This window comes from Cavia porcellus, unplaced genomic scaffold (genome assembly GCF_034190915.1).
Source record: "Cavia porcellus strain 051 isolate PalLab524CR breed Dunkin Hartley unplaced genomic scaffold, mCavPor4.1 scaffold_28, whole genome shotgun sequence".
NCBI classification, from domain to species: Eukaryota; Metazoa; Chordata; class Mammalia; order Rodentia; family Caviidae; genus Cavia; species Cavia porcellus.
Window position 1 is genome coordinate 49,683,821 of NW_026947511.1, and position 144,179 is coordinate 49,827,999.

At 36.5% G+C, this 144,179-nt stretch overlaps 1 protein-coding gene across 1 annotated transcript; it reads left to right on the forward strand.

Moving 5' to 3' along the window:
• The first annotated feature begins 53,018 nt into the window (after positions 1-53,018).
• Positions 53,019-119,776, forward strand: LOC134473835 (butyrophilin subfamily 1 member A1-like). The gene is made up of 22 exons (XM_063239512.1): positions 53,019-53,116; positions 79,632-79,652; positions 82,665-82,685; positions 84,531-84,551; positions 84,863-84,883; positions 87,898-87,918; positions 89,764-89,784; positions 90,096-90,116; positions 93,131-93,151; positions 94,997-95,017; positions 95,329-95,349; positions 98,363-98,383; positions 100,242-100,262; positions 100,574-100,594; positions 103,606-103,626; positions 105,472-105,492; positions 105,804-105,824; positions 111,144-111,164; positions 111,911-111,937; positions 115,686-115,712; positions 118,650-118,676; positions 118,877-119,776. Exons 1-22 carry the CDS (start codon positions 53,047-53,049, stop codon positions 119,410-119,412), a joined length of 1,044 nt encoding a protein of 347 aa, XP_063095582.1. The 5' UTR covers positions 53,019-53,046; the 3' UTR covers positions 119,413-119,776.
• The last annotated feature ends 24,403 nt before the right edge of the window (positions 119,777-144,179 follow it).

Below are 144,179 nucleotides of genomic sequence, written 5' to 3' on the forward strand. Positions count from 1 at the left end.
TTCTTCCCAGTTTGTGCTACAGTAAATACTGTTTTCATCCACAATCCTGTACAATTACGTGATTCAGGCTTGCTTTGACATTTGAAGGAGTCCACACTGGGAATGGAAATGTTGGGGCATGTCTATTTCACTGAAAATTTGCCCATGAAATGCCAGTATTTTTGATTCTCCCATAAAGAAATAGATGCACCCTGAGACTGTAATCAAAAGTAATATAATTCTGGTAAAACGTCACATGGATTCTCCTCCATGGAAACTCAATAGAAGCACAAAAGCAAAAGAAAGCTAAATGATAGGAAAGAGAAAATAGCACTACTTCACCTTTCCCCTGAGAATATACACAATTTAAATTTCGGTACACTATTTCCCACACTTCCTCCCCATTTTTTGTTTATAAATTCTCATTAGTGTGTGTGGGTAGCGTTTCCTCACAGCCAAGATCTGCATCTCTCTATTAGTGTCCCGGTACCTTCAGGTTCCTGGCCAAAAACTAATAAATACAATGGCAAACTGATGTGGGATTCGCTTTGCTTTAACTTCTACCTATGGAGTAAGCAGCTCTAAAAAACAAGAAATGTGTCCTGCCTCTAATCTCATGTTACCCTTCCAAGCATATCTACTAATTGTCTGCTGAGCACTGCAAAGCACTCACTGAATATCAGTGATATTAGAATGATTTGGTTTCTATTTGATTGTGAGTTCGGTATGTTTTCATTTTCAGAACAACTCAGAAAGGACAAAGGTAAATTTTAATAATATTTTATGAACTAATTACAATCTGGCTACAGTTATTTGTAATCATTTTGTAATCCCTCCTTCTTGAAGTTTTTGAAGTAGGATCTATTTGTGATTTTGATACAGACTTAGTTTTAAAAATCCGTCAATCATCTTGTTTCTCCCTATGTCACTGTCTCTCTATCATTTACTATCTCATTCACTATCTTTATTTACTAATACTTACGTTGATTTATTTTTCTAAAACTGCTAGTTTGTGATCATTTGTGATTGCATTTATATGATCTCTCACTGATTCCATCAAAATATGTTTTGCAGAAACACTTCAAACGAAACATGGTGAGTTTCCACTGTTCATCCAGTTTGATTAAAGATACTGAAAATTAGAACAAATTGTAAGCAATACTAAAGGAGCAAAAGGTATCCTCATTTTATAGGTCATAGAGTAAATAAAGTAGTGTCTCTTGTGCACCTTTACTACTAATTTTACATTTTGCTTAAATTTGAGCTATATTTAAGATTTTTTTCAGTTTAATTTCAACTGCCGTTTTACTCTGAACACTTGTTCAGAAATATGAAAGGTATGTTAACCAGAAGTATACTGGTTTATCTTGATAAACACAAAAATTAAGAAATTTCCACAAAACGTTCTCCATTCCATGGAAGAATCACTCCTTTCAGGTGAAGAACACTTCTACTGACTAGCTATTTTTATTGATGTAAAACTCGACCAGAATTAAAATACTCCTGTGAAGTGTACTGTCCAGTGACACTTTGCACATTAAATGTGCTGTGTAGACCTTCACATACCTCCCAGAGAGTCAGTATGCAAAACTGACTCCAGCTCACAAGAAGACACTTGTGGTTGCTCTGAGAACCCCTTTTCGGCTCTGTCTCTGGGAATTTACCTACTTGGGTTTCCTCATTCCTCTGTCAGGGTGTGAACATCTGAGTCAGCCTTCTTGCCTGTGTACACAGTTATCCAAATTCATCAAGTTGTAACTTCCGTCAATACTTGCCATCTTGTCATGGCAGAGTACCATTCAGCAAGTACATCTAAGTCTGAATACCAGTCAAACATCCATGTGAAATCCTATCTCCGTTCACCTCATGGTTGACACTGGGACTTCACTAGCTTGAGACCTCGGTGCATCCTACCACACAAGAGCAGGTTTGAGTACCTGCTTTAAATTTGAAGGAGCCTGTGACTGGGGATTGAATTGCCATGTCACTGTGTTTCTTTTTATATATATCCTGAAATGTATCCTGCTCAAATATCTCTATTGTTGAGCCAACTGAAGAACAACAGATGCACCTTGAGTCCAAACTGTCAAGTGAAGTAAAACTGAATCAGAAGCAAAAATATCATATGATTTATCTCATACAAGAATCGTATTATATATACACATTTCAAAATGAAAAATAGACAATCAGAAAAAAAGAGATAGGATAATAGCACTATTTCGTTTTTCCAGTAAGGAAGTAAAAAATATGAACTTGTTTAGATGCTTCCAAGACACTTACATGTTTGTATTTATCCAGAAGAGCCAACTTAGTACCTCTCAGTTGCTGTATTACTGCTTGAATTTGTATCTTCAATGTCACCAGAGATACTGGGCACCTTTCTATGGGCCTGTTCTTTTTCCCTCTTCATGGCAGAAACATCCATCTTCTGTCCCTCTCTATGTTTCTAAAAGGAACTGTTATTTTTTTGTCATTAAGCTGAAAGTGTACATTTTCATTTACACACTGTGCAAATTTTTATTACATTCAAAGTTTTCATTTGTCTTTTATTGCTCTGGCCTCATTTTCATTTCTAAACCTCCACTCCAAAATCAAAGGGCATCAAGAAATATCATATTGCACACTTTGCAGTTGCGTTTACTCCAAAGTTATTTTGGTAAGATATTTGATAACCTTTTCTTAAGTTTGAGTAAATATTTTCAGTGCAGGAAAATACAAAGATATGCATCAGAGGCTCATTTATACCACAGAGATTTTTTTCTAGGCAGGGATTTTTCTCAGAAATGTGGTCATTTTCAAAGGACATTAACTACTTGTACATTGCAACATGGTAATGAAAGAGTCTTCCTTCACACAGAGTCCTTTTGATATAGTAAAACATTTCTCTTTAAAATTAAAATATACAAACAACTTATATTCTCTCCCCTTGTATATATTTAAATAAAATCTGAAAAAAGAAATGTTTAGAACCCATTGCAGTACATTATTGAAAATCAGTAGCAAACAGAATTATAATTTTACATTTTTTAAATTTGTCTGATAATATGAGAATTTCATTATGAAGATGACAACAAACAAAGTGAATGAGAATGAGTGGACATAAGCAGGAAAGGTGCTGAAAACATAGAGGAGCCAGTAAATGAGGTATCAGTACAAAGCAGAGAACCATTGGAGGAACAGAAAAGAAAAGAGGAAATAAATTGTGCCATAAAAAAACATGGCAGGTTCTTCAGTCATCTATGTAAAAGGTGATGGGGTGTTAGTACGTCCCGTGGAGTTTAGTCATCGGGCCAGTCACAGCCACTGACATGATTTTCCTCACCGGACTTCACAGGTGCATAACCTTACTTCTCAGAAAGCTGTGTAGCACACAAAACTCAGCTCACTAATACTTCTTTATAATGAATAAATTGCTCTGAAAATCTTTCACAGCCTGCTACTTAGATGTGCCGCAAAATAATGTCTGTCAGTATAGCTAATCATCCTACAGTGAACCTTAATGTTTATCAAGCCACATTCGCAGACTGAGGGTGTCAAATTCTCTTGAAGGGAATATACGTCTAGATATTAATGCATCACCAACTCAGCTTTGGAAAGACATGTTTGTAATGGAAGATGAAAGGCTATTTTTCAATAAAGCTTGGAGTTATGCAGGTGCTATAGAGGCATAATATTTGTTATATAAGATCATCACTTGACAATAGTAGATGATGACAAGATTCATCTACCACAAAAAGAAATATTAGAGTATGTGTCTGGTTCACACTCTGCTCTCACAGACATATCGAGGTCATCACTGTTCCTTCAGGGCCCTTGCGAAATAAATACATAAAATGGCAAAATACTGTCAGACTCCCATTTCAGAAATGTTTAACTCGGGAACAAGAAATTGTGAAAATTGACAAGACGGGTGTCCTTCCTCTAATATCGTGATACTCTTCCACATGTGCTTACTAATTTAGTTTCTGAGCATGGTAGATGGTAAACACGATGCCCTTTAAAACATTTGAATAAAGCCTGGTGCAGAGGAGCATTCAAGAACTATCAATCACGTTAGAATCACTTCGTTTATGTTTCACTGTGATTTTTGTATGTTTTTATTTTATCAGATCAACTCAAAGAAGAGAAGGGTGAGTTTTAATAACACTTTAAGTACAAAATACAACCTTCTTACAGGTATGGATGACTACAGTTTTATCTTTATGCTATTCATTACTACGTTCTCGGAGTATCAGTTAGTAATTTTTATCTATTTTAATAAATAAAATCCTTTAAATATTCTATTTATATTAAATTACTTCTGTAAACCTTAATTCACTTTTCGCCACATCTATTTTTTGATCATTTTTGATTGCAATTGTAAATTACTTCACTGATTTCCTCAATATTCTTTATTAGTTTTGAAACTGCACTTACAAGAGAAAATGGTGATTTTTCTAATCTTGATTTCCTCTCATAAGGATATTACCGATAGAGCCATAACTTTATCAGTAACAAAGATGTGAAGGAAATCTTCATCTTCAAGATTTATAATAAATGCCCCATTGCCTCTGGCACACTTCTAACACTCATTTAGGAGTTTTTTTTTTTTGTTTTGTTTTGTTTTTTTCTTGTTGTTGTTTAAATTCATCGGTTTTAAAAGATTTGCTATTTGTTTTGTCAACTGCCAAATTTTTCTGTAACTACTAGTTCAGGAAAGCAAAAGATAGTTTAGAGGTAACTAGGAAGATATTTCAGCATCACATGTCTACAAATTATGGTACTTATGCTAGGCCAGTTCTTCACTGTCTGAGTTGACGCTTTCATATTTCATTTCATGATGGCGTGTACTGATTAGTGGCTTTAATTGAGGTGAAAGCCATGGTGAGCTGAGTCAGGCCCTCTACAGCACACATTCAGTAACTTGCAGTACACTTCAGGGCTGTGCCACTCACATGCTTGTAGATCCCAGAGCGGGAGCCGGTGCACTCCGGGCATCATGAGCAGTCAGGTCTGCTTTCCTACACTTAACTCAGCCTTTGACAGTCACTATTCTGCTTTTTCTATGGAATCTTCTGCTCGGCTTACCACACATCAAGGACACTACAAAGTATATGACATTTTGTGGCTGCCTACTTTCACATGTATAGAGTTTTCCACATTTGACACGTTGTAATGTGTGCCAGTACTTTAGTTTTCTTTGTAAATAACACTCTACTGGATGAGTATGTGCAATTGTTTTTAACCCTTTACCTATGGACTTAGGGATTCTTCCCAGTTTGTGCTACAGTAAATACTGTTTTCATCCACAATCCTGTACAATTACGTGATTCAGGCTTGCTTTGACATTTGAAGGAGTCCACACTGGGAATGGAAATGTTGGGGCATGTCTATTTCACTGAAAATTTGCCCATGAAATGCCAGTATTTTTGATTCTCCCATAAAGAAATAGATGCACCCTGAGACTGTAATCAAAAGTAATATAATTCTGGTAAAACGTCACATGGATTCTCCTCCATGGAAACTCAATAGAAGCACAAAAGCAAAAGAAAGCTAAATGATAGGAAAGAGACAGACAGAGAAAATAGAACTACTTCACCTTTCCCCTGAGAATATACACAATTTAAATTTCGGTACACTATTTCCCACACTTCCTCCCCATTTTTTGTTTATAAATTCTCATTAGTGTGTGTGGGTAGCGTTTCCTCACAGCCAAGATCTGCATCTCTCTATTAGTGTCCCGGTACCTTCAGGGTCCTGGCCAAAAACTAATAAATACAATGGCAAACTGATGTGAGATTCGCTTTGCTTTAACTTCTACCTATGGAGTAAGCAGCTCTAAAAAACAAGAAATGTGTCCTGCCTCTAATCTCATGTTACCCTTCCAAGCATATCTACTAATTGTCTGCTGAGCACTGCAAAGCACTCACTGAATATCAGTGATATTAGAATGATTTGGTTTCTATTTGATTGTGAGTTCGGTATGTTTTCATTTTCAGAACAACTCAGAAAGGACAAAGATAAATTTTAATAATATTTTATGAACTAATTACAATCTGGCTACAGTTATTTGTAATCATTTTGTAATCACTCCTTCTTGAAGTTTTCGAAGTAGGATCTATTTGTGATTTTGATACAGACTTAGTTTTAAAAATCCGTCAATCATCTTGTTTCTCCCTATGTCACTGTCTCTCTATCATTTACTATCTCATTCACTATCTTTATTTACTAATACTTACGTTGATTTATTTTTCTAAAACTGCTAGTTTTTGATCATTTGTGATTGCATTTATATGATCTCTCACTGATTCCATCAAAATATGTTTTGCAGAAACACTTCAAACGAAACATGGTGAGTTTCCACTGTTCATCCAGTTTGATTAAAGATACTGAAAATTAGAACAAATTGTAAGCAATACTAAAGGAGCAAAAGGTATCCTCATTTTATAGGTCATAGAGTAAATAAAGTAGTGTCTCTTGTGCACCTTTACTACTAATTTTACATTTTGCTTAAATTTGAGCTATATTTAAGATTTTTTTCAGTTTAATTTCAACTGCCGTTTTACTCTGAGCACTTGTTCAGAAATATGAAAGGTATGTTAACCAGAAGTATACTGTTTTATCTTGATAAACACAAAAATTAAGAAATTTCCACAAAACGTTCTCCATTCCATGGAAGAATCACTCCTTTCAGGTGAAGAACACTTCTACTGACTAGCTATTTTTATTGATGTAAAACTCGACCAGAATTAAAATACTCCTGTGAAGTGTACTGTCCAGTGACACTTTGCACATTAAACGTGCTGTGTAGACCTTCACATACCTCCCAGAGAGTCAGTATGCAAAACTGACTCCAGCTCACAAGAAGACACTTGTGGTTGCTCTGAGAACCCCTTTTCGGCTCTGTCTCTGGGAATTTACCTACTTGGGTTTCCTCATTCCTCTGTCAGGGTGTGAACATCTGAGTCAGCCTTCTTGCCTGTGTACACAGTTATCCAAATTCATCAAGTTGTAACTTCCGTCAATACTTGCCATCTTGTCATGGCAGAGTACCATTCAGCAAGTACATCTAAGTCTGAATACCAGTCAAACATCCATGTGAAATCCTATCTCCGTTCACCTCATGGTTGACACTGGGACTTCACTAGCTTGAGACCTCGGTGCATCCTACCACACAAGAGCAGGTTTGAGTACCTGCTTTAAATTTGAAGGAGCCTGTGACTGGGGATTGAATTGCCATGTCACTGTGTTTCTTTTTATATATATCCTGAAATGTATCCTGCTCAAATATCTCTATTGTTGAGCCAACTGAAGAACAACAGATGCACCTTGAGTCCAAACTGTCAAGTGAAGTAAAACTGACTCAGAAGCAAAAATATCATATGATTTATCTCATACAAGAATCGTATTATATATACACATTTCAAAATGAAAGATAGACAATCAGAAAAAAAGAGATAGGATAATAGCACTATTTCGTTTTTCCAGTAAGGAAGTAAAAAATATGAACTTGTTTAGATGCTTCCAAGACACTTACATGTTTGTATTTATCCAGAAGAGCCAACTTAGTACCTCTCAGTTGCTGTATTACTGCTTTAATTTGTATCTTCAATGTCACCAGAGATACTGGGCACCTTTCTATGGTCCTGTTCTTTTTCCCTCTTCATGGCAGAAACATCCATCTTCTGTCCCTCTCTATGTTTCTAAAAGGAACTGTTATTTTTTTGTCATTAAGCTGAAAGTGTACATTTTCATTTACACACTGTGCAAATTTTTATTACATTCAAAGTTTTCATTTGTCTTTTATTGCTCTGGCCTCATTTTCATTTCTAAACCTCCACTCCAAAATCAAAGGGCATCAAGAAATATCATATTGCACACTTTGCAGTTGTGTTTACTCCAAAGTTATTTCGGGGAGATATTTGATAACCTTTTCTTAAGTTTGAGTAAATATTTTCAGTGCAGGAAAATACAAAGATATGCATCAGAGGCTCATTTATAGCACAGAGATTTTTTTCTAGGCAGGGATTTTTCTCAGAAATGTGGTCATTTTCAAAGGACATTAACTACTTGTACATTGCAACATGGTAATGAAAGAGTCTTCCTTCACACAGAGTCCTTTTGATATATTAAAACATTTCTCTTTAAAATTAAAATATACAAACAACTTATATTCTCTCCCCTTGTATATATATAAATAAAATCTGAAAAAAGAAATGTTTAGAACCCATTGCAGTACATTATTGAAAATCAGTAGCAAACAGAATTATAATTTTACATTTTTTAAATTTGTCTGATAATATGAGAATTTCATTATGAAGATGACAACAAACAAAGTGAATGAGAATGAGTGGACATAAGCAGGAAAGGTGCTGAAAACATAGAGGAGCCAGTAAATGAGGTATCAGTACAAAGCAGAGAACCATTGGAGGAACAGAAAAGAAAAGAGGAAATAAATTGTGCCATAAAAAAACATGGCAGGTTCTTCAGTCATCTATGTAAAAGGTGATGGGGTGTTAGTACGTCCCGTGGAGTTTAGTCATCGGGCCAGTCACAGCCACTGACATGATTTTCCTCACCGGACTTCACAGGTGCATAACCTTACTTCTCAGAAAGCTGTGTAGCACACAAAACTCAGCTCACTAATACTTCTTTATAATGAATAAATTGCTCTGAAAATCTTTCACAGCCTGCTACTTAGATGTGCCGCAAAATAATGTCTGTCAGTATAGCTAATCATCCTACAGTGAACCTTAATGTTTATCAAGCCACATTCGCAGACTGAGGGTGTCAAATTCTCTTGAAGGGAATATACGTCTAGATATTAATGCATCACCAACTCAGCTTTGGAAAGACATGTTTGTAATGGAAGATGAAAGGCTATTTTTCAATAAAGCTTGGAGTTATGCAGGTGCTATAGAGGCATAATATTTGTTATATAAGATCATCACTTGACAATAGTAGATGATGACAAGATTCATCTACCACAAAAAGAAATATTAGAGTATGTGTCTGGTTCACACTCTGCTCTCACAGACATATCGAGGTCATCACTGTTCCTTCAGGGCCCTTGCGAAATAAATACATAAAATGGCAAAATACTGTCAGACTCCCATTTCAGAAATGTTTAACTCGGGAACAAGAAATTGTGAAAATTGACAAGACGGGTGTCCTTCCTCTAATATCGTGGTACTCTTCCACATGTGCTTACTAATTTAGTTTCTGAGCATGGTAGATGGTAAACACGATGCCCTTTAAAACATTTGAATAAAGCCTGGTGCAGAGGAGCATTCAAGAACTATCAATCACGTTAGAATCACTTCGTTTATGTTTCACTGTGATTTTTGTATGTTTTTATTTTATCAGATCAACTCAAAGAAGAGAAGGGTGAGTTTTAATGACACTTTAAGTACAAAATACAACCTTCTTACAGGTATGGATGACTACAGTTTTATCTTTATGCTATTCATTACTACGTTCTCGGAGTATCAGTTAGTAATTTTTATCTATTTTAATAACTAAAATCCTTTAAATATTCTATTTATATTAAATTACTTCTGTAAACCTTAATTCACTTTTCGCCACATCTATTTTTTGATCATTTTTGATTGCAATTGTAAATTACTTCACTGATTTCCTCAATATTCTTTATTAGTTTTGAAACTGCACTTACAAGAGAAAATGGTGATTTTTCTAATCTTGATTTCCTCTCATAAGGATATTACCGATAGAGCCATAACTTTATCAGTAACAAAGATGTGAAGGAAATCTTCATCTTCAAGATTTATAATAAATGCCCCATTGCCTCTGGCACACTTCTAACACTCATTTAGGAGTTTTTTTTTTTGTTTTGTTTTGTTTTTTTTCTTGTTGTTGTTTAAATTCATCGGTTTTAAAAGATTTGCTATTTGTTTTGTCAACTGCCAAATTTTTCTGTAACTACTAGTTCAGGAAAGCAAAAGATAGTTTAGAGGTAACTAGGAAGATATTTCAGCATCACATGTCTACAAATTATGGTACTTATGCTAGGCCAGTTCTTCACTGTCTGAGTTGACGCTTTCATATTTCATTTCATGATGGCGTGTACTGATTAGTGGCTTTAATTGAGGTGAAAGCCATGGTGAGCTGAGTCAGGCCCTCTACAGCACACATTCAGTAACTTGCAGTACACTTCAGGGCTGTGCCACTCACATGCTTGTAGATCCCAGAGCGGGAGCCGGTGCACTCCGGGCATGATGAGCAGTCAGGTCTGCTTTCCTACACTTAACTCAGCCTTTGACAGTAACTATTCTGCTTTTTCTATGGAATCTTCTGCTCGACTTACCACACATCAAGGACACTACAAAGTATATGACATTTTGTGGCTGCCTACTTTCACATGTATAGAGTTTTCCACATTTGACACGTTGTAATGTGTGCCAGTACTTTAGTTTTCTTTGTAAATAACACTCTACTGGATGAGTATGTGCAATTGTTTTTAACCCTTTACCTATGGACTTAGGGATTCTTCCCAGTTTGTGCTACAGTAAATACTGTTTTCATCCACAATCCTGTACAATTACGTGATTCAGGCTTGCTTTGACATTTGAAGGAGTCCACACTGGGAATGGAAATGTTGGGGCATGTCTATTTCACTGAAAATTTCCCCATGAAATGCCAGTACTTTTGATTCTCCCATAAAGAAATAGATGCACCCTGAGACTGTAATCAAAAGTAATATAATTCTGGTAAAACGTCACATGGATTCTCCTCCATGGAAACTCAATAGAAGCACGAAAGCAAAAGAAAGCTAAATAATAGGAAAGAGACAGACAGAGAAAATAGCACTACTTCACCTTTCCCCTGAGAATATACACAATTTAAATTTCGGTACACTATTTCCCACACTTCCTCCCCATTTTTTGTTTATAAATTCTCATTAGTGTGTGTGGGTAGCATTTCCTCACAGCCAAGATCTGCATCTCTCTATTAGTGTCCCGGTACCTTCAGGGTCCTGGCCAAAAACTAATAAATACAATGGCAAACTGATGTGAGAGTCGCTTTGCTTTAACTTCTACCTATGGAGTAAGCAGCTCTAAAAAACAAGAAATGTGTCCTGCCTCTAATCTCATGTTACCCTTCCAAGCATATCTACTAATTGTCTGCTGAGCACTGCAAAGCACTCACTGAATATCAGTGATATTAGAATGATTTTGTTTCTATTTGATTGTGAGTTCGGTATGTTTTCATTTTCAGAACAACTCAGAAAGGACAAAGATAAATTTTAATAATATTTTATGAACTAATTACAATCTGGCTACAGTTATTTGTAATCATTTTGTAATCCCTCCTTCTTGAAGTTTTCGAAGTAGGATCTATTTGTGATTTTGATACAGACTTAGTTTTAAAAATCCGTCAATCATCTTGTTTCTCCCTATGTCACTGTCTCTCTATCATTTACTATCTCATTCACTATCTTTATTTACTAATACTTACGTTGATTTATTTTTCTAAAACTGCTAGTTTTTGATCATTTGTGATTGCATTTATATGATCTCTCACTGATTCCATCAAAATATGTTTTGCAGAAACACTTCAAACGAAACATGGTGAGTTTCCACTGTTCATCCAGTTTGATTAAAGATACTGAAAATTAGAACAAATTGTAAGCAATACTAAAGGAGCAAAAGGTATCCTCATTTTATAGGTCATAGAGTAAATAAAGTAGTGTCTCTTGTGCACCTTTACTACTAATTTTACATTTTGCTTAAATTTGAGCTATATTTAAGATTTTTTTCAGTTTAATTTCAACTGCCGTTTTACTCTGAGCACTTGTTCAGAAATATGAAAGGTATGTTAACCAGAAGTATACTGTTTTATCTTGATAAACACAAAAATTAAGAAATTTCCACAAAACGTTCTCCATTCCATGGAAGAATCACTCCTTTCAGGTGAAGAACACTTCTACTGACTAGCTATTTTTATTGATGTAAAACTCGACCAGAATTAAAATACTCCTGTGAAGTGTACTGTCCAGTGACACTTTGCACATTAAACGTGCTGTGTAGACCTTCACATACCTCCCAGAGAGTCAGTATGCAAAACTGACTCCAGCTCACAAGAAGACACTTGTGGTTGCTCTGAGAACCCCTTTTCGGCTCTGTCTCTGGGAATTTACCTACTTGGGTTTCCTCATTCCTCTGTCAGGGTGTGAACATCTGAGTCAGCCTTCTTGCCTGTGTACACAGTTATCCAAATTCATCAAGTTGTAACTTCCGTCAATACTTGCCATCTTGTCATGGCAGAGTACCATTCAGCAAGTACATCTAAGTCTGAATACCAGTCAAACATCCATGTGAAATCCTATCTCCGTTCACCTCATGGTTGACACTGGGACTTCACTAGCTTGAGACCTCGGTGCATCCTACCACACAAGAGCAGGTTTGAGTACCTGCTTTAAATTTGAAGGAGCCTGTGACTGGGGATTGAATTGCCATGTCACTGTGTTTCTTTTTATATATATCCTGAAATGTATCCTGCTCAAATATCTCTATTGTTGAGCCAACTGAAGAACAACAGATGCACCTTGAGTCCAAACTGTCAAGTGAAGTAAAACTGACTCAGAAGCAAAAATATCATATGATTTATCTCATACAAGAATCGTATTATATATACACATTTCAAAATGAAAGATAGACAATCAGAAAAAAAGAGATAGGATAATAGCACTATTTCGTTTTTCCAGTAAGGAAGTAAAAAATATGAACTTGTTTAGATGCTTCCAAGACACTTACATGTTTGTATTTATCCAGAAGAGCCAACTTAGTACCTCTCAGTTGCTGTATTACTGCTTTAATTTGTATCTTCAATGTCACCAGAGATACTGGGCACCTTTCTATGGGCCTGTTCTTTTTCCCTCTTCATGGCAGAAACATCCATCTTCTGTCCCTCTCTATGTTTCTAAAAGGAACTGTTATTTTTTTTGTCATTAAGCTGAAAGTGTACATTTTCATTTACACACTGTGCAAATTTTTATTACATTCAAAGTTTTCATTTGTCTTTTATTGCTCTGGCCTCATTTTCATTTCTAAACCTCCACTCCAAAATCAAAGGGCATCAAGAAATATCATATTGCACACTTTGCAGTTGTGTTTACTCCAAAGTTATTTCGGGGAGATATTTGATAACCTTTTCTTAAGTTTGAGTAAATATTTTCAGTGCAGGAAAATACAAAGATATGCATCAGAGGCTCATTTATAGCACAGAGATTTTTTTCTAGGCAGGGATTTTTCTCAGAAATGTGGTCATTTTCAAAGGACATTAACTACTTGTACATTGCAACATGGTAATGAAAGAGTCTTCCTTCACACAGAGTCCTTTTGATATAGTAAAACATTTCTCTTTAAAATTAAAATATACAAACAACTTATATTCTCTCCCCTTGTATATATTTAAATAAAATCTGAAAAAAGAAATGTTTAGAACCCATTGCAGTACATTATTGAAAATCAGTAGCAAACAGAATTATAATTTTACATTTTTTAAATTTGTCTGATAATATGAGAATTTCATTATGAAGATGACAACAAACAAAGTGAATGAGAATGAGTGGACATAAGCAGGAAAGGTGCTGAAAACATAGAGGAGCCAGTAAATGAGGTATCAGTACAAAGCAGAGAACCATTGGAGGAACAGAAAAGAAAAGAGGAAATAAATTGTGCCATAAAAAAACATGGCAGGTTCTTCAGTCATCTATGTAAAAGGTGATGGGGTGTTAGTACGTCCCGTGGAGTTTAGTCATCGGGCCAGTCACAGCCACTGACATGATTTTCCTCACCGGACTTCACAGGTGCATAACCTTACTTCTCAGAAAGCTGTGTAGCACACAAAACTCAGCTCACTAATACTTCTTTATAATGAATAAATTGCTCTGAAAATCTTTCACAGCCTGCTACTTAGATGTGCCGCAAAATAATGTCTGTCAGTATAGCTAATCATCCTACAGTGAACCTTAATGTTTATCAAGCCACATTCGCAGACTGAGGGTGTCAAATTCTCTTGAAGGGAATATACGTCTAGATATTAATGCATCACCAACTCAGCTTTGGAAAGACATGTTTGTAATGGAAGATGAAAGGCTATTTTTCAATAAAGCTTGGAGTTATGCAGGTGCTATAGAGGCATAATATTTGTTATATAAGATCATCACTTGACAATAGTAAATGATGACAAGATTCATCTACCACAAAAAGAAATATTAGAGTATGTGTCTGGTTCACACTCTGCTCTCACAGACATATCGAGGTCATCACTGTTCCTTCAGGGCCCTTGCGAAATAAATACATAAAATGGCAAAATACTGTCAGACTCCCATTTCAGAAATGTTTAACTCGAGAACAAGAAATTGTGAAAATTGACAAGACGGCTGTCGTTCCTCTAATATCGTGGTACTCTTCCACATGTGCTTACTAATTTAGTTTCTGAGCATGGTAGATGGTAAACACGATGCCCTTTAAAACATTTGAATAAAGCCTGGTGCAGAGGAGCATTCAAGAACTATCAATCACGTTAGAATCACTTCGTTTATGTTTCACTGTGATTTTTGTATGTTTTTATTTTATCAGATCAACTCAAAGAAGAGAAGGGTGAGTTTTAATAACACTTTAAGTACAAAATACAACCTTCTTACAGGTATGGATGACTACAGTTTTATCTTTATGCTATTCATTACTACGTTCTCGGAGTATCAGTTAGTAATTTTTATCTATTTTAATAACTAAAATCCTTTAAATATTCTATTTATATTAAATTACTTCTGTAAACCTTAATTCACTTTTCGCCACATCTATTTTTTGATCGTTTTTGATTGCAATTGTAAATTACTTCACTGATTTCCTCAATATTCTTTATTAGTTTTGAAGCTGCACTTACAAGAGAAAATGGTGATTTTTCTAATCTTGATTTCCTCTCATAAGGATATTACCGATAGAGCCATAACTTTATCAGTAACAAAGATGTGAAGGAAATCTTCATCTTCAAGATTTATGATAAATGCCCCATTGCCTCTGGCACACTTCTAACACTCATTTAGGAGGTTTTTTTTTTTTTTTGGTTTTTTTTTTCTTGTTGTTGTTTAAATTCATCTGTTTTAAAAGATTTGCTATTTGTTTTGTCAACTGCCAAATTTTTCTGTAACTACTAGTTCAGGAAAGCAAAAGATAGTTTAGAGGTAACTAGGAAGATATTTCAGCATCACATGTCTACAAATTATGGTACTTAAGCTAGGCCAGTTCTTCACTGTCTGAGTTGACGCTTTCATATTTCATTTCATGATGGTGTGTACTGATTAGTGGCTTAAATTGAGGTGAAAGCCATGGTGAGCTGAGTCAGGCCCTCTACAGCACACATTCAGTAACTTGCAGTACACTTCAGGGCTGTGCCACTCACATGCTTGTAGATCCCAGAGCGGGAGCCGGTGCACTCCGGGCATCATGAGCAGTCAGGTCTGCTTTCCTACACTTAACTCAGCCTTTGACAGTAACTATTCTGCTTTTTCTATGGAATCTTCTGCTCGACTTACCACACATCAAGGACACTACAAAGTATATGACCTTTTGTGGCTGCCTACTTTCACATGTATAGAGTTTTCCACATTTGACACGTTGCAATGTGTGCCAGTACTTTAGTTTTCTTTGTAAATAACACTCTACTGGATGAGTATGTGCAATTGTTTTTAACCCTTTACCTATGGACTTAGGGATTCTTCCCAGTTTGTGCTACAGTAAATACTGTTTTCATCCACAATCCTGTACAATTACGTGATTCAGGCTTGCTTTGACATTTGAAGGAGTCCACACTGGGAATGGAAATGTTGGGGCATGTCTATTTCACTGAAAATTTGCCCATGAAATGCCAGTACTTTTGATTCTCCCATAAAGAAATAGATGCACCCTGAGACTGTAATCAAAAGTAATATAATTCTGGTAAAACGTCACATGGATTCTCCTCCATGGAAACTCAATAGAAGCACAAAAGCAAAAGAAAGCTAAGTAATAGGAAAGAGACAGACAGAGAAAATAGCACTACTTCACCTTTCCCCTGAGAATATACACAATTTAAATTTCGGTACACTATTTCCCACACTTCCTCCCCATTTTTTGTTTATAAATTCTCATTAGTGTGTGTGGGTAGCATTTCCTCACAGCCAAGATCTGCATCTCTCTATTAGTGTCCCGGTACCTTCAGGGTCCTGGCCAAAAACTAATAAATACAATGGCAAACTGATGTGAGAGTCGCTTTGCTTTAACTTCTACCTATGGAGTAAGCAGCTCTAAAAAACAAGAAATGTGTCCTGCCTCTAATCTCATGTTACCCTTCCAAGCATATCTACTAATTGTCTGCTGAGCACTGCAAAGCACTCACTGAATATCAGTGATATTAGAATGATTTTGTTTCTATTTGATTGTGAGTTCGGTATGTTTTCATTTTCAGAACAACTCAGAAAGGACAAAGATAAATTTTAATAATATTTTATGAACTAATTACAATCTGGCTACAGTTATTTGTAATCATTTTGTAATCCCTCCTTCTTGAAGTTTTCGAAGTAGGATCTATTTGTGATTTTGATACAGACTTAGTTTTAAAAATCCGTCAATCATCTTGTTTCTCCCTATGTCACTGTCTCTCTATCATTTACTATCTCATTCACTATCTTTATTTACTAATACTTACGTTGATTTATTTTTCTAAAACTGCTAGTTTTTGATCATTTGTGATTGCATTTATATGATCTCTCACTGATTCCATCAAAATATGTTTTGCAGAAACACTTCAAACGAAACATGGTGAGTTTCCACTGTTCATCCAGTTTGATTAAAGATACTGAAAATTAGAACAAATTGTAAGCAATACTAAAGGAGCAAAAGGTATCCTCATTTTATAGGTCATAGAGTAAATAAAGTAGTGTCTCTTGTGCACCTTTACTACTAATTTTACATTTTGCTTAAATTTGAGCTATATTTAAGATTTTTTTCAGTTTAATTTCAACTGCCGTTTTACTCTGAGCACTTGTTCAGAAATATGAAAGGTATGTTAACCAGAAGTATACTGTTTTATCTTGATAAACACAAAAATTAAGAAATTTCCACAAAACGTTCTCCATTCCATGGAAGAATCACTCCTTTCAGGTGAAGAACTCTTCTACTGACTAGCTATTTTTATTGATGTAAAACTCGACCAGAATTAAAATACTCCTGTGAAGTGTACTGTCCAGTGACACTTTGCACATTAAACGTGCTGTGTAGACCTTCACATACCTCCCAGAGAGTCAGTATGCAAAACTGACTCCAGCTCACAAGAAGACACTTGTGGTTGCTCTGAGAACCCCTTTTCGGCTCTGTCTCTGGGAATTTACCTACTTGGGTTTCCTCATTCCTCTGTCAGGGTGTGAACATCTGAGTCAGCCTTCTTGCCTGTGTACACAGTTATCCAAATTCATCAAGTTGTAACTTCCGTCAATACTTGCCATCTTGTCATGGCAGAGTACCATTCAGCAAGTACATCTAAGTCTGAATACCAGTCAAACATCCATGTGAAATCCTATCTCCGTTCACCTCATGGTTGACACTGGGACTTCACTAGCTTGAGACCTCGGTGCATCCTACCACACAAGAGCAGGTTTGAGTACCTGCTTTAAATTTGAAGGAGCCTGTGACTGGGGATTGAATTGCCATGTCACTGTGTTTCTTTTTATATATATCCTGAAATGTATCCTGCTCAAATATCTCTATTGTTGAGCCAACTGAAGAACAACAGATGCACCTTGAGTCCAAATTGTCAAGTGAAGTAAAACTGACTCAGAAGCAAAAATATCATATGATTTATCTCATACAAGAATCGTATTATATATACACATTTCAAAATGAAAGATAGACAATCAGAAAAAAAGAGATAGGATAATAGCACTATTTCGTTTTTCCAGTAAGGAAGTAAAAAATATGAACTTGTTTAGATGCTTCCAAGACACTTACATGTTTGTATTTATCCAGAAGAGCCAACTTAGTACCTCTCAGTTGCTGTATTACTGCTTTAATTTGTATCTTCAATGTCACCAGAGATACTGGGCACCTTTCTATGGGCCTGTTCTTTTTCCCTCTTCATGGCAGAAACATCCATCTTCTGTCCCTCTCTATGTTTCTAAAAGGAACTGTTATTTTTTTTGTCATTAAGCTGAAAGTGTACATTTTCATTTACACACTGTGCAAATTTTTATTACATTCAAAGTTTTCATTTGTCTTTTATTGCTCTGGCCTCATTTTCATTTCTAAACCTCCACTCCAAAATCAAAGGGCATCAAGAAATATCATATTGCACACTTTGCAGTTGTGTTTACTCCAAAGTTATTTCGGGGAGATATTTGATAACCTTTTCTTAAGTTTGAGTAAATATTTTCAGTGCAGGAAAATACAAAGATATGCATCAGAGGCTCATTTATAGCACAGAGATTTTTTTCTAGGCAGGGATTTTTCTCAGAAATGTGGTCATTTTCAAAGGACATTAACTACTTGTACATTGCAACATGGTAATGAAAGAGTCTTCCTTCACACAGAGTCCTTTTGATATAGTAAAACATTTCTCTTTAAAATTAAAATATACAAACAACTTATATTCTCTCCCCTTGTATATATTTAAATAAAATCTGAAAAAAGAAATGTTTAGAACCCATTGCAGTACATTATTGAAAATCAGTAGCAAACAGAATTATAATTTTACATTTTTTAAATTTGTCTGATAATATGAGAATTTCATTATGAAGATGACAACAAACAAAGTGAATGAGAATGAGTGGACATAAGCAGGAAAGGTGCTGAAAACATAGAGGAGCCAGTAAATGAGGTATCAGTACAAAGCAGAGAACCATTGGAGGAACAGAAAAGAAAAGAGGAAATAAATTGTGCCATAAAAAAACATGGCAGGTTCTTCAGTCATCTATGTAAAAGGTGATGGGGTGTTAGTAAGTCCCGTGGAGTTTAGTCATCGGGCCAGTCACAGCCACTGACATGATTTTCCTCACCGGACTTCACAGGTGCATAACCTTACTTCTCAGAAAGCTGTGTAGCACACAAAACTCAGCTCACTAATACTTCTTTATAATGAATAAATTGCTCTGAAAATCTTTCACAGCCTGCTACTTAGATGTGCCGCAAAATAATGTCTGTCAGTATAGCTAATCATCCTACAGTGAACCTTAATGTTTATCAAGCCACATTCGCAGACTGAGGTTGTCAAATTCTCTTGAAGGGAATATACGTCTAGATATTAATGCATCACCAACTCAGCTTTGGAAAGACATGTTTGTAATGGAAGATGAAAGGCTATTTTTCAATAAAGCTTGGAGTTATGCAGGTGCTATAGAGGCATAATATTTGTTATATAAGATCATCACTTGACAATAGTAGATGATGACAAGATTCATCTACCACAAAAAGAAATATTAGAGTATGTGTCTGGTTCACACTCTGCTCTCACAGACATATCGAGGTCATCACTGTTCCTTCAGGGCCCTTGCGAAATAAATACATAAAATGGCAAAATACTGTCAGACTCCCATTTCAGAAATGTTTAACTCGAGAACAAGAAATTGTGAAAATTGACAAGACGGCTGTCGTTCCTCTAATATCGTGGTACTCTTCCACATGTGCTTACTAATTTAGTTTCTGAGCATGGTAGATGGTAAACACGATGCCCTTTAAAACATTTGAATAAAGCCTGGTGCAGAGGAGCATTCAAGAACTATCAATCACGTTAGAATCACTTCGTTTATGTTTCACTGTGATTTTTGTATGTTTTTATTTTATCAGATCAACTCAAAGAAGAGAAGGGTGAGTTTTAATAACACTTTAAGTACAAAATACAACCTTCTTACAGGTATGGATGACTACAGTTTTATCTTTATGCTATTCATTACTACGTTCTCGGAGTATCAGTTAGTAATTTTTATCTATTTTAATAACTAAAATCCTTTAAATATTCTATTTATATTAAATTACTTCTGTAAACCTTAATTCACTTTTCGCCACATCTATTTTTTGATCGTTTTTGATTGCAATTGTAAATTACTTCACTGATTTCCTCAATATTCTTTATTAGTTTTGAAGCTGCACTTACAAGAGAAAATGGTGATTTTTCTAATCTTGATTTCCTCTCATAAGGATATTACCGATAGAGCCATAACTTTATCAGTAACAAAGATGTGAAGGAAATCTTCATCTTCAAGATTTATGATAAATGCCCCATTGCCTCTGGCAAACTTCTAACACTCATTTAGGAGGTTTTTTTTTTTTTTTTGGTTTTTTTTTTCTTGTTGTTGTTTAAATTCATCTGTTTTAAAAGATTTGCTATTTGTTTTGTCAACTGCCAAATTTTTCTGTAACTACTAGTTCAGGAAAGCAAAAGATAGTTTAGAGGTAACTAGGAAGATATTTCAGCATCACATGTCTACAAATTATGGTACTTAAGCTAGGCCAGTTCTTCACTGTCTGAGTTGACGCTTTCATATTTCATTTCATGATGGTGTGTACTAATTAGTGGCTTTAATTGAGGTGAAAGCCATGGTGAGCTGAGTCAGGCCCTCTACAGCACACATTCAGTAACTTGCAGTACACTTCAGGGCTGTGCCACTCACATGCTTGTAGATCCCAGAGCGGGAGCCGGTGCACTCCGGGCATCATGAGCAGTCAGGTCTGCTTTCCTACACTTAACTCAGCCTTTGACAGTAACTATTCTGCTTTTTCTATGGAATCTTCTGCTCGACTTACCACACATCAAGGACACTACAAAGTATATGACCTTTTGTGGCTGCCTACTTTCACATGTATAGAGTTTTCCACATTTGACACGTTGTAATGTGTGCCAGTACTTTAGTTTTCTTTGTAAATAACACTCTACTGGATGAGTATGTGCAATTGTTTTTAACCCTTTACCTATGGACTTAGGGATTCTTCCCAGTTTGTGCTACAGTAAATACTGTTTTCATCCACAATCCTGTACAATTACGTGATTCAGGCTTGCTTTGACATTTGAAGGAGTCCACACTGGGAATGGAAATGTTGGGGCATGTCTATTTCACTGAAAATTTGCCCATGAAATGCCAGTACTTTTGATTCTCCCATAAAGAAATAGATGCACCCTGAGACTGTAATCAAAAGTAATATAATTCTGGTAAAACGTCACATGGATTCTCCTCCATGGAAACTCAATAGAAGCACAAAAGCAAAAGAAAGCTAAATAATAGGAAAGAGACAGACAGAGAAAATAGCACTACTTCACCTTTCCCCTGAGAATATACACAATTTAAATTTCGGTACACTATTTCCCACACTTCCTCCCCATTTTTTGTTTATAAATTCTCATTAGTGTGTGTGGGTAGCATTTCCTCACAGCCAAGATCTGCATCTCTCTATTAGTGTCCCGGTACCTTCAGGGTCCTGGCCAAAAACTAATAAATACAATGGCAAACTGATGTGAGAGTCGCTTTGCTTTAACTTCTACCTATGGAGTAAGCAGCTCTAAAAAACAAGAAATGTGTCCTGCCTCTAATCTCATGTTACCCTTCCAAGCATATCTACTAATTGTCTGCTGAGCACTGCAAAGCACTCACTGAATATCAGTGATATTAGAATGATTTTGTTTCTATTTGATTGTGAGTTCGGTATGTTTTCATTTTCAGAACAACTCAGAAAGGACAAAGATAAATTTTAATAATATTTTATGAACTAATTACAATCTGGCTACAGTTATTTGTAATCATTTTGTAATCCCTCCTTCTTGAAGTTTTCGAAGTAGGATCTATTTGTGATTTTGATACAGACTTAGTTTTAAAAATCCGTCAATCATCTTGTTTCTCCCTATGTCACTGTCTCTCTATCATTTACTATCTCATTCACTATCTTTATTTACTAATACTTACGTTGATTTATTTTTCTAAAACTGCTAGTTTTTGATCATTTGTGATTGCATTTATATGATCTCTCACTGATTCCATCAAAATATGTTTTGCAGAAACACTTCAAACGAAACATGGTGAGTTTCCACTGTTCATCCAGTTTGATTAAAGATACTGAAAATTAGAACAAATTGTAAGCAATACTAAAGGAGCAAAAGGTATCCTCATTTTATAGGTCATAGAGTAAATAAAGTAGTGTCTCTTGTGCACCTTTACTACTAATTTTACATTTTGCTTAAATTTGAGCTATATTTAAGATTTTTTTCAGTTTAATTTCAACTGCCGTTTTACTCTGAGCACTTGTTCAGAAATATGAAAGGTATGTTAACCAGAAGTATACTGTTTTATCTTGATAAACACAAAAATTAAGAAATTTCCACAAAACGTTCTCCATTCCATGGAAGAATCACTCCTTTCAGGTGAAGAACACTTCTACTGACTAGCTATTTTTATTGATGTAAAACTCGACCAGAATTAAAATACTCCTGTGAAGTGTACTGTCCAGTGACACTTTGCACATTAAACGTGCTGTGTAGACCTTCACATACCTCCCAGAGAGTCAGTATGCAAAACTGACTCCAGCTCACAAGAAGACACTTGTGGTTGCTCTGAGAACCCCTTTTCGGCTCTGTCTCTGGGAATTTACCTACTTGGGTTTCCTCATTCCTCTGTCAGGGTGTGAACATCTGAGTCAGCCTTCTTGCCTGTGTACACAGTTATCCAAATTCATCAAGTTGTAACTTCCGTCAATACTTGCCATCTTGTCATGGCAGAGTACCATTCAGCAAGTACATCTAAGTCTGAATACCAGTCAAACATCCATGTGAAATCCTATCTCCGTTCACCTCATGGTTGACACTGGGACTTCACTAGCTTGAGACCTCGGTGCATCCTACCACACAAGAGCAGGTTTGAGTACCTGCTTTAAATTTGAAGGAGCCTGTGACTGGGGATTGAATTGCCATGTCACTGTGTTTCTTTTTATATATATCCTGAAATGTATCCTGCTCAAATATCTCTATTGTTGAGCCAACTGAAGAACAACAGATGCACCTTGAGTCCAAACTGTCAAGTGAAGTAAAACTGACTCAGAAGCAAAAATATCATATGATTTATCTCATACAAGAATCGTATTATATATACACATTTCAAAATGAAAGATAGACAATCAGAAAAAAAGAGATAGGATAATAGCACTATTTCGTTTTTCCAGTAAGGAAGTAAAAAATATGAACTTGTTTAGATGCTTCCAAGACACTTACATGTTTGTATTTATCCAGAAGAGCCAACTTAGTACCTCTCAGTTGCTGTATTACTGCTTTAATTTGTATCTTCAATGTCACCAGTGATACTGGGCACCTTTCTATGGGCCTGTTCTTTTTCCCTCTTCATGGCAGAAACATCCATCTTCTGTCCCTCTCTATGTTTCTAAAAGGAACTGTTATTTTTTTGTCATTAACCTGAAAGTGTACATTTTCATTTACACACTGTGCAAATTTTTATTACATTCAAAGTTTTCATTTGTCTTTTGTTGCTCTGGCCTCATTTTCATTTCTAAACCTCCACTCCAAAATCAAAGGGCATCAAGAAATATCATATTGCACACTTTGCAGTTGTGTTTACTCCAAAGTTATTTCGGGGAGATATTTGATAACCTTTTCTTAAGTTTGAGTAAATATTTTCAGTGCAGGAAAATACAAAGATATGCATCAGAGGCTCATTTATACCACAGAGATTTTTTTCTAGGCAGTGATTTTTCTCAGAAATGTGGTCATTTTCAAAGGACATTAACTACTTGTACATTGCAACATGGTAATGAAAGAGTCTTCCTTCACACAGAGTCCTTTTGATATAGTAAAACATTTCACTTTAAAATTAAAATATACAAACAACTTATATTCTCTCCTCTTGTATATATTTAAATAAAATCTGACAAAAGAAATGTTTAGAACCCATTGCAGTACATTATTGAAAATCAGTAGCAAACAGAATTATAGTTTTACATTTGTTAAATTTGTCTGATAATATGAGAATTTCATTTTGAAGATGACAACAAACAAAGTGAATGAGAATGAGTGGACATAAGCAGGAAAGGTGCTGAAAACATAGAGGAGCCAGTAAATGTGGTATCAGTACAAAGCAGAGAACCACTGGAGGAACAGAAAAGAAAAGAGGAAATAAATTGTGCCATAAAAAAACATGGCAGGTTCTTCAGTCATCTATGTAAAAGGTGATGGGGTGTTAGTACGTCCCGTGGAGTTTAGTCATCGGGCCAGTCACAGCCACTGACATGATTTTCCTCACCGGACTTCACAGGTGCATAACCTTACTTCTCAGAAAGCTGTGTAGCACACAAAACTCAGCTCACTAATACTTCTTTATAATGAATAAATTGCTCTGAAAATCTTTCACAGCCTGCTACTTAGATGTGCCGCAAAATAATGTCTGTCAGTATAGCTAATCATCCTACAGTGAACCTTAATGTTTATCAAGCCACATTCGCAGACTGAGGGTGTCAAATTCTCTTGAAGGGAATATACGTCTAGATATTAATGCATCACCAACTCAGCTTTGGAAAGACATGTTTGTAATGGAAGATGAAAGGCTATTTTTCAATAAAGCTTGGAGTTATGCAGGTGCTATAGAGGCATAATATTTGTTATATAAGATCATCACTTGACAATAGTAGATGATGACAAGATTCATCTACCACAAAAAGAAATATTAGAGTATGTGTCTGGTTCACACTCTGCTCTCACAGACATATCGAGGTCATCACTGTTCCTTCAGGGCCCTTGCGAAATAAATACATAAAATGGCAAAATACTGTCAGACTCCCATTTCAGAAATGTTTAACTCGGGAACAAGAAATTGTGAAAATTGACAAGACGGGTGTCCTTCCTCTAATATCGTGGTACTCTTCCACATGTGCTTACTAATTTAGTTTCTGAGCATGGTAGATGGTAAACACGATGCCCTTTAAAACATTTGAATAAAGCCTGGTGCAGAGGAGCATTCAAGAACTATCAATCACGTTAGAATCACTTCGTTTATGTTTCACTGTGATTTTTGTATGTTTTTATTTTATCAGATCAACTCAAAGAAGAGAAGGGTGAGTTTTAATAACACTTTAAGTACAAAATACAACCTTCTTACAGGTATGGATGACTACAGTTTTATCTTTATGCTATTCATTACTACGTTCTCGGAGTATCAGTTAGTAATTTTTATCTATTTTAATAACTAAAATCCTTTAAATATTCTATTTATATTAAATTACTTCTGTAAACCTTAATTCACTTTTCGCCACATCTATTTTTTGATCATTTTTGATTGCAATTGTAAATTACTTCACTGATTTCCTCAATATTCTTTATTAGTTTTGAAACTGCACTTACAAGAGAAAATGGTGATTTTTCTAATCTTGATTTCCTCTCATAAGGATATTACCGATAGAGCCATAACTTTATCAGTAACAAAGATGTGAAGGAAATCTTCATCTTCAAGATTTATGATAAATGCCCCATTGCCTCTGGCACACTTCTAACACTCATTTAGGAGGTTTTTTTTTTTTTTTGGTTTTTTTTTTCTTGTTGTTGTTTAAATTCATCTGTTTTAAAAGATTTGCTATTTGTTTTGTCAACTGCCAAATTTTTCTGTAACTACTAGTTCAGGAAAGCAAAAGATAGTTTAGAGGTAACTAGGAAGATATTTCAGCATCACATGTCTACAAATTATGGTACTTAAGCTAGGCCAGTTCTTCACTGTCTGAGTTGACGCTTTCATATTTCATTTCATGATGGTGTGTACTGATTAGTGGCTTAAATTGAGGTGAAAGCCATGGTGAGCTGAGTCAGGCCCTCTACAGCACACATTCAGTAACTTGCAGTACACTTCAGGGCTGTGCCACTCACATGCTTGTAGATCCCAGAGCGGGAGCCGGTGCACTCCGGGCATCATGAGCAGTCAGGTCTGCTTTCCTACACTTAACTCAGCCTTTGACAGTAACTATTCTGCTTTTTCTATGGAATCTTCTGCTCGACTTACCACACATCAAGGACACTACAAAGTATATGACCTTTTGTGGCTGCCTACTTTCACATGTATAGAGTTTTCCACATTTGACACGTTGTAATGTGTGCCAGTACTTTAGTTTTCTTTGTAAATAACACTCTACTGGATGAGTATGTGCAATTGTTTTTAACCCTTTACCTATGGACTTAGGGATTCTTCCCAGTTTGTGCTACAGTAAATACTGTTTTCATCCACAATCCTGTACAATTACGTGATTCAGGCTTGCTTTGACATTTGAAGGAGTCCACACTGGGAATGGAAATGTTGGGGCATGTCTATTTCACTGAAAATTTGCCCATGAAATGCCAGTACTTTTGATTCTCCCATAAAGAAATAGATGCACCCTGAGACTGTAATCAAAAGTAATATAATTCTGGTAAAACGTCACATGGATTCTCCTCCATGGAAACTCAATAGAAGCACAAAAGCAAAAGAAAGCTAAGTAATAGGAAAGAGACAGACAGAGAAAATAGCACTACTTCACCTTTCCCCTGAGAATATACACAATTTAAATTTCGGTACACTATTTCCCACACTTCCTCCCCATTTTTTGTTTATAAATTCTCATTAGTGTGTGTGGGTAGCATTTCCTCACAGCCAAGATCTGCATCTCTCTATTAGTGTCCCGGTACCTTCAGGGTCCTGGCCAAAAACTAATAAATACAATGGCAAACTGATGTGAGAGTCGCTTTGCTTTAACTTCTACCTATGGAGTAAGCAGCTCTAAAAAACAAGAAATGTGTCCTGCCTCTAATCTCATGTTACCCTTCCAAGCATATCTACTAATTGTCTGCTGAGCACTGCAAAGCACTCACTGAATATCAGTGATATTAGAATGATTTGGTTTCTATTTGATTGTGAGTTCGGTATGTTTTCATTTTCAGAACAACTCAGAAAGGACAAAGATAAATTTTAATAATATTTTATGAACTAATTACAATCTGGCTACAGTTATTTGTAATCATTTTGTAATCCCTCCTTCTTGAAGTTTTCGAAGTAGGATCTATTTGTGATTTTGATACAGACTTAGTTTTAAAAATCCGTCAATCATCTTGTTTCTCCCTATGTCACTGTCTCTCTATCATTTACTATCTCATTCACTATCTTTATTTACTAATACTTACGTTGATTTATTTTTCTAAAACTGCTAGTTTTTGATCATTTGTGATTGCATTTATATGATCTCTCACTGATTCCATCAAAATATGTTTTGCAGAAACACTTCAAACGAAACATGGTGAGTTTCCACTGTTCATCCAGTTTGATTAAAGATACTGAAAATTAGAACAAATTGTAAGCAATACTAAAGGAGCAAAAGGTATCCTCATTTTATAGGTCATAGAGTAAATAAAGTAGTGTCTCTTGTGCACCTTTACTACTAATTTTACATTTTGCTTAAATTTGAGCTATATTTAAGATTTTTTTCAGTTTAATTTCAACTGCCGTTTTACTCTGAGCACTTGTTCAGAAATATGAAAGGTATGTTAACCAGAAGTATACTGTTTTATCTTGATAAACACAAAAATTAAGAAATTTCCACAAAACGTTCTCCATTCCATGGAAGAATCACTCCTTTCAGGTGAAGAACTCTTCTACTGACTAGCTATTTTTATTGATGTAAAACTCGACCAGAATTAAAATACTCCTGTGAAGTGTACTGTCCAGTGACACTTTGCACATTAAACGTGCTGTGTAGACCTTCACATACCTCCCAGAGAGTCAGTATGCAAAACTGACTCCAGCTCACAAGAAGACACTTGTGGTTGCTCTGAGAACCCCTTTTCGGCTCTGTCTCTGGGAATTTACCTACTTGGGTTTCCTCATTCCTCTGTCAGGGTGTGAACATCTGAGTCAGCCTTCTTGCCTGTGTACACAGTTATCCAAATTCATCAAGTTGTAACTTCCGTCAATACTTGCCATCTTGTCATGGCAGAGTACCATTCAGCAAGTACATCTAAGTCTGAATACCAGTCAAACATCCATGTGAAATCCTATCTCCGTTCACCTCATGGTTGACACTGGGACTTCACTAGCTTGAGACCTCGGTGCATCCTACCACACAAGAGCAGGTTTGAGTACCTGCTTTAAATTTGAAGGAGCCTGTGACTGGGGATTGAATTGCCATGTCACTGTGTTTCTTTTTATATATATCCTGAAATGTATCCTGCTCAAATATCTCTATTGTTGAGCCAACTGAAGAACAACAGATGCACCTTGAGTCCAAATTGTCAAGTGAAGTAAAACTGACTCAGAAGCAAAAATATCATATGATTTATCTCATACAAGAATCGTATTATATATACACATTTCAAAATGAAAGATAGACAATCAGAAAAAAAGAGATAGGATAATAGCACTATTTCGTTTTTCCAGTAAGGAAGTAAAAAATATGAACTTGTTTAGATGCTTCCAAGACACTTACATGTTTGTATTTATCCAGAAGAGCCAACTTAGTACCTCTCAGTTGCTGTATTACTGCTTTAATTTGTATCTTCAATGTCACCAGAGATACTGGGCACCTTTCTATGGGCCTGTTCTTTTTCCCTCTTCATGGCAGAAACATCCATCTTCTGTCCCTCTCTATGTTTCTAAAAGGAACTGTTATTTTTTTTGTCATTAAGCTGAAAGTGTACATTTTCATTTACACACTGTGCAAATTTTTATTACATTCAAAGTTTTCATTTGTCTTTTATTGCTCTGGCCTCATTTTCATTTCTAAACCTCCACTCCAAAATCAAAGGGCATCAAGAAATATCATATTGCACACTTTGCAGTTGTGTTTACTCCAAAGTTATTTCGGGGAGATATTTGATAACCTTTTCTTAAGTTTGAGTAAATATTTTCAGTGCAGGAAAATACAAAGATATGCATCAGAGGCTCATTTATAGCACAGAGATTTTTTTCTAGGCAGGGATTTTTCTCAGAAATGTGGTCATTTTCAAAGGACATTAACTACTTGTACATTGCAACATGGTAATGAAAGAGTCTTCCTTCACACAGAGTCCTTTTGATATAGTAAAACATTTCTCTTTAAAATTAAAATATACAAACAACTTATATTCTCTCCCCTTGTATATATTTAAATAAAATCTGAAAAAAGAAATGTTTAGAACCCATTGCAGTACATTATTGAAAATCAGTAGCAAACAGAATTATAATTTTACATTTTTTAAATTTGTCTGATAATATGAGAATTTCATTATGAAGATGACAACAAACAAAGTGAATGAGAATGAGTGGACATAAGCAGGAAAGGTGCTGAAAACATAGAGGAGCCAGTAAATGAGGTATCAGTACAAAGCAGAGAACCATTGGAGGAACAGAAAAGAAAAGAGGAAATAAATTGTGCCATAAAAAAACATGGCAGGTTCTTCAGTCATCTATGTAAAAGGTGATGGGGTGTTAGTACGTCCCGTGGAGTTTAGTCATCGGGCCAGTCACAGCCACTGACATGATTTTCCTCACCGGACTTCACAGGTGCATAACCTTTCTTCTCAGAAAGCTGTGTAGCACACAAAACTCAGCTCACTAATACTTCTTTATAATGAATAAATTGCTCTGAAAATCTTTCACAGCCTGCTACTTAGATGTGCCGCAAAATAATGTCTGTCAGTATAGCTAATCATCCTACAGTGAACCTTAATGTTTATCAAGCCACATTCGCAGACTGAGGTTGTCAAATTCTCTTGAAGGGAATATACGTCTAGATATTAATGCATCACCAACTCAGCTTTGGAAAGACATGTTTGTAATGGAAGATGAAAGGCTATTTTTCAATAAAGCTTGGAGTTATGCAGGTGCTATAGAGGCATAATATTTGTTATATAAGATCATCACTTGACAATAGTAGATGATGACAAGATTCATCTACCACAAAAAGAAATATTAGAGTATGTGTCTGGTTCACACTCTGCTCTCACAGACATATCGAGGTCATCACTGTTCCTTCAGGGCCCTTGCGAAATAAATACATAAAATGGCAAAATACTGTCAGACTCCCATTTCAGAAATGTTTAACTCGAGAACAAGAAATTGTGAAAATTGACAAGACGGCTGTCGTTCCTCTAATATCGTGGTACTCTTCCACATGTGCTTACTAATTTAGTTTCTGAGCATGGTAGATGGTAAACACGATGCCCTTTAAAACATTTGAATAAAGCCTGGTGCAGAGGAGCATTCAAGAACTATCAATCACGTTAGAATCACTTCGTTTATGTTTCACTGTGATTTTTGTATGTTTTTATTTTATCAGATCAACTCAAAGAAGAGAAGGGTGAGTTTTAATAACACTTTAAGTACAAAATACAACCTTCTTACAGGTATGGATGACTACAGTTTTATCTTTATGCTATTCATTACTACGTTCTCGGAGTATCAGTTAGTAATTTTTATCTATTTTAATAACTAAAATCCTTTAAATATTCTATTTATATTAAATTACTTCTGTAAACCTTAATTCACTTTTCGCCACATCTATTTTTTGATCGTTTTTGATTGCAATTGTAAATTACTTCACTGATTTCCTCAATATTCTTTATTAGTTTTGAAGCTGCACTTACAAGAGAAAATGGTGATTTTTCTAATCTTGATTTCCTCTCATAAGGATATTACCGATAGAGCCATAACTTTATCAGTAACAAAGATGTGAAGGAAATCTTCATCTTCAAGATTTATGATAAATGCCCCATTGCCTCTGGCAAACTTCTAACACTCATTTAGGAGGTTTTTTTTTTTTTTTTTGGTTTTTTTTTTCTTGTTGTTGTTTAAATTCATCTGTTTTAAAAGATTTGCTATTTGTTTTGTCAACTGCCAAATTTTTCTGTAACTACTAGTTCAGGAAAGCAAAAGATAGTTTAGAGGTAACTAGGAAGATATTTCAGCATCACATGTCTACAAATTATGGTACTTAAGCTAGGCCAGTTCTTCACTGTCTGAGTTGACGCTTTCATATTTCATTTCATGATGGTGTGTACTAATTAGTGGCTTTAATTGAGGTGAAAGCCATGGTGAGCTGAGTCAGGCCCTCTACAGCACACATTCAGTAACTTGCAGTACACTTCAGGGCTGTGCCACTCACATGCTTGTAGATCCCAGAGCGGGAGCCGGTGCACTCCGGGCATCATGAGCAGTCAGGTCTGCTTTCCTACACTTAACTCAGCCTTTGACAGTAACTATTCTGCTTTTTCTATGGAATCTTCTGCTCGACTTACCACACATCAAGGACACTACAAAGTATATGACCTTTTGTGGCTGCCTACTTTCACATGTATAGAGTTTTCCACATTTGACACGTTGTAATGTGTGCCAGTACTTTAGTTTTCTTTGTAAATAACACTCTACTGGATGAGTATGTGCAATTGTTTTTAACCCTTTACCTATGGACTTAGGGATTCTTCCCAGTTTGTGCTACAGTAAATACTGTTTTCATCCACAATCCTGTACAATTACGTGATTCAGGCTTGCTTTGACATTTGAAGGAGTCCACACTGGGAATGGAAATGTTGGGGCATGTCTATTTCACTGAAAATTTGCCCATGAAATGCCAGTACTTTTGATTCTCCCATAAAGAAATAGATGCACCCTGAGACTGTAATCAAAAGTAATATAATTCTGGTAAAACGTCACATGGATTCTCCTCCATGGAAACTCAATAGAAGCACAAAAGCAAAAGAAAGCTAAATAATAGGAAAGAGACAGACAGAGAAAATAGCACTACTTCACCTTTCCCCTGAGAATATACACAATTTAAATTTCGGTACACTATTTCCCACACTTCCTCCCCATTTTTTGTTTATAAATTCTCATTAGTGTGTGTGGGTAGCATTTCCTCACAGCCAAGATCTGCATCTCTCTATTAGTGTCCCGGTACCTTCAGGGTCCTGGCCAAAAACTAATAAATACAATGGCAAACTGATGTGAGAGTCGCTTTGCTTTAACTTCTACCTATGGAGTAAGCAGCTCTAAAAAACAAGAAATGTGTCCTGCCTCTAATCTCATGTTACCCTTCCAAGCATATCTACTAATTGTCTGCTGAGCACTGCAAAGCACTCACTGAATATCAGTGATATTAGAATGATTTGGTTTCTATTTGATTGTGAGTTCGGTATGTTTTCATTTTCAGAACAACTCAGAAAGGACAAAGATAAATTTTAATAATATTTTATGAACTAATTACAATCTGGCTACAGTTATTTGTAATCATTTTGTAATCCCTCCTTCTTGAAGTTTTCGAAGTAGGATCTATTTGTGATTTTGATACAGACTTAGTTTTAAAAATCCGTCAATCATCTTGTTTCTCCCTATGTCACTGTCTCTCTATCATTTACTATCTCATTCACTATCTTTATTTACTAATACTTACGTTGATTTATTTTTCTAAAACTGCTAGTTTTTGATCATTTGTGATTGCATTTATATGATCTCTCACTGATTCCATCAAAATATGTTTTGCAGAAACACTTCAAACGAAACATGGTGAGTTTCCACTGTTCATCCAGTTTGATTAAAGATACTGAAAATTAGAACAAATTGTAAGCAATACTAAAGGAGCAAAAGGTATCCTCATTTTATAGGTCATAGAGTAAATAAAGTAGTGTCTCTTGTGCACCTTTACTACTAATTTTACATTTTGCTTAAATTTGAGCTATATTTAAGATTTTTTTCAGTTTAATTTCAACTGCCGTTTTACTCTGAGCACTTGTTCAGAAATATGAAAGGTATGTTAACCAGAAGTATACTGTTTTATCTTGATAAACACAAAAATTAAGAAATTTCCACAAAACGTTCTCCATTCCATGGAAGAATCACTCCTTTCAGGTGAAGAACACTTCTACTGACTAGCTATTTTTATTGATGTAAAACTCGACCAGAATTAAAATACTCCTGTGAAGTGTACTGTCCAGTGACACTTTGCACATTAAACGTGCTGTGTAGACCTTCACATACCTCCCAGAGAGTCAGTATGCAAAACTGACTCCAGCTCACAAGAAGACACTTGTGGTTGCTCTGAGAACCCCTTTTCGGCTCTGTCTCTGGGAATTTACCTACTTGGGTTTCCTCATTCCTCTGTCAGGGTGTGAACATCTGAGTCAGCCTTCTTGCCTGTGTACACAGTTATCCAAATTCATCAAGTTGTAACTTCCGTCAATACTTGCCATCTTGTCATGGCAGAGTACCATTCAGCAAGTACATCTAAGTCTGAATACCAGTCAAACATCCATGTGAAATCCTATCTCCGTTCACCTCATGGTTGACACTGGGACTTCACTAGCTTGAGACCTCGGTGCATCCTACCACACAAGAGCAGGTTTGAGTACCTGCTTTAAATTTGAAGGAGCCTGTGACTGGGGATTGAATTGCCATGTCACTGTGTTTCTTTTTATATATATCCTGAAATGTATCCTGCTCAAATATCTCTATTGTTGAGCCAACTGAAGAACAACAGATGCACCTTGAGTCCAAACTGTCAAGTGAAGTAAAACTGACTCAGAAGCAAAAATATCATATGATTTATCTCATACAAGAATCGTATTATATATACACATTTCAAAATGAAAGATAGACAATCAGAAAAAAAGAGATAGGATAATAGCACTATTTCGTTTTTCCAGTAAGGAAGTAAAAAATATGAACTTGTTTAGATGCTTCCAAGACACTTACATGTTTGTATTTATCCAGAAGAGCCAACTTAGTACCTCTCAGTTGCTGTATTACTGCTTTAATTTGTATCTTCAATGTCACCAGTGATACTGGGCACCTTTCTATGGGCCTGTTCTTTTTCCCTCTTCATGGCAGAAACATCCATCTTCTGTCCCTCTCTATGTTTCTAAAAGGAACTGTTATTTTTTTGTCATTAACCTGAAAGTGTACATTTTCATTTACACACTGTGCAAATTTTTATTACATTCAAAGTTTTCATTTGTCTTTTGTTGCTCTGGCCTCATTTTCATTTCTAAACCTCCACTCCAAAATCAAAGGGCATCAAGAAATATCATATTGCACACTTTGCAGTTGTGTTTACTCCAAAGTTATTTCGGGGAGATATTTGATAACCTTTTCTTAAGTTTGAGTAAATATTTTCAGTGCAGGAAAATACAAAGATATGCATCAGAGGCTCATTTATACCACAGAGATTTTTTTCTAGGCAGTGATTTTTCTCAGAAATGTGGTCATTTTCAAAGGACATTAACTACTTGTACATTGCAACATGGTAATGAAAGAGTCTTCCTTCACACAGAGTCCTTTTGATATAGTAAAACATTTCACTTTAAAATTAAAATATACAAACAACTTATATTCTCTCCTCTTGTATATATTTAAATAAAATCTGACAAAAGAAATGTTTAGAACCCATTGCAGTACATTATTGAAAATCAGTAGCAAACAGAATTATAGTTTTACATTTGTTAAATTTGTCTGATAATATGAGAATTTCATTTTGAAGATGACAACAAACAAAGTGAATGAGAATGAGTGGACATAAGCAGGAAAGGTGCTGAAAACATAGAGGAGCCAGTAAATGTGGTATCAGTACAAAGCAGAGAACCACTGGAGGAACAGAAAAGAAAAGAGGAAATAAATTGTGCCATAAAAAAACATGGCAGGTTCTTCAGTCATCTATGTAAAAGGTGATGGGGTGTTAGTACGTCCCGTGGAGTTTAGTCATCGGGCCAGTCACAGCCACTGACATGATTTTCCTCACCGGACTTCACAGGTGCATAACCTTACTTCTCAGAAAGCTGTGTAGCACACAAAACTCAGCTCACTAATACTTCTTTATAATGAATAAATTGCTCTGAAAATCTTTCACAGCCTGCTACTTAGATGTGCCGCAAAATAATGTCTGTCAGTATAGCTAATCATCCTACAGTGAACCTTAATGTTTATCAAGCCACATTCGCAGACTGAGGGTGTCAAATTCTCTTGAAGGGAATATACGTCTAGATATTAATGCATCACCAACTCAGCTTTGGAAAGACATGTTTGTAATGGAAGATGAAAGGCTATTTTTCAATAAAGCTTGGAGTTATGCAGGTGCTATAGAGGCATAATATTTGTTATATAAGATCATCACTTGACAATAGTAGATGATGACAAGATTCATCTACCACAAAAAGAAATATTAGAGTATGTGTCTGGTTCACACTCTGCTCTCACAGACATATCGAGGTCATCACTGTTCCTTCAGGGCCCTTGCGAAATAAATACATAAAATGGCAAAATACTGTCAGACTCCCATTTCAGAAATGTTTAACTCGGGAACAAGAAATTGTGAAAATTGACAAGACGGGTGTCCTTCCTCTAATATCGTGGTACTCTTCCACATGTGCTTACTAATTTAGTTTCTGAGCATGGTAGATGGTAAACACGATGCCCTTTAAAACATTTGAATAAAGCCTGGTGCAGAGGAGCATTCAAGAACTATCAATCACGTTAGAATCACTTCGTTTATGTTTCACTGTGATTTTTGTATGTTTTTATTTTATCAGATCAACTCAAAGAAGAGAAGGGTGAGTTTTAATAACACTTTAAGTACAAAATACAACCTTCTTACAGGTATGGATGACTACAGTTTTATCTTTATGCTATTCATTACTACGTTCTCGGAGTATCAGTTAGTAATTTTTATCTATTTTAATAACTAAAATCCTTTAAATATTCTATTTATATTAAATTACTTCTGTAAACCTTAATTCACTTTTCGCCACATCTATTTTTTGATCATTTTTGATTGCAATTGTAAATTACTTCACTGATTTCCTCAATATTCTTTATTAGTTTTGAAACTGCACTTACAAGAGAAAATGGTGATTTTTCTAATCTTGATTTCCTCTCATAAGGATATTACCGATAGAGCCATAACTTTATCAGTAACAAAGATGTGAAGGAAATCTTCATCTTCAAGATTTATAATAAATGCCCCATTGCCTCTGGCACACTTCTAACACTCATTTAGGAGTTTTTTTTTTTTTTTTTTTTTTGGTTTTTTTTTTTCTTGTTGTTGTTTAAATTCATCGGTTTTAAAAGATTTGCTATTTGTTTTGTCAACTGCCAAATTTTTCTGTAACTACTAGTTCAGGAAAGCAAAAGATAGTTTAGAGGTAACTAGGAAGATATTTCAGCATCACATGTCTACAAATTATGGTACTTATGCTAGGCCAGTTCTTCACTGTCTGAGTTGACGCTTTCATATTTCATTTCATGATGGCGTGTACTGATTAGTGGCTTTAATTGAGGTGAAAGCCATGGTGAGCTGAGTCAGGCCCTCTACAGCACACATTCAGTAACTTGCAGTACACTTCAGGGCTGTGCCACTCACATGCTTGTAGATCCCAGAGCGGGAGCCGGTGCACTCCGGGCATCATGAGCAGTCAGGTCTGCTTTCCTACACTTAACTCAGCCTTTGACAGTCACTATTCTGCTTTTTCTATGGAATCTTCTGCTCGGCTTACCACACATCAAGGACACTACAAAGTATATGACATTTTGTGGCTGCCTACTTTCACATGTATAGAGTTTTCCACATTTGACACGTTGTAATGTGTGCCAGTACTTTAGTTTTCTTTGTAAATAACACTCTACTGGATGAGTATGTGCAATTGTTTTTAACCCTTTACCTATGGACTTAGGGATTCTTCCCAGTTTGTGCTACAGTAAATACTGTTTTCATCCACAATCCTGTACAATTACGTGATTCAGGCTTGCTTTGACATTTGAAGGAGTCCACACTGGGAATGGAAATGTTGGGGCATGTCTATTTCACTGAAAATTTGCCCATGAAATGCCAGTATTTTTGATTCTCCCATAAAGAAATAGATGCACCCTGAGACTGTAATCAAAAGTAATATAATTCTGGTAAAACGTCACATGGATTCTCCTCCATGGAAACTCAATAGAAGCACAAAAGCAAAAGAAAGATAAATGATAGGAAAGAGACAGACAGAGAAAATAGAACTACTTCACCTTTCCCCTGAGAATATACACAATTTAAATTTCAGTACACTATTTCCCACACTTCCTCCCCATTTTTTGTTTATAAATTGTCATTAGTGTGTGTGGGTAGCGTTTCCTCACAGCCAAGATCTGCATCTCTCTATTAGTGTCCCGGTACCTTCAGGGTCCTGGCCAAAAACTAATAAATACAATGGCAAACTGATGTGAGATTCGCTTTGCTTTAACTTCTACCTATGGAGTAAGCAGCTCTAAAAAACAAGAAATGTGTCCTGCCTCTAATCTCATGTTACCCTTCCAAGCATATCTACTAATTGTCTGCTGAGCACTGCAAAGCACTCACTGAATATCAGTGATATTAGAATGATTTGGTTTCTATTTGATTGTGAGTTCGGTATGTTTTCATTTTCAGAACAACTCAGAAAGGACAAAGATAAATTTTAATAATATTTTATGAACTAATTACAATCTGGCTACAGTTATTTGTAATCATTTTGTAATCCCTCCTTCTTGAAGTTTTCGAAGTAGGATCTATTTGTGATTTTGATACAGACTTAGTTTTAAAAATCCGTCAATCATCTTGTTTCTCCCTATGTCACTGTCTCTCTATCATTTACTATCTCATTCACTATCTTTATTTACTAATACTTACGTTGATTTATTTTTCTAAAACTGCTAGTTTGTGATCATTTGTGATTGCATTTATATGATCTCTCACTGATTCCATCAAAATATGTTTTGCAGAAACACTTCAAACGAAACATGGTGAGTTTCCACTGTTCATCCAGTTTGATTAAAGATACTGAAAATTAGAACAAATTGTAAGCAATACTAAAGGAGCAAAAGGTATCCTCATTTTATAGGTCATAGAGTAAATAAAGTAGTGTCTCTTGTGCACCTTTACTACTAATTTTACATTTTGCTTAAATTTGAGCTATATTTAAGATTTTTTTCAGTTTAATTTCAACTGCCGTTTTACTCTGAGCACTTGTTCAGAAATATGAAAGGTATGTTAACCCGAAGTATACTGTTTTATCTTGATAAACACAAAAATTAAGAAATTTCCACAAAACGTTCTCCATTCCATGGAAGAATCACTCCTTTCAGGTGAAGAACACTTCTACTGACTAGCTATTTTTATTGATGTAAAACTCGACCAGAATTAAAATACTCCTGTGAAGTGTACTGTCCAGTGACACTTTGCACATTAAACGTGCTGTGTAGACCTTCACATACCTCCCAGAGAGTCAGTATGCAAAACTGACTCCAGCTCACAAGAAGACACTTGTGGTTGCTCTGAGAACCCCTTTTCGGCTCTGTCTCTGGGAATTTACCTACTTGGGTTTCCTCATTCCTCTGTCAGGGTGTGAACATCTGAGTCAGCCTTCTTGCCTGTGTACACAGTTATCCAAATTCATCAAGTTGTAACTTCCGTCAATACTTGCCATCTTGTCATGGCAGAGTACCATTCAGCAAGTACATCTAAGTCTGAATACCAGTCAAACATCCATGTGAAATCCTATCTCCGTTCACCTCATGGTTGACACTGGGACTTCACTAGCTTGAGACCTCGGTGCATCCTACCACACAAGAGCAGGTTTGAGTACCTGCTTTAAATTTGAAGGAGCCTGTGACTGGGGATTGAATTGCCATGTCACTGTGTTTCTTTTTATATATATCCTGAAATGTATCCTGCTCAAATATCTCTATTGTTGAGCCAACTGAAGAACAACAGATGCACCTTGAGTCCAAACTGTCAAGTGAAGTAAAACTGACTCAGAAGCAAAAATATCATATGATTTATCTCATACAAGAATCGTATTATATATACACATTTCAAAATGAAAGATAGACAATCAGAAAAAAAGAGATAGGATAATAGCACTATTTCGTTTTTCCAGTAAGGAAGTAAAAAATATGAACTTGTTTAGATGCTTCCAAGACACTTACATGTTTGTATTTATCCAGAAGAGCCAACTTAGTACCTCTCAGTTGCTGTATTACTGCTTTAATTTGTATCTTCAATGTCACCAGTGATACTGGGCACCTTTCTATGGGCCTGTTCTTTTTCCCTCTTCATGGCAGAAACATCCATCTTCTGTCCCTCTCTATGTTTCTAAAAGGAACTGTTATTTTTTTGTCATTAACCTGAAAGTGTACATTTTCATTTACACACTGTGCAAATTTTTATTACATTCAAAGTTTTCATTTGTCTTTTGTTGCTCTGGCCTCATTTTCATTTCTAAACCTCCACTCCAAAATCAAAGGGCATCAAGAAATATCATATTGCACACTTTGCAGTTGTGTTTACTCCAAAGTTATTTCGGGGAGATATTTGATAACCTTTTCTTAAGTTTGAGTAAATATTTTCAGTGCAGGAAAATACAAAGATATGCATCAGAGGCTCATTTATACCACAGAGATTTTTTTCTAGGCAGTGATTTTTCTCAGAAATGTGGTCATTTTCAAAGGACATTAACTACTTGTACATTGCAACATGGTAATGAAAGAGTCTTCCTTCACACAGAGTCCTTTTGATATAGTAAAACATTTCACTTTAAAATTAAAATATACAAACAACTTATATTCTCTCCTCTTGTATATATTTAAATAAAATCTGACAAAAGAAATGTTTAGAACCCATTGCAGTACATTATTGAAAATCAGTAGCAAACAGAATTATAGTTTTACATTTGTTAAATTTGTCTGATAATATGAGAATTTCATTTTGAAGATGACAACAAACAAAGTGAATGAGAATGAGTGGACATAAGCAGGAAAGGTGCTGAAAACATAGAGGAGCCAGTAAATGTGGTATCAGTACAAAGCAGAGAACCACTGGAGGAACAGAAAAGAAAAGAGGAAATAAATTGTGCCATAAAAAAACATGGCAGGTTCTTCAGTCATCTATGTAAAAGGTGATGGGGTGTTAGTACGTCCCGTGGAGTTTAGTCATCGGGCCAGTCACAGCCACTGACATGATTTTCCTCACCGGACTTCACAGGTGCATAACCTTACTTCTCAGAAAGCTGTGTAGCACACAAAACTCAGCTCACTAATACTTCTTTATAATGAATAAATTGCTCTGAAAATCTTTCACAGCCTGCTACTTAGATGTGCCGCAAAATAATGTCTGTCAGTATAGCTAATCATCCTACAGTGAACCTTAATGTTTATCAAGCCACATTCGCAGACTGAGGGTGTCAAATTCTCTTGAAGGGAATATACGTCTAGATATTAATGCATCACCAACTCAGCTTTGGAAAGACATGTTTGTAATGGAAGATGAAAGGCTATTTTTCAATAAAGCTTGGAGTTATGCAGGTGCTATAGAGGCATAATATTTGTTATATAAGATCATCACTTGACAATAGTAGATGATGACAAGATTCATCTACCACAAAAAGAAATATTAGAGTATGTGTCTGGTTCACACTCTGCTCTCACAGACATATCGAGGTCATCACTGTTCCTTCAGGGCCCTTGCGAAATAAATACATAAAATGGCAAAATACTGTCAGACTCCCATTTCAGAAAGGTTTAACTCGGGAACAAGAAATTGTGAAAATTGACAAGACGGGTGTCCTTCCTCTAATATCGTGGTACTCTTCCAGATGTGCTTACTAATTTAGTTTCTGAGCATGGTAGATGGTAAACACGATGCCCTTTAAAACATTTGAATAAAGCCTGGTGCAGAGGAGCATTCAAGAACTATCAATCACGTTAGAATCACTTCGTTTATGTTTCACTGTGATTTTTGTATGTTTTTATTTTATCAGATCAACTCAAAGAAGAGAAGGGTGAGTTTTAATAACACTTTAAGTACAAAATACAACCTTCTTACAGGTATGGATGACTACAGTTTTATCTTTATGCTATTCATTACTACGTTCTCGGAGTATCAGTTAGTAATTTTTATCTATTTTAATAACTAAAATCCTTTAAATATTCTATTTATATTAAATTACTTCTGTAAACCTTAATTCACTTTTCGCCACATCTATTTTTTGATCATTTTTGATTGCAATTGTAAATTACTTCACTGATTTCCTCAATATTCTTTATTAGTTTTGAAACTGCACTTACAAGAGAAAATGGTGATTTTTCTAATCTTGATTTCCTCTCATAAGGATATTACCGATAGAGCCATAACTTTATCAGTAACAAAGATGTGAAGGAAATCTTCATCTTCAAGATTTATAATAAATGCCCCATTGCCTCTGGCACACTTCTAACACTCATTTAGGAGTTTTTTTTTTTTGTTTTTTTTTTTGGTTTTTTTTTTTTCTTGTTGTTGTTTAAATTCATCGGTTTTAAAAGATTTGCTATTTGTTTTGTCAACTGCCAAATTTTTCTGTAACTACTAGTTCAGGAAAGCAAAAGATAGTTTAGAGGTAACTAGGAAGATATTTCAGCATCACATGTCTACAAATTATGGTACTTATGCTAGGCCAGTTCTTCACTGTCTGAGTTGACGCTTTCATATTTCATTTCATGATGGCGTGTACTGATTAGTGGCTTTAATTGAGGTGAAAGCCATGGTGAGCTGAGTCAGGCCCTCTACAGCACACATTCAGTAACTTGCAGTACACTTCAGGGCTGTGCCACTCACATGCTTGTAGATCCCAGAGCGGGAGCCGGTGCACTCCGGGCATCATGAGCAGTCAGGTCTGCTTTCCTACACTTAACTCAGCCTTTGACAGTCACTATTCTGCTTTTTCTATGGAATCTTCTGCTCGGCTTACCACACATCAAGGACACTACAAAGTATATGACATTTTGTGGCTGCCTACTTTCACATGTATAGAGTTTTCCACATTTGACACGTTGTAATGTGTGCCAGTACTTTAGTTTTCTTTGTAAATAACACTCTACTGGATGAGTATGTGCAATTGTTTTTAACCCTTTACCTATGGACTTAGGGATTCTTCCCAGTTTGTGCTACAGTAAATACTGTTTTCATCCACAATCCTGTACAATTACGTGATTCAGGCTTGCTTTGACATTTGAAGGAGTCCACACTGGGAATGGAAATGTTGGGGCATGTCTATTTCACTGAAAATTTGCCCATGAAATGCCAGTATTTTTGATTCTCCCATAAAGAAATAGATGCACCCTGAGACTGTAATCAAAAGTAATATAATTCTGGTAAAACGTCACATGGATTCTCCTCCATGGAAACTCAATAGAAGCACAAAAGCAAAAGAAAGCTAAATGATAGGAAAGAGACAGACAGAGAAAATAGAACTACTTCACCTTTCCCCTGAGAATATACACAATTTAAATTTCGGTACACTATTTCCCACACTTCCTCCCCATTTTTTGTTTATAAATTCTCATTAGTGTGTGTGGGTAGCGTTTCCTCACAGCCAAGATCTGCATCTCTCTATTAGTGTCCCGGTACCTTCAGGGTCCTGGCCAAAAACTAATAAATACAATGGCAAACTGATGTGAGATTCGCTTTGCTTTAACTTCTACCTATGGAGTAAGCAGCTCTAAAAAACAAGAAATGTGTCCTGCCTCTAATCTCATGTTACCCTTCCAAGCATATCTACTAATTGTCTGCTGAGCACTGCAAAGCACTCACTGAATATCAGTGATATTAGAATGATTTGGTTTCTATTTGATTGTGAGTTCGGTATGTTTTCATTTTCAGAACAACTCAGAAAGGACAAAGGTAAATTTTAATAATATTTTATGAACTAATTAAAATCTGGCTACAGTTATTTGTAATCATTTTGTAATCCCTCCTTCTTGAAGTTTTCGAAGTAGGATCTATTTGTGATTTTGATACAGACTTAGTTTTAAAAATCCGTCAATCATCTTGTTTCTCCCTATGTCACTGTCTCTCTATCATTTACTATCTCATTCACTATCTTTATTTACTAATACTTACGTTGATTTATTTTTCTAAAACTGCTAGTTTGTGATCATTTGTGATTGCATTTATGTGATCTCTCACTGATTCCATCAAAATATGTTTTGCAGAAACACTTCAAACGAAACATGGTGAGTTTCCACTGTTCATCCAGTTTGATTAAAGATACTGAAAATTAGAACAAATTGTAAGCAATACTAAAGGAGCAAAAGGTATCCTCATTTTATAGGTCATAGAGTAAATAAAGTAGTGTCTCTTGTGCACCTTTACTACTAATTTTACATTTTGCTTAAATTTGAGCTATATTTAAGATTTTTTTCAGTTTAATTTCAACTGCCGTTTTACTCTGAGCACTTGTTCAGAAATATGAAAGGTATGTTAACCCGAAGTATACTGTTTTATCTTGGTAAACACAAAAATTAAGAAATTTCCACAAAACGTTCTCCATTCCATGGAAGAATCACTCCTTTCAGGTGAAGAACACTTCTACTGACTAGCTATTTTTATTGATGTAAAACTCGACCAGAATTAAAATACTCCTGTGAAGTGTACTGTCCAGTGACACTTTGCACATTAAACGTGCTGTGTAGACCTTCACATACCTCCCAGAGAGTCAGTATGCAAAACTGACTCCAGCTCACAAGAAGACACTTGTGGTTGCTCTGAGAACCCCTTTTCGGCTCTGTCTCTGGGAATTTACCTACTTGGGTTTCCTCATTCCTCTGTCAGGGTGTGAACATCTGAGTCAGCCTTCTTGCCTGTGTACACAGTTATCCAAATTCATCAAGTTGTAACTTCCGTCAATACTTGCCATCTTGTCATGGCAGAGTACCATTCAGCAAGTACATCTAAGTCTGAATACCAGTCAAACATCCATGTGAAATCCTATCTCCGTTCACCTCATGGTTGACACTGGGACTTCACTAGCTTGAGACCTCGGTGCATCCTACCACACAAGAGCAGGTTTGAGTACCTGCTTTAAATTTGAAGGAGCCTGTGACTGGGGATTGAATTGCCATGTCACTGTGTTTCTTTTTATATATATCCTGAAATGTATCCTGCTCAAATATCTCTATTGTTGAGCCAACTGAAGAACAACAGATGCACCTTGAGTCCAAACTGTCAAGTGAAGTAAAACTGACTCAGAAGCAAAAATATCATATGATTTATCTCATACAAGAATCGTATTATATATACACATTTCAAAATGAAAGATAGACAATCAGAAAAAAAGAGATAGGATAATAGCACTATTTCGTTTTTCCAGTAAGGAAGTAAAAAATATGAACTTGTTTAGATGCTTCCAAGACACTTACATGTTTGTATTTATCCAGAAGAGCCAACTTAGTACCTCTCAGTTGCTGTATTACTGCTTTAATTTGTATCTTCAATGTCACCAGAGATACTGGGCACCTTTCTATGGGCCTGTTCTTTTTCCCTCTTCATGGCAGAAACATCCATCTTCTGTCCCTCTCTATGTTTCTAAAAGGAACTGTTATTTTTTTGTCATTAAGCTGAAAGTGTACATTTTCATTTACACACTGTGCAAATTTTTATTACATTCAAAGTTTTCATTTGTCTTTTATTGCTCTGGCCTCATTTTCATTTCTAAACCTCCACTCCAAAATCAAAGGGCATCAAGAAATATCATATTGCACACTTTGCAGTTGTGTTTACTCCAAAGTTATTTCGGGGAGATATTTGATAACCTTTTCTTAAGTTTGAGTAAATATTTTCAGTGCAGGAAAATACAAAGATATGCATCAGAGGCTCATTTATAGCACAGAGATTTTTTTCTAGGCAGGGATTTTTCTCAGAAATGTGGTCATTTTCAAAGGACATTAACTACTTGTACATTGCAACATGGTAATGAAAGAGTCTTCCTTCACACAGAGTCCTTTTGATATAGTAAAACATTTCTCTTTAAAATTAAAATATACAAACAACTTATATTCTCTCCCCTTGTATATATATAAATAAAATCTGAAAAAAGAAATGTTTAGAACCCATTGCAGTACATTATTGAAAATCAGTAGCAAACAGAATTATAATTTTACATTTTTTAAATTTGTCTGATAATATGAGAATTTCATTATGAAGATGACAACAAACAAAGTGAATGAGAATGAGTGGACATAAGCAGGAAAGGTGCTGAAAACATAGAGGAGCCAGTAAATGAGGTATCAGTACAAAGCAGAGAACCATTGGAGGAACAGAAAAGAAAAGAGGAAATAAATTGTGCCATAAAAAAACATGGCAGGTTCTTCAGTCATCTATGTAAAAGGTGATGGGTGTTAGTACGTCCCGTGGAGTTTAGTCATCGGGCCAGTCACAGCCACTGACATGATTTTCCTCACCGGACTTCACAGGTGCATAACCTTACTTCTCAGAAAGCTGTGTAGCACACAAAACTCAGCTCACTAATACTTCTTTATAATGAATAAATTGCTCTGAAAATCTTTCACAGCCTGCTACTTAGATGTGCCGCAAAATAATGTCTGTCAGTATAGCTAATCATCCTACAGTGAACCTTAATGTTTATCAAGCCACATTCGCAGACTGAGGGTGTCAAATTCTCTTGAAGGGAATATACGTCTAGATATTAATGCATCACCAACTCAGCTTTGGAAAGACATGTTTGTAATGGAAGATGAAAGGCTATTTTTCAATAAAGCTTGGAGTTATGCAGGTGCTATAGAGGCATAATATTTGTTATATAAGATCATCACTTGACAATAGTAGATGATGACAAGATTCATCTACCACAAAAAGAAATATTAGAGTATGTGTCTGGTTCACACTCTGCTCTCACAGACATATCGAGGTCATCACTGTTCCTTCAGGGCCCTTGCGAAATAAATACATAAAATGGCAAAATACTGTCAGACTCCCATTTCAGAAATGTTTAACTCGAGAACAAGAAACTGTGAAAATTGACAAGACGGGTGTCCTTCCTCTAATATCGTGGTACTCTTCCACATGTGCTTACTAATTTAGTTTCTGAGCATGGTAGATGGTAAACACGATGCCCTTTAAAACATTTGAATAAAGCCTGGTGCAGAGGAGCATTCAAGAACTATCAATCACGTTAGAATCACTTCGTTTATGTTTCACTGTGATTTTTGTATGTTTTTATTTTATCAGATCAACTCAAAGAAGAGAAGGGTGAGTTTTAATAACACTTTAAGTACAAAATACAACCTTCTTACAGGTATGGATGACTACAGTTTTATCTTTATGCTATTCATTACTACGTTCTCGGAGTGTCAGTTAGTAATTTTTATCTATTTTAATAACTAAAATCCTTTAAATATTTTATTTATATTAAATTACTTCTGTAAACCTTAATTCACTTTTCGCCACATCTATTTTTGATCATTTTTGATTGCAATTGTAAATTACTTCACTGATTTCCTCAATATTCTTTATTAGTTTTGAAACTGCACTTACAAGAGAAAATGGTGATTTTTCTAATCTTGATTTCCTCTCATAAGGATATTACCGATAGAGCCATAACTTTATCAGTAACAAAGATGTGAAGGAAATCTTCATCTTCAAGATTTATAATAAATGCCCCATTGCCTCTGGCACACTTCTAACACTCATTTAGGAGTTTTTTTTTTTTGTTTTTTTTTTTGGTTTTTTTTTTTTCTTGTTGTTGTTTAAATTCATCGGTTTTAAAAGATTTGCTATTTGTTTTGTCAACTGCCAAATTTTTCTGTAACTACTAGTTCAGGAAAGCAAAAGATAGTTTAGAGGTAACTAGGAAGATATTTCAGCATCACATGTCTACAAATTATGGTACTTATGCTAGGCCAGTTCTTCACTGTCTGAGTTGACGCTTTCATATTTCATTTCATGATGGCGTGTACTGATTAGTGGCTTTAATTGAGGTGAAAGCCATGGTGAGCTGAGTCAGGCCCTCTACAGCACACATTCAGTAACTTGCAGTACACTTCAGGGCTGTGCCACTCACATGCTTGTAGATCCCAGAGCGGGAGCCGGTGCACTCCGGGCATCATGAGCAGTCAGGTCTGCTTTCCTACACTTAACTCAGCCTTTGACAGTCACTATTCTGCTTTTTCTATGGAATCTTCTGCTCGGCTTACCACACATCAAGGACACTACAAAGTATATGACATTTTGTGGCTGCCTACTTTCACATGTATAGAGTTTTCCACATTTGACACGTTGTAATGTGTGCCAGTACTTTAGTTTTCTTTGTAAATAACACTCTACTGGATGAGTATGTGCAATTGTTTTTAACCCTTTACCTATGGACTTAGGGATTCTTCCCAGTTTGTGCTACAGTAAATACTGTTTTCATCCACAATCCTGTACAATTACGTGATTCAGGCTTGCTTTGACATTTGAAGGAGTCCACACTGGGAATGGAAATGTTGGGGCATGTCTATTTCACTGAAAATTTGCCCATGAAATGCCAGTATTTTTGATTCTCCCATAAAGAAATAGATGCACCCTGAGACTGTAATCAAAAGTAATATAATTCTGGTAAAACGTCACATGGATTCTCCTCCATGGAAACTCAATAGAAGCACAAAAGCAAAAGAAAGATAAATGATAGGAAAGAGACAGACAGAGAAAATAGAACTACTTCACCTTTCCCCTGAGAATATACACAATTTAAATTTCGGTACACTATTTCCCACACTTCCTCCCCATTTTTTGTTTATAAATTCTCATTAGTGTGTGTGGGTAGCGTTTCCTCACAGCCAAGATCTGCATCTCTCTATTAGTGTCCCAGTACCTTCAGGGTCCTGGCCAAAAACTAATAAATACAATGGCAAACTGATGTGAGATTCGCTTTGCTTTAACTTCTACCTATGGAGTAAGCAGCTCTAAAAAACAAGAAATGTGTCCTGCCTCTAATCTCATGTTACCCTTCCAAGCATATCTACTAATTGTCTGCTGAGCACTGCAAAGCACTCACTGAATATCAGTGATATTAGAATGATTTGGTTTCTATTTGATTGTGAGTTCGGTATGTTTTCATTTTCAGAACAACTCAGAAAGGACAAAGGTAAATTTTAATAATATTTTATGAACTAATTACAATCTGGCTACAGTTATTTGTAATCATTTTGTAATCCCTCCTTCTTGAAGTTTTCGAAGTAGGATCTATTTGTGATTTTGATACAGACTTAGTTTTAAAAATCCGTCAATCATCTTGTTTCTCCCTATGTCACTGTCTCTCTATCATTTACTATCTCATTCACTATCTTTATTTACTAATACTTACGTTGATTTATTTTTCTAAAACTGCTAGTTTTTGATCATTTGTGATTGCATTTATATGATCTCTCACTGATTCCATCAAAATATGTTTTGCAGAAACACTTCAAACGAAACATGGTGAGTTTCCACTGTTCATCCAGTTTGATTAAAGATACTGAAAATTAGAACAAATTGTAAGCAATACTAAAGGAGCAAAAGGTATCCTCATTTTATAGGTCATAGAGTAAATAAAGTAGTGTCTCTTGTGCACCTTTACTACTAATTTTACATTTTGCTTAAATTTGAGCTATATTTAAGATTTTTTTCAGTTTAATTTCAACTGCCGTTTTACTCTGAACACTTGTTCAGAAATATGAAAGGTATGTTAACCAGAAGTATACTGCTTTATCTTGATAAACACAAAAATTAAGAAATTTCCACAAAACGTTCTCCATTCCATGGAAGAATCACTCCTTTCAGGTGAAGAACACTTCTACTGACTAGCTATTTTTATTGATGTAAAACTCGACCAGAATTAAAATACTCCTGTGAAGTGTACTGTCCAGTGACACTTTGCACATTAAACGTGCTGTGTAGACCTTCACATACCTCCCAGAGAGTCAGTATGCAAAACTGACTCCAGCTCACAAGAAGACACTTGTGGTTGCTCTGAGAACCCCTTTTCGGCTCTGTCTCTGGGAATTTACCTACTTGGGTTTCCTCATTCCTCTGTCAGGGTGTGAACATCTGAGTCAGCCTTCTTGCCTGTGTACACAGTTATCCAAATTCATCAAGTTGTAACTTCCGTCAATACTTGCCATCTTGTCATGGCAGAGTACCATTCAGCAAGTACATCTAAGTCTGAATACCAGTCAAACATCCATGTGAAATCCTATCTCCGTTCACCTCATGGTTGACACTGGGACTTCACTAGCTTGAGACCTCGGTGCATCCTACCACACAAGAGCAGGTTTGAGTACCTGCTTTAAATTTGAAGGAGCCTGTGACTGGGGATTGAATTGCCATGTCACTGTGTTTCTTTTTATATATATCCTGAAATGTATCCTGCTCAAATATCTCTATTGTTGAGCCAACTGAAGAACAACAGATGCACCTTGAGTCCAAACTGTCAAGTGAAGTAAAACTGAATCAGAAGCAAAAATATCATATGATTTATCTCATACAAGAATCGTATTATATATACACATTTCAAAATGAAAGATAGACAATCAGAAAAAAAGAGATAGGATAATAGCACTATTTCCTTTTTCCAGTAAGGAAGTAAAAAATATGAACTTGTTTAGATGCTTCCAAGACTCTTACATGTTTGTATTTATCCAGAAGAGCCAACTTAGTACCTCTCAGTTGCTGTATTACTGCTTTAATTTGTATCTTCAATGTCACCAGAGATACTGGGCACCTTTCTATGGGCCTGTTCTTTTTCCCTCTTCATGGCAGAAACATCCATCTTCTGTCCCTCTCTATGTTTCTAAAAGGAACTGTTATTTTTTTGTCATTAAGCTGAAAGTGTACATTTTCATTTACACACTGTGCAAATTTTTATTACATTCAAAGTTTTCATTTGTCTTTTATTGCTCTGCCCTCATTTTCATTTCTAAACCTCCACTCCAAAATCAAAGGGCATCAAGAAATATCATATTGCACACTTTGCAGTTGCGTTTACTCCAAAGTTATTTCGGTAAGATATTTGATAACCTTTTCTTAAGTTTGAGTAAATATTTTCAGTGCAGGAAAATACAAAGATATGCATCAGAGGCTCATTTATAGCACAGAGATTTTTTTCTAGGCAGGGATTTTTCTCAGAAATGTGGTCATTTTCAAAGGACATTAACTACTTGTACATTGCAACATGGTAATGAAAGAGTCTTCCTTCACACAGAGTCCTTTTGATATAGTAAAACATTTCTCTTTAAAATTAAAATATACAAACAATTTATATTCTCTCCCCTTGTATATATTTAAATAAAATCTGAAAAAAGAAATGTTTAGAACCCATTGCAGTACATTATTGAAAATCAGTAGCAAACAGAATTATAATTTTACATTTTTTAAATTTGTCTGATAATATGAGAATTTCATTATGAAGATGACAACAAACAAAGTGAATGAGAATGAGTGGACATAAGCAGGAAAGGTGCTGAAAACATAGAGGAGCCAGTAAATGAGGTATCAGTACAAAGCAGAGAACCATTGGAGGAACAGAAAAGAAAAGAGGAAATAAATTGTGCCATAAAAAAACATGGCAGGTTCTTCAGTCATCTATGTAAAAGGTGATGGGGTGTTAGTAAGTCCCGTGGAGTTTAGTCATCGGGCCAGTCACAGCCACTGACATGATTTTCCTCACCGGACTTCACAGGTGCATAACCTTACTTCTCAGAAAGCTGTGTAGCACACAAAACTCAGCTCACTAATACTTCTTTATAATGAATAAATTGCTCTGAAAATCTTTCACAGCCTGCTACTTAGATGTGCCGCAAAATAATGTCTGTCAGTATAGCTAATCATCCTACAGTGAACCTTAATGTTTATCAAGCCACATTCGCAGACTGAGGGTGTCAAATTCTCTTGAAGGGAATATACGTCTAGATATTAATGCATCACCAACTCAGCTTTGGAAAGACATGTTTGTAATGGAAGATGAAAGGCTATTTTTCAATAAAGCTTGGAGTTATGCAGGTGCTATAGAGGCATAATATTTGTTATATAAGATCATCACTTGACAATAGTAGATGATGACAAGATTCATCTACCACAAAAAGAAATATTAGAGTATGTGTCTGGTTCACACTCTGCTCTCACAGACATATCGAGGTCATCACTGTTCCTTCAGGGCCCTTGCGAAATAAATACATAAAATGGCAAAATACTGTCAGACTCCCATTTCAGAAATGTTTAACTCGGGAACAAGAAATTGTGAAAATTGACAAGACGGGTGTCCTTCCTCTAATATCGTGGTACTCTTCCACATGTGCTTACTAATTTAGTTTCTGAGCATGGTAGATGGTAAACACGATGCCCTTTAAAACATTTGAATAAAGCCTGGTGCAGAGGAGCATTCAAGAACTATCAATCACGTTAGAATCACTTCGTTTATGTTTCACTGTGATTTTTGTATGTTTTTATTTTATCAGATCAACTCAAAGAAGAGAAGGGTGAGTTTTAATAACACTTTAAGTACAAAATACAACCTTCTTACAGGTATGGATGACTACAGTTTTATCTTTATGCTATTCATTACTACGTTCTCGGAGTATCAGTTAGTAATTTTTATCTATTTTAATAACTAAAATCCTTTAAATATTCTATTTATATTAAATTACTTCTGTAAACCTTAATTCACTTTTCGCCACATCTATTTTTTGATCGTTTTTGATTGCAATTGTAAATTACTTCACTGATTTCCTCAATATTCTTTATTAGTTTTGAAACTGCACTTACAAGAGAAAATGGTGATTTTTCTAATCTTGATTTCCTCTCATAAGGATATTACCGATAGAGCCATAACTTTATCAGTAACAAAGATGTGAAGGAAATCTTCATCTTCAAGATTTATGATAAATGCCACATTGCCTCTGGCACACTTCTAACACTCATTTAGGAGGGTTTTTTTTTTTTGGTTTTTTTTTTTCTTGTTGTTGTTTAAATTCATCTGTTTTAAAAGATTTGCTATTTGTTTTGTCAACTGCCAAATTTTTCTGTAACTACTAGTTCAGGAAAGCAAAAGATAGTTTAGAGGTAACTAGGAAGATATTTCAGCATCACATGTCTACAAATTATGGTACTTAAGCTAGGCCAGTTCTTCACTGTCTGAGTTGACGCTTTCATATTTCATTTCATGATGGCGTGTACTGATTAGTGGCTTTAATTGAGGTGAAAGCCATGGTGAGCTGAGTCAGGCCCTCTACAGCACACATTCAGTAACTTGCAGTACACTTCAGGGCTGTGCCACTCACATGCTTGTAGATCCCAGAGCGGGAGCCAGTGCACTCCGGGCATCATGAGCAGTCAGGTCTGCTTTCCTACACTTAACTCAGCCTTTGACAGTCACTATTCTGCTTTTTCTATGGAATCTTCTGCTCAACTTACCACACATCAAGGACACTACAAAGTATATGACCTTTTGTGGCTGCCTACTTTCACATGTATAGAGTTTTCCACATTTGACACGTTGTAATGTGTGCCAGTACTTTAGTTTTCTTTGTAAATAACACTCTACTGGATGAGTATGTGCAATTGTTTTTAACCCTTTACCTATGGACTTAGGGATTCTTCCCAGTTTGTGCTACAGTAAATACTGTTTTCATCCACAATCCTGTACAATTACGTGATTCAGGCTTGCTTTGACATTTGAAGGAGTCCACACTGGGAATGGAAATGTTGGGGCATGTCTATTTCACTGAAAATTTGCCCATGAAATGCCAGTACTTTTGATTCTCCCATAAAGAAATAGATGCACCCTGAGACTGTAATCAAAAGTAATATAATTCTGGTAAAACGTCACATGGATTCTCCTCCATGGAAACTCAATAGAAGCACAAAAGCAAAAGAAAGCTAAATGATAGGAAAGAGACAGACAGAGAAAATAGCACTACTTCACCTTTCCCCTGAGAATATACACAATTTAAATTTCGGTACACTATTTCCCACACTTCCTCCCCATTTTTTGTTTATAAATTCTCATTAGTGTGTGTGGGTAGCATTTCCTCACAGCCAAGATCTGCATCTCTCTATTAGTGTCCCGGTACCTTCAGGGTCCTGGCCAAAAACTAATAAATACAATGGCAAACTGATGTGAGAGCCGCTTTGCTTTAACTTCTACCTATGGAGTAAGCAGCTCTAAAAAACAAGAAATGTGTCCTGCCTCTAATCTCATGTTACCCTTCCAAGCATATCTACTAATTGTCTGCTGAGCACTGCAAAGCACTCACTGAATATCAGTGATATTAGAATGATTTGGTTTCTATTTGATTGTGAGTTCGGTATGTTTTCATTTTCAGAACAACTCAGAAAGGACAAAGATAAATTTTAATAATATTTTATGAACTAATTACAATCTTGCTACAGTTATTTGTAATCATTTTGTAATCCCTCCTTCTTGAAGTTTTCGAAGTAAGATCTATTTGTGATTTTGATACAGACTTAGTTTTAAAAATCCGTCAATCATCTTGTTTCTCCCTATGTCACTGTCTCTCTATCATTTACTATCTCATTCACTATCTTTATTTACTAATACTTACGTTGATTTATTTTTCTAAAACTGCTAGTTTTTGATCATTTGTGATTGCATTTATATGATCTCTCACTGATTCCATCAAAATATGTTTTGCAGAAACACTTCAAACGAAACATGGTGAGTTTCCACTGTTCATCCAGTTTGATTAAAGATACTGAAAATTAGAACAAATTGTAAGCAATACTAAAGGAGCAAAAGGTATCCTCATTTTATAGGTCATAGAGTAAATAAAGTAGTGTCTCTTGTGCACCTTTACTACTAATTTTACATTTTGCTTAAATTTGAGCTATATTTAAGATTTTTTTCAGTTTAATTTCAACTGCCGTTTTACTCTGAACACTTGTTCAGAAATATGAAAGGTATGTTAACCAGAAGTATACTGGTTTATCTTGATAAACACAAAAATTAAGAAATTTCCACAAAACGTTCTCCATTCCATGGAAGAATCACTCCTTTCAGGTGAAGAACACTTCTACTGACTAGCTATTTTTATTGATGTAAAACTCGACCAGAATTAAAATACTCCTGTGAAGTGTACTGTCCAGTGACACTTTGCACATTAAACGTGCTGTGTAGACCTTCACATACCTCCCAGAGAGTCAGTATGCAAAACTGACTCCAGCTCACAAGAAGACACTTGTGGTTGCTCTGAGAACCCCTTTTCGGCTCTGTCTCTGGGAATTTACCTACTTGGGTTTCCTCATTCCTCTGTCAGGGTGTGAACATCTGAGTCAGCCTTCTTGCCTGTGTACACAGTTATCCAAATTCATCAAGTTGTAACTTCCGTCAATACTTGCCATCTTGTCATGGCAGAGTACCATTCAGCAAGTACATCTAAGTCTGAATACCAGTCAAACATCCATGTGAAATCCTATCTCCGTTCACCTCATGGTTGACACTGGGACTTCACTAGCTTGAGACCTCGGTGCATCCTACCACACAAGAGCAGGTTTGAGTACCTGCTTTAAATTTGAAGGAGCCTGTGACTGGGGATTGAATTGCCATGTCACTGTGTTTCTTTTTATATATATCCTGAAATGTATCCTGCTCAAATATCTCTATTGTTGAGCCAACTGAAGAACAACAGATGCACCTTGAGTCCAAACTGTCAAGTGAAGTAAAATTGACTCAGAAGCAAAAATATCATATGATTTATCTCATACAAGAATCGTATTATATATACACATTTCAAAATGAAAGATAGACAATCAGAAAAAAAGAGATAGGATAATAGCACTATTTCGTTTTTCCAGTAAGGAATTAAAAAATATGAACTTGTTTAGATGCTTCCAAGACTCTTACATGTTTGTATTTATCCAGAAGAGCCAACTTAGTACCTCTCAGTTGCTGTATTACTGCTTTAATTTGTATCTTCAATGTCACCAGAGATACTGGGCACCTTTCTATGGGCCTGTTCTTTTTCCCTCTTCATGGCAGAAACATCCATCTTCTGTCCCTCTCTATGTTTCTAAAAGGAACTGTTATTTTTTTGTCATTAAGCTGAAAGTGTACATTTTCATTTACACACTGTGCAAATTTTTATTACATTCCACGTTTTCATTTGTCTTTTATTGCTCTGGCCTCATTTTCATTTCTAAACCTCCACTCCAAAATCAAAGGGCATCAAGAAATATCATATTGCACACTTTGCAGTTGCGTTTACTCCAAAGTTATTTCGGTAAGATATTTGATAGCCTTTTCTTAAGTTTGAGTAAATATTTTCAGTGCAGGAAAATACAAAGATATGCATCAGAGGCTCATTTATACCACAGAGATTTTTTTCTAGGCAGGGATTTTTCTCAGAAATGTGGTCATTTTCAAAGGACATTAACTACTTGTACATTGCAACATGGTAATGAAAGAGTCTTCCTTCACACAGAGTCCTTTTGATATAGTAAAACATTTCTCTTTAAAATTAAAATATACAAACAACTTATATTCTCTCCCCTTGTATATATTTAAATAAAATCTGAAAAAAGAAATGTTTAGAACCCATTGCAGTACATTATTGAAAATCAGTAGCAAACAGAATTATAATTTTACATTTTTTAAATTTGTCTGATAATATGAGAATTTCATTATGAAGATGACAACAAACAAAGTGAAAGAGAATGAGTGGACATAAGCAGGAAAGGTGCTGAAAACATAGAGGAGCCAGTAAATGAGGTATCAGTACAAAGCAGAGAACCATTGGAGGAACAGAAAAGAAAAGAGGAAATAAATTGTGCCATAAAAAAACATGGCAGGTTCTTCAGTCATCTATGTAAAAGGTGATGGGGTGTTAGTACGTCCCGTGGAGTTTAGTCATCGGGCCAGTCACAGCCACTGACATGATTTTCCTCACCGGACTTCACAGGTGCATAACCTTACTTCTCAGAAAGCTGTGTAGCACACAAAACTCAGCTCACTAATACTTCTTTATAATGAATAAATTGCTCTGAAAATCTTTCACAGCCTGCTACTTAGATGTGCCGCAAAATAATGTCTGTCAGTATAGCTAATCATCCTACAGTGAACCTTAATGTTTATCAAGCCACATTCGCAGACTGAGGGTGTCAAATTCTCTTGAAGGGAATATACGTCTAGATATTAATGCATCACCAACTCAGCTTTGGAAAGACATGTTTGTAATGGAAGATGAAAGGCTATTTTTCAATAAAGCTTGGAGTTATGCAGGTGCTATAGAGGCATAATATTTGTTATATAAAATCATCACTTGACAGTAGTAGATGATGACAAGATTCATCTACCACAAAAAGAAATATTAGAGTATGTGTCTGGTTCACACTCTGCTCTCACAGACATATCGAGGTCATCACTGTTCCTTCAGGGCCCTTGCGAAATAAATACATAAAATGGCAAAATACTGTCAGACTCCCATTTCAGAAATGTTTAACTCGAGAACAAGAAATTGTGAAAATTGACAAGACGGGTGTCCTTCCTCTAATATCGTGGTACTCTTCCACATGTGCTTACTAATTTAGTTTCTGAGCATGGTAGATGGTAAACACGATGCCCTTTAAAACATTTGAATAAAGCCTGGTGCAGAGGAGCATTCAAGAACTATCAATCACGATAGAATCACTTCGTTTATGTTTCACTGTGATTTTTGTATGTTTTTATTTTATCAGATCAACTCAAAGAAGAGAAGGGTGAGTTTTAATAACACTTTAAGTACAAAATACAACCTTCTTACAGGTATGGATGACTACAGTTTTATCTTTATGCTATTCATTACTACGTTCTCGGAGTATCAGTTAGTAATTTTTATCTATTTTAATAACTAAAATCCTTTAAATATTCTATTTATATTAAATTACTTCTGTAAACCTTAATTCACTTTTCGCCACATCTATTTTTTGATCATTTTGATTGCAATTGTAAATTACTTCACTGATTTCCTCAATATTCTTTAATAGTTTTGAAACTGAACTTAAGAGAAAATGGTGATTTTTCTAATCTTGATTTCCTCTCATAAGGATATTACCGATAGAGCCATAACTTTATCAGTAACAAAGATGTGAAGGAAATCTTCATCTTCAAGATTTATGATAAAAGCCCCATTGCCTCTGGCACACTTCTAACACTCATTTAGGAGTTTTTTTTTTTTTTTTGGTTTTTTTTTTTCTTGTTGTTGTTTAAATTCATCTGTTTTAAAAGATTTGCTATTTGTTTTGTCAACTGCCAAATTTTTCTGTAACTACTAGTTCAGGAAAGCAAAAGATAGTTTAGAGGTAACTAGGAAGATATTTCAGCATCACATGTCTACAAATTATGGTACTTAAGCTAGGCCAGTTCTTCACTGTCTGAGTTGACGCTTTCATATTTCATTTCATGATGGCGTGTACTGATTAGTGGCTTTAATTGAGGTGAAAGCCATGGTGAGCTGAGTCAGGCCCTCTACAGCACACATTCAGTAACTTGCAGTACACTTCAGGGCTGTGCCACTCACATGCTTGTAGATCCCAGAGCGGGAGCCGGTGCACTCCGGGCATCATGAGCAGTCAGGTCTGCTTTCCTACACTTAACTCAGCCTTTGACAGTCACTATTCTGCTTTTTCTATGGAATCTTCTGCTCGGCTTACCACACATCAAGGACACTACAAAGTATATGACATTTTGTAGCTGCCTACTTTCACAAGTATAGAGTTTTCCACATTTGACACGTTGTAATGTGTGCCAGTACTTTAGTTTTCTTTGTAAATAACACTCTACTGGATGAGTATGTGCAATTGTTTTTAACCCTTTACCTATGGACTTAGGGATTCTTCCCAGTTTGTGCTACAGTAAATACTGTTTTCATCCACAATCCTGTACAATTACGTGATTCAGGCTTGCTTTGACATTTGAAGGAGTCCACACTGGGAATGGAAATGTTGGGGCATGTCTATTTCACTGAAAATTTGCCCATGAAATGCCAGTACTTTTGATTCTCCCATAAAGAAATAGATGCACCCTGAGACTGTAATCAAAAGTAATATAATTCTGGTAAAACGTCACATGGATTCTCCTCCATGGAAACTCAATAGAAGCACAAAAGCAAAAGAAAGCTAAATGATAGGAAAGAGACAGACAGAGAAAATAGCACTACTTCACCTTTCCCCTGAGAATATACACAATTTAAATTTCGGTACACTATTTCCCACACTTCCTCCCCATTTTTTGTTTATAAATTCTCATTAGTGTGTGTGGGTAGCATTTCCTCACAGCCAAGATCTGCATCTCTCTATTAGTGTCCCGGTACCTTCAGGGTCCTGGCCAAAAACTAATAAATACAATGGCAAACTGATGTGAGAGTCGCTTTGCTTTAACTTCTACCTATGGAGTAAGCAGCTCTAAAAAACAAGAAATGTGTCCTGCCTCTAATCTCATGTTACCCTTCCAAGCATATCTACTAATTGTCTGCTGAGCACTGCAAAGCACTCACTGAATATCAGTGATATTAGAATGATTTGGTTTCTATTTGATTGTGAGTTCGGTATGTTTTCATTTTCAGAACAACTCAGAAAGGACAAAGGTAAATTTTAATAATATTTTATGAACTAATTACAATCTTGCTACAGTTATTTGTAATCATTTTGTAATCCCTCCTTCTTGAAGTTTTCGAAGTAGGATCTATTTGTGATTTTGATACAGACTTAGTTTTAAAAATCCGTCAATCATCTTGTTTCTCCCTATGTCACTGTCTCTCTATCATTTACTATCTCATTCACTATCTTTATTTACTAATACTTACGTTGATTTATTTTTCTAAAACTGCTAGTTTGTGATCATTTGTGATTGCATTTATATGATCTCTCACTGATTCCATCAAAATATGTTTTGCAGAAACACTTCAAACGAAACATGGTGAGTTTCCACTGTTCATCCAGTTTGATTAAAGATACTGAAAATTAGAACAAATTGTAAGCAATACTAAAGGAGCAAAAGGTATCCTCATTTTATAGGTCATAGAGTAAATAAAGTAGTGTCTCTTGTGCACCTTTACTACTAATTTTACATTTTGCTTAAATTTGAGCTATATTTAAGATTTTTTTCAGTTTAATTTCAACTGCCGTTTTACTCTGAGCACTTGTTCAGAAATATGAAAGGTATGTTAACCAGAAGTATACTGTTTTATCTTGATAAACACAAAAATTAAGAAATTTCCACAAAACGTTCTCCATTCCATGGAAGAATCACTCCTTTCAGGTGAAGAACACTTCTACTGACTAGCTATTTTTATTGATGTAAAACTCGACCAGAATTAAAATACTCCTGTGAAGTGTACTGTCCAGTGACACTTTGCACATTAAACGTGCTGTGTAGACCTTCACATACCTCCCAGAGAGTCAGTATGCAAAACTGACTCCAGCTCACAAGAAGACACTTGTGGTTGCTCTGAGAACCCCTTTTCGGCTCTGTCTCTGGGAATTTACCTACTTGGGTTTCCTCATTCCTCTGTCAGGGTGTGAACATCTGAGTCAGCCTTCTTGCCTGTGTACACAGTTATCCAAATTCATCAAGTTGTAACTTCCGTCAATACTTGCCATCTTGTCATGGCAGAGTACCATTCAGCAAGTACATCTAAGTCTGAATACCAGTCAAACATCCATGTGAAATCCTATCTCCGTTCACCTCATGGTTGACACTGGGACTTCACTAGCTTGAGACCTCGGTGCATCCTACCACACAAGAGCAGGTTTGAGTACCTGCTTTAAATTTGAAGGAGCCTGTGACTGGGGATTGAATTGCCATGTCACTGTGTTTCTTTTTATATATATCCTGAAATGTATCCTGCTCAAATATCTCTATTGTTGAGCCAACTGAAGAACAACAGATGCACCTTGAGTCCAAACTGTCAAGTGAAGTAAAATTGACTCAGAAGCAAAAATATCATATGATTTATCTCATACAAGAATCGTATTATATATACACATTTCAAAATGAAAGATAGACAATCAGAAAAAAAGAGATAGGATAATAGCACTATTTCGTTTTTCCAGTAAGGAATTAAAAAATATGAACTTGTTTAGATGCTTCCAAGACTCTTACATGTTTGTATTTATCCAGAAGAGCCAACTTAGTACCTCTCAGTTGCTGTATTACTGCTTTAATTTGTATCTTCAATGTCACCAGAGATACTGGGCACCTTTCTATGGGCCTGTTCTTTTTCCCTCTTCATGGCAGAAACATCCATCTTCTGTCCCTCTCTATGTTTCTAAAAGGAACTGTTATTTTTTTGTCATTAAGCTGAAAGTGTACATTTTCATTTACACACTGTGCAAATTTTTATTACATTCCACGTTTTCATTTGTCTTTTATTGCTCTGGCCTCATTTTCATTTCTAAACCTCCACTCCAAAATCAAAGGGCATCAAGAAATATCATATTGCACACTTTGCAGTTGCGTTTACTCCAAAGTTATTTCGGTAAGATATTTGATAGCCTTTTCTTAAGTTTGAGTAAATATTTTCAGTGCAGGAAAATACAAAGATATGCATCAGAGGCTCATTTATACCACAGAGATTTTTTTCTAGGCAGGGATTTTTCTCAGAAATGTGGTCATTTTCAAAGGACATTAACTACTTGTACATTGCAACATGGTAATGAAAGAGTCTTCCTTCACACAGAGTCCTTTTGATATAGTAAAACATTTCTCTTTAAAATTAAAATATACAAACAACTTATATTCTCTCCCCTTGTATATATTTAAATAAAATCTGAAAAAAGAAATGTTTAGAACCCATTGCAGTACATTATTGAAAATCAGTAGCAAACAGAATTATAATTTTACATTTTTTAAATTTGTCTGATAATATGAGAATTTCATTATGAAGATGACAACAAACAAAGTGAAAGAGAATGAGTGGACATAAGCAGGAAAGGTGCTGAAAACATAGAGGAGCCAGTAAATGAGGTATCAGTACAAAGCAGAGAACCATTGGAGGAACAGAAAAGAAAAGAGGAAATAAATTGTGCCATAAAAAAACATGGCAGGTTCTTCAGTCATCTATGTAAAAGGTGATGGGGTGTTAGTACGTCCCGTGGAGTTTAGTCATCGGGCCAGTCACAGCCACTGACATGATTTTCCTCACCGGACTTCACAGGTGCATAACCTTACTTCTCAGAAAGCTGTGTAGCACACAAAACTCAGCTCACTAATACTTCTTTATAATGAATAAATTGCTCTGAAAATCTTTCACAGCCTGCTACTTAGATGTGCCGCAAAATAATGTCTGTCAGTATAGCTAATCATCCTACAGTGAACCTTAATGTTTATCAAGCCACATTCGCAGACTGAGGGTGTCAAATTCTCTTGAAGGGAATATACGTCTAGATATTAATGCATCACCAACTCAGCTTTGGAAAGACATGTTTGTAATGGAAGATGAAAGGCTATTTTTCAATAAAGCTTGGAGTTATGCAGGTGCTATAGAGGCATAATATTTGTTATATAAAATCATCACTTGACAGTAGTAGATGATGACAAGATTCATCTACCACAAAAAGAAATATTAGAGTATGTGTCTGGTTCACACTCTGCTCTCACAGACATATCGAGGTCATCACTGTTCCTTCAGGGCCCTTGCGAAATAAATACATAAAATGGCAAAATACTGTCAGACTCCCATTTCAGAAATGTTTAACTCGAGAACAAGAAATTGTGAAAATTGACAAGACGGGTGTCCTTCCTCTAATATCGTGGTACTCTTCCACATGTGCTTACTAATTTAGTTTCTGAGCATGGTAGATGGTAAACACGATGCCCTTTAAAACATTTGAATAAAGCCTGGTGCAGAGGAGCATTCAAGAACTATCAATCACGATAGAATCACTTCGTTTATGTTTCACTGTGATTTTTGTATGTTTTTATTTTATCAGATCAACTCAAAGAAGAGAAGGGTGAGTTTTAATAACACTTTAAGTACAAAATACAACCTTCTTACAGGTATGGATGACTACAGTTTTATCTTTATGCTATTCATTACTACGTTCTCGGAGTATCAGTTAGTAATTTTTATCTATTTTAATAACTAAAATCCTTTAAATATTCTATTTATATTAAATTACTTCTGTAAACCTTAATTCACTTTTCGCCACATCTATTTTTTGATCATTTTGATTGCAATTGTAAATTACTTCACTGATTTCCTCAATATTCTTTAATAGTTTTGAAACTGAACTTAAGAGAAAATGGTGATTTTTCTAATCTTGATTTCCTCTCATAAGGATATTACCGATAGAGCCATAACTTTATCAGTAACAAAGATGTGAAGGAAATCTTCATCTTCAAGATTTATGATAAAAGCCCCATTGCCTCTGGCACACTTCTAACACTCATTTAGGAGTTTTTTTTTTTTTTTGGTTTTTTTTTTTCTTGTTGTTGTTTAAATTCATCTGTTTTAAAAGATTTGCTATTTGTTTTGTCAACTGCCAAATTTTTCTGTAACTACTAGTTCAGGAAAGCAAAAGATAGTTTAGAGGTAACTAGGAAGATATTTCAGCATCACATGTCTACAAATTATGGTACTTAAGCTAGGCCAGTTCTTCACTGTCTGAGTTGACGCTTTCATATTTCATTTCATGATGGCGTGTACTGATTAGTGGCTTTAATTGAGGTGAAAGCCATGGTGAGCTGAGTCAGGCCCTCTACAGCACACATTCAGTAACTTGCAGTACACTTCAGGGCTGTGCCACTCACATGCTTGTAGATCCCAGAGCGGGAGCCGGTGCACTCCGGGCATCATGAGCAGTCAGGTCTGCTTTCCTACACTTAACTCAGCCTTTGACAGTCACTATTCTGCTTTTTCTATGGAATCTTCTGCTCGGCTTACCACACATCAAGGACACTACAAAGTATATGACATTTTGTAGCTGCCTACTTTCACAAGTATAGAGTTTTCCACATTTGACACGTTGTAATGTGTGCCAGTACTTTAGTTTTCTTTGTAAATAACACTCTACTGGATGAGTATGTGCAATTGTTTTTAACCCTTTACCTATGGACTTAGGGATTCTTCCCAGTTTGTGCTACAGTAAATACTGTTTTCATCCACAATCCTGTACAATTACGTGATTCAGGCTTGCTTTGACATTTGAAGGAGTCCACACTGGGAATGGAAATGTTGGGGCATGTCTATTTCACTGAAAATTTGCCCATGAAATGCCAGTACTTTTGATTCTCCCATAAAGAAATAGATGCACCCTGAGACTGTAATCAAAAGTAATATAATTCTGGTAAAACGTCACATGGATTCTCCTCCATGGAAACTCAATAGAAGCACAAAAGCAAAAGAAAGCTAAATGATAGGAAAGAGACAGACAGAGAAAATAGCACTACTTCACCTTTCCCCTGAGAATATACACAATTTAAATTTCGGTACACTATTTCCCACACTTCCTCCCCATTTTTTGTTTATAAATTCTCATTAGTGTGTGTGGGTAGCATTTCCTCACAGCCAAGATCTGCATCTCTCTATTAGTGTCCCGGTACCTTCAGGGTCCTGGCCAAAAACTAATAAATACAATGGCAAACTGATGTGAGAGTCGCTTTGCTTTAACTTCTACCTATGGAGTAAGCAGCTCTAAAAAACAAGAAATGTGTCCTGCCTCTAATCTCATGTTACCCTTCCAAGCATATCTACTAATTGTCTGCTGAGCACTGCAAAGCACTCACTGAATATCAGTGATATTAGAATGATTTGGTTTCTATTTGATTGTGAGTTCGGTATGTTTTCATTTTCAGAACAACTCAGAAAGGACAAAGGTAAATTTTAATAATATTTTATGAACTAATTACAATCTTGCTACAGTTATTTGTAATCATTTTGTAATCCCTCCTTCTTGAAGTTTTCGAAGTAGGATCTATTTGTGATTTTGATACAGACTTAGTTTTAAAAATCCGTCAATCATCTTGTTTCTCCCTATGTCACTGTCTCTCTATCATTTACTATCTCATTCACTATCTTTATTTACTAATACTTACGTTGATTTATTTTTCTAAAACTGCTAGTTTGTGATCATTTGTGATTGCATTTATATGATCTCTCACTGATTCCATCAAAATATGTTTTGCAGAAACACTTCAAACGAAACATGGTGAGTTTCCACTGTTCATCCAGTTTGATTAAAGATACTGAAAATTAGAACAAATTGTAAGCAATACTAAAGGAGCAAAAGGTATCCTCATTTTATAGGTCATAGAGTAAATAAAGTAGTGTCTCTTGTGCACCTTTACTACTAATTTTACATTTTGCTTAAATTTGAGCTATATTTAAGATTTTTTTCAGTTTAATTTCAACTGCCGTTTTACTCTGAGCACTTGTTCAGAAATATGAAAGGTATGTTAACCAGAAGTATACTGTTTTATCTTGATAAACACAAAAATTAAGAAATTTCCACAAAACGTTCTCCATTCCATGGAAGAATCACTCCTTTCAGGTGAAGAACACTTCTACTGACTAGCTATTTTTATTGATGTAAAACTCGACCAGAATTAAAATACTCCTGTGAAGTGTACTGTCCAGTGACACTTTGCACATTAAACGTGCTGTGTAGACCTTCACATACCTCCCAGAGAGTCAGTATGCAAAACTGACTCCAGCTCACAAGAAGACACTTGTGGTTGCTCTGAGAACCCCTTTTCGGCTCTGTCTCTGGGAATTTACCTACTTGGGTTTCCTCATTCCTCTGTCAGGGTGTGAACATCTGAGTCAGCCTTCTTGCCTGTGTACACAGTTATCCAAATTCATCAAGTTGTAACTTCCGTCAATACTTGCCATCTTGTCATGGCAGAGTGCCATTCAGCAAGTACATCTAAGTCTGAATACCAGTCAAACATCCATGTGAAATCCTATCTCCGTTCACCTCATGGTTAACACTGGGACTTCACTAGCTTGAGACCTCGGTGCATCCTACCACACAAGAGCAGGTTTGAGTACCTGCTTTAAATTTGAAGGAGCCTGTGACTGGGGATTGAATTGCCATGTCACTGTGTTTCTTTTTACATATATCCTGAAATGTATCCTGCTCAAATATCTCTATTGTTGAGCCAACTGAAGAACAACAGATGCACCTTGAGTCCAAACTGTCAAGTGAAGTAAAACTGACTCAGAAGCAAAAATATCATATGATTTATCTCATACAAGAATCGTATTATGTATACACATTTCAAAATGAAAGATAGACAATCAGAAAAAAAGAGATAGGATAATAGCACTATTTCGTTTTTCCAGTAAGGAATTAAAAAATATGAACTTGTTTAGATGCTTCCAAGACTCTTACATGTTTGTATTTATCCAGAAGAGCCAACTTAGTACCTCTCAGTTGCTGTATTACTGCTTTAATTTGTATCTTCAATGTCACCAGAGATACTGGGCACCTTTCTATGGGCCTGTTCTTTTTCCCTCTTCATGGCAGAAACATCCATCTTCTGTCCCTCTCTATGTTTCTAAAAGGAACTGTTATTTTTTTGTCATTAAGCTGAAAGTGTACATTTTCATTTACACACTGTGCAAATTTTTATTACATTCAAAGTTTTCATTTGTCTTTTATTGCTCTGCCCTCATTTTCATTTCTAAACCTCCACTCCAAAATCAAAGGGCATCAAGAAATATCATATTGCACACTTTGCAGTTGCGTTTACTCCAAAGTTATTTCGGTAAGATATTTGATAGCCTTTTCTTAAGTTTGAGTAAATATTTTCAGTGCAGGAAAATACAAAGATATGCATCAGAGGCTCATTTATACCACAGAGATTTTTTTCTAGGCAGGGATTTTTCTCAGAAATGTGGTCATTTTCAAAGGACATTAACTACTTGTACATTGCAACATGGTAATGAAAGAGTCTTCCTTCACACAGAGTCCTTTTGATATAGTAAAACATTTCTCTTTAAAATTAAAATATACAAACAACTTATATTCTCTCCCCTTGTATATATTTAAATAAAATCTGAAAAAAGAAATGTTTAGAACCCATTGCAGTACATTATTGAAAATCAGTAGCAAACAGAATTATAATTTTACATTTTTTAAATTTGTCTGATAATATGAGAATTTCATTATGAAGATGACAACAAACAAAGTGAAAGAGAATGAGTGGACATAAGCAGGAAAGGTGCTGAAAACATAGAGGAGCCAGTAAATGAGGTATCAGTACAAAGCAGAGAACCATTGGAGGAACAGAAAAGAAAAGAGGAAATAAATTGTGCCATAAAAAAACATGGCAGGTTCTTCAGTCATCTATGTAAAAGGTGATGGGGTGTTAGTACGTCCCGTGGAGTTTAGTCATCGGGCCAGTCACAGCCACTGACATGATTTTCCTCACCGGACTTCACAGGTGCATAACCTTACTTCTCAGAAAGCTGTGTAGCACACAAAACTCAGCTCACTAATACTTCTTTATAATGAATAAATGGCTCTGAAAATCTTTCACAGCCTGCTACTTAGATGTGCCGCAAAATAATGTCTGTCAGTATAGCTAATCATCCTACAGTGAACCTTAATGTTTATCAAGCCACATTCGCAGACTGAGGGTGTCAAATTCTCTTGAAGGGAATATACGTCTAGATATTAATGCATCACCAACTCAGCTTTGGAAAGACATGTTTGTAATGGAAGATGAAAGGCTATTTTTCAATAAAGCTTGGAGTTATGCAGGTGCTATAGAGGCATAATATTTGTTATATAAAATCATCACTTGACAGTAGTAGATGATGACAAGATTCATCTACCACAAAAAGAAATATTAGAGTATGTGTCTGGTTCACACTCTGCTCTCACAGACATATCGAGGTCATCACTGTTCCTTCAGGGCCCTTGCGAAATAAATACATAAAATGGCAAAATACTGTCAGACTCCCATTTCAGAAATGTTTAACTCGAGAACAAGAAATTGTGAAAATTGACAAGACGGGTGTCCTTCCTCTAATATCGTGGTACTCTTCCACATGTGCTTACTAATTTAGTTTCTGAGCATGGTAGATGGTAAACACGATGCCCTTTAAAACATTTGAATAAAGCCTGTTGCAGAGGAGCATTCAAGAACTATCAATCACGATAGAATCACTTCGTTTATGTTTCACTGTGATTTTTGTATGTTTTTATTTTATCAGATCAACTCAAAGAAGAGAAGGGTGAGTTTTAATAACACTTTAAGTACAAAATACAACCTTCTTACAGGTATGGATGACTACAGTTTTATCTTTATGCTATTCATTACTACGTTCTCGGAGTATCAGTTAGTAATTTTTATCTATTTTAATAACTAAAATCCTTTAAATATTCTATTTATATTAAATTACTTCTGTAAACCTTAATTCACTTTTCGCCACATCTATTTTTTGATCATTTTGATTGCAATTGTAAATTACTTCACTGATTTCCTCAATATTCTTTAATAGTTTTGAAACTGAACTTAAGAGAAAATGGTGATTTTTCTAATCTTGATTTCCTCTCATAAGGATATTACCGATAGAGCCATAACTTTATCAGTAACAAAGATGTGAAGGAAATCTTCATCTTCAAGATTTATGATAAAAGCCCCATTGCCTCTGGCACACTTCTAACACTCATTTAGGAGTTTTTTTTTTTTTTTTTTTTTTGGTTTTTTTTTTTCTTGTTGTTGTTTAAATTCATCTGTTTTAAAAGATTTGCTATTTGTTTTGTCAACTGCCAAATTTTTCTGTAACTACTAGTTCAGGAAAGCAAAAGATAGTTTAGAGGTAACTAGGAAGATATTTCAGCATCACATGTCTACAAATTATGGTACTTAAGCTAGGCCAGTTCTTCATTGTCTGAGTTGACGCTTTCATATTTCATTTCATGATGGCGTGTACTGATTAGTGGCTTTAATTGAGGTGAAAGCCATGGTGAGCTGAGTCAGGCCCTCTACAGCACACATTCAGTAACTTGCAGTACACTTCAGGGCTGTGCCACTCACATGCTTGTAGATCCCAGAGCGGGAGCCGGTGCACTCCGGGCATCATGAGCAGTCAGGTCTGCTTTCCTACACTTAACTCAGCCTTTGACAGTCACTATTCTGCTTTTTCTATGGAATCTTCTGCTCGGCTTACCACACATCAAGGACACTACAAAGTATATGACATTTTGTAGCTGCCTACTTTCACAAGTATAGAGTTTTCCACATTTGACACGTTGTAATGTGTGCCAGTACTTTAGTTTTCTTTGTAAATAACACTCTACTGGATGAGTATGTGCAATTGTTTTTAACCCTTTACCTATGGACTTAGGGATTCTTCCCAGTTTGTGCTACAGTAAATACTGTTTTCATCCACAATCCTGTACAATTACGTGATTCAGGCTTGCTTTGACATTTGAAGGAGTCCACACTGGGAATGGAAATGTTGGGGCATGTCTATTTCACTGAAAATTTGCCCATGAAATGCCAGTACTTTTGATTCTCCCATAAAGAAATAGATGCACCCTGAGACTGTAATCAAAAGTAATATAATTCTGGTAAAACGTCACATGGATTCTCCTCCATGGAAACTCAATAGAAGCACAAAAGAAAAGAAAGCTAAATGATAGGAAAGAGACAGACAGAGAAAATAGCACTACTTCACCTTTCCCCTGAGAATATACACAATTTAAATTTCGGTACACTATTTCCCACACTTCCTCCCCATTTTTTGTTTATAAATTCTCATTAGTGTGTGTGGGTAGCATTTCCTCACAGCCAAGATCTGCATCTCTCTATTAGTGTCCCGGTACCTTCAGGGTCCTGGCCAAAAACTAATAAATACAATGGCAAACTGATGTGAGAGTCGCTTTGCTTTAACTTCTACCTATGGAGTAAGCAGCTCTAAAAAACAAGAAATGTGTCCTGCCTCTAATCTCATGTTACCCTTCCAAGCATATCTACTAATTGTCTGCTGAGCACTGCAAAGCACTCACTGAATATCAGTGATATTAGAATGATTTGGTTTCTATTTGATTGTGAGTTCGGTATGTTTTCATTTTCAGAACAACTCAGAAAGGACAAAGGTAAATTTTAATAATATTTTATGAACTAATTAAAATCTGGCTACAGTTATTTGTAATCATTTTGTAATCCCTCCTTCTTGAAGTTTTCGAAGTAGGATCTATTTGTGATTTTGATACAGACTTAGTTTTAAAAATCCGTCAATCATCTTGTTTCTCCCTATGTCACTGTCTCTCTATCATTTACTATCTCATTCACTATCTTTATTTACTAATACTTACGTTGATTTATTTTTCTAAAACTGCTAGTTTGTGATCATTTGTGATTGCATTTATATGATCTCTCACTGATTCCATCAAAATATGTTTTGCAGAAACACTTCAAACGAAACATGGTGAGTTTCCACTGTTCATCCAGTTTGATTAAAGATACTGAAAATTAGAACAAATTGTAAGCAATACTAAAGGAGCAAAAGGTATCCTCATTTTATAGGTCATAGAGTAAATAAAGTAGTGTCTCTTGTGCACCTTTACTACTAATTTTACATTTTGCTTAAATTTGAGCTATATTTAAGATTTTTTTCAGTTTAATTTCAACTGCCGTTTTACTCTGAGCACTTGTTCAGAAATATGAAAGGTATGTTAACCAGAAGTATACTGTTTTATCTTGATAAACACAAAAATTAAGAAATTTCCACAAAACGTTCTCCATTCCATGGAAGAATCACTCCTTTCAGGTGAAGAACACTTCTACTGACTAGCTATTTTTATTGATGTAAAACTCGACCAGAATTAAAATACTCCTGTGAAGTGTACTGTCCAGTGACACTTTGCACATTAAACGTGCTGTGTAGACCTTCACATACCTCCCAGAGAGTCAGTATGCAAAACTGACTCCAGCTCACAAGAAGACACTTGTGGTTGCTCTGAGAACCCCTTTTCGGCTCTGTCTCTGGGAATTTACCTACTTGGGTTTCCTCATTCCTCTGTCAGGGTGTGAACATCTGAGTCAGCCTTCTTGCCTGTGTACACAGTTATCCAAATTCATCAAGTTGTAACTTCCGTCAATACTTGCCATCTTGTCATGGCAGAGTGCCATTCAGCAAGTACATCTAAGTCTGAATACCAGTCAAACATCCATGTGAAATCCTATCTCCGTTCACCTCATGGTTAACACTGGGACTTCACTAGCTTGAGACCTCGGTGCATCCTACCACACAAGAGCAGGTTTGAGTACCTGCTTTAAATTTGAAGGAGCCTGTGACTGGGGATTGAATTGCCATGTCACTGTGTTTCTTTTTACATATATCCTGAAATGTATCCTGCTCAAATATCTCTATTGTTGAGCCAACTGAAGAACAACAGATGCACCTTGAGTCCAAACTGTCAAGTGAAGTAAAACTGACTCAGAAGCAAAAATATCATATGATTTATCTCATACAAGAATCGTATTATGTATACACATTTCAAAATGAAAGATAGACAATCAGAAAAAAAGAGATAGGATAATAGCACTATTTCATTTTTCCAGTAAGGAATTAAAAAATATGAACTTGTTTAGATGCTTCCAAGACTCTTACATGTTTGTATTTATCCAGAAGAGCCAACTTAGTACCTCTCAGTTGCTGTATTACTGCTTTAATTTGTATCTTCAATGTCACCAGAGATACTGGGCACCTTTCTATGGGCCTGTTCTTTTTCCCTCTTCATGGCAGAAACATCCATCTTCTGTCCCTCTCTATGTTTCTAAAAGGAACTGTTATTTTTTTGTCATTAAGCTGAAAGTGTACATTTTCATTTACACACTGTGCAAATTTTTATTACATTCCACGTTTTCATTTGTCTTTTATTGCTCTGGCCTCATTTTCATTTCTAAACCTCCACTCCAAAATCAAAGGGCATCAAGAAATATCATATTGCACACTTTGCAGTTGCGTTTACTCCAAAGTTATTTCGGTAAGATATTTGATAACCTTTTCTTAAGTTTGAGTAAATATTTTCAGTGCAGGAAAATACAAAGATATGCATCAGAGGCTCATTTATACCACAGAGATTTTTTTCTAGGCAGGGATTTTTCTCAGAAATGTGGTCATTTTCAAAGGACATTAACTACTTGTACATTGCAACATGGTAATGAAAGAGTCTTCCTTCACACAGAGTCCTTTTGATATAGTAAAACATTTCTCTTTAAAATTAAAATATACAAACAACTTATATTCTCTCCCCTTGTATATATTTAAATAAAATCTGAAAAAAGAAATGTTTAGAACCCATTGCAGTACATTATTGAAAATCAGTAGCAAACAGAATTATAATTTTACATTTTTTAAATTTGTCTGATAATATGAGAATTTCATTATGAAGATGACAACAAACAAAGTGAATGAGAATGAGTGGACATAAGCAGAAAAGGTGCTGAAAACATAGAGGAGCCAGTAAATGAGGTATCACTATAAAGCAGAGAACCATTGGAGGAACAGAAAAGAAAAGAGGAAATAAATTGTGCCATAAAAAAACATGGCAGGTTCTTCAGTCATCTATGTAAAAGGTGATGGGGTGTTAGTACGTCCCGTGGAGTTTAGTCATCGGGCCAGTCACAGCCACTGACATGATTTTCCTCACCGGACTTCACAGGTACATAACCTTACTTCTCAGAAAGCTGTGTAGCACACAAAACTCAGCTCACTAATACTTCTTTATAATGAATAAATTGCTCTGAAAATCTTTCACAGCCTGCTACTTAGATGTGCCGCAAAATAATGTCTGTCAGTATAGCTAATCATCCTACACTGAACCTTAATGTTTATCAAGCCACATTCGCAGACTGAGGGTGTCAAATTCTCTTGAAGGGAATATACGTCTAGATATTAATGCATCACCAACTCAGCTTTGGAAAGACATGTTTGTAATGGAAGATGAAAGGCTATTTTTCAATAAAGCTTGGAGTTATGCAGGTGCTATAGAGGCATAATATTTGTTATATAAAATCATCACTTGACAGTAGTAGATGATGACAAGATTCATCTACCACAAAAAGAAATATTAGAGTATGTGTCTGGTTCACACTCTGCTCTCACAGACATATCGAGGTCATCACTGTTCCTTCAGGGCCCTTGCGAAATAAATACATAAAATGGCAAAATACTGTCAGACTCCCATTTCAGAAATGTTTAACTCGGGAACAAGAAATTGTGAAAATTGACAAGACGTGTGTCCTTCCTCTAATATCGTGGTACTCTTCCTCATGTGCTTACTAATTTAGTTTCTGAGCATGGTAGATGGTAAACACGATGCCCTTTAAAACATTTGAATAAAGCCTGGTGCAGAGGAGCATTCAAGAACTATCAATCACATTAGAATCACTTCGTTTATGTTTCACTGTGATTTTTGTATGTTTTTATTTTATCAGATCAACTCAAAGAAGAGAAGGGTGAGTTTTAATAACACTTTAAGTACAAAATACAACCTTCTTACAGGTATGGATGACTACAGTTTTATCTTTATGCTATTCATTACTACGTTCTCGGAGTATCAGTAATTTTTATCTATTTTAATAACTAAAATCCTTTAAATATTCTATTTATATTAAATTACTTCTGTAAACCTTAATTCACTTTTCGCCACATCTACTTTTTGATCATTTTTGATTGCAATTGTAAATTACTTCACTGATTTCCTCAATATTCTTTATTAGTTTTGAACCTGCACTTAAGAGAAAATGGTGATTTTTCTAATCTTGATTTCCTCTCATAAGGATATTACCGATAGAGCCATAACTTTATCAGTAACAAAGATGTGAAGGAAATCTTCATCTTCAAGATTTATGATAAATGCCCCATTGCCTCTGGCACACTTCTAACACTCATTTAGGAGGTTTTTTTTTTTTTTTTTTTTTTTTTTTTTTTTTTGGTTTTTTTTTTTCTTGTTGTTGTTTAAATTCATCTGTTTTAAAAGATTTGCTATTTGTTTTGTCAACTGCCAAATTTTTCTGTAACTACTAGTTCAGGAAAGCAAAAGATAGTTTAGAGGTAACTAGGAAGATATTTCAGCATCACATGTCTACAAATTATGGTACTTAAGCTAGGCCAGTTCTTCACTGTCTGAGTTGACGCTTTCATATTTCATTTCATGATGGCGTGTACTGATTAGTGGCTTTAATTGAGGTGAAAGCCATGGTGAGCTGAGTCAGGCCCTCTACAGCACACATTCAGTAACTTGCAGTACACTTCAGGGCTGTGCCACTCACATGCTTGTAGATCCCAGAGCGGGAGCCGGTGCACTCCGGGCATCATGAGCAGTCAGGTCTGCTTTCCTACACTTAACTCAGCCTTTGACAGTCACTATTCTGCTTTTTCTATGGAATCTTCTGCTCGGCTTACCACACATCAAGGACACTACAAAGTATATGACATTTTGTGGCTGCCTACTTTCACATGTATAGAGTTTTCCACATTTGACACGTTGTAATGTGTGCCAGTACTTTAGTTTTCTTTGTAAATAACACTCTACTGGATGAGTATGTGCAATTGTTTTTAACCCTTTACCTATGGACTTAGGGATTCTTCCCAGTTTGTGCTACAGTAAATACTGTTTTCATCCACAATCCTGTACAATTACGTGATTCAGGCTTGCTTTGACATTTGAAGGAGTCCACACTGGGAATGGAAATGTTGGGGCATGTCTATTTCACTGAAAATTTGCCCATGAAATGCCAGTACTTTTGATTCTCCCATAAAGAAATAGATGCACCCTGAGACTGTAATCAAAAGTAATATAATTCTGGTAAAACGTCACATGGATTCTCCTCCATGGAAACTCAATAGAAGCACAAAAGCAAAAGAAAGCTAAATGATAGGAAAGAAACAGACAGAGAAAATAGCACTACTTCACCTTTCCCCTGAGAATATACACAATTTAAATTTCGGTACACTATTTCCCACACTTCCTCCCCATTTTTTGTTTATAAATTCTCATTAGTGTGTGTGGGTAGCATTTCCTCACAGCCAAGATCTGCATCTCTCTATTAGTGTCCCAGTACCTTCAGGGTCCTGGCCAAAAACTAATAAATACAATGGCAAACTGATGTGGGATTCGCTTTGCTTTAACTTCTACCTATGGAGTAAGCAGCTCTAAAAAACAAGAAATGTGTCCTGCCTCTAATCTCATGTTACCCTTCCAAGCATATCTACTAATTGTCTGCTGAGCACTGCAAAGCACTCACTGAATATCAGTGATATTAGAATGATTTGGTTTCTATTTGATTGTGAGTTCGGTATGTTTTCATTTTCAGAACAACTCAGAAAGGACAAAGGTAAATTTTAATAATATTTTATGAACTAATTACAATCTTGCTACAGTTATTTGTAATCATTTTGTAATCCCTCCTTCTTGAAGTTTTCGAAGTAGGATCTATTTGTGATTTTGATACAGACTTAGTTTTAAAAATCCGTCAATCATCTTGTTTCTCCCTATGTCACTGTCTCTCTATCATTTACTATCTCATTCACTATCTTTATTTACTAATACTTACGTTGATTTATTTTTCTAAAACTGCTAGTTTGTGATCATTTGTGATTGCATTTATATGATCTCTCACTGATTCCATCAAAATATGTTTTGCAGAAACACTTCAAACGAAACATGGTGAGTTTCCACTGTTCATCCAGTTTGATTAAAGATACTGAAAATTAGAACAAATTGTAAGCAATACTAAAGGAGCAAAAGGTATCCTCATTTTATAGGTCATAGAGTAAATAAAGTAGTGTCTCTTGTGCACCTTTACTACTAATTTTACATTTTGCTTAAATTTGAGCTATATTTAAGATTTTTTTCAGTTTAATTTCAACTGCCGTTTTACTCTGAGCACTTGTTCAGAAATATGAAAGGTATGTTAACCAGAAGTATACTGTTTTATCTTGATAAACACAAAAATTAAGAAATTTCCACAAAACGTTCTCCATTCCATGGAAGAATCACTCTTTTCAGGTGAAGAACACTTCTACTGACTAGCTATTTTTATTGATGTAAAACTCGACCAGAATTAAAATACTCCTGTGAAGTGTACTGTCCAGTGACCCTTTGCACATTAAACGTGCTGTGTAGACCTTCACATACCTCCCAGAGAGTCAGTATGCAAAACTGACTCCAGCTCACAAGAAGACACTTGTGGTTGCTCTGAGAACCCCTTTTCGGCTCTGTCTCTGGGAATTTACCTACTTGGGTTTCCTCATTCCTCTGTCAGGGTGTGAACATCTGAGTCAGCCTTCTTGCCTGTGTACACAGTTATCCAAATTCATCAAGTTGTATCTTCCGTCAATACTTGCCATCTTGTCATGGCAGAGTACCATTCAGCAAGTACATCTAAGTCTGAATACCAGTCAAACATCCATGTGAAATCCTATCTCCGTTCACCTCATGGTTGACACTGGGACTTCACTAGCTTGAGACCTCGGTGCATCCTACCACACAAGAGCAGGTTTGAGTACCTGCTTTAAATTTGAAGGAGCCTGTGACTGGGGATTGAATTGCCATGTCACTGTGTTTCTTTTTATATATATCCTGAAATGTATCCTGCTCAAATATCTCTATTGTTGAGCCAATTGACAAACAACAGATGCACCTTGAGTCCAAACTGTCAAGTGAAGTAAAACTGACTCAGAAGCAAAAATATCATATGATTTATCTCATACAAGAATCGTATTATGTATATACATTTCAAAATGAAAGATAGACAATCAGAAAAAAGAGATAGGATAATAGCACTATTTCGTTTTTCCAGTAAGGAAGTACAAAATATGAACTTGTTTGGATGCTTCCAAGACTCTTGCATGTTTGTATTTATCCAGAAGAGCCACCTTAGTACCTCTCAGATGTTGTATTACTGCTTTAATTTGCATCTTCAATGTCACCAGAGATACTGGGCACCTTTCTATGGGCCTGTTCTTTTTCCCTCTTCGTGGCAGAAACATCCATCTTCTCTCTCTCTCTATGTTTCTAAAAGGAACTGTTATTTTTTTGTCATTAAGCTGAAAGTGTACATTTTCATTTACACACTGTGCAAATTTTTATTACATTCAAAGTTTTCATTTGTCTTTTATTGCTCTGGCCTCATTTTCATTTCTAAACCTCCACTCCAAAATCAAAGGGCATCAAGAAATATCATATTGCACACTTTGCAGTTGCGTTTACTCCAAAGTTATTTCAGTAAGATATTTGATAACCTTTTCTTAAGTTTGAGTAAATATTTTCAGTGCAAGAAAATACAAAGATATGCATCAGAGGCTCATTTATACCACAGAGATTTTTTTCTAGGCAGGGATTTTTCTCAGAAATGTGGTCATTTTCAAAGGACAGTAACTACTTGTACATTGCAACATGGTAATGAAAGAGTCTTCCTTCAAACAGAGTCCTTTTGATATAGTAAAACATTTCACTTTAAAATTAAAATATACAAACAACTTATATTCTCTCCTCTTGTATATATTTAAATAAAATCTGACAAAAGAAATGTTTAGAACCCATTGCAGTACATTATTGAAAATCAGTAGCAAACAGAATTATAGTTTTACATTTGTTAAATTTGTCTGATAATATGAGAATTTCATTTTGAAGATGACAACAAACAAAGTGAATGAGAATGAGTGGACATAAGCAGGAAAGGTGCTGAAAACATAGAGGAGCCAGTAACTGTGGTATCAGTACAAAGCAGAGAACCACTGGAGGAACAGAAAAGAAAAGAGGAAATAAATTGTGCCATAAAAAAACATGGCAGGTTCTTCAGTCATCTATGTAAAAGGTGATGGGGTGTTAGTACGTCCCGTGGAGTTTAGTCATCGGGGCAGTCACAGCCACTGACATGATTTTCCTCACCGGACTTCACAGGTGCATAACCTTACTTCTCAGAAAGCTGTGTAGCACACAAAACTCAGCTCACTAATACTTCTTTATAATGAATAAATTGCTCTGAAAATCTTTCACAGCCTGCTACTTAGATGTGCCGCAAAATAATGTCTGTCAGTATAGCTAATCATCCTACACTGAACCTTAATGTTTATCAAGCCACATTCGCAGACTGAGGGTGTCAAATTCTCTTGAAGGGAATATACGTCTAGATATTAATGCATCACCAACTCAGCTTTGGAAAGACATGTTTGTAATGGAAGATGAAAGGCTATTTTTCAATAAAGCTTGGAGTTATGCAGGTGCTATAGAGGCATAATATTTGTTATATAAAATCATCACTTGACAGTAGTAGATGATGACAAGATTCATCTACCACAAAAAGAAATATTAGAGTATGTGTCTGGTTCACACTCTGCTCTCACAGACATATCGAGGTCATCACTGTTCCTTCAGGGCCCTTGCGAAATAAATACATAAAATGGCAAAATACTGTCAGACTCCCATTTCAGAAAGGTTTAACTCGGGAACAAGAAATTGTGAAAATTGACAAGACGGGTGTCCTTCCACTAATATCGTGGTACTCTTCCACATGTGCTTACTAATTTAGTTTCTGAGCATGGTAGATGGTAAACACGATGCCCTTTAAAACATTTGAATAAAGCCTGGTGCAGAGGAGCATTCAAGAACTATCAATCACATTAGAATCACTTCGTTTATGTTTCACTGTGATTTTTGTATGTTTTTATTTTATCAGATCAACTCAAAGAAGAGAAGGGTGAGTTTTAATAACACTTTAAGTACAAAATACAACCTTCTTACAGGTATGGATGACTACAGTTTTATCTTTATGCTATTCATTACTACGTTCTCGGAGTATCAGTTAGTAATTTTTATCTATTTTAATAACTAAAATCCTTTAAATATTCTATTTATATTAAATTACTTCTGTAAACCTTAATTCACTTTTCGCCACATCTATTTTTTGATCATTTTTGATTGCAATTGTAAATTACTTCACTGATTTCCTCAATATTCTTTATTAGTTTTGAACCTGCACTTAAGAGAAAATGGTGATTTTTCTAATCTTGATTTCCTCTCATAAGGATATTACCGATAGAGCCATAACTTTATCAGTAACAAAGATGTGAAGGAAATCTTCATCTTCAAGATTTATGATAAATGCCCCATTGCCTCTGGCACACTTCTAACACTCATTTAGGAGGTTTTTTTTTTTTTTTTTTTTTTTTTTTTTTTTTTTTTTGGTTTTTTTTTTTTTCTTGTTGTTGTTTAAATTCATCTGTTTTAAAAGATTTGCTATTTGTTTTGTCAACTGCCAAATTTTTCTGTAACTACTAGTTCAGGAAAGCAAAAGATAGTTTAGAGGTAACTAGGAAGATATTTCAGCATCACATGTCTACAAATTATGGTACTTAAGCTAGGCCAGTTCTTCACTGTCTGAGTTGACGCTTTCATATTTCATTTCATGATGGCATGTACTGATTAGTGGCTTTAGTTGAGGTGAAACCATGGTGAGCTGAGTCAGGCCCTCTACAGCACACATTCAGTAACTTGCAGTACACTTCAGGGCTGTGCCACTCACATGCTTGTAGATCCCAGAGCGGGAGCCGGTGCACTCCGGGCATCATGAGCAGTCAGGTCTGCTTTCCTACACTTAACTCAGCCTTTGACAGTCACTATTCTGCTTTTTCTATGGAATCTTCTGCTCGGCTTACCACACATCAAGGACACTACAAAGTATATGACATTTTGTGGCTGCCTACTTTCACATGTATAGAGTTTTCCACATTTGACACGTTGTAATGTGTGCCAGTACTTTAGTTTTCTTTGTAAATAACACTCTACTGGATGAGTATGTGCAATTGTTTTTAACCCTTTACCTATGGACTTAGGGATTCTTAGCAGTTTGTGCTACAGTAAATACTGTTTTCATCCACAATCCTGTACAATTACGTGATTCAGGCTTGCTTTGACATTTGAAGGAGTCCACACTGGGAATGGAAATGTTGGGGCATGTCTATTTCACTGAAAATTTGCCCATGAAATGCCAGTACTTTTGATTCTCCCATAAAGAAATAGATGCACCCTGAGACTGTAATCAAAAGTAATATAATTCTGGTAAAACGTCACATGGATTCTCCTCCATGGAAACTCAATAGAAGCACAAAAGCAAAAGAAAGCTAAATGATAGGAAAGAGACAGACAGAGAAAATAGCACTACTTCACCTTTCCCCTGAGAATATACACAATTTAAATTTCGGTACACTATTTCCCACACTTCCTCCCCATTTTTTGTTTATAAATTCTCATTAGTGTGTGTGGGTAGCATTTCCTCACAGCCAAGATCTGCATCTCTCTATTAGTGTCCCGGTACCTTCAGGGTCCTGGCCAAAAACTAATAAATACAATGGCAAACTGATGTGAGAGTCGCTTTGCTTTAACTTCTACCTATGGAGTAAGCAGCTCTAAAAAACAAGAAATGTGTCCTGCCTCTAATCTCATGTTACCCTTCCAAGCATATCTACTAATTGTCTGCTGAGCACTGCAAAGCACTCACTGAATATCAGTGATATTAGAATGATTTGGTTTCTATTTGATTGTGAGTTCGGTATGTTTTCATTTTCAGAACAACTCAGAAAGGACAAAGGTAAATTTTAATAATATTTTATGAACTAATTACAATCTTGCTACAGTTATTTGTAATCATTTTGTAATCCCTCCTTCTTGAAGTTTTCGAAGTAGGATCTATTTGTGATTTTGATACAGACTTAGTTTTAAAAATCCGTCAATCATCTTGTTTCTCCCTATGTCACTGTCTCTCTATCATTTACTATCTCATTCACTATCTTTATTTACTAATACTTACGTTGATTTATTTTTCTAAAACTGCTAGTTTGTGATCATTTGTGATTGCATTTATATGATCTCTCACTGATTCCATCAAAATATGTTTTGCAGAAACACTTCAAACGAAACATGGTGAGTTTCCACTGTTCATCCAGTTTGATTAAAGATACTGAAAATTAGAACAAATTGTAAGCAATAGTAAAGGAGCAAAAGGTATCCTCATTTTATAGGTCATAGAGTAAATAAAGTAGTGTCTCTTGTGCACCTTTACTACTAATTTTACATTTTGCTTAAATTTGAGCTATATTTAAGATTTTTTTCAGTTTAATTTCAACTGCCGTTTTACTCTGAGCACTTGTTCAGAAATATGAAAGGTATGTTAACCAGAAGTATACTGTTTTATCTTGATAAACACAAAAATTAAGAAATTTCCACAAAACGTTCTCCATTCCATGGAAGAATCACTCTTTTCAGGTGAAGAACACTTCTACTGACTAGCTATTTTTATTGATGTAAAACTCGACCAGAATTAAAATACTTCTGTGAAGTGTACTGTCCAGTGACACTTTGCACATTAAACGTGCTGTGTAGACCTTCACATACCTCCCAGAGAGTCAGTATGCAAAACTGACTCCAGCTCACAAGAAGACACTTGTGGTTGCTCTGAGAACCCCTTTTCGGCTCTGTCTCTGGGAATTTACCTACTTGGGTTTCCTCATTCCTCTGTCAGGGTGTGAACATCTGAGTCAGCCTTCTTGCCTGTGTACACAGTTATCCAAATTCATGAAGTTGTAACTTCCGTCAATACTTGCCATCTTGTCATGGCAGAGTACCATTCAGCAAGTACATCTAAGTCTGAATACCAGTCAAACATCCATGTGAAATCCTATCTCCGTTCACCTCATGGTTGACACTGGGACTTCACTAGCTTGAGACCTCGGTGCATCCTACCACACAAGAGCAGGTTTGAGTACCTGCTTTAAATTTGAAGGAGCCTGTGACTGGGGATTGAATTGCCATGTCACTGTGTTTCTTTTTATATATATCCTGAAATGTATCCTGCTCAAATATCTCTATTGTTGAGCCAATTGACAAACAACAGATGCACCTTGAGTCCAAACTGTCAAGTGAAGTAAAACTGACTCAGAAGCAAAAATATCATATGATTTATCTCATACAAGAATCGTATTATGTATACACATTTCAAAATGAAAGATAGACAATCAGAAAAAAAGAGATAGGATAATAGCACTATTTCGTTTTTCCAGTAAGGAAGTACAAAATATGAACTTGTTTGGATGCTTCCAAGACTCTTGCATGTTTGTATTTATCCAGAAGAGCCACCTTAGTACCTCTCAGATGTTGTATTACTGCTTTAATTTGCATCTTCAATGTCACCAGAGATACTGGGCACCTTTCTATGGGCCTGTTCTTTTTCCCTCTTCGTGGCAGAAACATCCATCTTCTCTCTCTTCTATGTTTCTAAAAGGAACTGTTATTTTTTTGTCATTAAGCTGAAAGTGTACATTTTCATTTACACACTGTGCAAATTTTTATTACATTCAAAGTTTTCATTTGTCTTTTATTGCTCTGGCCTCATTTTCATTTCTAAACCTCCACTCCAAAATCAAAGGGCATCAAGAAATATCATATTGCACACTTTGCAGTTGCGTTTACTCCAAAGTTATTTCGGGAAGATATTTGATAACCTTTTCTTAAGTTTGAGTAAATATTTTCAGTGCAAGAAAATACAAAGATATGCATCAGAGGCTCATTAATACCACAGAGATTTTTTTCTAGGCAGGGATTTTTCTCAGAAATGTGGTCATTTTCAAAGGACAGTAACTACTTGTACATTGCAACATGGTAATGAAAGAGTCTTCCTTCACACAGAGCCCTTTTGATATAGTAAAACATTTCACTTTAAAATTAAAATATACAAACAACTTATATTCTCTCCTCTTGTATATATTTAAATAAAATCTGACAAAAGAAATGTTTAGAACCCATTGCAGTACATTATTGAAAATCAGTAGCAAACAGAATTATAGTTTTACATTTGTTAAATTTGTCTGATAATATGAGAATTTCATTTTGAAGATGACAACAAACAAAGTGAATGAGAATGAGTGGACATAAGCAGGAAAGGTGCTGAAAACATAGAGGAGCCAGTAAATGTGGTATCAGTACAAAGCAGAGAACCACTGGAGGAACAGAAAAGAAAAGAGGAAATAAATTGTGCCATAAAAAAAACATGGCAGGTTCTTCAGTCATCTATGTAAAAGGTGATGGGGTGTTAGTACGTCCCGTGGAGTTTAGTCATCGGGCCAGTCACAGCCACTGACATGATTTTCCTCACCGGACTTCACAGGTGCATAACCTTACTTCTCAGAAAGCTGTGTAGCACACAAAACTCAGCTCACTAATACTTCTTTATAATGAATAAATTGCTCTGAAAATCTTTCACAGCCTGCTACTTAGATGTGCCGCAAAATAATGTCTGTCAGTATAGCTAATCATCCTACAGTGAACCTTAATGTTTATCAAGCCACATTCGCAGACTGAGGGTGTCAAATTCTCTTGGTGGGAATATACGTCTAGATATTAATGCATCATCAATTCAGCTTTGGAAAGACATGTTTGTAATGGAAGATGAAAGGCTATTTTTCAATAAAGTTTGGAGTAATGCAGGTGCTATAGAGGCATATTATTTGTTATATAAAATCATCACTTGACAGTAGTAGATGATGACAAGATTCATCTACCACAAAAAGAAATATTAGAGTATGTGTCTGGTTCACACTCTGCTCTCACAGACATATCGAGGTCATCACTGTTCCTTCAGGGCCCTTGCGAAATAAATACATAAAATGGCAAAATACTGTCAGACTCCCATTTCAGAAAGGTTTAACTCGAGAACAAAAATTGTGAAAATTAACAAACAGGTGTCCTTCCTCTAATCTCGTGGTACTCTTCCACATGTGCTTACTAATTTAGTTTCTGAGCATGATAGATAGTAAACACGATGCCCTTTAAAACATTTGAATAAAGCCTAGTGCAGAGGAGCATTCAAGAACCATCAATCACGTTAGAATCACTTCGTTTATGTTTCACTGTGATTTTTGTATGTTTTTATTTTATCAGATCAACTCAAAGAAGAGAAGGGTGAGTTTTAATAACACTTTAAGTACAAAATACAACCTTCATACAGGTAGGGATGACTACAGTTTTATCTTTATGTTATTCATTATTACGTTCTAGGAGTATCAGTTAATAATTTTTATCTGTTTTAATAACAAAAATCCTTTAAATATTCTATTTATATTTAATTACTTCTGTAAACCTTAATTCACTTTTCGCCACATCTATTTTTTTGATTATTTTTGATTGCAATTGTAAATTACTTCACTGATTTCCTCAATATTCTTTATTAGTTTTGAAACTGCACTTAGAAGAGAAAATGGTGATTTTTCTAATCTTGATTTCCTCTCATAAGGATATTACCGATAGAGCCATAACTTTATCAGTAACAAAGATGTGAAGGAAATCTTCATCTTCAAGATTTATGATAAATGCCCCATTGCCTCTGGCACACTTCTAACACTCATTTAGGAGTTTTTTTTTGTTGTTGTTGTTGTTGTTGTTTGTTTGTTTAAATTCATCGGTTTTAAAAGATTTGCTATTTGTTTTGTCAACTGCCAAATTTTTCTGTAACTACTAGTTCAGGAAAATAAAAGATAGTTTAGAGGTAACTAGGAAGATATTTCAGCATCACATGTCTACAAATTATGGTACTTAAGCTAGGCCAGTTCTTCACTGTCTGAGTTGACGCTTTCATATTTCATTTCATGATGGTGTGTACTGATTAGTGGCTTTAATTGAGGTGAAAGCCATGGTGAGCTGAGTCAGGCCCTCTACAGCACACATTCAGTAACTTGCAGTACACTTCAGGGCTGTGCCACTCACATGCTTGTAGCTCCCAGAGCGGGAGCCAGTGCCCTCCGGGCATCATGAGCAGTAAGGTCTGCTTTCCTACACTTAACTCAGCTTTTGACAGTCACTATTCTGCTTTTTCTATGGAATCTTCTGCTCGGCTTACCACACATCAAGGACACTACAAAGTATATGACATTTTGCGGCTGCCTACTTTCACATGTATAGAGTTTTCCACATTTGACACGTTGCAATGTGTGCCAGTACTTTAGTTTTCTTTGTAAATAACACTCTACTGGATGAGTATGTGCAATGGTTTTTAACCCTTTACCTATGGACTTAGGGATTCTTCCCAGTTTGTGCTACAGTAAATACTGTTTTCATCCACAATCCTGTACAATTACGTGATTCAGGCTTGCTTTGACATTTGAAGGAGTCCACACTGGGAATGGAAATGTTGGGGCATGTCTATTTCACTGAAAATTTGCCCATGAAATGCCAGTATTTTTGATTCTCCCATAAAGAAATAGATGCACCCTGAGACTGTAATCATAAGTAATATAATTCCGGTAAAACGTCACATGGATTCTCCTCCATGGAAACTCAATAGAAGCACAAAAGCAAAAGAAAGCTAAATGATAGGAAAGAGACAGACAGAGAAAATAGCACTACTTCACCTTTCCCCTGAGAATATACACAATTTAAATTTCGGTACACTATTTCCCACACTTCCTCCCCATTTTTTGTTTATAAATTCTCATTAGTGTGTGTGGGTAGCGTTTCCTCACAGCCAAGATCTGCATCTCTCTATTAGTGTCCCGGTACCTTCAGGGTCCTGGCCAAAAACTAATAAATACAATGGCAAACTGATGTGAGAGTCGCTTTGCTTTAACTTCTACCTATGGAGTAAGCAGCTCTAAAAAACAAGAAATGTGTCCTGCCTCTAATCTCATGTTACCCTTCCAAGCATATCTACTAATTGTCTGCTGAGCACTGCAAAGCACTCACTGAATATCAGTGATATTAGAATGATTTGGTTTCTATTTGATTGTGAGTTCAGTATGTTTTCATTTTCAGAACAACTCAGAAAGGACAAAGGTAAATTTTAATAATATTTTATGAACTAATTACAATCTTGCTACAGTTATTTGTAATCATTTTGTAATCCCTCCTTCTTGATGTTTTCGAAGTAGGATGTATTTGGGATTTTGATACAGACTTAGTTTTAAAAATCCGACAATCATCTTGTTTCTCCCTATGTCACTGTATCTCTATAATTTAATATCTCATTCACTATCTATATTTACTAATCCTTATGTTGATTTATTTTTCTAAAACTGCTAGTTTTTGATCATTTGTAATTGCATTTATATGATCTTTCACTGATTCCATCAAAATATGTTTTGCAGAAACACTTCAAACGGAACATGGTGAGTTTCCACTGTTCATCCAGTTTGATTAAAGATACTAAAAATTAGAACAAATTGTAAGCAATACTAAAGGAGCAAAAGGTATCCTCATTTTATAGGTCATAGAGTAAATAAAGTAGTGTCTCTTGTGCACCTTTACTACTAATTTTACATTTTGCTTAAATTTGAGCTATATTTAAGATTTTTTTTCTGTTTAATTTCAACTGCCGTTTTACTCTGAACACTTGTTCAGAAATATGAAACGTATGTTAACCAGAAGTATACTGTTTTATCTTGATAAACACAAAAATTACGAAATTTGCACAAAACGGTTCTCCATTCCATGGAAGAATCACTGCTTTCAGTTGAAGATCACTTCTACTGACTAGCTATGTTGATTGACATAAAATTCGACCAGAATTAAAATACTCCTGTGAAGTGTGCCCTCAGTGACACTTTGCACATTAAACGTGCTGTGTAGACCTTCACATACCTCCCACAGTGTCTGTATGCAAAACTGACTCCAGCTCACAAGAAGACACTTGTGGTTGCTCTGAGAACCCCTTTTCGGCTCTGTCTCTGGGAATTTACCTACTTGGGTTTCCTCATTCCTCTGTCAGGGTGTGAACATCTGAGTCAGCCTTCTTGCCTGTGTACACAGTTATCCAAATTCATCAAGTTGTAACTTCCGTCAATACTTGCCATCTTGTCATGGCAGAGTACCATTCAGCAAGTACATCTAAGTCTGAATACCAGTCAAACATCCATGTGAAATCCTATCTCCGTTCACCTCATGGTTGACACTGGGACTTCACTAGCTTGAGACCTCGGTGCATCCTACCACACAAGAGCAGGTTTGAGTACCTGCTTTAAATTTGAAGGAGCCTGTGACTGGGGATTGAATTGCCATGTCACTGTGTTTCTTTTTATATATATCCTGAAATGTATCCTGCTCAAATATCTCTATTGTTGAGCCAACTGAAGAACAACAGATGCACCTTGAGTCCAAACTGTCAAGTGAAGTAAAATTGACTCAGAAGCAAAAATATCATATGATTTATCTCATACAAGAATCGTATTATGTATACACATTTCAAAATGAAAGATAGACAATCAGAAAAAAAGAGATAGGATAATAGCACTATTTCGTTTTTCCAGTAAGGAATTAAAAAATATGAACTTGTTTAGATGCTTCCAAGACTCTTACATGTTTGTATTTATCCAGAAGAGCCAACTTAGTACCTCTCAGTTGCTGTATTACTGCTTTAATTTGTATCTTCAATGTCACCAGAGATACTGGGCACCTTTCTATGGGCCTGTTCTTTTTCCCTCTTCATGGCAGAAACATCCATCTTCTGTCCCTCTCTATGTTTCTAAAAGGAACTGTTATTTTTTTGTCATTAAGCTGAAAGTGTACATTTTCATTTACACACTGTGCAAATTTTTATTACATTCAAAGTTTTCATTTGTCTTTTATTGCTCTGCCCTCATTTTCATTTCTAAACCTCCACTCCAAAATCAAAGGGCATCAAGAAATATCATATTGCACACTTTGCAGTTGCGTTTACTCCAAAGTTATTTCGGTAAGATATTTGATAACGTTTTCTTAAGTTTGAGTAAATATTTTCAGTGCAGGAAAATACAAAGATATGCATCAGAGGCTCATTTATACCACAGAGATTTTTTTCTAGGCAGGGATTTTTCTCAGAAATGTGGTCATTTTCAAAGGACATTAACTACTTGTACATTGCAACATGGTAATGAAAGAGTCTTCCTTCACACAGAGTCCTTTTGATATAGTAAAACATTTCTCTTTAAAATTAAAATATACAAACAACTTATATTCTCTCCCCTTGTATATATTTAAATAAAATCTGAAAAAAGAAATGTTTAGAACCCATTGCAGTACATTATTGAAAATCAGTAGCAAACAGAATTATAATTTTACATTTTTTAAATTTGTCTGATAATATGAGAATTTCATTATGAAGATGACAACAAACAAAGTGAAAGAGAATGAGTGGACATAAGCAGGAAAGGTGCTGAAAACATAGAGGAGCCAGTAAATGAGGTATCAGTACAAAGCAGAGAACCATTGGAGGAACAGAAAAGAAAAGAGGAAATAAATTGTGCCATAAAAAAACATGGCAGGTTCTTCAGTCATCTATGTAAAAGGTGATGGGGTGTTAGTACGTCCCGTGGAGTTTAGTCATCGGGCCAGTCACAGCCACTGACATGATTTTCCTCACCGGACTTCACAGGTGCATAACCTTACTTCTCAGAAAGCTGTGTAGCACACAAAACTCAGCTCACTAATACTTCTTTATAATGAATAAATTGCTCTGAAAATCTTTCACAGCCTGCTACTTAGATGTGCCGCAAAATAATGTCTGTCAGTATAGCTAATCATCCTACAGTGAACCTTAATGTTTATCAAGCCACATTCGCAGACTGAGGGTGTCAAATTCTCTTGAAGGGAATATACGTCTAGATATTAATGCATCACCAACTCAGCTTTGGAAAGACATGTTTGTAATGGAAGATGAAAGGCTATTTTTCAATAAAGCTTGGAGTTATGCAGGTGCTATAGAGGCATAATATTTGTTATATAAAATCATCACTTGACAGTAGTAGATGATGACAAGATTCATCTACCACAAAAAGAAATATTAGAGTATGTGTCTGGTTCACACTCTGCTCTCACAGACATATCGAGGTCATCACTGTTCCTTCAGGGCCCTTGCGAAATAAATACATAAAATGGCAAAATACTGTCAGACTCCCATTTCAGAAAGGTTTAACTCGAGAACAAAAATTGTGAAAATTGACAAGACGGGTGTCCTTCCACTAATATCGTGGTACTCTTCCACATGTGCTTACTAATTTAGTTTCTGAGCATGATAGATGGTAAACACGATGCCCTTTAAAACATTTGAATAAAGCCTAGTGCAGAGGAGCATTCAAGAACCATCAATCACGTTAGAATCACTTCGTTTATGTTTCACTGTGATTTTTGTATGTTTTTATTTTATCAGATCAACTCAAAGAAGAGAAGGGTGAGTTTTAATAACACTTTAAGTACAAAATACAACCTTCATACAGGTAGGGATGACTACAGTTTTATCTTTATGCTATTCGTTATTACGTTCTAGGAGTATCAGTTAATAATTTTTATCTGTTTTAATAACAAAAATCCTTTAAATATTCTATTTATATTTAATTACTTCTGTAAACCTTAATTCACTTTTCGCCACATCTATTTTTTTGATTATTTTTGATTGCAATTGTAAATTACTTCACTGATTTCCTCAATATTCTTTATTAGTTTTGAAACTGCACTTAGAAGAGAAAATGGTGATTTTTCTAATCTTGATTTCCTCTCATAAGGATATTACCGATAGAGCCATAACTTTATCAGTAACAAAGATGTGAAGGAAATCTTCATCTTCAAGATTTATGATAAATGCCCCATTGCCTCTGGCACACTTCTAACACTCATTTAGGAGTTTTTTTTTTTTGTTGTTGTTGTTGTTGTTTGTTTGTTTAAATTCATCGGTTTTAAAAGATTTGCTATTTGTTTTGTCAACTGCCAAATTTTTCTGTAACTACTAGTTCAGGAAAATAAAAGATAGTTTAGAGGTAACTAGGAAGATATTTCAGCATCACATGTCTACAAATTATGGTACTTAAGCTAGGCCAGTTCTTCACTGTCTGAGTTGACGCTTTCATATTTCATTTCATGATGGTGTGTACTGATTAGTGGCTTTAATTGAGGTGAAAGCCATGGTGAGCTGAGTCAGGCCCTCTACAGCACACATTCAGTAACTTGCAGTACACTTCAGGGCTGTGCCACTCACATGCTTGTAGCTCCCAGAGCGGGAGCCAGTGCCCTCCGGGCATCATGAGGAGTAAGGTCTGCTTTCCTACACTTAACTCAGCTTTTGACAGTCACTATTCTGCTTTTTCTATGGAATCTTCTGCTCGGCTTACCACACATCAAGGACACTACAAAGTATATGACATTTTGCGGCTGCCTACTTTCACATGTATAGAGTTTTCCACATTTGACACGTTGCAATGTGTGCCAGTACTTTAGTTTTCTTTGTAAATAACACTCTACTGGATGAGTATGTGCAATGGTTTTTAACCCTTTACCTATGGACTTAGGGATTCTTCCCAGTTTGTGCTACAGTAAATACTGTTTTCATCCACAATCCTGTACAATTACGTGATTCAGGCTTGCTTTGACATTTGAAGGAGTCCACACTGGGAATGGAAATGTTGGGGCATGTCTATTTCACTGAAAATTTGCCCATGAAATGCCAGTATTTTTGATTCTCCCATAAAGAAATAGATGCACCCTGAGACTGTAATCATAAGTAATATAATTCCGGTAAAACGTCACATGGATTCTCCTCCATGGAAACTCAATAGAAGCACAAAAGCAAAAGAAAGCTAAATGATAGGAAAGAGACAGACAGAGAAAATAGCACTACTTCACCTTTCCCCTGAGAATATACACAATTTAAATTTCGGTACACTATTTCCCACACTTCCTCCCCATTTTTTGTTTATAAATTCTCATTAGTGTGTGTGGGTAGCGTTTCCTCACAGCCAAGATCTGCATCTCTCTATTAGTGTCCCGGTACCTTCAGGGTCCTGGCCAAAAACTAATAAATACAATGGCAAACTGATGTGAGAGTCGCTTTGCTTTAACTTCTACCTATGGAGTAAGCAGCTCTAAAAAACAAGAAATGTGTCCTGCCTCTAATCTCATGTTACCCTTCCAAGCATATCTACTAATTGTCTGCTGAGCACTGCAAAGCACTCACTGAATATCAGTGATATTAGAATGATTTGGTTTCTATTTGATTGTGAGTTCAGTATGTTTTCATTTTCAGAACAACTCAGAAAGGACAAAGGTAAATTTTAATAATATTTTATGAACTAATTACAATCTTGCTACAGTTATTTGTAATCATTTTGTAATCCCTCCTTCTTGATGTTTTCGAAGTAGGATGTATTTGGGATTTTGATACAGACTTAGTTTTAAAAATCCGACAATCATCTTGTTTCTCCCTATGTCACTGTATCTCTATAATTTAATATCTCATTCACTATCTTTATTTACTAATCCTTATGTTGATTTATTTTTCTAAAACTGCTAGTTTTTGATCATTTGTAATTGCATTTATATGATCTTTCACTGATTCCATCAAAATATGTTTTGCAGAAACACTTCAAACGGAACATGGTGAGTTTCCACTGTTCATCCAGTTTGATTAAAGATACTAAAAATTAGAACAAATTGTAAGCAATACTAAAGGAGCAAAAGGTATCCTCATTTTATAGGTCATAGAGTAAATAAAGTAGTGTCTCTTGTGCACCTTTACTACTAATTTTACATTTTGCTTAAATTTGAGCTATATTTAAGATTTTTTTTCTGTTTAATTTCAACTGCCGTTTTACTCTGAACACTTGTTCAGAAATATGAAACGTATGTTAACCAGAAGTATACTGTTTTATCTTGATAAACACAAAAATTACGAAATTTGCACAAAACGGTTCTCCATTCCATGGAAGAATCACTGCTTTCAGTTGAAGATCACTTCTACTGACTAGCTATGTTGATTGACGTAAAATTCGACCAGAATTAAAATACTCCTGTGAAGTGTGCCCTCAGTGACACTTTGCACATTAAACGTGCTGTGTAGACCTTCACATACCTCCCACAGTGTCTGTATGCAAAACTGACTCCAGCTCACAAGAAGACACTTGTGGTTGCTCTGAGAACCCCTTTTCGGCTCTGTCTCTGGGAATTTACCTACTTGGGTTTCCTCATTCCTCTGTCAGGGTGTGAACATCTGAGTCAGCCTTCTTGCCTGTGTACACAGTTATCCAAATTCATCAAGTTGTAACTTCCGTCAATACTTGCCATCTTGTCATGGCAGAGTACCATTCAGCAAGTACATCTAAGTCTGAATACCAGTCAAACATCCATGTGAAATCCTATCTCCGTTCACCTCATGGTTGACACTGGGACTTCACTAGCTTGAGACCTCGGTGCATCCTACCACACAAGAGCAGGTTTGAGTACCTGCTTTAAATTTGAAGGAGCCTGTGACTGGGGATTGAATTGCCATGTCACTGTGTTTCTTTTTATATATATCCTGAAATGTATCCTGCTCAAATATCTCTATTGTTGAGCCAACTGAAGAACAACAGATGCACCTTGAGTCCAAACTGTCAAGTGAAGTAAAATTGACTCAGAAGCAAAAATATCATATGATTTATCTCATACAAGAATCGTATTATGTATACACATTTCAAAATGAAAGATAGACAATCAGAAAAAAAGAGATAGGATAATAGCACTATTTCGTTTTTCCAGTAAGGAATTAAAAAATATGAACTTGTTTAGATGCTTCCAAGACTCTTACATGTTTGTATTTATCCAGAAGAGCCAACTTAGTACCTCTCAGTTGCTGTATTACTGCTTTAATTTGTATCTTCAATGTCACCAGAGATACTGGGCACCTTTCTATGGGCCTGTTCTTTTTCCCTCTTCATGGCAGAAACATCCATCTTCTGTCCCTCTCTATGTTTCTAAAAGGAACTGTTATTTTTTTGTCATTAAGCTGAAAGTGTACATTTTCATTTACACACTGTGCAAATTTTTATTACATTCAAAGTTTTCATTTGTCTTTTATTGCTCTGCCCTCATTTTCATTTCTAAACCTCCACTCCAAAATCAAAGGGCATCAAGAAATATCATATTGCACACTTTGCAGTTGCGTTTACTCCAAAGTTATTTCGGTAAGATATTTGATAACGTTTTCTTAAGTTTGAGTAAATATTTTCAGTGCAGGAAAATACAAAGATATGCATCAGAGGCTCATTTATACCACAGAGATTTTTTTCTAGGCAGGGATTTTTCTCAGAAATGTGGTCATTTTCAAAGGACATTAACTACTTGTACATTGCAACATGGTAATGAAAGAGTCTTCCTTCACACAGAGTCCTTTTGATATAGTAAAACATTTCTCTTTAAAATTAAAATATACAAACAACTTATATTCTCTCCCCTTGTATATATTTAAATAAAATCTGAAAAAAGAAATGTTTAGAACCCATTGCAGTACATTATTGAAAATCAGTAGCAAACAGAATTATAATTTTACATTTTTTAAATTTGTCTGATAATATGAGAATTTCATTATGAAGATGACAACAAACAAAGTGAAAGAGAATGAGTGGACATAAGCAGGAAAGGTGCTGAAAACATAGAGGAGCCAGTAAATGAGGTATCAGTACAAAGCAGAGAACCATTGGAGGAACAGAAAAGAAAAGAGGAAATAAATTGTGCCATAAAAAAACATGGCAGGTTCTTCAGTCATCTATGTAAAAGGTGATGGGGTGTTAGTACGTCCCGTGGAGTTTAGTCATCGGGCCAGTCACAGCCACTGACATGATTTTCCTCACCGGACTTCACAGGTGCATAACCTTACTTCTCAGAAAGCTGTGTAGCACACAAAACTCAGCTCACTAATACTTCTTTATAATGAATAAATTGCTCTGAAAATCTTTCACAGCCTGCTACTTAGATGTGCCGCAAAATAATGTCTGTCAGTATAGCTAATCATCCTACAGTGAACCTTAATGTTTATCAAGCCACATTCGCAGACTGAGGGTGTCAAATTCTCTTGAAGGGAATATACGTCTAGATATTAATGCATCACCAACTCAGCTTTGGAAAGACATGTTTGTAATGGAAGATGAAAGGCTATTTTTCAATAAAGCTTGGAGTTATGCAGGTGCTATAGAGGCATAATATTTGTTATATAAAATCATCACTTGACAGTAGTAGATGATGACAAGATTCATCTACCACAAAAAGAAATATTAGAGTATGTGTCTGGTTCACACTCTGCTCTCACAGACATATCGAGGTCATCACTGTTCCTTCAGGGCCCTTGCGAAATAAATACATAAAATGGCAAAATACTGTCAGACTCCCATTTCAGAAAGGTTTAACTCGAGAACAAAAATTGTGAAAATTGACAAGACGGGTGTCCTTCCACTAATATCGTGGTACTCTTCCACATGTGCTTACTAATTTAGTTTCTGAGCATGATAGATGGTAAACACGATGCCCTTTAAAACATTTGAATAAAGCCTAGTGCAGAGGAGCATTCAAGAACCATCAATCACGTTAGAATCACTTCGTTTATGTTTCACTGTGATTTTTGTATGTTTTTATTTTATCAGATCAACTCAAAGAAGAGAAGGGTGAGTTTTAATAACACTTTAAGTACAAAATACAACCTTCATACAGGTAGGGATGACTACAGTTTTATCTTTATGCTATTCGTTATTACGTTCTAGGAGTATCAGTTAATAATTTTTATCTGTTTTAATAACAAAAATCCTTTAAATATTCTATTTATATTTAATTACTTCTGTAAACCTTAATTCACTTTTCGCCACATCTATTTTTTTGATTATTTTTGATTGCAATTGTAAATTACTTCACTGATTTCCTCAATATTCTTTATTAGTTTTGAAACTGCACTTAGAAGAGAAAATGGTGATTTTTCTAATCTTGATTTCCTCTCATAAGGATATTACCGATAGAGCCATAACTTTATCAGTAACAAAGATGTGAAGGAAATCTTCATCTTCAAGATTTATGATAAATGCCCCATTGCCTCTGGCACACTTCTAACACTCATTTAGGAGTTTTTTTTTGTTGTTGTTGTTGTTGTTGTTTGTTTGTTTAAATTCATCGGTTTTAAAAGATTTGCTATTTGTTTTGTCAACTGCCAAATTTTTCTGTAACTACTAGTTCAGGAAAATAAAAGATAGTTTAGAGGTAACTAGGAAGATATTTCAGCATCACATGTCTACAAATTATGGTACTTAAGCTAGGCCAGTTCTTCACTGTCTGAGTTGACGCTTTCATATTTCATTTCATGATGGTGTGTACTGATTAGTGGCTTTAATTGAGGTGAAAGCCATGGTGAGCTGAGTCAGGCCCTCTACAGCACACATTCAGTAACTTGCAGTACACTTCAGGGCTGTGCCACTCACATGCTTGTAGCTCCCAGAGCGGGAGCCAGTGCCCTCCGGGCATCATGAGGAGTAAGGTCTGCTTTCCTACACTTAACTCAGCTTTTGACAGTCACTATTCTGCTTTTTCTATGGAATCTTCTGCTCGGCTTACCACACATCAAGGACACTACAAAGTATATGACATTTTGCGGCTGCCTACTTTCACATGTATAGAGTTTTCCACATTTGACACGTTGCAATGTGTGCCAGTACTTTAGTTTTCTTTGTAAATAACACTCTACTGGATGAGTATGTGCAATGGTTTTTAACCCTTTACCTATGGACTTAGGGATTCTTCCCAGTTTGTGCTACAGTAAATACTGTTTTCATCCACAATCCTGTACAATTACGTGATTCAGGCTTGCTTTGACATTTGAAGGAGTCCACACTGGGAATGGAAATGTTGGGGCATGTCTATTTCACTGAAAATTTGCCCATGAAATGCCAGTATTTTTGATTCTCCCATAAAGAAATAGATGCACCCTGAGACTGTAATCATAAGTAATATAATTCCGGTAAAACGTAACATGGATTCTCCTCCATGGAAACTCAATAGAAGCACAAAAGCAAAAGAAAGCTAAATGATAGGAAAGAGACAGACAGAGAAAATAGCACTACTTCACCTTTCCCCTGAGAATATACACAATTTAAATTTCGGTACACTATTTCCCACACTTCCTCCCCATTTTTTGTTTATAAATTCTCATTAGTGTGTGTGGGTAGCGTTTCCTCACAGCCAAGATCTGCATCTCTCTATTAGTGTCCCGGTACCTTCAGGGTCCTGGCCAAAAACTAATAAATACAATGGCAAACTGATGTGAGAGTCGCTTTGCTTTAACTTCTACCTATGGAGTAAGCAGCTCTAAAAAACAAGAAATGTGTCCTGCCTCTAATCTCATGTTACCCTTCCAAGCATATCTACTAATTGTCTGCTGAGCACTGCAAAGCACTCACTGAATATCAGTGATATTAGAATGATTTGGTTTCTATTTGATTGTGAGTTCGGTATGTTTTCATTTTCAGAACAACTCAGAAAGGACAAAGGTAAATTTTAATAATATTTTATGAACTAATTACAATCTTGCTACAGTTATTTGTAATCATTTTGTAATCCCTCCTTCTTGAAGTTTTCGAAGTAGGATCTATTTGTGATTTTGATACAGACTTAGTTTTAAAAATCCGTCAATCATCTTGTTTCTCCCTATGTCACTGTCTCTCTATCATTTACTATCTCATTCACTATCTTTATTTACTAATACTTACGTTGATTTATTTTTCTAAAACTGCTAGTTTGTGATCATTTGTGATTGCATTTATATGATCTCTCACTGATTCCATCAAAATATGTTTTGCAGAAACACTTCAAACGAAACATGGTGAGTTTCCACTGTTCATCCAGTTTGATTAAAGATACTGAAAATTAGAACAAATTGTAAGCAATACTAAAGGAGCAAAAGGTATCCTCATTTTATAGGTCATAGAGTAAATAAAGTAGTGTCTCTTGTGCACCTTTACTACTAATTTTACATTTTGCTTAAATTTGAGCTATATTTAAGATTTTTTTCAGTTTAATTTCAACTGCCGTTTTACTCTGAGCACTTGTTCAGAAATATGAAAGGTATGTTAACCAGAAGTATACTGTTTTATCTTGATAAACACAAAAATTAAGAAATTTCCACAAAACGTTCTCCATTCCATGGAAGAATCACTCTTTTCAGGTGAAGAACACTTCTACTGACTAGCTATTTTTATTGATGTAAAACTCGACCAGAATTAAAATACTCCTGTGAAGTGTACTGTCCAGTGACCCTTTGCACATTAAACGTGCTGTGTAGACCTTCACATACCTCCCAGAGAGTCAGTATGCAAAACTGACTCCAGCTCACAAGAAGACACTTGTGGTTGCTCTGAGAACCCCTTTTCGGCTCTGTCTCTGGGAATTTACCTACTTGGGTTTCCTCATTCCTCTGTCAGGGTGTGAACATCTGAGTCAGCCTTCTTGCCTGTGTACACAGTTATCCAAATTCATCAAGTTGTATCTTCCGTCAATACTTGCCATCTTGTCATGGCAGAGTACCATTCAGCAAGTACATCTAAGTCTGAATACCAGTCAAACATCCATGTGAAATCCTATCTCCGTTCACCTCATGGTTGACACTGGGACTTCACCAGCTTGAGACCTCGGTGCATCCTACCACACAAGAGCAGGTTTGAGTACCTGCTTTAAATTTGAAGGAGCCTGTGACTGGGGATTGAATTGCCATGTCACTGTGTTTCTTTTTATATATATCCTGAAATGTATCCTGCTCAAATATCTCTATTGTTGAGCCAATTGACAAACAACAGATGCACCTTGAGTCCAAACTGTCAAGTGAAGTAAAACTGACTCAGAAGCAAAAATATCATATGATTTATCTCATACAAGAATCGTATTATGTATATACATTTCAAAATGAAAGATAGACAATCAGAAAAAAGAGATAGGATAATAGCACTATTTCGTTTTTCCAGTAAGGAAGTACAAAATATGAACTTGTTTGGATGCTTCCAAGACTCTTGCATGTTTGTATTTATCCAGAAGAGCCACCTTAGTACCTCTCAGATGTTGTATTACTGCTTTAATTTGCATCTTCAATGTCACCAGAGATACTGGGCACCTTTCTATGGGCCTGTTCTTTTTCCCTCTTCGTGGCAGAAACATCCATCTTCTCTCTCTCTCTATGTTTCTAAAAGGAACTGTTATTTTTTTGTCATTAAGCTGAAAGTGTACATTTTCATTTACACACTGTGCAAATTTTTATTACATTCAAAGTTTTCATTTGTCTTTTATTGCTCTGGCCTCATTTTCATTTCTAAACCTCCACTCCAAAATCAAAGGGCATCAAGAAATATCATATTGCACACTTTGCAGTTGCGTTTACTCCAAAGTTATTTCAGTAAGATATTTGATAACCTTTTCTTAAGTTTGAGTAAATATTTTCAGTGCAAGAAAATACAAAGATATGCATCAGAGGCTCATTTATACCACAGAGATTTTTTTCTAGGCAGGGATTTTTCTCAGAAATGTGGTCATTTTCAAAGGACAGTAACTACTTGTACATTGCAACATGGTAATGAAAGAGTCTTCCTTCAAACAGAGTCCTTTTGATATAGTAAAACATTTCACTTTAAAATTAAAATATACAAACAACTTATATTCTCTCCTCTTGTATATATTTAAATAAAATCTGACAAAAGAAATGTTTAGAACCCATTGCAGTACATTATTGAAAATCAGTAGCAAACAGAATTACAGTTTTACATTTGTTAAATTTGTCTGATAATATGAGAATTTCATTTTGAAGATGACAACAAACAAAGTGAATGAGAATGAGTGGACATAAGCAGGAAAGGTGCTGAAAACATAGAGGAGCCAGTAAATGTGGTATCAGTACAAAGCAGAGAACCACTGGAGGAACAGAAAAGAAAAGAGGAAATAAATTGTGCCATAAAAAAACATGGCAGGTTCTTCAGTCATCTATGTAAAAGGTGATGGGGTGTTAGTACGTCCCGTGGAGTTTAGTCATCGGGCCAGTCACAGCCACTGACATGATTTTCCTCACCGGACTTCACAGGTGCATAACCTTACTTCTCAGAAAGCTGTGTAGCACACAAAACTCAGCTCACTAATACTTCTTTATAATGAATAAATTGCTCTGAAAATCTTTCACAGCCTGCTACTTAGATGTGCCGCAAAATAATGTCTGTCAGTATAGCTAATCATCCTACAGTGAACCTTAATGTTTATCAAGCCACATTCGCAGACTGAGGGTGTCAAATTCTCTTGAAGGGAATATACGTCTAGATATTAATGCATCACCAACTCAGCTTTGGAAAGACATGTTTGTAATGGAAGATGAAAGGCTATTTTTCAATAAAGCTTGGAGTTATGCAGGTGCTATAGAGGCATAATATTTGTTATATAAAATCATCACTTGACAGTAGTAGATGATGACAAGATTCATCTACCACAAAAAGAAATATTAGAGTATGTGTCTGGTTCACACTCTGCTCTCACAGACATATCGAGGTCATCACTGTTCCTTCAGGGCCCTTGCGAAATAAATACATAAAATGGCAAAATACTGTCAGACTCCCATTTCAGAAATGTTTAACTCGGGAACAAGAAATTGTGAAAATTGACAAGACGGGTGTCCTTCCACTAATATCGTGGTACTCTTCCACATGTGCTTACTAATTTAGTTTCTGAGCATGGTAGATGGTAAACACGATGCCCTTTAAAACATTTGAATAAAGCCTGGTGCAGAGGAGCATTCAAGAACTATCAATCACATTAGAATCACTTCGTTTATGTTTCACTGTGATTTTTGTATGTTTTTATTTTATCAGATCAACTCAAAGAAGAGAAGGGTGAGTTTTAATAACACTTTAAGTACAAAATACAACCTTCTTACAGGTATGGATGACTACAGTTTTATCTTTATGCTATTCATTACTACGTTCTCGGAGTATCAGTTAGTAATTTTTATCTATTTTAATAACTAAAATCCTTTAAATATTCTATTTATATTAAATTACTTCTGTAAACCTTAATTCACTTTTCGCCACATCTATTTTTTGATCATTTTTGATTGCAATTGTAAATTACTTCACTGATTTCCTCAATATTCTTTATTAGTTTTGAACCTGCACTTAAGAGAAAATGGTGATTTTTCTAATCTTGATTTCCTCTCATAAGGATATTACCGATAGAGCCATAACTTTATCAGTAACAAAGATGTGAAGGAAATCTTCATCTTCAAGATTTATGATAAATGCCCCATTGCCTCTGGCACACTTCTAACACTCATTTAGGAGGTTTTTTTTTTTTTTTTTTTTTTTTTTTTTGGTTTTTTTTTTTCTTGTTGTTGTTTAAATTCATCTGTTTTAAAAGATTTGCTATTTGTTTTGTCAACTGCCAAATTTTTCTGTAACTACTAGTTCAGGAAAATAAAAGATAGTTTAGAGGTAACTAGGAAGATATTTCAGCATCACATGTCTACAAATTATGGTACTTAAGCTAGGCCAGTTCTTCACTGTCTGAGTTGACGCTTTCATATTTCATTTCATGATGGCATGTACTGATTAGTGGCTTTAGTTGAGGTGAAACCATGGTGAGCTGAGTCAGGCCCTCTACAGCACATATTCAGTAACTTGCAATACACTTCAGGGCTGTGCCACTCACATGCTTGTAGATCCCAGAGCGGGAGCCGGTGCACTCCGGGCATCATGAGCAGTCAGGTCTGCTTTCCTACACTTAACTCAGCCTTTGACAGTCACTATTCTGCTTTTTCTATGGAATCTTCTGCTCGGCTTACCACACATCAAGGACACTACAAAGTATATGACATTTTGTGGCTGCCTACTTTCACATGTATAGAGTTTTCCACATTTGACACGTTGTAATGTGTGCCAGTACTTTAGTTTTCTTTGTAAATAACACTCTACTGGATGAGTATGTGCAATTGTTTTTAACCCTTTACCTATGGACTTAGGGATTCTTAGCAGTTTGTGCTACAGTAAATACTGTTTTCATCCACAATCCTGTACAATTACGTGATTCAGGCTTGCTTTGACATTTGAAGGAGTCCACACTGGGAATGGAAATGTTGGGGCATGTCTATTTCACTGAAAATTTGCCCATGAAATGCCAGTACTTTTGATTCTCCCATAAAGAAATAGATGCACCCTGAGACTGTAATCAAAAGTAATATAATTCTGGTAAAACGTCACATGGATTCTCCTCCATGGAAACTCAATAGAAGCACAAAAGCAAAAGAAAGCTAAATGATAGGAAAGAGACAGACAGAGAAAATAGCACTACTTCACCTTTCCCCTGAGAATATACACAATTTAAATTTCGGTACACTATTTCCCACACTTCCTCCCCATTTTTTGTTTATAAATTCTCATTAGTGTGTGTGGGTAGCGTTTCCTCACAGCCAAGATCTGCATCTCTCTATTAGTGTCCCGGTACCTTCAGGGTCCTGGCCAAAAACTAATAAATACAATGGCAAACTGATGTGAGAGTCGCTTTGCTTTAACTTCTACCTATGGAGTAAGCAGCTCTAAAAAACAAGAAATGTGTCCTGCCTCTAATCTCATGTTACCCTTCCAAGCATATCTACTAATTGTCTGCTGAGCACTGCAAAGCACTCACTGAATATCAGTGATATTAGAATGATTTGGTTTCTATTTGATTGTGAGTTCGGTATGTTTTCATTTTCAGAACAACTCAGAAAGGACAAAGGTAAATTTTAATAATATTTTATGAACTAATTACAATCTTGCTACAGTTATTTGTAATCATTTTGTAATCCCTCCTTCTTGAAGTTTTCGAAGTAGGATCTATTTGTGATTTTGATACAGACTTAGTTTTAAAAATCCGTCAATCATCTTGTTTCTCCCTATGTCACTGTCTCTCTATCATTTACTATCTCATTCACTATCTTTATTTACTAATACTTACGTTGATTTATTTTTCTAAAACTGCTAGTTTGTGATCATTTGTGATTGCATTTATATGATCTCTCACTGATTCCATCAAAATATGTTTTGCAGAAACACTTCAAACGAAACATGGTGAGTTTCCACTGTTCATCCAGTTTGATTAAAGATACTGAAAATTAGAACAAATTGTAAGCAATACTAAAGGAGCAAAAGGTATCCTCATTTTATAGGTCATAGAGTAAATAAAGTAGTGTCTCTTGTGCACCTTTACTACTAATTTTACATTTTGCTTAAATTTGAGCTATATTTAAGATTTTTTTCAGTTTAATTTCAACTGCCGTTTTACTCTGAGCACTTGTTCAGAAATATGAAAGGTATGTTAACCAGAAGTATACTGTTTTATCTTGATAAACACAAAAATTAAGAAATTTCCACAAAACGTTCTCCATTCCATGGAAGAATCACTCTTTTCAGGTGAAGAACACTTCTACTGACTAGCTATTTTTATTGATGTAAAACTCGACCAGAATTAAAATACTCCTGTGAAGTGTACTGTCCAGTGACCCTTTGCACATTAAACGTGCTGTGTAGACCTTCACATACCTCCCAGAGAGTCAGTATGCAAAACTGACTCCAGCTCACAAGAAGACACTTGTGGTTGCTCTGAGAACCCCTTTTCGGCTCTGTCTCTGGGAATTTACCTACTTGGGTTTCCTCATTCCTCTGTCAGGGTGTGAACATCTGAGTCAGCCTTCTTGCCTGTGTACACAGTTATCCAAATTCATCAAGTTGTAACTTCCGTCAATACTTGCCATCTTGTCATGGCAGAGTACCATTCAGCAAGTACATCTAAGTCTGAATACCAGTCAAACATCCATGTGAAATCCTATCTCCGTTCACCTCATGGTTGACACTGGGACTTCACTAGCTTGAGACCTCGGTGCATCCTACCACACAAGAGCAGGTTTGAGTACCTGCTTTAAATTTGAAGGAGCCTGTGACTGGGGATTGAATTGCCATGTCACTGTGTTTCTTTTTATATATATCCTGAAATGTATCCTGCTCAAATATCTCTATTGTTGAGCCAATTGACAAACAACAGATGCACCTTGAGTCCAAACTGTCAAGTGAAGTAAAACTGACTCAGAAGCAAAAATATCATATGATTTATCTCATACAAGAATCGTATTATGTATACACATTTCAAAATGAAAGATAGACAATCAGAAAAAAAGAGATAGGATAATAGCACTATTTCGTTTTTCCAGTAAGGAAGTACAAAATATGAACTTGTTTGGATGCTTCCAAGACTCTTGCATGTTTGTATTTATCCAGAAGAGCCACCTTAGTACCTCTCAGATGTTGTATTACTGCTTTAATTTGCATCTTCAATGTCACCAGAGATACTGGGCACCTTTCTATGGGCCTGTTCTTTTTCCCTCTTCGTGGCAGAAACATCCATCTTCTCTCTCTTCTATGTTTCTAAAAGGAACTGTTATTTTTTTGTCATTAAGCTGAAAGTGTACATTTTCATTTACACACTGTGCAAATTTTTATTACATTCAAAGTTTTCATTTGTCTTTTATTGCTCTGGCCTCATTTTCATTTCTAAACCTCCACTCCAAAATCAAAGGGCATCAAGAAATATCATATTGCACACTTTGCAGTTGCGTTTACTCCAAAGTTATTTCGGTAAGATATTTGATAACCTTTTCTTAAGTTTGAGTAAATATTTTCAGTGCAAGAAAATACAAAGATATGCATCAGAGGCTCATTTATACCACAGAGATTTTTTTCTAGGCAGGGATTTTTCTCAGAAATGTGGTCATTTTCAAAGGACAGTAACTACTTGTACATTGCAACATGGTAATGAAAGAGTCTTCCTTCACACAGAGCCCTTTTGATATAGTAAAACATTTCACTTTAAAATTAAAATATACAAACAACTTATATTCTCTCCTCTTGTATATATTTAAATAAAATCTGACAAAAGAAATGTTTAGAACCCATTGCAGTACATTATTGAAAATCAGTAGCAAACAGAATTATAGTTTTACATTTGTTAAATTTGTCTGATAATATGAGAATTTCATTTTGAAGATGACAACAAACAAAGTGAATGAGAATGAGTGGACATAAGCAGGAAAGGTGCTGAAAACATAGAGGAGCCAGTAAATGTGGTATCAGTACAAAGCAGAGAACCACTGGAGGAACAGAAAAGAAAAGAGGAAATAAATTGTGCCATAAAAAAACATGGCAGGTTCTTCAGTCATCTATGTAAAAGGTGATGCGGTGTTAGTACGTCCCGTGGAGTTTAGTCATCGGGCCAGTCACAGCCACTGACATGATTTTCCTCACCGGACTTCACAGGTGCATAACCTTACTTCTCAGAAAGCTGTGTAGCACACAAAACTCAGCTCACTAATACTTCTTTATAATGAATAAATTGCTCTGAAAATCTTTCACAGCCTGCTACTTAGATGTGCCGCAAAATAATGTCTGTCAGTATAGCTAATCATCCTACAGTGAATCTTAATGTTTATCAAGCCACATTCGCAGACTGAGGGTGTCAAATTCTCTTGAAGGGAATATACGTCTAGATATTAATGCATCACCAACTCAGCTTTGGAAAGACATGTTTGTAATGGAAGATGAAAGGCTATTTTTCAATAAAGCTTGGAGTTATGCAGGTGCTATAGAGGCATAATATTTGTTATATAAAATCATCACTTGACAGTAGTAGATGATGACAAGATTCATCTACCACAAAAAGAAATATTAGAGTATGTGTCTGGTTCACACTCTGCTCTCACAGACATATCGAGGTCATCACTGTTCCTTCAGGGCCCTTGCGAAATAAATACATAAAATGGCAAAATACTGTCAGACTCCCATTTCAGAAAGGTTTAACTCGAGAACAAAAATTGTGAAAATTAACAAACAGGTGTCCTTCCTCTAATCTCGTGGTACTCTTCCACATGTGCTTACTAATTTAGTTTCTGAGCATGATAGATGGTAAACACGATGCCCTTTAAAACATTTGAATAAAGCCTAGTGCAGAGGAGCATTCAAGAACCATCAATCACGTTAGAATCACTTCGTTTATGTTTCACTGTGATTTTTGTATGTTTTTATTTTATCAGATCAACTCAAAGAAGAGAAGGGTGAGTTTTAATAACACTTTAAGTACAAAATACAACCTTCATACAGGTAGGGATGACTACAGTTTTATCTTTATGCTATTCATTATTACGTTCTAGGAGTATCAGTTAATAATTTTTATCTGTTTTAATAACAAAAATCCTTTAAATATTCTATTTATATTTAATTACTTCTGTAAACCTTAATTCACTTTTCGCCACATCTATTTTTTTGATTATTTTTGATTGCAATTGTAAATTACTTCACTGATTTCCTCAATATTCTTTATTAGTTTTGAAACTGCACTTAGAAGAGAAAATGGTGATTTTTCTAATCTTGATTTCCTCTCATAAGGATATTACCGATAGAGCCATAACTTTATCAGTAACAAAGATGTGAAGGAAATCTTCATCTTCAAGATTAATGATAAATGCCCCATTGCCTCTGGCACACTTCTAACACTCATTTAGGAGTTTTTTTTTGTTGTTGTTGTTGTTGTTGTTTGTTTGTTTAAATTCATCGGTTTTAAAAGATTTGCTATTTGTTTTGTCAACTGCCAAATTTTTCTGTAACTACTAGTTCAGGAAAATAAAAGATAGTTTAGAGGTAACTAGGAAGATATTTCAGCATCACATGTCTACAAATTATGGTACTTAAGCTAGGCCAGTTCTTCACTGTCTGAGTTGACGCTTTCATATTTCATTTCATGATGGTGTGTACTGATTAGTGGCTTTAATTGAGGTGAAATCCATGGTGAGCTGAGTCAGGCCCTCTACAGCACACATTCAGTAACTTGCAGTACACTTCAGGGCTGTGCCACTCACATGCTTGTAGCTCCCAGAGCGGGAGCCAGTGCCCTCCGGGCATCATGAGCAGTAAGGTCTGCTTTCCTACACTTAACTCAGCTTTTGACAGTCACTATTCTGCTTTTTCTATGGAATCTTCTGCTCGGCTTACCACACATCAAGGACACTACAAAGTATATGACATTTTGCGGCTGCCTACTTTCACATGTATAGAGTTTTCCACATTTGACACGTTGCAATGTGTGCCAGTACTTTAGTTTTCTTTGTAAATAACACTCTACTGGATGAGTATGTGCAATGGTTTTTAACCCTTTACCTATGGACTTAGGGATTCTTCCCAGTTTGTGCTACAGTAAATACTGTTTTCATCCACAATCCTGTACAATTACGTGATTCAGGCTTGCTTTGACATTTGAAGGAGTCCACACTGGGAATGGAAATGTTGGGGCATGTCTATTTCACTGAAAATTTGCCCATGAAATGCCAGTATTTTTGATTCTCCCATAAAGAAATAGATGCACCCTGAGACTGTAATCATAAGTAATATAATTCCGGTAAAACGTCACATGGATTCTCCTCCATGGAAACTCAATAGAAGCACAAAAGCAAAAGAAAGCTAAATGATAGGAAAGAGACAGACAGAGAAAATAGCACTACTTCACCTTTCCCCTGAGAATATACACAATTTAAATTTCGGTACACTATTTCCCACACTTCCTCCCCATTTTTTGTTTATAAATTCTCATTAGTGTGTGTGGGTAGCGTTTCCTCACAGCCAAGATCTGCATCTCTCTATTAGTGTCCCGGTACCTTCAGGGTCCTGGCCAAAAACTAATAAATACAATGGCAAACTGATGTGAGAGTCGCTTTGCTTTAACTTCTACCTATGGAGTAAGCAGCTCTAAAAAACAAGAAATGTGTCCTGCCTCTAATCTCATGTTACCCTTCCAAGCATATCTACTAATTGTCTGCTGAGCACTGCAAAGCACTCACTGAATATCAGTGATATTAGAATGATTTGGTTTCTATTTGATTGTGAGTTCAGTATGTTTTCATTTTCAGAACAACTCAGAAAGGACAAAGGTAAATTTTAATAATATTTTATGAACTAATTACAATCTTGCTACAGTTATTTGTAATCATTTTGTAATCCCTCCTTCTTGATGTTTTCGAAGTAGGATGTATTTGGGATTTTGATACAGACTTAGTTTTAAAAATCCGACAATCATCTTGTTTCTCCCTATGTCACTGTATCTCTATAATTTAATATCTCATTCACTATCTTTATTTACTAATCCTTATGTTGATTTATTTTTCTAAAACTGCTAGTTTTTGATCATTTGTAATTGCATTTATATTATCTTTCACTGATTATATCAAAATATGTTTTGCAGAAACACTTCAAACGGAACATGGTGAGTTTCCACTGTTCATCCAGTTTGATTAAAGATACTAAAAATTAGAACAAATTGTAAGCAATACTAAAGGAGCAAAAGGTATCCTCATTTTATAGGTCATAGAGTAAATAAAGTAGTGTCTCTTGTGCACCTTTACTACTAATTTTACATTTTGCTTAAATTTGAGCTATATTTAAGATTTTTTTTCTGTTTAATTTCAACTGCCGTTTTACTCTGAACACTTGTTCAGAAATATGAAACGTATGTTAACCAGAAGTATACTGTTTTATCTTGATAAACACAAAAATTACGAAATTTGCACAAAACGGTTCTCCATTCCATGGAAGAATCACTGCTTTCAGTTGAAGATCACTTCTACTGACTAGCTATGTTGATTGACGTAAAATTCGACCAGAATTAAAATACTCCTGTGAAGTGTGCCCTCAGTGACACTTTGCACATTAAACGTGCTGTGTAGACCTTCACATACCTCCCACAGTGTCTGTATGCAAAACTGACTCCAGCTCACAAGAAGACACTTGTGGTTGCTCTGAGAACCCCTTTTCGGCTCTGTCTCTGGGAATTTACCTACTTGGGTTTCCTCATTCCTCTGTCAGGGTGTGAACATCTGAGTCAGCCTTCTTGCCTGTGTACACAGTTATCCAAATTCATCAAGTTGTAACTTCCGTCAATACTTGCCATCTTGTCATGGCAGAGTACCATTCAGCAAGTACATCTAAGTCTGAATACCAGTCAAACATCCATGTGAAATCCTTTCTCCATTCACCTCATGATTGACACTGGGACTTCACCAGCTTGAGACCTCGGTGCATCCTACCACACAAGAGCAGGTTTGAGTACCTGCTTTAAATTTGAAGGAGCCTGTGACTGGGGATTGAATTGCCATGTCGCTGTGTTTCTTTTTATATATATCCTGAAATGTATCCTGCTCAAATATCTCTATTGTTGAGCCAATTGACAAACAACAGATGCACCTTGAGTCCAAACTGTCAAGTGAAGTAAAACTGACTCAGAAGCGAAAACATCATATGATTTATCTCATACAAGAATCGTATTATATATACACATTTTAAAATGAAAGATAGACAATCAGAAAAAAAGAGATAGGATCATAGCACTATTTCGCTTTTCCAGTAAGGAAGTACAAAATATGAACTTGTTTGGATTCTTCCAAGAATCTTACATGTTTGTATTTACTCAGAAGAGCCACCTTAGTACTCTCAGATGCTGTATTACTGCTTCAATTTGCATCTTCAATGTCACCAGAGATATTGTTCACCTTTCTATGGGCCTGTTCTTTTTCCCTCTTCTTGGCAGAAACATCCATCTCCTGTCCCTTTTTATGTTTCTAAAAGGAATTGTTATTTTTTTGTCATTAAGCTGAAAGTGTACGTTTTCATTTACACACTGTGCAAATTTTTATTACATTCCAAGTTTTAATATGTGTTTTATTGCTTTGGCCTCATTTTCATTTCTAAACCTCCACTCCAAAATCAAATGGTGTCCAGAATTATCATATTGCATAAGTTGCAGTTGCTTTTCCTCAGAAGCTATTTCAGTAAGATATTTGATATCCTTTTTTTTTTCAGTTTGAGTAAGTACTTTCAATGTAGGAAAATACTAAAGATATGAATCAGAGGCCCATTTAAAGAATGCAGATTTTTTTCTAGGCAGGAATTTTTCTCATAAATATTGTCATTTTCAGATTACATTAACTATTTGTACATCACCACATGTTAATGAAAGAGTCTTCCTTCACTCAGATTCCTTTTGATGTAGTAAAAAGGTTTGTCTATCAAATTAAAAATGTAAACAACTTATAGTCCCTCCACTAGTATATATTTTTATAAACTCTGCAAAATGAAACGTCTAGAACTCATTGCAGTACATTAATGAAAGTCAGTTGCAAACAGAACTTTAATTTTTACTGTTTTTAAATTTATCTGATTATATGAGAATTTCCTTTGGAAGATGACAACAAACAAAGAGAATGAGAGTGAGTGGACCTAAGCAGAAGTGGACTTGAAAAATCATAGCAGACTCTAAATGAATGAGGTATTTGTATATAGCACAGAAACATTTGAAGAACATCAAAGGAAAGTGGAAATAAATTCTCCCGTAGATAGGCACGGCATGTTCTGCACTCATCTGTTTAAAAGGTGATAGTATGTTAGTCTGCACCATGGAGTTTAGTCATGGGACCAATCACGCCTGTGACATGAGTTTTCTCACTGGACTTCCCTGGTGCGTAACCTTTCTACTCAGCAAGCTGCATAGCACACAGATCACAGCTAACTAATACTTCTTTGTAAGGATTCACTTGATCTGAAAATCTTTCACAGGCTGCTACTTAAATGTGCTTCAAAATAATGTCTGTCATTATAGCTAATCATCCTACAGCGTACCTTAGTGTTTATCAAGCCACAATCACAGACTGGGGTTGTCAAATTCTCTTGAATGGAACATACAACTAAAAATTAATACATCACCAACTCAGCTTTGGAAAGACATGTTCATAATGGAAGATGAAAGGCTATTTTTCAATAATGTTTGGAGGTACACAGGTGCTATAGAGACATAACATTTTGTTATATAAAATCATCAATTTACAATAGTAAATGATTGCAAAATTCATCTACCAAAAACAGAAGAAACAGAAATATTAGAGGATGTGTCTGGTTCACTCTCTGCTCCCACAGACATATTGATGTCGTCACTGTTCCTTCTGTGTCCAGGAAAAATAAATAAGTACAATAGCAGATTGATGTCAGACTCCCTTTGCATAAATTTGTAACTCAAGAACAAAAAACTGTGAAAATTAGCAAGGCAGGTGTCCTTCCTCTAATCTCATTGTACTCTTCCACATGTGCTTACTAATTTAGTTTCTGAGCATGGTAGATGGTAAACATGATGCCCTTTAAAGCATTTGAATAAAGTCTGGCACAGAGGAGCAGTCAAGAAATATTAATCACAGTAGAATCACTTTGTTTATTATTGACTGTGACTTTGGTGTGTTATTGTTTTATCAGATCAACTCAGAATAGAGAATGGTGGGTTTTAGTAACATTTTATGTACAAAACACAACCGTCCTACATGTATGCATGACTGCTTTCTTATCTTTCTACTATTCATTACTACTTTATATGACTATCAATTTGTAATTTTTATCTATTCTAACAACAAGAATCCTTTAAATATTTTAAATTTTTTTAAATTTTCTCTTCTCTTAAAGTTGTCACTTTTCCCCATATCTATTATTTGATCATTTTGATTGCATTTACACTTACTTCACTGATTTCAGCAATATTCTTCATTTGTTTTGCAAGTAAACTTAAAACGTAAAATGGTGAGTTTCTAATCCTGATCTGCTCTCACAAGGATATCACCCATAGAGCCATATTTTTAGCAGCAACAAAGATGTAAATGATATCTTCATCTTCAAGGTTTAGACTAAGTAAAGCATTCCCTCTAGCACAATTCTATTACTCAGTTTGCATTTTTCTTTCATTTAATCTGTTTTCAAATTCTTTCCTGTTTGCTTTTTCAAATGCCAAATTTTTCCTTAACTACTTGTTCAGGAAAATAAAAGATATTTTACACTTCACAGGAAGATATTTAACCATCACGTGTGTACAAATTATGGAACTTAAGCACGGCCAGTTCTTGACTGACTGATTTGATGTGGTCTTATTTCATGATTGATTGATTTTACTGATTAGTTGCTTTAATTGAAGTAAAAGCCATAATGAGTTGACACAACCCCTCTATAGCTCACATTCAGTGATTTCCAGTACACATCAGAGCTGTGCTACTCTCACCTGCTTGTAGCTTCTAGAACGGCTGCTGGTGCACTAAGGGATCTGCTCTGCGTCCCCACACTCAGTCTTTGGCAGTCACTGTTCTGATTTTTCTCTATGGATTTGTCTTCTCTGGTTACCTCACATCTACGACCCTACAGTGTATATGACATTTTGTGGCTGCCTACTACCAACTGTGCAGACATTTTCACATTCACCGTATTGTATTATGTGTCAGTTCTTTATTTTTATTTTGTGACTAATATTCCAATGGATGAATATGAACAATTTTTATTAACCATTTAGCTATGCACTTAGGGATTCTTTCAGATTTGCCCTACTGTGAATACTGTTTACATGGATATTCCTGTATAAGTGAACCTACCGCAGTCCATGCACCTCTGTCTTCTAAATAGTGAAATTACAGGCTTGTTCCAACACACCAACTATCAATGATTTTATACTATATTTTATTATTCTTCTGTTTCCTTGTAATTCTTCTATATTTTTTATTTCTCAGATCAATTTAAGTAAAAGGATAGTAAACTTTAATAACACTTGATGTACAAAATATAATCTTATCTTTATACCTACTTGATTTTTGCATTCTTCCTTTCTCCTTATTACAAATATTTCTGCAATTTTTATGGTTTCCAACTAATAAAAACCCATTAGTCAATCCTGTTCTCCTCCTTTTATCCATCTCCACTTCTTCCTTCCTTTTTTCTTCCTTCTTCACCTCATATTTTCCAACAAGTTAATTCACCTATTACATGTACCTTTCCGTTTCTGTATTGCACTACACCATAGCTCTGTCCAGGACATTAAATATGGACTCCTTCTTTGGGCTCTTAGATGAATGAACTTTTGGTAAGATAATGAGACTCATTGCACTTCCCTTGCCCAGCACCCCATTCTGAAAGTAACTTAAGAGCTGTCCTTGGGTGGGTCCCTGGAGTAGAAGGCCGCCCATCCACTGTGCCTGGGGGCTAAAACCGCGGGCTGCTGCCCCTTGAAGAAGGACCACGGCACAGGGTTGCAGTTTCCCCTTTAGATTTTAACAGACCTGCACGCCAGTGCTCTCCTCTTCCTTCTACAGTCAGAGGAGCAACACTGCATGTGACCCAGGTAGCACTCAACGGAGTAGTTTGCTAAATGTCTTAGCAAATGCCTAATTTATGGAAAATAATGAAAAACTGTAACTAGAGTGGCACAGGTGTCAGATGACAGGGCAACACCATAAATATCAGTGGTCTAATTTAAGGCAAAAAAAAAAAAAAAAAAAAAAAACTTCATGGGAGAATTTGATCATTTCCTCCTTAAATTTCACCTGAAAAATTATCCCTGTATACTTGTTATGTTTTTTCTTTCCTTTACTTTGTTCAAGAAGTGTTCAAAGTAAATATAGTGATATTAAAAATCTTAATAAACTAACCCATGTAATTTTACATAATACTACCAAGCAAGGTTTTCTTCATTCTCTGATGCTAAAACTGAGTTTTCACATTTCTTTTTCAGATAAGCTGCAACAGGAAATTGGTAATTTTATTCTTCCAAATAAAATATTTATAAATTTCTCTCATCTCTAAAGGAATCTCTTGTTTCACTTCATCTTTCATCTTTATGCTTATCTGTTATGGTTTGTGTTCAGATGCCCCATACCCCAGTCTCATGCAATCATGGAGGAAGCTGAATCTATCATTTGTGACTGCTTCAGTGTCTAATATTGGGACTGATGGTGTGAGTGCCTTACTCACTCAGGGGCAGGGAAGCAGCATACAATGCAAGGGAGGGAAGGAGGCTGCTCTCCGTCTTTTGCATGTTGGCTCTTGTTGTTTGCTGCCACCATGAAAGGCTGCCTCTCATGTACACCACCCTGTCTTAGAGCTTAAATCTGACTATGGGCTTAAATCTCCAAAAACCTGTCAGACAAATAAAACTTTTCTTGCTTGACTTTAGGTGTCATATATTTTGTCTCAGCAATGAGAGAAAAAAAAAAAAAAAAAAAAAAAACAAGAAATTACCTAAATACATTTTGAAATTCAAGTTGCCACTCTATAATAGTTAAAATGCTAGAAATAAGTTGCCTGTTTATATTGATGAAATGTGTAACATTATATGATTCAGCTTGATTTTCCTCCATGAGAATCAATATTAGAAAGCAGCAATGACTTGGGTAGTGTTACACTAATAATGACTGTAATGAGTCACAGAGGAATGCATGTCTTTTTTATGTGTCTTTATCTCATTAAGAGGCTCAAACTTATGTGCTCATCTCCTTTCAGATGACAGGAAAGCTCAGTTCGAGAATGGTAAGTAACTCAGAAGTTCTCGCACAGTTCCAATGCGATTAATAATCAAATGTCTTAACCTCTTCTAACCTCAGTGCAGAAAATCAGGCCTAAGATAATATTGCCTGAAATCACTGTGTGGGAGTGAATGATGAAATACAAGGAATTCAGTTTTTTCTGGTTTGGAATATTTTAATGTGCTTAGGAAAGTACTTTTATGCACATTTTGTATATTTTTCTTTTCACTTCTATTCCCACTGATTTTTCTCTCTTTAAATATTTGTCTCAACCTCTGTTCTTTCCCCATATTCTAATTCTTGTCTTTTTATTCTCATGTCTTCCTCTCTTCCTCCGTTTCTGATGTTTCCTTCTTTCTTTCTCCTGTCTTATTTCCATGTTTTTTCTATTTTTCCTTTTTCCATTTTCATTTTTCAAACTCTCCATATTTCTTTCCATTGTTTGGCATGTTTTCTTGCCTTGAAATTTACTTTCTTTGGTAGTTTATAGCTTATGTTTTTATAAATCATTATGTGTTTGTCAATATTTGAATTTCTCTGTTCACTAAAAGGAAAATATTATTAAGATGAGAAAAGGAATTATTGTAAAAAAAGATAAATAACTATTGTGAGGAAGAATACAGACACAAATAAAAAAGGCAGCTGAATAGTTACAGAATAACAAGGATAAAATAAAAAGACCAAGATTCATTCATGATAAAAAAAATTACAGAGAGCAGCAGTCATGGACAAAAAGAGAAACAACAAGTCAGTCTACATTTTCCATGAGCCACGAACACCTGTGGGCCAGGAAAAGAACCAAGAAATTACCCAACGCTCTTATGAGCCAGCACTAGAAAGTGAACCAAAAAGTCAGCCCACCCCTCCCACAAGCCAGCAGTAGATGTCCACTGGGAAGAAAACCAAGAAATCAGCCAACCCTCTCCATGAGCCAAAGCAGCCATGGGGGCTGTGGAAAGAAGCAAGAAGTCAGTCCTTGCCTTCCCATGATCCAGTCAGTGCATGAGCCAGGGAGACAAAAAGAACTACTCCCCATCCCAGTGTAGACAATCATCTCATTTGGAGGAATAGGCTGGAATGATAACATCTGAAGTTGAAAAGCAATGTAGTGATTCTGTTGATTGATTGGCTTTGAAGGCCTAGGAGCAGTAATCTAAGCATCTGTTCAAGGGTTTAAAAGATGCAATAGAGAAACAATGGGGGACTCCTTTTGTCTTGTTTTTGAAATCCAGCACTATTCTCACTGTTTAATTTTTTTCCATTTTATACTTTTATTTTATTCCATTCAAATTAAAAATAAATAAATGAATAAATTTTAAAATACCCTACAGACTATCAGAATGGGTGGTTTTATCTCAGCCTGATAAAAGCCATCTATAACAAACCAACAGTAAACAACACACTAAATGGTCAAAAGCAGAAAGCTTTTACTCTAAAATCAGGACCAAAACAAGGATGTTCACTATCACCCCTCCTCTTCAATATTGTTCTGGAAACATTAGCCAGAGCAATTAGACAAGAGAGAAAAATAAAAGGAATAAGGATAGGAAAGGAGGAAGCACTATTATCATTATTCACAGATGACATGATGTTCTACATAGAAAACCCAAAAACTCCAGCAAATAATGAAATTCAGTTATGTAGCTGGATACAAAGTGAACCCTGAAAAATCAATAATGCTCCTGTACACAAACAACAAATTCATTGATATAAATAATGGAAACAAAACACTTCATAATAGCATCCAATGAAAATGAAATACTTAGGAATCAATGTAATGAAATAAAATTTGTACATATTGAAAATAACAATATTCTGAAAAAGAAAAAGAGAATATTGGAAAATAGAAAGCTTTCCCTTGTTCATAGATAGGAAGAAAAAACATAGTGAAAATGGTCCTACTCTCTAAATAATTGCACAGATTTATGCAATCCTGGTCAAAACACCCCTAGCATACCTCACAGCATTATAGAAAATATCCCTAATATTTGCTTGAATCCAAAGAGATTTAGAATAGAAAATCTGATTCTGTGCAACAAAGGTAAAGCAGTAGGCACCATAACTCCTGACTTAAAATTATACCACAAAACTACTGTGATAAAATTATACTTGAAATCTACTGGGAAAAGCAGACCTAATTATCAGTGGAACAGATTAGAAGATGCACACACAAGCGCAAGAAACTCAGCCATCTTATATTTCACAAAGGGCTGAGCATATTCACTGGAAGAAAGATAAGTCTCTTTAAGAAATGGTGCTTCAAACCCTGGCTGTTTACATACCAATACTAAAACTAGACCTGTATCTATCACCATGCACTAAACTAAAGTCAAAATGGATCAAAAGTCTAGAAGGCAGTCATGGACCAAGAAGAGAACCAGAAGTCAATCTACGCTTACCATGAGCCAGGAGCACTTTTGGGCCAGCAAAGAACTGAGAAGTCACAGGACACTTCTAGTGAGCCAAATCTACTGAAAGAGAAATCAGGTAGCAATGTTAAAGACATAGGTATAGGCAGAGACTTCATAAAAAAATAAATAAATAAATAAAAAATAAAAAAATTAAAAAAAAACTGCACTGGAAATACTTCAAAGAACAAGTAACAGGGGTCTTGTCTTATTAAAAAGCCTTTTCACATCAAAAGTACTCATCAACAACATAAAATAACAACACAGAGAATGGTAAAAAATTTAGCCAACTTTGAAGTGCTCAGACAAAGCACTTCGATTTAGAACACATAAAGAATTTAAAAACTAAAAAAACCCAAAAATGGGCATCTGAGAATGAATGCATCTTCTTAGATGAAGAAATAGAAATGGAAAATAAATACATGAACAAATGTTCAGCATCGTTAGTCATTTGAGTGATGCAAATTAAAACATTGAGATACATCTCACTCGAGAAATAATGGCTACTATCAAGGCATCAATCAATACCAAAAGCTGGATGGGCAGTGGGGGAAAATTAACACTTCTCCCCTCTTGTTAGGTGTGCAGACTGATGCACCCACTGTGGATTTCAGTGTGGCAATTCCTCAAAAGTAGGATTAGATGTCCCATTCTCTGTAGCCATTTCATGGTACCTTCCTGGAAGATTTAAAAATATCATACCACAGCAATATATGTGCAGGCATGTTTATAGCAGCACAGTCTGTAATAGCTAAATTTAGAAGCATCCCAAATGCCCAATAACTGAGGAATGGATAGAAAGGATGTGATATCTTTATATAATGGAGTACTACTCGACCATAAAGAAGCATTGATCCAAGACTTTTACATGTAAATGGATGTAACCTGAGATGATCTTTGTAAGTGAGGTAAATAAGATTCACAAGTGTAAGTGTCATATTGTCTTCCTAGTGTGAGAAAAGGAAATAGTTAATAAGGTCTATAATGTACAACAGTTAATGTGAAAAGGGAAGAAATGCTTCACAAGGAAAAAGGAAACATGATGGTGGAAAGATAAAAGAACGATGGGAAAGGGGAAAAATTCAGTTCATTTGTGTAATAGTGTCTTTCAGTTCAATGAAAAGGAAGGTTCTGTGGTGCTATCAATTAGAGAATGCCCATATTATTTGATGCCCGTATCTTGTACACGGAGTAATTTCTTTGAGGATAACAGTATGCAATGTATTACCTTTTGCTACTCTACTATTATTTTACATTTTGCATAATGTAAAATGTAAATAAGAGGAAATGATATGACAAGAACCAGAAAAATAAACGATGTCTCCTCATTTTGTACACTTTCAGGCTGGCAGAATTCACATTTGTTCCCTGGTGAGTAACTTTGTCTTTGCTAATTACCCTTGATCCAAAGGCATAAAATTATGTAAGACAGCATACTATGAAATGCACAGCGAAATTTATACTACCTAACTTCTGTTCTAAAAAGCCTTAACAAGTACAATAACTTTCTAAATATTTTGGGTTTTTCTCACCTCTTTCTCCTGACATGTAAAGTAAATAAAATTAGATACTAAGAAATGAATATAAAATTTTGTTTACTCTGTTGAATCTACCTTCTCTACAAATTCAATAGGTGTTAATTTCCCCTACTTAACAGTGATTGTACCATATTTTTCTTTATTTTAATGTCCTTTAATAATATTTATGATTTTCGCTTTGAGGTTTGTGTTTGTGAATCCCAATTGTGAGTCCCGTTTCAAACAGTTACTACTGAGGCTTCTCTTCCTGGGTATTTTACATGCTTTCCTGTCCTGTGCATGCCTTATACTATTTGGTTGCAAATGAACTAATACAGAATACAGATTCCAATTTTGTTCCTCCCATGGAGACAGCTAATGCTATGGATGTTTTAGGTTTGTTTAACAACTTGCAGAGATTGAATTCACATTCTGTCTCTCAATTAATGTGTGACTAGCATTATTCATTACATTCTTTAACTGGCCTTCATAGGTCTCATCCACAGCTCAGAAATGGTAGGAATAAAAGCACTTTGAGCAAATAACATTTTCTAAGTGGTTCATGACTTTGTATTTGCTTTAGACATTCCTTCCAATTTCAAGCAGTTATGTAGATTTCCTCACATTTCATTATGAACATACTTGGTGTAAAATATGCAACTAAGGATGGTTAAATAGACAAGCACTAATTTTTCATACTGAGCATATGTATAAAATTGTGTATTTGGAGCCTCCAAGGGAACAGGGATCTATCAAAGCTTACCAAGGTGCACAGCGGTTATTTTGTGGAACTCGGGAATATTTACCAATAATCTGCCCAACCGCACACATAACGTGATAATAGTGGCAAAGAGAGCCAACCACGAATTTTTGAAACTGTTTCTGGAGGGCTCCATTCCTGCACTTTTGCTTTTAACAGATTCCTAGAGCATCTAATTTTTAGAACTCTATCTCTAGCAGTTTAAACCCTTTAGCAACTACATTACTGAAATCCATGGTTTGCTGTGACCTTGTAAAGTCAGTATCAGGCACTTAGGGACTGTAGCAGGACCTACCATCCAGAGTAGCAGCATTTACTGTGAAGCATCACACTTTTCCTACATTAGTGTTTCTGAGTTTCATGTGTGACTTTCTAAATTTCTTGAACTCTAAAATGCTCATCTTTGAAAAACTAATTCTCTTAGTCTTTCGGGGAAATGATTTTGCAGGCTTAGTCATCTTTATCCAAGTTTTATAGACATCCAGTTAGTGTCATGTATCAACACTGACATCCAAAGTTCCAATACAGACACATTTGCCTAGCTGATTTATGTTCTTTCATATCCCACTGTACAGGTGCTGTCATTATGGCTGTAAAATCTATCATCTCAATTTGTTGTATTCCTTAAGTAACTATATACATTGACCAAATTACAGCATTCATTTCTGTATTTTATCTTTGTCTATTATTATGATTGGTCTATAAAGATTCGGCAGAAATTCTGTATGAAGAAGCAGATAATGAGTATTTTAAGGATGATGTGTTTAATTGTCCCTGTCACGACTAGTCAGTTCTATCCCTGATGCTTGAAAAGAGCCATAGGCAATAAATGAATGAATTTCTGTGACTGGTTCTAGCACAATTCTATTTACAGAAAAAGATTTGGAACTGATTTTGGCTTTTTTTCATAACATAACTCCTAGAGTAATATTTTATACAGCCTGAAAATCACTCAACTATAGACATGTCTAATTGAGTTCATATTTTTTATCAAGTGAATAATTATGTTACAAATAATTTATCTTCAATAGTGTACCATTACACCCTCACTGAATGGCATCATGCCCAAGTACTGATGCTTTCCCATGCAGACCTTCCAAGCCGCTTGCACACAGCACTGCATTTAGGGAGCAACAATGTGATTCCCTAAAACCTCTTTCTAGATAAACAATGTGACACTGCCACATGATCTGCTTTCCACATCACACATACAGCTTTAACAAGATTTCTTTGCTGCTGTCATGGACGACTGTATATGCAGACAGCCTTCTCTGCTTTCCTTCTCCTGTTGCCTAAACTCAATCAAGTCTACAAATTGGAAGCAATCAATACAGGACTTCATTCTAAGCCTGCATATAAATTCTGTGGCATTGTTAATTATGATTTTTGTAAAACATGGACTGATTTTACTCAGTAGGGAGTTAAGCACAGTTGTCAGGTGCAAGTATGAAGTATTCTGCACTCATACAAATTATAATCTAAATACCCTGAATATTCCTGGAAACTCTTCAGAATGGTGCCTTTAATACTAGGAGTTGTTAATACACTAGTCTTCTACACTCTCCAATTTACTTACAGCCCATTCCTACCAGGGGTAAGACACTGTTTTAGTAAGAGCAAGAATGGAGAAACTCACCTGGTTTACTCTCAGGTGTGGCAATTGTACAGTGACCACCGTGCATAGTTCATTGGCCATAGTGGGATAGTTCTCCCACATAAATGTATGAGGAAGCTGATGGCAGAATGTGTGATTGCATTATTTCTCAGGAAGAGAGTAACTATATCATGTAACTATATCCTAATCTATATCTGCAGTCTACACCACAGGACGTACAAACCAGAGCTATTAATTTTTATATGAACATTTAATGATGGACAACGGAAATCACATTTCAAACAAGAGGTGCAGAATAAGTTTGAGAAATTACCAAACATGAAAACAACCAAAAGAAAAAATTTTAAAGGAAAAAATTTTGTCATGTGAGAAATTGAAATGTAACTTCTAATAATATATATTTTTGCTCTTTTCAGACTGGAGGAAGAAATACTACCAAGCTGGTGAGTCTGACCATCCAAGAGTGACTACACTCCTCAGGCTCTGCACAGTCTCAGGGGAGCTCTTACTATGGGACAGATGACAGGAGCCTTGGGGCAGTATATTCTCCTCACTGCTCCCAGACATCTCAGGTTTTAAAGCCATCCTAATTACAAAATCACTCCAGTCTTCTGAGAGATTAAAAGGTTGGTCTCCTTTGCAGCAAATGTGACTCTGGACCCAGACACAGCCCATCCTGCCCTCATCTTATCTGAAGAAAGACAAGTTTCTATGGGGGAGAAACCTCAAGATCTTCCTAGGAACCAGATGAGATTTGAATCCCTTCCCTGCGTGTTGGGCAAACAGTCCTTCAGCTCAGAGAGGCACTTCTGGGAGGTGAAGGTCAACAGCTGTACAGGTTGGGACCTGGGAATCTGTCGGAGTAACGTGATGAGGAAGGAGAGGACTTACATAAAACCTGAGGATGGTTTCTGGGCCATTAGAATGTATAACCATGAATACTGGGCACTCACCTCGCCAGAGACTCAACTCACTCTAAAACAGCACCCTTGCACCATCTGCATTTTCTTAGACTACGAGGATCAGCGTATCTCCTTCTACAACATGGAAGACAACAGCCACATCTACACCTTTTCTCAAGGTGCTTTTTATGGATCCCTGAGACCTTTCTTCAGGCTTTGGTTCAAAGATTCGGGACATCTGTATATCTGTCCACTATCTAAGGAGCCGGAAGCTTAATGATGACCCTAACTCTCCTCTCACTGTGGTTGTGCTTACATAATATCCCCTAAAGATTACTGAGGGCTGAAACATTCGTCATGGCATGGATGTACTACAGCACATTGTTTTACTCAGTCTTTCCACTACTCTTCCAATCATTTAATTTCCCTCATAAATTGTTATCAAATATTACATTGCAGTGTAACGCAATTGTTGCTTATGCTCTGATTAATACAAATATATAAATAAGATATAAATCAAAACATGCACGTATTGTAATCAAATCCTTATTACAGAGTTATACAGGGAAATGTGCACTGCCTATCCCAGGTCAGGTTCTCCAATATTTTACAATCCTAGCAATAAAATTGATTAAATCCTATTGTGTACTTTGGGTTATCTGATCTGGTTATGAAATGACACACATAAAAATCAAATTACCGGGGCTGGAGTTTTAGCTCAGCGGCATAAGCACCTGCCTTGCAAGCAGGGAGTCGTGAGTTCTATCTCCGGTATCGATAAAAAGGAAAAAGACAAAAAAAAAAAATCAAATTACAATGTTTCAAATAGCAAAACAATCAAAGTGTTCTCAGTTGTCCAAACTAGTATCACATTCAGGAATAAACAAGTGTGCCAGTCTCATTCCTCAGATTCCTGTGTGGGAATTACGCTTGTAATATATTCTTACAGCATCACCCCGTTCTTTATCCTCTGACACAGTTATTCCATCCTGGGTTTTCATCACAATTTATTTTGGAGGGCACTTTCTTAACATATGTGACAAATTTGCTGCATTTAATATCAGTATGATCTTCAATTAATGGTTTGATTTCTATAGCCACTGTACACAAGCGATGTAATGGTTCCATTACACAAATAAAAATTCCCGCTGTTCCTTTGTGATCGGATTCTCCCACAAACTTTTCATGGATACAACTGGCAAACTTTATTATTCTGCAATTTTGTATTTTGCAGGATGTCCCGTTAGCATTCATGTAATGTGTAATATTTTGAAAAGGGTTGCTTTCCTTCTGTGTAAGTCTCTACATGCCCATACATGATAACATACATAGAATTTAGTTATTCACTGAGTAGAGTTCCATAGAACAGATTCCCTATTATTTGTTTATCCCTTCATTATGTACACTGGTGCTAATTCAGTTTGGAGTGGTTATGAATAGTACAGGCATAAGTATTCAGGTAAATATTTTTATATGAACATTTTTTTCATTTTTTATGGTATATAGATAATTGGAGTTATGGTTTATAACTTTATACATTCATAGGGCTGTATCTTGGGTGGTTGCTGGATCATGGGTATATGACACTTGTTGCTGGATGCTTCCCCGATGGGTATACAGCTGGGAGTGATGTTGGGAATTGAAGCCTGGAGGGAAGAGGTGAGTCACTATGCATCCTACCTGAAAGGGTATGTCTCCCTCCTCTTCCATTTATTTCTCCTTGCTTCGATGTCACAGAATTTTCGCCTCTCCCATGCCCCAACTGCTATCTGGGATTTCTTGGAGCCAACCAACCTGTTGAACTAAAATAAACCTTTTCTTTTGCCCCTCTGTTGCGCTCTCTCTCTCTGTCTCTCTCTCTGTCTCTCTCTCTCTCTCTCTCTCTCTCTCTCTCTGTCTCTCTCTGTCTCTCTTTCTGTCTCTGTCTCTCTCTGTCTCTGTCTCTCTCTGTCTCTCTCTCTGTCTCTTTCTCTCTGTCTCTGTCTCTCTGTCTCCGTCTCTCTCTCTCTGTCTCTCTCTCTGTCTCTCTCTCTGTCTCTCTCTGTCTCTCTCTGTCTCTCTCTCTCTCTCTCTCTCTCTCTCTCTCTCTCTCTCTCTCTCCTCTCTCTCTCTGTCTCTCTCTCTCTCCCTCTCTTTGTAGTGGGAATCAAAGTCAGCACCTTGTGCTTTCTGGCAGGTGCTTGTGCCACTAAGATATACCCCGAATCCTATCTTTTCTTACTTAACTCCTAGTTCTTGGGTACTGGATCTCAGCATGTGAAAGAAACTAAGACACTTGATCATACTCTAAGAGTAGACTCAACATTAAGAGAAACAGCCATACTCTTCCATAAGAAACATAACACTCTAGATATCTCCGCCTAGACTGCTGGAGTTCCCCCAGGCTTCCAGGTGCAGTGAAGGGGAGAGGTGGGTTTGAGGCTTCCACATCAGCCTCCCCATTCTGGCTTCACTTGGACACCTGCTGAGCTCCCGATAGGTGGGCTGGCCCACACTACCAGCCTAGCCCAGCCTGTTTAGCTGCCGCGCCTGGCCATAGGTCTGCAGAGGAGGAGCTGGGCAGATCTGGGGTGCCCTCACCGGCCTCTCTGCATGTCTGGAGGACTCTGGATATCTCCTCCCAGACTGCTGGAGTTCCCCCAGGCTTCCAGGTGCAGTGAAGGGGAGAGGTGGGTTTCAGGCTTCCACATCAGCCTCCCCATTCCGGCTTCACTTGGAGACCTGCTGAGCTGCCGGATGGGCAGGCCCACACTATCAGCCTAGCCCAGCCTGTTTAGCTGCTGCGCCTGGCCATAGGTCTGCAGAGGAGGAGCTGGGCAGATCTGGGGTGCCCTCACCGGCCTCTCTACGTGTCTGGAGGACTCTGGATATCTCCTCCCAGACTGCTGGAGTTCCCCCAGGCTTCCAGGTGCAGTGAAGGGGAGAGGTGGGTTTCAGGCTTCCATATCAGCCTCCCCATTCCGGCTTCACTTGGAGACCTGCTGAGCTGCCGACGGATGGGCGGGCCCACACTATCAGCCTAGCCCAGCCTGTTTAGCTGCCATGCCTGTCCATAGGTCTGCAGAGGAGGAGCTGGGCAGATCTGGGGTGCCCTCACCGGCCTCTCTGCATGTCTGGAGGACTCTGGATATCTCCTCCCAGACTGCTGGAGTTCCCCCAGGCTTCCAGGTGCAGTGAAGGGGAGAAGTGGGTTTGAGGCTTCCACATCAGCCTCCCCATTCCGGCTTCACTTGGAGACCTGCTGAGCTCCCGATAGGTGGGCTGGCCCACACTACCAGCCTAGCCCAGCCTGTTTAGCTGCCGCGCCTGGCCATAGGTCTGCAGAGGAGGAGCTGGGCAGATCTGGGGTGCCCTCGCCGGCCTCTCTGCATGTCTGGAGGACTCTGGATATCTCCTCCCAGACTGCTGGAGGTCCCCCAGGCTTCCAGGTGCAGTGAAGGGGAGAGGTGGGTTTGAGCCTTCCACATCAGCCTCCCCATTCCGGTTACACTTGGAGAATTGCTGAGCTACCAACGGGTGGGCGGGCCCATACTATCAGCCTAGCCCAGCCTGTTTAGCTGATGCGCCTGGCCATTGGTCTGCAGAGGAGCAGCTGGGCAGATTTGGGGTGCCTGCATCGGCCTCTCCATGTGTCTGGAGGACTGTGGATATCTCTGCAACCAGGGAGGGTCCACAGGTTCCTGAAGCACTGCGGCCTGTGGTGAGTACCCTAACCCGGCTGCGATTGAAGAACTGTGGAGCTTCCAAGGGCCAGGTGGGTGCACAGTGTCCCCTGAGGCCCAGCTTGTCTGGAACTGCGGAGTTCTGAGCAGGCAGAGGAGGGCCACTGGTTCTGTAGGCCCAATGGCTTGGGGTAGCGCGGTGCCAGAGTCTCAGTAGCTCCAAACATAGAAGGCGATTTTCAACAGATCCTGAGGAAGCTTTCAAATAACACTTGAAACACAGAAATATAGGAAAATGACAAAACGAAAGAACAAATTACAACCTCAAACCTCCAGCCCATCTCAAGAAACCCTAGGAGTGATGTATATAGAAGAAAATATATCCCATCCACCTCATATATTGGACACAATAGCCACTGAAATTGACAAGCAACTCCAGGAAGCTTTAAAGAAATTCAAACTCGAAATAATCTCCCAGATAAAAGAAGAAATGATAAAAGAAATGAAAGAGATTCTAAATATATCTAAAGAAAACACAGATAAAAAATTGGAGGAACTAAACAAAAAGATAGAATCCCTAGACGAGCAATATAAGAAACAAACAGAATACAAATGCAGATGCACAGAGATATACAGGAAATAAAAACCTCCACTGAAAGTTGTAAAAACCGCCTTAATGAAAGTGAAGATAGAATTTCAGACATTGAAGACAGGATTGCAGCTAGTGAACAGGAAAGGAAAGATCTTTTGAAAATAACAAGGAATCAGGAAACAACAATTCAACAACTGCAAGATGATGCAAAGAAGAATAACATAAGAATGATAGGGATTAATGAAAGAGAGGGAGACAACATGAAGGATGTCAGGAGGATATTTAGAGAAGTAATAGCTGAAAATTTCCCAAGCATGAGATCAGAAACTGACATCAGGATCAGTGAAGCATATAGAACTCCAAATAGTCATAACCAAAATAAAACTACACCCAGACATATAATAATCACCATCCCAGAAATCCAAAACAAGAATAGATTATTAAAAGCTGTCAGAGAGAAAAGACAGATCACTCATAAAGGAAAACCTATCAGAATCACAGCAGACTTCTCAGCACAAATGATAAAGTCAAGAAGAGCATGGAGTGAAGTATTCCAGATCCTAAAGCAAAATGATTTCCAACCAAGACTGATATATCCTGCAAAACTATCATTCAAAATAGATGGTGCAATACGATACTTCCATGACAAAGAACAGCTGAAGAACTTCATGAACACCAAACCAACCCTGCAAAAAATATTGAAAGACAGTTTACATACACAAAGGAAAAAAACACTAAGCAAAGCAAATAATTAAACAGAACAGAAAGATAAAGATGCAACAGCAGAGAGATAACATTCCTACAATTAACCAGCATTTAACAATATTAACCATTAATGTAAAGGGTCTCAATGCACCAATCAAAAGAAACAGACTAGCAGAATGGATCAAGAAACAAAATCCAACCATATGCTGTTTACAGGAAACCCATCTAACCCAGAAGGATACTCACAGACTGAAAGTCAAAGGATGGAAAACAATTCTTCATGCAGCAGGAATCCAAAAAAAGGCAGGAGTAGCCATTCTGTTTGCAGACAACATGAACTTTAAACCAACAATGACCATAAAGGACAAAGAAGGTCACTACATACTCGTAAGGGGAAAACTCCAAGAGGAAGAGATAACTATCTTAAATATATACGCACAAAACTCCAGAGCACCCAGTTATATAAAACAATTATTAACAGAAATGAAAGCTCAAATTATCAGTAACACAATTGTAACAGGAGACCTTAATACACCACTGACACCAAGGGACAGATCAACCAGACAGAAAATGAGCAAAGAAATAACAGAACTGAATCACACTTGTGAACAAATGGGTTAGATAGACATATACAGAATGTTCTACCCAACAACATCAGAATACACATTCTTCTCAGCAGTACATAGATCATTTTCTAAAATAGACCATATATTAGATCACAGAACATATTTAAGCAAATGCAAAAGAGTTGAAATCATCCCTTGCATATTATCGGATCATAGCGCTCTGAAATTAGAAATTAATGACAAAAGATACTGCAAAAATTCCGCAAATACATGGAAACTAAATAACACACTCTTGAGTAATCAGTGGTTCACAGAAGAAATTAAAGAAGAAATTAAACAATACCGAAAAGAAAATGAAAATACAGATACAACTTACCGGAATCTGTGGGATGCAATGAAAGCCGTCCTGAGAGGAGAATTTATTGCACTGAGTTCCCACATCAGGAAAACAGAACAAATACAAATAAATAACTTGATGCTACAACTCAAACAGCTAGAAAAAGAAGAGCAAGTCAAGCCCAAAGCTAAAGGAAGAGAGGAAATTATAAAATCAGAGCAGAAATCAATGCAATAGAGACTAAGAAAACAATCCAAAGAATCAACGAATCAAAGAGTGGGTTCTTTGAAAGAATAAATAAAATCGATAAGCCCCTAGCCAACCTTATTTAAAAAAGGGAAGAAAAAGCTCAAATTCATGCAATAAGAAATGAAAAAGGAGAAATCACTACAGACCCAATAGAAATACAGAAGATCATCAACACCTATTTTGAAAACCTCTACTCTCAAAAGTTTGATAACACAGAAGAAATAGACAGATTCTTAGAAACATATGAAGTACCAAAGCTAGATCAAGAGGATGTAAAACTGTTGAATAACCCAATCTCTGTTACTGAAATTGAAAATATAATTAAGTCCTTACCCACCAAGAAGAGCCCAGGCCCAGATGGATTCACTGCAGAATTCTACAAGAAATACAAAGAAGACCTAATGCCGACACTCCTCAAACTATTCAATGAAATTGAAAGGGAAGCAATCCTTCCTAAGTCATTCCTGGAAGCAAATATTACTCTAGTACCAAAACCTGAGAAAGACCCAACTAAAAAAGAGAACTATAGACCGATCTCCCTAATGAACACAGATGCAAAAATCCTCAATAAAATATTGGCAAATAGGATCCAGCAAATCATCAAGAAGATTATACACCATGACCAATTGGGATTCATCCCAGGAATGCAAGGATGGTTCAACATACACAAATCAATAAATGTAATCCACCATATCAATAAAGCCAAAAATAAAAATCACATGATCATTTCTATAGATGCAGAAAAAGCCTTCGATAAGGTCCAACACTTATTCATGATAAGAACTTTACAGAAAATTGGAATAAATGGTCTTTACCTCAATATAATAAAGGCCATTTATGACAAACCAACAGCCAGCATCATACTAAATGGCCAAAAATTGAAAGCCTTTACTTTAAAATTGGGCACAAGACAAGGATGTCCTTTATCACCACTCATATTTAATATAGTACTGGAAGTACTAGCCAGAGCAATTAGGCAAGAAAGAGAAATAAAAGGGGTAAAGATAGGAAAACAAGAAGTTAAATTATCATTGTTTGCAGATGACATGATACTCTACATAGAAGACCCCCTAAACTCCATTGAAAGACTCTTAGATACAATAAATCAATTCAGTAATGTGGCTGGATACAAAATCAATACTCAGAAATCAATAGCATTCCTATACACAAACAACAAAATTACAGAGAGGGAAATAAGAGAAACTGGACTATTCACATTAGCAAGCAAAAAAATGAAATATTTAGGAATTACTCTTACGAAAGAAGTGAAAGACTTACACAGTGAAAATTATAATACACTGAAAAAGGAAACTGAAGATGATCTCAGAAAATGAAAGACATCACTTGCTCATGGATAGGAAGAATAAACATTGTGAAAATGGCCATTCTCCAAAAAATGTTATACAGATTCAATGCAATCCCAATAGAAATGCCATCAACATACCTTATAGATCTAGAGAAATCACTCCTAAATTTCATCTGGAACCAGAAGAGACCTAGAATCGCAAAGGCAATTCTAAGCAGCAAAGACAAAGCAGGAGGCATCACAATCCCTGACTTGAAGTTATACTACAAAGCAACAGTAGTAAAATCAACATGGTATTGGAATCAAAACAGAACCGAAGATCAGTGGAATAGATTAGAAGATACAACCACAACTACGAACACACTCAACCACCTTATCTTTGATAAAGGAGCCAAGCAGGTTCACTGGAAGAACGACAGTCTCTTTAATAAATGGTGCTGGAAAAACTGGCTCTCCATTTGCCGAAAACTAAAGCTAGACCCATGTCTATCACCATGTACTAAATTAAAATCTAAATGGGTCAAAGATCTGAATATTAAAACAGAAACACTAAATCTATTGGAAGACAAATTAGGTAGAAACCTTGGAGACATAGGAGTAGGTAAAGAATTCATGAACAGGACTCAAACCGCACAGGAAATACTTCCCAGAATCAATAACTGGGACCACTTCTTATTAAAAAGTTTCTGCATGTCAAAAGAAATCTCCAGCATAGTGAAAAGAAAACCCACAAACTGGGAAAAGATTTTAGTGAACTCTCTCTCAGACAAGGGCCTCTTGTCTAAAACATATAAAGAATTAAAGAAACTCAGACCTCCAAAATTCAAAGATCCAATCCAAAAATGGGCATCTGAGATGAATACGCAATTCTCAGATGAAGAAATGCAAATGGCAAATAAATACATGAAAAAATGCTCATCATCATTTGTCATTAGAGAAATGCAAATTAAAACCACACTGAGATACCATCTCACTCCTGAAAGAATGGCCAGGATCAAGAAAACCAACAACAAATGCTGGAGAGGCTGTGGGGATAAAGGAACTCTACTGCACTGCTGGTGGGAGTGTAGACTGGTACAGCCTTTGTGGAGATCTGTCTGGAGATTTCTCAAAAAGTTGGGACTGGAAATCCCATTTATTCCAGCTATTCCACTTCTAGGCATATTCCCAGAAGAACTGAAAGCATCATACCACGGTGATATATGTGCACCTATGTTTAAAGCAGCACAATTTGTAATTGCCAGATCTTGGAAACAACCCAAGTGTCCATCAACTGAGGAATGGATAAAAAAGTTGTGGTATTTCTATACAATGGAGTATTATTCAGCTATAAAGAAGGATCACATTGAGATATTTATCAATAAATGGGCGCAGCTTGAGACCATACTCATAAGTGAAATAAATCAATCTCGCATGTGTGAATACCGAATAGTTTCCCTAATGTAAGTAATGATTCAAATATATAAAAATATGTGGTAATCATGATTCCCCATTAGGTGGCCTTGGAGCCTTCTAAAGTTTTCACTCATTAATTAGAAAGGCTTTATTCTGGGCTTCTTGATATGAAAATATTTGAAGCTAGAGTATATGAAGTTTTATCCAAATATTTCAAGGAAAAAGACACTATGGTAACTACTATTAAGTCAGGTTATATGGTGGTGAAGTACTAGGTTGTTGAAACAGTCATGCTGTGACCTCTATTGTTATATTGTTATGTCTTGTTTTATCTCAATCTCCCCCTTATTGTTTTAAAAAAATTATTTAGTCATTTCTTATGTTTGTCTTAATTAAAGAAAAAATTCAAAAAATTAGGATATATAAATAGTAACTCTTTTTGATTTCCTATTAACTTGTTTTGAAGTCCTGTAGTACTCCCACGATCTTGTTTTGACTGATTAGACTCTGTTCCATTCTATATGATAGTATCAAGTTTGAAGACATAGGCAACTACTTTGAAGACAATAAGATTCACTAAGATACCCATTCTGGTTTGACTATTGTCTTCTTGGGAAGTCCTGTAATGTTTACAATGCCTAAGTTTTATTGGTCTTATTCTCTACTGTTTTGTCCAACTTTATAATATCTAATGAGGTAGACAATTCATTTTAAGGAAACAAGGGACAACGTTGATAACCATTGTTGATAAACTTGTACTCTGTTCTACACCATGTGCTATGTCTATCCTTGGTATTGACTGAGAGCTTTGTTTTGCCATATTTGACTGTATTCTTCCCCCCCCCCAAAAAAGTAATAAGCACTAAGGAGTAATAAAATCCAAAATGTGTAAATTTTGTTGTAAAAAAGAGAGGGAAAAAAAAAGAAAAAGAGCTCTAACGGATATAACAGCAAGTGTGTTTAGGGGTGTTAAATAGCTGACTATATCAATGTTTTTGGATCATTGAACACAGCTGTTTGCAGTCTCCCTGTTTGAATGTCCACCTTGTATTCTTTGATACTGTCATTTGAGGAACTATTTTCAAGATGATAATATGTAATCTACTAACAGGTGATTTCTTACTGTTATGTTTTTTTGTTTGTTTGTTTGTTTTGTTTTTTTGTTTTGTTTTGTTTTGTTTTGTTTTTTTGTAGTTCTGTATTATGTGTACCCTTAAACCGCTTTGGTTTGTTTTGTGTTTTTCTCTTTTTCCTCTTAAATAAAAAAAAAAAAAAGAAACATACCATTGTGCATTCCCTCTACAAATATATGTTTCAAATTCTGCACATATTTACTGGCCTTTAATATTGTCAGAACTATTTGTAGTTTTCATTTTTTATTGCTTCAATCATATCTATTAATATTTTTCCTAAGCATTGTGGCATATAATCTATCTGAGGATTCATCAGGGTGAGTACTTGGAATCAACACATTTTATTTTTCTTTAAGGCTCACATTCATTAAGGTGTATCTATAGGTATAAGGAATGGGATTCCTTTTAACTGTATAGCTCAAAACATTTGGTACAGCAATCTTGAAAGAACACTATTCCAGTCAAGATGCATACTGAAATCACCTCAATATGTTTGCTCATGTCATTCTGGGTCAATCTCAACATTACTAAAGAGGGATGACTATATATCTGCTGTTTATCACTATTAATAGATGTCAATTATAGTTTATAATTCTCTATATTTTACAGTTTAAATCAAATCACCCTTTTCAAAGACAAGATGATGAGTTTTTAAAGGCTAGAATTGAAGTGCTCTGATTTAAAATGAGAATGCTCCACATGATGGGCTTATAGCCAGGGTTTCTGCAAGGTGTCTGAATTGTAGAGGAGCCATACCACATTGCTGTTAGATCATAGGGCCATGTATAAAGATGCAGATCACAGAGAGCTTAACATGAATGAGTATATTTCCTCCCCCGGTTTCTCTAGTCTCTCTTCTCGCTGGCTGTCATGATCTAAGCAACTTCCTTCCTTCCTGAATCCACCCAAGCATAGACTGAAAAAGGAAGCCAAATGAATTTCAGGGTTGGGTAGTCAGTCCCCAGTAAGAGAGTATACCAGGCATGAAAACACAGCTAGATAAAAGGAATAAGCTCTGCTGTTCTCTATCATGGTAGGATGAATATAATTCATAGCTTCTTAAGTATTTAATGAAGATCTGGAAGAGTATGCAAAAGCTGCAAACAGAGAAAAACTATTCCTATTTGAAAAGTACATTCTTTTTACATATGTTGAAATGTAACACTGGATCCCATCAAATATTGACTTAAGAAAATCACAACTAAAATTTGAGGGACTGAAGTGAATGAGAACAAGAAGTCACAATGAAGCAAGCCCTCCTTGCCAATCAGCACTATGTGTGGGCCACTGGGAGATAGGCCAGAGCCCAGCCTTTTCCCATGAGTCAGCACCATTGCACCACTGCAGGTAAGAGAACAAGTCACCAAGAAGCAAGCCCTCCCTCTAAATTGGTGCCATGCGATGGCAGCTTGAGGGAAAGCCAGATGCTAGACCATTCCTGCATGTGGGCTGGGAAACAAAAGGAGCCAAATCTCGTCTCTCCTCTGTTATAAGCAACCAAATGATCTGCAGAAACACAGGCTGCAATGATACCTATTGAGGTAAAGTACAACTTATGCACTTTTATTTTTTAATTTTGTTTTAAAGAGGGTAAAATTGAACACAACAGAACAGAACAAAACAGAACATAAGAAAGCAATTTAAGACACATAAATTTCAAAGCAAGACAATCAGAGTTCTTCAGTATCATATTGTCTCTTTTCTTCCAAATAGTTAACCATAACTTCACATACAGAGAATTCACATGAAACAACATAGTATACAAGTGATCTGAACAAGATGAGGATGGTGTTTTAGGTATTCAAGATCAGACAACAGGGAAGTCAACAATGGCTGTCATTGTTTCTCTCATTCTCTTCCAAACAGCTGTCCATATCTTCATGTATGTTAAAATTAAGCAAAACAAAACAAACTAAAATCACTCTGAACAATAATAATAGTATTGCTGGATTTCACATCATGATGCTATGGGGTCAGCACTGGCTACCTTACTGTCTCTTTTTCATCAAAGTAGTTGTTTGTTTCATCATGCCTTATATGATCAGTTATCATAAACTGTTTATAGGTTCTATTCATACATGAATCTCTGCATATATTTCTATTTTTTCTGTATTAGAGGGAGAAACAAAACAAAGCAAGACAAAACAAAACATATTCTTATAAAAACATGAAACAAAATGTCATATAAAATCACAGTACAAAGTGTTCTACAATGGTTACTATGTTGTCCCTTTTATCTTCAATAGAATTGTCTATATGATAAAGCATAGTATAGTTGATATAGCAGTACATAAAAATATTAATAAAAACAAAACACTGTAGATAGTATAAAACTTCAAAAGCAGGGAATAATGAGACCAGAATGGGTATCCTAGTGAATCTTGTCATCTTCAATGTAGTTGTCTATATACTCATACTTGATACTATCAATCATAACAGATTTGAATAAAATCTGTTGATACCAAACAGCAATATAATAAACCAGATTCAAATAAGATCAGTCATGTTAAAACTGTATAATTTACACAGGGCTTTAGATTAAGTTAATAGGAAATTAAAGGATGATTACCATACTACATCCTGATATTTTTGGAATAGCTGTTTGTGCCCTCGTGTAAGCAGACAAACTGGAACAGAATATGATCTAAACAGAACGGTGAGAGGAACATGTGTTTTAAAACCTGATACACTGTTAACATACTCTGCCTTCATTTTTTAGCTATTCCTCTCCTTTCACTTCCCCAGGATGTACTGTGCATTTTAGGTCCCAACAACTCCCTCAGTTTTTAGATTGGGGGACAACCTGCTATTTACCTAAGTGCTACCAAACCTTCTAAATCCTGGACTTGGTCTCAAGTTGTATTCCTTTACCTATAAATGTCTGTCTTTCCAAGATATCTGCAGGTGCTTGTTGAGTTGCCCCTTCACTCTCTGGTTCCCTGTGACATAGAGCATTGTTTTCTCATATTTGATTTTCAGTCCATAAACCCTTTTTGATTTTAATTTTATTTCCCATACAGAGCATCTCAGTGGACCCTACCTCCTGATCTACTCTGCCTGTGTCTGTCTCTTTTTTTTAGTGTATCAAGGCCATCCATATTGGAGACTATAGCCAACCTTCTCTGCCTCATTTCTGCTATGCTATTTTTCTGCCATTAGTTGTCTGCTATTCTCTTTTCCTCCACTTTCTGCCCCATTCATTGGGGCCTCTCAGCCACTCTTCCTGAATCTTGGTACTTTTTTTCTCCCTCTAGAATGTCCTTAAATATTCTCTGTAGGATTGGATTGCTGGTTGTGAATTCCCCCAAGTCTTCTTTGTCTTGGAAGCAACTTGTTTCTCCATTAATATTTAGAGACAGTTTTTCAGGGTACATCAATCTGGGCTGGAGGTTACTTTCTTTGAGGGCTTGGAATACTTCACTCAAATCTCTTCATGATTTGATGGTTTGTATTGAGAAGTCTGTCATGATTCTGATGAGTTTTCATTTATAGGTGGTCTGTTTCTTTTCTCCGACAGATTTAATATTCTGTTTTGTGTTTAATTTCTGGGATCTTGATTAATGTATGTCTGGGTGTAGTTCTGTTTTGGTTGTAGGTGGTTGGAGTTCTATATGCCTCATACATCTGAATACCATTTTCTTTGGATATGCTTGGGAAGTTTTCCTTAATTATTTCTGTTAATAGCCTTCGGATTTCCTTTATTTTTACTCCTGCTTCTTTATTCACATTCTTTATTCTTGTTATAGATCCTATCATTTTCTCGCCTTTGTATTGTGACTGTTTCCTTGCTATTTTTTAAAGAGATCTTCTTTCCTTTCATGATCACACACTGCAGATCTGTCTTCAAGTTTTGATAGTCTTTCCTTAGTTTCTTCTAAGCAGTTTTGCCAGATTTTGATGGAGTTTTTAATTTCCTGGTAATCTCATTCAATCTGCTTCATATATTCTAGGTTTTCTTTATATTATTCATTGAATGTTTCTCTCCTTTTTTTGTGTTCCTGCATTCTTCCATCTGTGTCTTCTTAGAGGTGCTTAGCATTTTTTAATTAATCTACTTATATTTTGCATTACTTGATTAAATATTTCACTTTAGCGCTCATCTATGAGATCCCAAAGATATCTCTTTTTGTCCACTGATGTCATGTCTCATATTGCATGTTTTCTACCCTCAAACTCTTTTGCATTTACTTCTCCTGGATCAATGTTCTCAGATCTGGAAGCTCGGGACATTTTCTTATTTCTTTTTCTTGTCATGTTTTTGGTTTCTTCCATGCAGCTGTTTAGAGGAGGTCCCTGCTCCTTTCCGTGTTAGTTATGGTTCTTCTGAAGCTCAATGGCTAAGGATTTCTGCCCTCTCCAGTTCACTGTTGGTCACTGAGATGCAAACAGGGGTGGCATATGCTGGCCCCTTCCCCCCGGGTCCGCCACCCTTTGGGGGCCTTCACTGCATTAGTGTGTGCCACACATAAAGAATTGGTTTGGGATGACTTCTTGGGTCCTAGACAAGGGCATGACCCAGGCCAAGAAGATCCCACCAATCTGATCTGTGAAGAGAACAACTGACTGAAGTTACTGCTGTTCCTTATTCCTTCTCATTCTGACTAACTTCAACATGTTGTCCAGTTGGTTGCCCCTTTGTCATGGTCTTATTTCCAGCACTCACCACAGGTCAGTCCCTTGCCAGCTCCATTCTCCATTGGGCTTGCAGCCTCCCACTTCAGTGGTGACCATGGCTCCAGCAAGTGACAGCAGCAGTTCAGGTGGTGCCTGCAAGTCCCAGCTGTTCCACTAGTAGTCCTAGGACTGTGTGTTTGAGCTCTCTTCCCTTTAGTTTCTTCCTGGGTCAAGAGGATCCATCTCCCTCTGTCTGGACCTCTCCACAATGTTTTACTCTAGCATCTAAGTTGTGTGTCTCAGGAAACCTCTGTATCCTGCTGCCTTCCAACCGCCATCTTTACCTCTTCCCCTAAAGTACAATTTAATGGTTGTAGTGTTTAGTGTTTCACTGACTTTGCAGGTCTAAAGCCTGTAGTCTGATCATCTCTTCAGAGGATGATAATATGCAATGTGGCATCTATAAGGGAAGTCCTTTTGAAGGGAGCATTCTTTGCTAATTGCCGATTAATACAGGCATACAGGAGCTCAATAATAATAATAATAATAATAATAATAATAATATTGAGGTCCTGTATGGTTTTCATTGTTACTTCATATTGTTTTGAAGTCCTGTGTTACCAACACTGGTTTCTTTTGTTTGGCTTTGTTCTATTTCATTTTCCTTAATCTTATTCTTTAAAATAAAAATGTTAAATAATTAAAAATTAATTTGAAAGCCTTTGTCATGGTTGATTGGTTGTGTCAGTTTGAGAAGTTTAGTTAAGAGAAGCTTACCAAAATTGACTCAGCATTTCCACACCCTGAGATGTGGAAGAAGTACCCTTGGGTGACTCCTTACCTGGATGGTGTAAGATAAGTGAGGGATGATGAATCTTCTTCAGTTTCTTCAGAGGAGCTCATTTTTGCCTTCCTCTTACATATTATCTCCTGTCTTCCAGCGCAGATCATTCAGCTTCTGGCACTGAGTTTTTATCCTTTCACTGCAGACATGTTAAGCTCCTGATACACTTACATGGGACAATGCAATGAGCTCCAGATCTCACACTAAATCTTTTGGTCTCTGATGTATAGACAGACCCTCTGCACTCTTCCTCAGCAAAATCTGGGTGGCCACTGTAAGCCAATCTTGTAAATCTGTATATATTTGTATATCCTGTTTTACAGCTGATTCTCTGGTAAAACACGGAAAGATTCAGCCTCCCATCAAATCAAGACTGCTGAACCCTCCCAAACATTTAAAAGACAAATGTCAATAATTTTCAAACCCTTCCAAAAAGATTCAAGAAAATAAAACATTTCTAATTCTTTTTATGTGGACTGCAATACGCTGATATTTAAAAATAGGACATGGATTCTACATGAAAATTAAATTGTCAACCAATATCCATGATGGAAAAGCTTCCAAGAAACTATAAGCAAGCCAAATTCAACAGCATATTACAAGGATCATTCATCATGATCTAGTGTGAATTGTCCTAGCAATTCAAGTAGCTTTACTCCATTTTGTTTCACTACAACAGAATGTCACAGATAAGACACCTTATACAGGAAAAAGTTTTAATTTTTACCCTCTTAGAGTCTTAGAATTTCAAGGCTAAGCTGCCACTCAGACAAAGGACTTATACCAAGAACATATAAATAACTGAAAATATCAGTTCCCCAAATTCAAAGATCCAATCCAAAATGAACTTATGAGAGGGATACATACTTCTCAGATGAAGAAATAGAAATGGAAAATAAATATATGGAAGAATATTCATCTCTGGTCATTCGAGAAATAAAAATTAAAATAACACTGAGATTCCATCTCACTCCAGAAAGAATGGCTGTCATCAAGAAGTCACCTAATATCAAATGTTGGTGAGGCTATGGGGAAAAAGGAACACTTCTCCACTGTTGGTGGGAGTGTGAATGTGCAGCCATTGTGGAAATCAATATGTAGATTATTCAAAAAACGAGGGTTGGAGGGCCAGGGATTTAGTTTAGTGGCATAAGCACTTGCCTGGCAAGCACAATGGCATGAGTTTAATCCCCAGTAACCCCCAAAGATAAAACTAAGATTGGATGTTCCATTTAATCCAGCTATTCCCCTTCTGGGTATTTTCCCAGAAAAACTGAAAATGTCATGGCACAATGATATACATTCACCCATGTTTATAACGGCACAATTTGTAATAGTTAAATCATAGAGAAAACCAAAATTCTCATCAACTGCACAATGGATAAAAAAAAACATATGGTACCCCACCAGCAAGCAAGCCCAGTCTGGGTGGCCAGTTCCGTGCATGGGCCACTGCTGGACTGGAGCAGACAGACATCATACTTTCCAGCACAAGAGTTGGCAAACAAGAAGTACAAACCACCCCACAGTCGCACCCACCATAATCAACAGGCTTATCTGAAGAAACACCAGTTGTAATAATTTACGACGGGATACCTGTGGTGCTTTGGTGTTTCACTAACATTGCAGGTCTAGGGCCAGTAGTTTATCATGGGTTTAGAGCATCGCTGTACATACAAAGTGTGACATCTGGGGGGAATCCCCTTCCAAGGGTTGCAGCCGTTGTTGATTCCCTATGGGCTTGTTTTGGAAGTCCTATATCGTTTCCACTGGTTTTTTTTTTTTTTTTAGATTGAGTTTTCTTCTCATTTGTTTTGTTTGATTATGTCAAATCTGATAGTAGGGACAGCTATTTCAAAAATGGCAAGATAGATTATGGTAGCAATTTTGGATTTACTATATGCTTGTTTTGAAATCCTTTATTGGACTCATTGTTTTGTTTTTCTTGTTTATATTCTATCCTGTTCTGTTTGATTTTTACTGTGCAGAAGTTATCTGCAGATAATTTGAAGACATCAAAAGGCATTAGGGTAACTATTGTTGATTTCATAATCAACCTGTATCTTTGAAAACCTGTTTCTTTTATACTGGTTTGTTTTGATTGGTTTTATTCGGTTTTATCCTCTTTAAAATAAAACAAAAATTGCAACTGAGTGAAGACAAAAAAAATAAAAATTTAAAAATTAATATTAAAATTTTAAACTAAAAATGTGGTGTTTTTTACAATGGAATATTACTCAGCTATCAGAAGGATAATCTTGAGGATTTTATAGGTAAATGGAGGCAACTTGAGACAATATTTATAAGTGCAATAAATCAAGCTCACATTTATAAATATGGTATTGTCTTCCAAGTGTAAATAATAAAAATCTGAAAGAGTAATAAGATCCAAAATATACAATAGATATTGCAATAATAAATGGAACAGACAGTGCTCAAAAGGACAGAACTACTGGGATGGGGAAAGGAAAAAAACAAAAGGAAAAGTTTATATGTATATTGGTTAACATATATATTAACATATATAAATTAATATATTAACATATATTAACATATATGTGTATGCATTTATATGTATGCTAGATAGATCACTATACTAATAATTTTGTTAGTTCACCAAAAAGAAGAGTTTGTCCTGACATTGTTTGATTGGTCACTTTTGTGCCTAGATTTTATAACCTCAACAACTAATTCTTAGATAACAACATGCAATATATTAACCAGTATTAATTCTCTAATTTTTATTTTTTGAAATTCTGTATCATTTCCATGTTTTTTCTGTGTTGTTTTTTAAAATAAAAATAATCAATCAAAAATATCATATTGTCTCATTAGTCTGAGCAACTCAAATTGTAAATAAGGACAAGGCTGTATAAGGGATATGGTGAAATCAGAAGACATTGCCCAAAAGAAAGAGAAACTGGGGAAAAAGAAGGGGGGAAAGAATGAAAGTAAAAGAAAAGAAGGTAAAATGGAAACAAATCATTGTGAATGAGGAGAACAAGTAGAATTGAAGGGGGGGCAATGGGAGAAAGAAAAAGACAAATCAAGGTGTGTCATGTACAGTTACAAATCCCCTATGATGAATGTGATCATCATATATACCTAAACTGCACCAAAAATTTAATTAAATTTTAAGTACAATTAAATAAGGAAAATTGCCCTTTCAAAAAAACTTGTCTCATGATAATTTGATAATATCAATTTGCACAAGTTTTTACAGTAAGGGAAGGAAAAACATGTATATCAGTGTTATTTATTACTGTTGTGAGTACTGAATATGTGGGGAAATGACTTAATTAATAGCACATTTTTCTTTCCTTCTGTATTTCTCAGAAATCCTATGCAATTGCCTATTGAAAATAGCATATCTGTTATTCTCCCAGTGACTCCGAGGTTGGTTTACTGCTCCAAATCACACATACGTGGTCATCCAATGTCCGCATGCATCATATATACCAAAATCTTTGTGCATTGTGGGGAGCCGCCTGACCGGTCCCCTAAGATGGCGCCCATTTCCTGCTTCCGGGTTCTTCCCGGCCCGAACAAGCCCGCCAAATTGCCACGTCTGCCCAGCTACCGATGACGCTAGCCTATTAGCTTGCTGGGCTTGCTTTGCTATGATTGGATGCTGTTTTCCCTTATAAGAGACTGTCCCTGCCCCTAACGGGCAGAAGAGGAACCAACGTTGAGGGTGGCAGACATTGTTAGGTCCGGTTCGCTGTACGCAATAAACTTTGAGAGCTGATCCTGCTCGAGTCTGGCCTCCTGTCTCCCGCGGCTCCGGTCATCTGGTGGCCCGTACGGGGATAAAAGGCTCAGCGACGTGCCTCTTCGGCCGGGAGGTGCGATTGCTGTCGCCTGTGGTACGATGGAGGACCTGGCCCAATAACAACGGAAGGCCCTGAGCGCCTCTTCTCTTCACCCTGATCAGCTACGTGAGATACAGCGGTTCCCGGGACAGGTGAGTACTGGATCACCTGGGTTGGGTGGACGCACCTAACAGATTTTGAGCGCCACACGAGTGGACGCCGGTTTTTTTTTTACGCTGCTTGCAAGCCCCTTGCCGATTCCCTAAGGGTCTTACTGCGGACCCGAGGCATCTACATGAACCGGGTCACCTTCTCGAGGTTCCTGGACCATATCAATGATATTGCCCCCTGGTTTTGGCCCACGGGCTCACTAACTCTCCCATCGTGGGAAAAGCTGGGAGGAGACCTTAGATGTGCCCAGGAGAGGGGTCTCTTAGACCCTATGGTTCTACCCCTATGGGAGATGATTAGAGCTTGCCTAACGGATGAGCAGATCCCCGGACTTCATACAGCCCGACAGGCTTTTGATAAAGCTCGATCGGAATGCTCAGAGGAGCCCGGAGCCACTGCCAATTGTGGGTCTCCGGAGGACCCTCAGGGCTCTAATTCTGATTCTGATTCGGAAGGTTCAGAAGAGGAGGTTGTCTTCGCTAAACAGGACCCTCCTGCACAGCTTAAAGAGGAATTCAGGGCTCGGGAAGATAAAAAGGGGAACCAAACACCACCCTGCTCGAGCTACTCCGCCTTATGGGAGGAGCTTAAGCCCTTCCGCCCTTTGGCAAGTTCGCGACCCATGATCACCCCCTTCAGGGCGCCAGGCCCCACTGCGCCGCCGTGGCCGGAAGAGGAGTTGCTCCCTGGGCTGCCACCTCCACCCGTGGCCGCCAGAGGGCGCCCACAACCTATGGCACCGCCCTGGTTAAAGGGAGAGCTACTTCCTGGGTTGCCTTCTGCGCCCCCATCTGGGGAGGGAGGAGGACGTTCCTTCCACCAGAGGGTATGGTCGCGGCTTCCCTTTGAGTGTTCCGGTCTCCATGCATTCCCGGTACAAGTAGGAGGCAGGGGAGGAGGAGGATATTATGAGCCCTTAGAAATTAAACAACTTAAAGCTATCAAGGACCCAGTTTCAGCTTATGGGCCCAATGCGCCATTTACCATGGCGCTTTTAGAGGCATTGGCAGGTCTGCTTTTAACTCCTGGAGATTGGACCCAGCTGGCACACGCCTGCCTCTCCCCCGGACAATATTTAGATTGGAAGTCCTGGAATGAGGAATTCTGTGTAGAGCAGGCGGCAGCCAACAGGGAAAATAACCAGAGAGAGTGGAACAGGGATATGCTATTAGGGCGAGGAACCTTTGAGGAAGATCAAACTCAATACCCTCGCCAGGTTTATGAACAAATTAGCTGCTGTGGCCTCCAGGCCTGGAGACGGCTGGCTGGAAAGGGAGAACATACGGGTCACCTTACAAAAATTATACAAGGGCAGGGAGAGCCATTTTCAGACTTTGTGGCCCGCATGCTTGAGGCCGCTAACAGGATTTTTCCAGATGCTGAGGCGGCTCACCTTCTCATAAAACAATTGATTTTTGAACAGTGCACTAAGGAGTGCCGTGATGTCCTAAGAACTAACAAAAATAGGTCCTCGCCTTGTGCGTTCTAAAGACAGCTAGACAACCCACGGCTGTCATTTGGCAGCAGGGACCCTTGCTTTGGGTCCATCCAAAAATGTCACCCGCTAAAGCTATTGATCATTATCCAGACTCGGTTGCTTCCCTGTCTTTAAAGGGCATCTCACGAGCCATACAACACTTTGGGGTGCCTCCTTCCTCCCTACATGTACCATACACAAGAGAACAAATTGAGACCTTAACAACGTGTCTAGATTCCTGGGCGATTCTCCGGTGTACGTTTCAAGGGACCATAGATAATCAATTCCCAAAAGACCCACTACTTCAGTTTGTTACAGTACACCCTGTGATTTTTCCCAAGGTTACATCCGCATACCCCATAACTGGAGCTCCAATAATCTTCACGGATGGCTCCAAATCAGGCATAGGCGCATATGTGGTTATGGGTCAAGAGCCAAAAACTATCCAATTCACTCCAGACCAACCCCAGGTGGTCGAGATCCAGATAATACAGGAAGTCTTACGTCGCTTCCCAGGCGACGTTAACCTCCTGTCAGACTCCAAATATGTGGTAAATACTCTCCAAGTTTTGGAGACGGCAGGTCCCATCAAACCCTCTTCGACGGTAGCCTCCATATTCCGAGGTATTCAACATCTACTATGGAGTAGGACCTCAAAAATGTTCATTTCACATATCAGAGCTCACACTAACCTACCTGGACCCTTGGCGGAAGGTAATGCTTTGGCGGACTTGGCCACGCGCCCAGTATGGATCTTCACCTTTCCCAGTCCTCTAGAATCGGCCCAAAAATTCCACTCTCAGTTCCATGTTAATGCCCGCACCCTTGTGGCGCGCTTTAACATCACGAGAGCACAAGCACGAGACATAGTACAACATTGTCCGGCCTGTGTGATCTCTTCACCTCAACAATCTATTGGTGTTAACCCGAGAGGACTGCGCCCCAATCATATTTGGCAAATGGATGTTACACACATCCCAGAATTCGGAAAACTCAAATATGTACATGTTTCGGTTGACACCGCTTCTCAGGTTATGTTTGCTTCGGCAGAACCTGGAGAAAGGGCCACCCATGCTATTAATCATTGTCTTGCAGCCTGGGCTGCTTGGGGAAAGCCCAATATATTAAAAACAGACAATGGTCCTGCTTACACCAGCAAAACTTTTGTAACATTCTGTCAACAAATGGATGTTGTCCTTAAGCATGGCATTCCATATAACCCTCAAGGACAAGGCATCATTGAACGGGCACATCGGACACTCAAGGGTATCTTACAAAAGCAAAAAGAGGGGATAGGCCACGGCCTAATGCCCAAAGGAAGAATATCATTGGCACTCTTTACCATAAATTTTCTCAATTTAAACCACAATAATCATTCCCCTGCCATGGAACATAGCAATCCGTCCCCAACCGACAAAGGGCTGGTTAGATGGAAAGATGTCCTTACAGGACAATGGATGGGCCCGGATCCAGTGGTTAGTTGGATCCGAGGTGCGGTTTGTGTCTTCCCACAGGAACCAGGTCGCGAGCCGCTGTGGGTCCTGGAAAGATTGACGCGAGCAGTAAACTCCCCACCAGTTCCTGATAAAGCACAGGAGGATAAGCCCGCGGACACAAGTCAACTCGACCCTTCTGGGACCGACGCTCAGCGCCCGAGACCATCTACAAACTAAAATGTCTGGTTCCCATCGGGTCAACAGGCCGCCGCATATCTCCTTCATGTCGCAGAACATCAGTTATAAAAGCTGAGTGGGCAAGCCAATGACGGGTAAGACGGGAGACGTCCTCCCGGTCAACCTAAGATAGGCTCCACTCAGATATATATGGCCTTTAAGGCCAGGGGTCCCTCCTGGAGCCAAATTATTGGCATTGAGATGCGAGACCAAGGGTACTGCAGTGCCACCCGCCTCAAAGGTTGGGGGAAAGGCATGAATGAATGTCTATATGCATCCAGGTTTGGTTCACATATGCCTGGCCCTGCAAAAAAATGAACCACTCACCCTGAGCATGGTCCTACCGGGGGGATATGCACAAAATGAGGTGATGCACAGCAGGGTATAGACCTCTACATTCTCTCATGCCTCGGCCTACAAAGTAGACCCGCTCCAAGGTGTCCAACAATAACAAGATTATAAACACCCTAGAGGGACCCACATGACATCACATTTTCAAATAAATAAAAAAGGGGGAGATGTGGGGAGCCGCCTGACCAGTCCCCTAAGATGGCGCCCATTTCCTGCTTCCGGGTTCTTCCCGGCCCGAACAAGCCCGCCAAATTGCCACGTCTGCCCAGCTACCGATGACGCTAGCCTATTAGCTTGCTGGGCTTGCTTTGCTATGACCGGATGCTGTTTTCCCTTATAAGAGACTGTCCCTGCCCCTAACGGGCAGAAGAGGAACCAACGTTGAGGGTGGCGGACCTTGTTAGGTTTGGTTCGCTGTACGCAATAAACTTTGAGAGCTGATCCTGCTCGAGTCTGGCCTCCTGTCTCCCGCGGCTCCGGTCAGTGCATCTAAGGTTTTACTAGGATAATGCCAGAATTAAGAAACTTTGTATCATTTGACCTCAATTTCTCCGTGAACTCACAGTTAGAAAAAGGCTACTTCCAAAGGACATTAAATCACTCAGATGTGCATGTTTCATATCTGAAAATAGCTAAGACTGAACCAGCAACCTGAGGAACCACACAATGTTAATTAACATAGATATAATTTTATGATCATCAATAAATCTGAAATCAAGACAAAGTTTTTATAAAGATTTTGAGTTGAGATGAAAAACTAAGTACTTCAATATGCATAGTTTTATAGGATATTCCAACCTGAAAATAACGAAGGAAATAAAAAATTATGAAACCTGTGTAAAGGAAAAAAAGACTATTTCCAATATGTATCTCTCCATCAACTTTCGTGCTATAATAAGAGGTAGAGTTCACCATTCTTCAGGTTTATATAAAAATAATAGAAAAAGTTTCATGATTCATTTGATAGATACTAGTGCCTCTCATTTCTCAACATTTATAAGATCATATAAATATTATTTAGGATAATCACAGTGTATTAAACAATTTTGGCACAAGCAAGCTCTTATTTTTAGTCTAATTTTTAAAACCACATTTGGCAATTATTTTTGCAAATATTTAAAAAAAATGAAATCCCATCTTAAAGGTAGATCAAAGGACACTGCCAGAAATTTATTCCAAGACCAACTGTATTTAACTACGTCATAATTTTTAGTGCCATACATTAAACTTTATGGTGAGGCACCGAATCATTAGAGCCATAGAGATATGCTATGGACCAAGGACAAAGCACTTAGTTGTGGGTCAAAATTTTAATTAGAACAGACTTCAGAACAGTTTTTGTCTTTCATTCTTTGGTTAGTATGATAACATAGTTCTTGAATCTACACAGGCCCCCAGTTCCCCCTCCTTGGAAGACTCAGAATGAATTGGTAGATAAATGACAACAAACATGGAGCTATTCATTGAGGTCTTTGTTTCCTGACCCTGGACCCCAGTGTAAATATTTAGAAATTAATTTTATTGGTTTCTTTTAATTTAATTTTTCATTCACATGTATTATTTGTACATATTTATGAAGCACAATATGATACTTTAGTTCATGTATACATTGAGTAAAGATCAAAGAGTAAATAACCATTATCTTAAAATTTGATAATTTTTCATGACTGCATATTCATGCTATACAATAATGACTTCCATATTGCTATGCTGGTACATGCAGGTAATTCATTTTGATGGTGTTCACTGACCACCCACCTCTTTTTTCCCTCCCTCCTCTCATGGTTCTCCTTCCTCATCTCTAAAATTCTACCTTCTGTATGATGATCATAGTAAAACTCTTCTGTTTTGAAATATATACTGCAATAGTAATTACACTCTGAATGGCATAAAACATCAAAATTTATTCCTTTTATCTCACTATAGCTTTGTACTTGTTGAGGAAGCTGTCTTCTCCCTATTCCTCTATTCTTCTCTGCCCCTCATCACCACTCTTTTGGTCTCAGTCTCTATAATGTTGACTTTTTTAGATGTATCTCCCATAAATGAGGGAGATCATGTGGTATGTGTAACTCTGTGCCTGATTTATTCCACCTAACATAATGTCCTCCAAGTTATCCATGTTGTTGCAACTCACCGAATTTCATACTCTCAGTG

Coding starts and splice junctions, on each gene's coding strand:
- LOC134473835 (XM_063239512.1), top strand. CDS start 53,047: ATGATTTGGTTTCTATTTGATTGTGAGTTCGGTATGTTTTCATTTTCA. Junction 53,117..79,631: donor ACAACTCAGAAAGGACAAAG/ATAAATTTTAAT, acceptor TATGTTTTGCAG/AAACACTTCAAACGAAACAT. Junction 115,713..118,649: donor GAATTCACATTTGTTCCCTG/GTGAGTAACTTT, acceptor TGCTCTTTTCAG/ACTGGAGGAAGAAATACTAC.